This window comes from Tetrao urogallus (assembly GCF_951394365.1).
Source record: "Tetrao urogallus genome assembly, chromosome: 12".
Taxonomy (NCBI): domain Eukaryota; kingdom Metazoa; phylum Chordata; class Aves; order Galliformes; family Phasianidae; genus Tetrao; species Tetrao urogallus.
Genome location: NC_136825.1, coordinates 17,022,324 through 17,129,069, shown reverse-complemented (window position 1 = coordinate 17,129,069; position 106,746 = coordinate 17,022,324). Strand labels below are relative to the sequence as shown.

Genomic DNA, 106,746 nt, shown 5'->3' with positions numbered 1-106,746 from the left:
AAATAGGAGAACTAGAAAATCAATTGCTTTTCAGTTCAGTCCATTAAGCCCAGCTCCCCTGTGCGAGGTCTTTCACCTGCTCCCACTGCTCCCCGCTGGCTGCTACTGGCCACAGTCAGTGCCTGGGTTGCCCCTGGTGAGCGGGCACGGTGGTGGCACATGTGTGGGTTGGGGTACAAAGCTCAGCCCCCAGCCCGGCCCGAGGCCTCGGTGCAGAAGGACAACCAGTTTCTCCTGAGACATCCCAATCCTGCAGCGTTCAGAGCTCTCTGCAAAGTGCCACGTGAGCAGGGCGCAGTGCCACGGCCGGGCAGTGCCGTCCTTCCTTCCTACCTGCAGAAAATCGGCCCAACCTCTTCGCCCCCACCTCTTTTCCATCTCCCAGCCCCAGAGCCGAAGATCTCTGTGAGCATCTCCTCTTTCTGAGGTCTCCTCGGGGGCGATGAACTTTGCGTCCGCGTGAGAAGGAAATATCTGACTGTATAATATGGATAGGCAATATATATTTGAAGTCACTGAGCGCAGCCAGCCGTCACCTCCTGGAGCTTCAGGCCGGGCTGCCGGGCCCGGAGGATGCCCCCATGCCATCTCTGTGCAAACAAGGGCTCTGCGCTTCCCAGGGCCCGGACACCCCTGGAAGGGAAGGAAGGGGCTGCAGAGCACCCCCCATCACGGGGACGAGGTGGGCTCCCTGATCTCAGGTTGGTCACCGCCGGGGGGCTTTGGCTTCAGCAGGATGAACCTGTCGAGGAGGTCGGTGTCCGAGCCGGCCTGGGCGCCCGCATAGGGCTCACCTGGAGACAAAGCACAGCGTGGGGATGGCTGAGGGGCTGCGGGATCCCTGCGGGGCCCTGAGGACACTCACCGGCATAGCTGGAGGACTCGGCCATGTTCTGCGAGCCGGTGATGTGGTGCCAGTAGGCGCTGCGGGGCAGCATGGTGGTGGGCGTGCAGGGGTAGGAGAAGGGCTCACTGCCCTTGTTCAGCAGCTGGGGGTGAGCACGGCACACACGTGAGCCCACCCCGCAGGGCACGAGCTGCCCCAGGCGACCCACCATCCCACGGGCTGTGCCTCACCCTGACGTTCCTCTCCATCTCCAGCAGGACCCGCTTGTGCTGCTCGGCGATGGCCAGCGTTGCGCTGTGCACGCGCTGGTAGATCTGCTCGCCTTCCTGCGTCTGGAAGGTGTAGAGACCCTCTCCTGCATCGCACATCCTATGGGGTCAGAGCAGAGGGGCATTACAATGGCACCCACAATGGGGTGGGCCAGGCCTCAGCACAGCCCCCCAGCACCCACGGGTGCTCTTCCCAGCCAGCATCGTCCCGCGGCCGGCCCCGCCGCCCCCTCCCCTCGTGCCGGGCACGGTGAGTCAGCGGAAGCCATAGGGCTGGGATGAAAGGAAAGATCATGTTTCTTCCCCTCTGGAGCTGGTAATTAGCAGGAAAGTTCCTAATATAGCCAGGCCTGGCGGAGCTTAAGCGGCTCCCCCCATGGCTCCTGCAGGGCTGGGTGCGTGGGTGGCCCCGGGAAGGGCCCGGAGCGGCCCTACAGCTATGGGGCACCCTATGGCAGCCCTCAGCCCGGCGTCAGGCCTGGGGGGGGATGCTGGGTGTGCCCGTCTCCATCTCACCGTCCCGCCTCGAAGGTGAAACGCGTGGCGTCGCGGCCGTAGCGGCGCAGGGAGCAGAGGGGCCAGGAGAGCAGCTTGAGGCGCGGGTTGTGCGTGTCCCAGAGGTAGATGTTTTCGTGGGTGATCTGCAGTTTGCACTCGCCGTACACGTCCAGGTTGGGGCAGGGGAGGAGGAACACGTTGAACCGGTCTGGGAAAAAAAAAATAATAATAATAATACACTGAAAAAAAAAAACCAGAAAACCCCAAATCTCAGCACGGCCGCAGCAGGGCTGAGCCCAGTGCCCCACGCCATGCTCACCCGTCTGCTCGCACTGCACGCCGGCCGCCAGCAGGTCGGGCTCCCCCAGGCTGATATCATTGAGACGGGCACCCAAGCACTCCACCGACAGCGCCTTGTACCACTCCTCAGCCTCCAGCTCTGCAAAGCACACAGCGTGGCAAAGCGAGGCCTCATGGCCTGGCATCGCCCAGCCCGCAGCGTCACCCCGTACCCGAATCGCAGGTGAAGGTACGTGCGGAGTCGTCGGCGAAGACGATGGCCACCGCCTGCCTCTTGGTCTCCTTGGGCAGCCGCGTGATGCACTTGACGTTGCTGATCTCGGTCACCTGGAGGGGTGGCACGGTGTCACCGGGGCGGTGCTGGGGGGCAGGGTTGATGCATGGCACCCCTCGGCCGTGGCTGCTCACCTTAGGGCAGCCCCGCAGGCACGCTGCCTTCTCATCTGGGTACTTCTCCAGGCGCTGGGGCCCTTTGCTGGAGGATTTGCGGAAGACGAGCCAGCACCGCCGGTAGATCTGCGGGTAGAGATGAACCATGCGTCCCCCTCCCCTGCAGAATAGCTGTTTCCCCACCAACCCTATGGGATTTCCATGCCTGGGAGTAGAGGAACCTCAGGTACACGTGGTGCTTGCCATCTCTGGTTTCCCCATCCCCAGGTCAGGGATGCCCATGGGGTCCATTGGTCCCCTTCTACCATCCTGGGAACAGGAGAGGACACTGGGGTCCGGGCAGCCCCGGTGTCCCTGCATACAGCCCCCTGAAGCCCCCACCTCGCAGACCTCACACAGCTCCATCCCACTGTCTGCCCCCATCCCATCCCCATCCCCTAACCCTGCAGGGGTGATGAGACCACTGTGTCCCCCCCCCACCCCACACTCGTTCTTTGTTCTCCCTAATTAGCGTGAAATTACCCAGCATGCTCCGAGCAATGGAGGTGGGTGGGGGGCTGGCCCCGCTCCCCCTTCCATAAGAGCTGTAACCCCCCATTTTGCAGCTGCTGTGGGGCATTCCCCCCCCCCCAGCGCTGCTGGGAGCAAAGGGAAACCGAGGCACGGCACTCAGCGGGATGGCTCGGCAAGCAACAAGTGTCCCCTCCCCCTCCTGCCCCCTCCTCCCCAATCTACACGCAGACCCAAAATAACGCTTTTTTTTTTTTACCCAAAACGCCAGGGACGCCGAATGCCGTGAGCGGCAACGTGGATGGATCCCTGGCCACGTCGGCTCTCACGGCATTTGGAGCCCATGGAGCATCCCTTCCCCCCTCCCCCCCCTCACGGCCCCCACTCACTCACCCCCAGCTTTCTGCTCTTCATCCTCACGTAGCCTTGCTTGATGATGTCGTTAAAATTCGTAGCCATGGCGGAGCCCGGCCCCCCCCTTCTCCTTCCTCTTCCTCCCTCCTTCACCTGAGCTCCCGTTTCACCGCCGCCTCCGCCCCGGCTTTGTCTCAGCGGCGTTCCCCATCGTCTCCCCACTGCCACGGGTTCCCTTCTTGGGAAAGAGAAACGACAGATAGACGGGAGACGGTGACATCTTCCTCCGTCTCTCCTTCTCCTCCTCCTCCTCCTCCTCCTCCCTTCCCTCCGCTGCTGCCTGAACCATCGCAGTGGAACAGTCCGACGTTAACCCCTGCACTTCCTCTCCTTCCTCCCGGGCAGCGGAGTAGCTGCGACCAACCACAGTGCCGTCAGTAGGGTTCAGAGTTATTACCCCAACCCCTTCGAGGTGGGCACGGGGCCAAAGCGGAGCCATTCACTGCCACACAGCCCCATTCACTGCCGCACGGCCCCATTCACAAGCACTGATCAGCTCAGCTCCACCTTGGGTGGCAGTGCTGTGCCAGCCTTCATCTCTCCTCCTCCTCCTTCACCCAGGCAGGGCAGCAGCCCTGATATCCCCGGTCCACAGCATCAATAGGGTTCTCATACCCGTATCTGCCAAAAGGGACACGTGATCCCACACCTGGCTCCCTGCCCCAGCCTTGTGCCCCATACCTGAGCCCCACATTTGAGTCCCAGCCCTCAGCCTCATACCTGAGCCCCAGCCATAGCCCTGAACTCCATACCTGAGCCCCATACCCGAATCCCAGCCCTCAACCTCAGCCCTCAGCCTCAGCCCTGAGCCTCATGCCCAAGCCCCCATCTTCAGCCACATCCCCACACCCCTGCAGCACCCCGAGCTCTACTCCCTGTCAGAGCCTCTCACATCACATCCCGGAGCCTCGGTGGTAAATAATGAGTGCAATTCAAAGGGAGATGAATAACCAACAGCATTACTCAGAAGCCAAACACCGTTGGCAAAGGCAGAAAAGGTGCCAGGTTGCACCCAGCTCTCCTATAGCCACAGCCTATGGAGCAGGGACACCTTCACCAGTGGGACCAATGTCCCCAGGCCACATCTCCAGTGCCACCACCGTCACCGTGGGATAGTATGGGGATGGGATGGGACAGAATGGGCTCAGCTCTGCCTCTGTCCCAGCAATGGGAAGGGGAGGGCAAAGCCCTGACCCCACACTGTGGTCACCCATAAGGTCTCCATTGCTCAGCTCTCACTGAGCCCTGAGTGAGTCCAGGGTTGAGGCAGGGAGAGAGAGATGAGGGAGGCTGGAGGGCATCCTGGGAAGGGGTGCACGTGGTGAACGCAGGGCCGAGGGGATGCCGGCCACCACCCCCATCCAGGGATGGAAAAGCCCCCGAGGGCAACAGTAACCTAGGAAACAGGCAAGGGATGCTCGGCTGTCGGGCTCCACACTGCATCCCCAGAGCCCCCCCCCTCAGTTTCCGTCACCCCCGCAGCCCCCCAACACGTGTCAGCCCCCACAACCCCAGCCTTACCCGACTCCACCGCTGCAGCCTGCAGCCCCGGCGTCGGGCACTGCGAGCACGGCAGCCGCGAGGCCACGCCCCCAACCAGGGGCCACGCCCCCAACCAGAGGCCACGCCCACCGGGCGGCGCTTGGTCACGCCCACCTCGCGGACATCATTAGGGTTCAGAGTGAACGCCCCAAACGGGATCGCTGCATCCCGGCCTCGTCTGCCTGGAGGAAAGCGATACCGGCCGTCCCCTCTCCGTGTGCTGCAGGGTCTCACGTCACCCCTTGGGCACGGACCGTGTGCCTCCCCCTGCCCGCAGAAAGAATTAATGCTTGCTGCAAACGAAGGTCATTAAAAAAGGAAGCGAGCGCCAAGGAGCCGTGCCTTCAGCAGATCCATTAAAAGCAGGGCAAAGCCATGAGCTCATTGCTGTGTTAATTTTTAATGAGATTCTGTCTGAGCTCCTCGGCGGCTTCGAGCTGGACTGCAGGGCACGCTCAGAGCCCAGGGTGAGCACTGGAGCTCCCCCAGAGCCCCACACACCCCCCTGCACCAGGGACACCTGACAGCCCCACTGCCCCCCCAGTGCTGCCCCTTGCCATCCCCTCCATTATTGCTTTTCCAGCCCAAGACATCAACGGAGCCTGAGCCCTGCTGCATTTGGTGTTTATAATAAAAAAAGTCATATACAAATACATACATACAAATTATATATATATATATATATAAAATAGTGGGCAGGACAGGCTGGCAGGCTGCAGGCCCTGGTTCAGCCTGCTTGGCTCAGCCCCACTCTCTGCTGCAGGCTTCTTCCTCCCGGTCCCCTTGGTTGATGCTCAGAGCTACTCAGGTGGCCAAGGGGTATCAGTTCAAGAGGTGCAGGCAGCGAGCTCGGAACATCTCCCAGCAAGTTGCTCCCTGCTGCCCCGTGCCTCAGTTTCCCCATCCACAGCGAGGTCATGGCACAGGGGACACGGTGCAAAGCAGTTTGGGATGAGCCCGGTGACGACAGGCACTTGTTGGCAGGGAACCACCACGGGATGTCCCCACGGCCCTGGACTTCAGGGCATCTGGATCTGCAAGTCCTCATCCTCATCGGGGTCGCTGGTGCCATCCCCGGGGTCATCGGGGCCAAAGCGGGCGCTGCGCATCTTGCCAAAGAGCGGGGTGCTCTGCTGCCTCCTCAGCCTGCAAAAGAGAGCTGCTGGAAGAGGGTGGCCCCGATCCCCCTGGCTCGTGAGACCCCACCTTAGGGGCTGCGCCTGTTTCCCCCATCTGCATTCTCCCCATGGAATGCCCCAAAAAGCCTTTCTGAGCACGGCGGGGGGATCGGCGCCAGTGCTTTTAGCTCTTCGCTCGCTCCCACATTAAAATTCATCAGCAAAGATTGATGGGGAAAATTTGAAATGGAGGGCCCAGGATGGCAGGGATGCAGCTCCCCCATCGCTCCCCGCTCATTCAGTGTGTTTTACTGGAAAGCATGAATTATTTAGGGCGAGCGTGCGGGGAGGCTGCAGGGGCAGGGAGGGGGAAAACGAAGCTTCCATTATTCCTCTATGATTTAAAGAAGATGTCCCAATAAAACAAAGGAAGATTATAAAAACAAACTCCCTGAGCGCCTCCCGGAGACGCTCCAGAGCAGAATCGATCTCTGTTGCGGCCATTTCATCTCTTTATTGCTGGAGAAGCAAAGGGAGGCCAGAGAAAAGTTTTGAGGAGCAATAAAGACCGAGACTCACAGGCATTCCTGCCTCCCTGCAGGCTCAGGAAGTGCCACCCAGGGACGGGGACGGGGATAGGGATAGAAGACCCCAGTAGTGCTGAGCTGCTCCATGGATGTGCTGGGGGCACTCAGGCCCTGTGGATTGGGGAGACAGTGGGAGGGGAGAGGTGCAGGGAGCCCATGAGCCCACTCGTGGGTCTGCAGCGCTCACTCACCGGGACTGCAGGTGCTCCAGCTGCACCTGGAAGCTCTCACTCTGCTCCGTCTGCTCGTCCAGCGACCGCTGCAGCTTCCGAGTCTGGTTGTGGGCCTCGTCCAGCTGCACGAGGCGATGGGAACAGAGCGGTTGGCACTGAGCAGAGCCACTCAGCTCCCAAAGCACCCACCCGCAGGGATTCACCTCGTCCTCAGCCTGGGCCAGCTCCTTCTTCAGCTCCTCCACCCTCAGGCGCAGCTTCTTCACCTCACCCTCGTGCTGCTCCACACGGCGGTTGGCATGGGCCAGCTCGGCTGTCTTCTCCTGGTACTGCTTCTTCAGCTTGGCGTGGACGTGCTTCAGGTCCGCCAGCTCCTGCAGGGACACGGGGCTGAGCATGGCTTCCCTACAGCCCCTTCTGCTCCCAAGGATCTCTCCCACAGCCTGTGTAATGGAGGAGCCTCCACCTCCATGGACTGCCACCCCCTACAGAGTACCACGGAATCATGAAGGTTGGAAAAGATCTCTCAGATCAAGTCCAACCACTGAGCCATCACCACCATGCCCACTAAACCATAGAATCACTGAGGTTGGAACAGATCTCCCAGATTATCAAGTCCAACCATCAACCCATCACCACCGTTCCTAAACAGAATTGTAGAATCATTAAGGTTGAAAGAGACCTCTGAGATCCCCAAGTCCAACCCCAACCCATCCTCACTAAACCTTGTCCCTAAGTGCCACCTTTCCATGTTTCTTGAACACAAGGTGAGGGCAGAGATTGGGATGGAAGAGTCTTGAAGGACACTGCTACAGCAACACGGGGCACGCAGGGACCCAGGGCTCCCTGAAGGAGGTGGCACTGGGCTGAGATGGCCCGGGATAGGATCACCCCTCACACCTTGTTCTTCTCAAACAGCTCAGCCTGGATGGTTTTGAGGTCGGTGTCCAGGGCGCTGGCCGTCTGACGCCGTTTGCGAGCCAGCACCTCTTCCAGATCCTCGATCTGCGCCCGCAGCTTCTTGTTCTCCCTCTCCAGGTTGAGCTTCTCCGTCTCCAGCCGCTCCCGTCGGCCCCACTCGGCTGCATTTTCCGCCTGCAGCCGCTCCATCTGGGCAGGGGATGCAGGGTAACAGCAGGCTCCTCCTGCTCCTTTGCACCCTCCCTTTCCCTATGCGGATGCCCCCCACCGCCCCGCCTCACCTCCATGCGCAGCTCTGCCAGTTTCTTGTCCATGCTGGAGCGAGCACCCAGCTCGTCCTCCAGGTCCTCTGAGATGCGTCCCAGCTCGTCCTGGTGGATCTCCTTGAGGATGTTCAGCTGCAGGGGGATAGAGGCGAGCAGTGAGCACCCACCCGCCATCACTCGAGCTGCCCCCGTGGTCCCCCTCAGGCTGGAGGGACACAGCCCTATGACCACACCACTCTACCAGTGCCTGGAGTCTCCAAGCTTCCAGGTAAGGACAAGTTGTGGCTGATCAACGGCACTAACCCAGGAACGTGTCACCCCCTGGAGGTTCCTGTACACCTTGCTCACCTGCTTCATCACCTCCTGCTTGTTCTTGTTGAGCTCCTCATACTTGATCTTCCACTGGCTCAGCTCACCCTCCAGCTTCTCGATGCTCTTGCTGAGTGCCAGCTTGTCCCTGCGGAGAGGCAGCCCTGGTAAGAGCTGGCAGAGCCTCGTGGTGTCCCCTCCTGGGGTGAGACAGCCACCAGCCAGGCCAGGTGGCACCTAACCAGTCTGCAACCTGAAGCACTCACTCCCTCTCTTTGAGCAGCACTTTCTGAGACTCATCCAGCCTCAGCTTCAGGGCGGTGATTTTGGAGGCATCCTCCTCGACGACGCTGACGTCCTCCCAGAGCAGTCGGCTCCGCTCCTGGCGCGAGAAGGAGCTCCGGGTGCCCGCAGCACTGCGCTGCTCCCAGCTGTCGGTGCCCTCCTGTTTGCCCTTCAGGATGTTCTCCATCAGCTCCAGCTCCTGCAGTTGCAGCGTGGGGAGGAAGGGGTCACAAGTGGGAAGCACAGCTGCCCCCAGGGAGGGTGCTGTTGCAGTGGGTGATAATCAGAGGCATCCCCTGTTCTCAAGCCCCATAGTGTTCCCAGACCTCCCCGATTTCACCCTCACTGCACACATGGGTATGTATAAACACAAATGAGATTCCCCCGGAGCCTTCTCCAGGCTGACCAGTCCCAGCTCTCTCAGCCTTTCCTTGTAGGATTGGTGCTCCAGACCAAAGGCTACCACGGGGATGAGAACCTGAGAATGTGATGCTGCTCCTGCTGGTAGCTGACACCCACCGCAAGGTCACCCATACCTCCCATGGCTGACCTCTCATATTGGCACAGCCACCCAGGGAGGTGGGGGTGTCACCGACCCCAGAGCCGTGGGGATGAGGCACTGAGGGATGCAGTCAGTGGGCACGGTGAGGTAGGCTGGGCTTGGGGATCTGAGAGGTCTCTCCCAACATTCACAATATCTTTAAATCCAGAAATTTCCAAGCAGAGCTCCATGTGCTCCAGCTGCTCTGTCCCATAGAGGGCAACACTCCTTCCTTATCTTCCCAGCCAGCCCTTCCTGAACAGCCTCATCCCCCTACTGCCACTCCAGCATGCCTCCATCATCCCAACAAGCACACAAACACCCCCAGCCCTGCTCCCATCCCCCTCACCTTGGCTTTAGGAGGTGCCTCAGCCCCCACGTCCCGCACAGGCTCACTCTCAGGGCCGGCCTCGCCATCACCATCGCCATCACCTTCGGCGCCACCATCATGGCCGCGGAGCCGTGCCAGCTGCCGGCCCAGCTGCTGCCTCTCCTGCAGCCCCTCCTGGCGCTCTCTCCGCAGCCCTGCCAGCTCCTTGGTGAGCGCCTCCAGGCGATGCCGCAGCTGCCGCACCTCCTCTCGGGCCCGGTTGCGCTCTGCCCTCACTTTGCTCCATTTCTCCCTCCAGTTGGCCGTGCAATCCGACCACCAGCGCATCGTCTTCTCCATCTGGGCCGCCCGCGCCCGCGCCTCCTCCAGCTCCCGCAGCCGCAGCTCCTCGCGGCCCTCCCAGTCGGCCTCCAGCAGGGCCGGGGGGGGTCCCGGTGATGGCGTCCCGCTGGGGGGGGACGGAGGGGACGGAGTGGGGCCCGGCTCGCTCCCACCACCCCGCTCGGGGCCCAGCAGGGCCAGCAGCGAGCCGCCATGCAGCTGTGGGGAACCGGCCAGGCGTGGGGCACTGCTCTGGCTCATGGCGGCTTTCCTAGGGCTGCAGCATCGCCACTGGTGTCAGCATCGGGATGTGCAACAAGCCTGGGGGACCTGTGGGAGAGAGGTGTCAGAGGGGGTATGGCCCATGGGGTGAAGCTGTAAAGGGTCCGCAGCACAGCCCTATGGGGAGAAGAGGAGCTCAGAGAGACTGTGTGCAGCACTGCACTGCTGTGAGGGGGCTCACAAGCAGCAGGGAGAGACTTGCTGCATGAGATGATAGCGATAGGATAAGGGGGTGGCTTTAAACTAACAGAGGGGAGGTGTTGGGTAGATAGGAGGAGGAAATCCTTCCCTCAGAGGGTGATGAGACGCTGGCATCGCTGCCCAAAGCTGTGGGTGCCCATCCGTGGAGGTGCCCCACGACACGGACGGGCTGGGGGGCAGGCAGCCTGCAGCAGGACTTGGAGCTCAACCGGCCGTAAGGTCCCCTCCAACAGCAGGCTGGAAGGCCCCCTCCAATGCAACCGCTCTGTGCTTCACGGTGCAAACAGCCACCTGCACGCCGACCCCCAGCCGGCCCCTTCCCACCCCCTCCTCACCCCACACGCGGGGCACACAGCGGCCCCGACGAGCCGCCGCAGTTGACCCGGCCGCGGCCGGGCAGCGCTCTGCCAAAACGGGAAACCGCGCCAGGAAACCTCAATGGGAGGCTGCAGCGCTCCCTAATGGGATAAGTACAGGGCCGGGGCCGCCCGCCCGCAGCCCGCGGCCCCACAGCGCGCTGCCCACGCGGGGCGGGGGGACCCCGCGCGACCCCCGCTGCGGGACGGGGCGCCGCGGGCGGGAGGACGCGTGCGCGAACGGAGCGCCATGGCGGTGCCACGTCCCGCGCGCCGCACGCGCAGCCCACCCGCGGCCGGAACGCGCGAGGCCCACGCGGGACCCCCTCCGACAGCCGCCCGCCCCCCGCGCGGCCCCATTGGCCGCGGCCGCTGCCACTCCGCCGTGACGCGCCGCACCCGCGGGACCGCCGCATTCCTCCGCTCCCCCCGCGGCGGTGCGGTGCGGTGCGGCTCTGCCCGGTGCGGCGCGGCGCGGTGCTGTCCGGTCCTTCTCGGCGCGGCGCCGCCCGGCTCGGCCCGGCCCGGCTCATCCCGTTCTGCCCCGTCCCGTCCCGTCCCGCCCCCGTCCCGCCGAAGTTCCCCGCAAGTTGCCCGCCCCGCCCGGTGCCGCCCCGCCCGCCGCCTCCCGCCGCCTTCCGCTCACCGGATCCGGTGCGGTGCGGTGCGGTGCGGGCCGGGGCGCTGCCGGCGGAACGCGCTCCTCCTCCCGCCGCCTCCTCCTCCTCCTCCCGCCGCTCCCCGCCCCCCGGCCCGGGGCGGGCGCTGCCCGAAGCGCCGCGGGCTGCCCCCGGGGGTCCCACGCGCGTTCCTCCCTCTCCCTCCCGCGCGTGGCCCCGCTCGGTTCGCTCCCGGGTCTGAGCGCTGCCGGGACTCAAGGATCGAGGAGCAGCTCCCGCCGAGCCCTGCCTGCAGCCCCACATCCATCACTGCGGGCTTTGGGGTGGTGGATCCTCATCCCCCTGCTCTGCCGTGGGGATTTTCACCTCCCCGCTGGATTCCTGCCCTCCCCGTGGAACAACAGTGCTGCATTTCGGGGTCCCACCATCCACGGGATGCGGGCCGCCAAAACTCCATTCTCACATTTTCTCGGGGATGTTTTCCCCGGGTATTTCCCACTCAGCTGGAAGGTTTCCAGCCAAGAGCTCTGAACCCCACAAGCATCCCCGCTCACCCATTTCCCACGGGCGATGCTGGCACCCAGCGTGGGGCGAGCGGTGAGCTTCAATTCCCAGCAGCACCGCTCTGCCTGCGCACGTCCCGGCCCCTTCCCTCCAACCCCGGTGTTTTTCCATTGGAAAGAACCACCCGGCGCCAGGGAAGGGGCTCTCCCCCTCTCCTTCCCTCGGAGCCGAACGATTTTGCAGGCGGTACGGAGGAGCAGCCCTGCTGGCACCGAAAGGAGCCTGGGAATGCTGCCGTTGCTAGGGTTGTCAATGTGTTTTTGAGGCGTCACATGTGAGCATCTGGGTTTTAGAGGGGAGCAGAAGTTCAGTGAAGAACCCGACGCTGAAAGGGCTGTTTGAGGAAACGGCTGCTGGGAGTGAAAAATTTCAGTGGTTCCCTTCTGCGGATCTGGGTGTTTCTTTGCCAGTCACTTTGCTGGCAGCAGCTCAGGGGTGCCAAGGGCCCGCGGTGGTGCTGTGGGGTCTGCAATCACAGCCTGTCCCAAAATGGGTAATGCCTGGAATTCCCCCGCTAAACCCAGGCCAAAAGGGCTCTGGGGTGGGTCAGCGAGAGGCCGGAGTGGCAGCAGTGCGGCTGAGCGCCAACCAACTCATCCTGTGGAGGGCTGCGTGTAAGAGGCCGAATCCAAAAGTTCCATTGCTTTAATTTGCTTATCTGCTACGAACACTTCCCCTTCTGCTGCACGAACCCACAGTGCACTCAGAGCCACCCCCACAAACATCACGGCAGCTCCTGACACACCGCAGCACTGCCCGGCTCCCGCAGGTAGGGGCTCCCCGGATGGCCGTGGGGTTTTGTGGGGCAGGAGGGGGCTCAGGGGTTACCTCTCAGCGGGGGCCACGCAGCAATGCTGAGTGCTGGGAGGGCTGGTGCCCCTGCTGGTGGGTGCGGTGGGTGAGCTGCTGCTTTTTGGGGTCGGGGTGGCACTGCAAAGGATGCAAATCTGTTGGGTGCCATCCACCCTCGCGCTGGGACCGCCTCCTCCTGGGCAGTTCGGGGCCGGGTTGGTGCCAGCGCCTGGATGTCACAGGATTTGCATGGCAGGCAGCTGCGGTGGCTGTAGCCCCATCCACAGTGCCCCAAGCGTGGCCCCGGGGCTGTGACTGGGTGTGTGTGGGGCTGGGTGCCTTTTGCAGGATCGTGGAGATGCCCACCCTGCTGCTCACTGCTCTCGTCCTCTGCCTCGCTGAGCCTGTCCTGCCCAACCAAGGTGGGGATACATCCCTGTGCTGCTGGTGGGGGTGGGATGGGGCTGGGCTGGGGGGAGGTGGGGATGGAAGCTGGGCAGGTGCTGCGGTCGGGACTCATCTCCCAGAACCCCCCTTGCAGACACCGAATACATCCAGAGCTGCATGCATAACCTGTCAGAGGGGCTGAAACAGGGCAGCTCCCGGCACAACTGGGCCAGGTGAGTGCAGCCCCATCCCTGCTGTTCCCCCATTCCCCCACATCCTACCAACCCCATCCCCCTAGCAGGTTAACAGAGCTGGAGCGGGCCCTGGCCCACAGCACACTTGGCAAAGAGGAATACAGCTTCAAAACCAACATCCTAGAGGCCTTTGTGTTCAATATCACGGCCGGCAGCTTCCGAGGGCTCAACGTTAGCAGCAACATGGTGGGTACCGCTGTGCCCTTCCCATGGAGTGCTCTTGCATCAGCCTCTACCCGTAACCCCCTGGCGCAGGATGTGTCGGGGCCACTTCCCCTCACAGCGCAGAGGGTCCCAAGGCAGCTCCACAGCACTTCCTGCACTGCTGGACCACACTTCCCTGCCCTGAGCTCCTCTCTCCCCAGCCCAGTTCTCCTCTTTGCAAAATGCAGCTAGTGCTGGAGCCAGGACCCTGCTTGGCACCTGGGGCTGGGGATGCTCAGGGGGCTCCCACGAAAGTGTGACCTCTCCTCTGCACTCATAGCCAGTGCAGAGCAAAGGGCGAGCGTCAGCATGGCTCAGGGGCAGCATCAACTTCCCAGTGGAACTGATGGAGGGCATGCAGGCACAGGAGGAGCAGAAGCTCGTCTGTATCCACATCCACAGTGCCAGCCTGTTCCTGGTGAGCGCCGGCAATGAGGGTGCCTGGGGAGAGCCGAACCCCCCTTGAGCAGCCCCACGTAGATACACTATAGGGCTGCTGTGGGGCCCTATAAGGCATCTTGCTCTGTCTCTCACAGGATGAGCACAACAGCTCTGTGCTGAACGACCACATCCTGGGGGCCTTCCTGCACAACAGGCGGGTGGGCTGGCTGCGGCGCCCCGTGGAGATCCGCTTTGGGCACAACGAGCAGCTGGTGAGCTGAGCTCCACCGTGGCACCACTGGTGAGACGTGGGGTTTCCAGGGAGCAGACTGTTCCCATCTCACTTCTTCCATCCTCCTTCCTATCAGGACAGCTCCAATGCTACCTGTGTCTTCTGGCAGCCCGCAGGCACGGGCAGTGCTGGCACATGGAGCAGGGAGGGCTGCGAGACACAGCACCAGAAGGGCACCGTGCGCTGCCTCTGCAACCACCTCACCTACTTTGCTGTGCTGCTGGTGCGTGGCTCCTGCCCTTCCTCCTCCCACCACATAGGACACCCCATGGCTCACCCCGTGTGCACCTCTCCGGACAGATCCAGGCACACAACCTGAGCGAGTCCGAGCTGCAATCTCTCACCTACATCAGCACCGTGGGCTGCTCCATTTCAGCTGCTGCTGCCTTCTGCACTCTGCTGCTCTGCTGTGTCTTCAGGTAGAGCTGTGCCATGACATGTGCCATGCTGTGCCATACTATGTCATGCCATATGTTGTGTGCTATGCCATGTGCAGTGCTGCATGACACCACGCCACGCTGCCCACTGTGCCACACCATTCCACACAGCATGTGCTGTGCCATGCCATGCCATGCACAACGCCGTGTTGTGCTGCCTGGTGGGCATCCTCTGCACCCCGTGCCCTCTCCCCTCCCGCAGATGCCGGCCGCGGGACGACACGACCAGGATCCACATGAACCTGCTGGCTGCACTGCTCCTACTCAATACCAGCTTCTTGCTGAGCGAGCCGCTGGCTGTGGGCACCATGGAGGGCTGCCAGGCTGTGGCCGCCCTGCTGCATGGCAGCCTCCTGTGTGCCCTGGGGTGGATGTGGGCTGAGGGCTTCCACCTCTACCTCCTCATCATCAAGGTCTACAACATCTACATGCGGCACTACCTCCTCAAGCTCTGCCTCTGCACCTGGGGTGAGTGCCCCCATGGGCTCCCACTGCCCCACTGCCCTTGCCTGGCCTTACTTGTCCTCTCCCTGACCCCCAGGTCTGCCCACGCTGGCCGTGGTGGCTGTTCTCATCTTCAAGAGAGAAATCTATGGGCACCACATCATCAGCACTGCTGACGGTTACAAGAACGTGACCATGTGAGTGTGGGGGCTGCTGGCTCCCCAAGCACACCGTGCACTCTGGGCTCCCCATGGAGCACCCCATGTGCTTTGGGTTACCCAGGCACTCCCATGTACCCCACGAACCTTGAGTTTCCCTGTACATCTTAAATCCCCCACGCATCCTGGGCTCCCCATGCACCCCAAGGGCCACGTGCATCTGGGTTAGCCATCCATCCCACGCACTTTGGCTTGCCCATACGCTCTTCCAGAAACCTCAGGGTTCCCATGTGCTCCATGCACCCAGCGTTGTCCGTGCACTTTGGGTTAGCCACGCACCCCCAGGGATTCCAGAAATCCCATGCACCCTGAGTTTCCCTTGTGCTCCCAGGAACCTCAGGCTTCCCAAGTACCCCATGCACCTTTAGTTCCCATCCACCTCAGGGACTTTAGAAACCCCTTGCTCCCCATTCACCCTGGGTTCTCCATGCACCTATGCACTTTGGGTTAGCCATGCACTCCCAAGGACTCCACGTACCCTGCGCACCCCAGGCTGACCAGGGTTAGGACACAGCTGTCTCCCATCCCCACCAGGTGCTGGCTCACCAGCCCGCCCGCCCACTACATGACCCTGTGCTATGCTGGCCTCATCCTGCTGTTCAACGTGCTGGTGCTGGTGGCCGTGGTGGTGGTGTTGTGGAAGACACGGCAGCAGCAGCGGAGGGCGAGGAGGGACTGGGTGACGGTGCTGGGGCTCACCTGCCTGCTGGGCACCACCTGGGGCACGGCCTTCTGTGCCTTTGGCGTGCTCCTCGTGCCCCAGCTCTACCTCTTCACTGTCCTCAACTCCCTGCAAGGTCAGCACCCGGGTGGGATTTTGGAGGGGGGGGGGGGGGGGGGGTTCCCTCGTCCACCCAGCGTGGCACTGAGGGTGCCCATGGCATTAACTGTGTCACCCCCCAGGTGTGTTCCTCTGCCTTTGGTACCTCAGCACGCATCGCAGCAAGCGCAGCACATCCGACTGCAGTGCCTCCAGATAGCGGGGCTGCGGGATTGGCCTCGGTATTTAGCGTTAATTAAAGTGGCGTCCGGTGATGGAGGCGGCGAGGAGCCGCCAGAGGGCACCAGGGCAATGGGCTGGAGTGTGGTCCATGGGAAACGGGTTTTCCTCCCATACAAAAGCAAACGCGGAACAGAGCTCCATGGTACGAACAAACTTTTGATGGAATCATAGCCGCTATAGGATCGCCGAATCCAACCTCTGACTCATCCCTTAACCCCGTCCCTAAATAGAATCACAGAATCACGAAGGGTGGAAGAGACCTCTAAGTCCGGCGCCACCCCATCACCTTTAGGGGGGTTCCAGCAGCCCAGCCTGCAGCAGGCACACAGCGAGGAGAAACTGTGGGGGCAGGAAACGTGGCTGCAGATGGTGATGGCAAAGCGGCAGCCCAAACTGGCCCCACTTTGCCTCTCTGCACCCAGGACTTTGGAGCCAGGTTGTGGGGACAGGTATCACATTGCAGGGTCCTCCCCATGCAGGGCACGGTGGCACAGCTCCAGCTCTTCCCATACCACTCCTCTGAGTGTTTTTCCCTTTCTGGCTGCTTTGTGGGACCTATTTCTGGGAACAGAGCAAAGGAAGCCGCTCGCCCTTGTGCTTTGTTCTGCGCACAAAGGAAATTCGCTGCTGAGTTTCCACCCGTCCCGCTCACATCGAGGACAAAAGCCGTCCTGCTGCAGCTCCGCGGCGATGAGCTGGGCATGGCTCAGCACTTTGTCATCATTTGGGACTTGACAAAGCTTGGTGGGACGCCAAGAGCTGGCGGGCAGCAAGCAAACCCCATGGTGAGCATCACCTTCCTGGCCCCGCACCCCAGGCATGAATCATGACCGTGCCAGTAGCTGCGTCTGCACCGACACCGGTGCGTTCCTACGCCTGTTCCTGTATCCAGCAGTGCCTGGAAAACCCTCATCATACCCTCACCATGCCCTCACTATACCCCCCACACGGCTGTCCTGGGGCTGCAGGGCCATGGTGCAGTGTGGCACACCCTGAAGTGCCTGGAACTCAGAGGACACCCAGCCATCCCCATGCTGTGCTGGATGGCGATGAGAACTGAAGCCCAGCCCGTCTCACCTCCTCAAGGAGAGCCAGCCCTATTTATCTTTCCCACAGCCTTATCGGGTGTATTTTCTCAGCACGCAAGCATTCAGCTCCCAGGTTGTGCTGGGATCACCGGGCTGGGCAGTGGCTGGGATGAGGATGCAGGTTTGCAGCCCGGGGTGCACACAGGGGTTCTGCAGGGCTGGGACCTCAGACCTGCCCAGAGCTCAGCCCCATGCAGTGCCTCTGGGCACCGGGTGGAATCCACAGGGTCTCCATCCACAGAGGTTCCCAAGACTCAAACTGCCCAGCTCGAGCTGTAAATTCTTATCAGGCCCAGGGAGTGTTGCTGGCTGGAGCCCAAGGGCAAATTTCCCCCGCAGGGACAACTGTGAGGATTTCCTCCCCCAGTGCTCCACGAGGATCTCTGAAGGCAGCAGCGAGCCCTGCTGACTTCCACATCATCCGATAACATCAACAAGTGCAGACATCTGCCCAAAAATAACTCTACCGACCTCCTGATAACGCCCTGGTGTGGACAGAAGCCTTTTTGTTTGGGACAGCAGCAAGAGGACGGCCCGAGGTGTCACTTCCCTATAGAAGCTGTGACCCCGGGTCGGGGGGGTCAGCACAGGGGGCTGCATCCTGCACCAGGGGATGGGAGCAGGGAGAGAGGAGTGGGGCTGGGGAGATGCGGGTGCAAGGGGATGGCTGCCCTGAAAGGAGCCGTGCTGGCTGCGGTGCGGCCGCGTGATGCAGCGTGTGCCAGCCCTGGGAGAGCTGAACAAAGGGGCCACAGCTCATGGGTGATGTGAGCGGAGCACGAGGTGCTGGGCTGGGACCCTCCAAGGCACAGCAAGCACCGTTTTCATTCCATTCCCATCCCTGTTTCCATTCCATTCCCATCCCTGCTCCCGGTGTGGCTATGGCACCTTGTGTTTGTTGGCTGCCTTTTGTCCCCGTGCCGCCGCGTCCGCCCTTCCCCCAGCAGCATGAAAAAGAAGAAAAGTCCCATTCAATCCTTTGGGAATATCCGTGAGAGGCTGCGTATTTACGCTTCCTGGCCACCTCCCCGCCATCTCCTTGGAGCCCGGCTCTCCCTTTCAGTGCACACAAAGGGCTGCCTGGGCTGGAACCTGGCCACGCTCCCTTAGCTCCGCAGGCACCGCGCTGCCGTCGGGGCTCGGGGCTCCGTCCTGGACCCCACATCTCACGGGGTGCAGGGCACAGGGAGCCCCGCGCTCAGGACCCACTGCCCGCACCCTCATTTCCTGCCCCAGAGCAGGACACGCTTCTTAGGACGCCGCGTCCCGGCCGCTCTCACATCGGCTGTTATTCTTTAATCCCTTTCCCAGCCGGGCGTGCAGCCTGGCAGCCGTACAATTCCTTTCCTCCCTCTGGCCGCCCGCCAGCCCCAGCTCCCGGGGGCGCTCCCCCCGCCCCACCGCCGTCCCTCTGCCGATCCCCGGCCCGAAGGGGCGATACCGCCCGCCCTCCCCTCCAAGCCCGGCTCCATCGCACGAGCAGGTGCCGCGACAGAGGGGTCTCGGCACGCTCCCACCCCCGCTGAGTCACCGCCTGCCCCGGGGGTGGGGTGGGAGCGGAGGCGGGGCGGGGGAGTGCCGAGCCGAGCCGAGCCGAGCCGAGCCGGGCACAGAGCTCCGTCGAACCGAGCAGCGCCGAGCGGCGTCGGGACGGCGCGCCCCGCCCGACCCCGGCACAGGTAGCTGGGTACGAGGAGCGGCGGCGGGGGTGCGGAGGTGAGGCCGGGGCTGCGCGATGCCTGGGGAGCGGGGGGATGCTGCGGGCTCTGCTGCCCTGGGATTCGGCCCCCGGCAGCGGGCGCGGTGCGGGAGTTCCGTGCCTATTGCTTTGTGGCTCAGCGCAAGGTGTAACGCCTCTGTCCGTGCAGGGAATGGGGCTCCCCGGAGTCTTCCTGCACGCAGCCTCCGTCCCTACGGGCTCTTCTCCCTTTTCCTCTCTAAATCGGGCTCCGTACCCGCAGCCGGGCTGGATTCCAGGGCCGTGGAGCCGCCTCGCGGGGCAGCTGCTTGCGGCTGCTGCCTCGGCACAGCTGAGCCCTGCCAAGGCCGCACCGCTCTGCCGTGCCGTGCCGTGCCGTGCCGTGCCGTGCCATTCTGTGCTGTTCCACGCCACGCCATGCCATGCCGTTCTGTGCCATGCTGTGCTGTTCCATTCTACACCATTCCACGCCATGCCGCTCCATTCTGTGCCTTTCCACCCCGTTCCATTCCATGCCGTGGCACTCAACGCGTGTGGCTCCCCAACCCGGGAGTCCAGGAGCACACCCGACTCCGTTCAGGCTCGGAGCAGCCGGCGTGTCTCGACAGAGTGCTCTCCCACCCCGATGCCCGCCGGGGGATTCCTCCTGCAGCCGTGCGCCTGCTGCTGCCGGTCCCGGCACGCTGCTCCCGGTGCTCCACAAGGGATGGGGCACAGAGCAGCAGTGGGAAAACAGAATGAAATCTCCTGGAATAACCCCCTGGCAGCATGGCTGCGGGCAGGGCTGCCTGCCAAGGTGGATTTCACGGTCTGGTGGGTGCAGAAGCCTGCTACCACCAGCAGGGAGCCAGGGGGGCTTTGTGATGCTCGGATTTGGGGCACAAACCAGGCTTTGGGCAATCCCATCTGCACGGTGCCGCCCCGCGGTGGGTTCGCCGCTCCCATGGGAATGAAGCCCCGACCCTATAAACGCCACATAGTTGGTCACCATCCAGCTCTTAATCCCGCAGCCCGCCCCTGGTGCTATTCGTAGAGCAACAGGTTCACAAACAACTGCACACTGCTGGGACACGGCACCCCGGGGCTGAGCACTGCGCACCTTTCTGGGGTCACCCACGGGTGTTGCAGGGACGTGGTGGAGCTGCTGTGTGCCAGCTGGCCGGTGCCGAGCCGCCAACTCCTTTCCCATCAGCTCGCAGACAGCTGGGCCTTGGCAGGGAGCGGGGCTCTGCTATGCAGCACTGGTACCCGGCTCTGCAGCAGGGAGCTGAGAAGCTTTGGTGAGGCGGGGAGCAGCCCTCATCACACATCGGAGTGTGCCTCGCATTGCATTCACCCCTTTTTTTTTGTGGTTGATAAACTGGAAATCCCGCCTTTCACACCAGCACTGCCCCTCCTGCACTGGTCGATTTGGGTTCTGAGAATGCTCGCTGCGTTTTGGGGCTGTGGTGACCCATGGCCCCATGTGTTCTCATGGGCTCTGCAGCCGTCCTGGTGGCCGAGGGCGCGTGCCTGATGCCCGCTGGTGACGGGAAGGGGCTGACATGCCGACGCCGTGAGCAATGTGTGGGCTGCCCACGGGCTGCAGGCCAAGGACAAGGGCGCATTGTGAAGGCAGACCCGCTCCCCATGCATGGCTCCGCTCCAGGCCATGTCTCCGTGCCTCAGTTTCCCCACCCACCCCCCAAACCGGACCTCCTGCCTCATGGGTGACGGGCTGTGGGCAAAGAGCTGTGCCCCCATTAGCATCTCTGTAGTGCTAAGGAGCCTGAAAGCAAAGCCAACAAAAGTCTCCTCATCAACACGTTTCCAGGGTTTGTTGGAGACGTGAGCGCATCTTTCCTTCTTGGGGAAAACATCGCGCATAGCCCACCTGCCATCCCCGTCTCGATCGAATGCCTGGTGCCCAGTCACCCAGAGCAGGAAGGTTTCTCACCGGGCTCTTGTTTTTTCCAGCTTTAGAGGTCACAGTGTTATTCCTCGGCTTCCCTTTCCGATGAGCGCATTCATTTAATGGTGCTGAGAGAACACAGCGTAACGTCCCCATGCCAGGGGCTGAGCCTTTGGGGAAAAGTGCACCCTGGGCCAACAGGAGGCTGCTCCAAACCCCCCCCACCTCCAATGTGGGACAGAACGGCAGCTTTTCTATACGTTCCTGAGGAGCTTTTGGGCTTAGGGTTGGGGAAAGCCTTCCTGTCCCCTTGCTGTGGCTGTCAAAGAGGGATTCCTGGGAATGGGGGCATCGCTACCTGGGTACCCCAATGCTCCTTGTCCCTGATGCCCCCAGGTACGTGGGGGTGGCAGTGCTCTGCCCCCCGGATGGGGAGGAGAACAGGCAGTGCCTTTTGTGGGTTGTGTCAGTTTTCTCCCCTCCTGGGAGATTTTCTCTCGCCATTGTTCAGCTCAGGAAGCAGCAATCAGGCGGGTCGGGCGAGCGGGGGAAGCATCACTGCTCACCTCCGCTGGGTCCTGGTTGGGCTTTCGGTTTCTGGTTCTGGTTGGGCTCAGGAAGGGCTCAAAGGGACGATCCCTTCTAAACCGTGCCCGTGCCATATGCACACCGGGGACCTCAGTGGGACCCTTGTGCCCACGGCAGCGTGCTGAGCTACAGCAGGACTTCAAGCCACAGAAGAGCCTTTCTTTTTATTTTTACCATTCTCACGCACCCAGGACGCCGTCAGCATACCTCTCGTGCCCAGCATCACGGCAGCGGTCAGAGCCTCAGCCGTGCAGCATAGATTTGTGGCCAGCGCTGCCTGTGGGAACCCCTCTGCACAAATGTTGCTGCAGCTCCGCTTTGCACAGCAGCTGCTATCTGCATACCTGGCCGGCTTCGTGTCCCGGTGCAGCCCTCACTGGTGCAGTCCTGGCTGCTGCTGGGGGCTGGGGAGCTCTTACAAAAAGTGGTCCCAGCAGTGTGGGAAATGCACACAGCCGAGGCACGGTGGGGATGGGGGGGAGGTGGCAGCGAGGGGACAGAATCCCTCTGCGGTGTGTGACACGATCAGCCCCTTGCTGTAAGCACCAGTGAGAATAATTCTAGGCTCGGGGAGTTAGGAAACTGCCGTTTCCTTCTGTTCTTATCACCTGCCGAAAGAAGACAAGGCAGGAACCAAGATATGAGGCAGTGGGCAGGAGGGAGCCCCCGGCTCCTGCATCCCTCCCCACCCTATGGGGCCATCAGGGTGCCTATTCCTCCTGGTGGCGGTGGCACCCAGAGCTGACTGTGCCCCCAGCTGCTGTCCCACCTTGGCTCCCCATCCCCTGACACCGTGCCTCTTTTCTTTGTGACCCTGCAGGCTCCGTTTGCTCCTAGGAGGCAGAACCCAGGCTGAGAGCCGGCCACAATGAAAGTCCTCCTCCTGCTGCTTCTCCCCCCGCTGCAAGGTAGGCAGCACCCTGCCACGTCTTGGCAGCCCCAAAACGCAATGGTTGACGGCACCAATGGGTGAAAACAGGGAGAAACACCTTCTGGGTTTGGGTCTCCAAAGTGGGAACCTGGAGAAAGGAGCGGCTCTCCATCCATCTGCAGAGCTCTGCCTGTCAGTGGGGAGGAAAGGAGCCCGGCACCCTGCTGAACCCTACACTGTGACTGTGGGCAGGGTGGGCTTGGGGTGTCTGTCCCCGTGCTGAGCAGCATCTCTCTGTCCTTATGCAATGCAGGGGTGGGGGCGAGCAGCCGCCAGGAGGATTTCCGCTTCTGCGGTGACAGGAACCAGACCAAGAACAGCTCGGTCATCTACGAGCACAGCTCTGCCAACATCTCCATCGAGAACACGGCCCAGGAGCTGGTGATAAAAAGTCCCTTTTTGACAAACAGGACAAACTCTTCCTACCAGTACAGCCTGCCAACCACCTTGGGCAGGTATCGCTTCTGCATCTACTGGTTCAAGGCCAACAGGACCCTCTGGTTGGCATATGGGAAGAAGAGCTTCTTCCTGGGCCATGAGCCAGCTGATGGCGTCACACAGCTGATGGGCTTGGAGAAGACCAGGGCCTCCATCTTCAATGTGTCCTATGTCTTCAAGGGCCAGAAGAACACCTCCCTTGAGAGTGCATCTCAATATCTTTTCCCTGGTAAAGGCAATTTGGTGTTATTTCAATGAGATAAGGGTTAATTCCATCCCCAGTGCTGGTCCCGGTGCTGTGCTGTAGTGTGATGGTATCAGGACCATGGGAAGGGGCGATGGGAAGGGCAACTGGCTCAAGCAGCCCATGGCATCCAAGGGCAAGCAGCTCCCCAAAGATAAAGAAAGAGATTTCCAAAAGTGCTTCAGCCCAATAAAATCCCAGGAAGCTCTGCAAGGAGCACCAAGCTGCAGGCACCTGGAGGAGCCCTGTGGTTGGGATCTCTGTAGGGTCACGCTAAAGCCCTTTGCTTGGGGTCACGCCAGGGCTGCGGGCAGGGGAAAGCTGGTGCTGCCAGTGGTCCTGATGCCGTCCTCTGTTTGTGCCACCAGTCCCTCCAGAGATGATGCCTGTCTGGAAGCAGGATGTGGAGGATGAGCTTGCTGCCCTGGATGGCCTCCTCGCACGGGTGCCATCTGCGGGCTCCAAGGCGCAGCGCTCTCTTCGGCAGTGAGTGTGGGGCTGGGTGATCACGGGGCATTCACTGAGCCATGCCCAATTGCTGTACTGGCCCCAGTCACTGTGCCCTATTTTCTACAGCAAACTCGAGGCCTTGGAGAGGACGCTGGCACAAGTGGAGCTTGGAGGACAGAACCAGACCTTTGGGAAGGCCGCCCTGCGTGCGACTGTGCTGAGCATCAGCCCCACACAGGCTCCTCGCCACCTGGCCTTCGCTTCCCCAAAAGAGGTGGGTCCATGTTACCCTGGGGCTAAGCACCCCACTCATCCCCATTGCCCCCGAAGGGCTCAAAGCAACACGCCAGCATCCACCCAAGCTCCATCCCAGTGGGTCTGTCCTTGCAGGAGAGCAGAGAGGTGCAGGGGTTTGCTGTGGACCTGCCAAGAAGCCTGTTTGTGATGGCAAAGAAGAAGGAGGAGGAGGTGGTGGAGCACAGGGTGCTCCTGGTGGACATCAACAGCCAAGCCATGTTCCAGGTAATGCCCACACCATGTGGCACGATGGGTGTCCCTGCATCCGTCCCTGCTTCAGAGATATTAGGTGCTCCAAAGATTAACTGCAGCACAAAGGAGAGGCACAGGACCTCCCCTCTGGGACCTCTCCCTTCCTGTTGTGTTACCACTTCCTTCTCCTGCAGGATGAGAACAGCAGCCACATCCTGGGCGACAAGGTGGTTGGCATCTCCCTGGTGAACACGGTGGTGGCCAACCTCTCCGAGCCAGTGGTTCTTACTTTCTTCCACAACCGGCTGCCGGTAGGTGGGGAAAGAGCCTCATTACACCCAATCCCTCCAGGAATAGAGAGTGAGGGCAAGGAGACTGTTAGATTGAAGAGTGATCGCCACCCAGTGGGTCCATGTCCTTCCTTGGTCTTTCTGTGGCATCTTCTGGGGCTTCACCACACAATCTCCAGGACTGGGAACACTGCCTAGCAGTTTCTCTGCTCATTCATTCAGCTGATCAAAGCTGAACCCCTTGTTTAAAGATGGGGCCTGGGGAGTCTCTACCTTAAGCCCACACAGGCCTTCTGTCCCCTGCAGCCATCTCACCTCCTGCCCAATGTTGCCCCTACCAAACCTCATTCCCAGGCTGTGAGCCCTGCACAGCACCCGAGCATCTGTGGTTTTGTCATTTCAGAGGAATGTGACCCCACGGTGTGTCTTCTGGAGGGAGGATGGCACCGGTGAGTGTATATCTATTTGGGTGTGAAGTGCAGATGATGTCCCTATTCCTTCAGCTAGGTACCAAAGATGTGCTGTTCTGCACCTCCCTGCCTTGTTCCAGCTCCATGACCCCTCCCCATGATGGGAGGATCCCAACCTCTGTCCTCCCCACTGCTACGGATGCTTTGGAAGCTCCAAAATCCCAAAGCTGCTGTTCCTGCTGCTCTCTCTTTCTCTTGCAGCCAGCTCTGGGAAGTGGGACAGCTATGGTTGCACGACAGTGGAGGGGGACACACGGACAGACTGCAGATGCAACCACCTCACCTACTTTGCCGTGCTGATGGTGGGTACCACCTTCCCTCAGCTCTCTCCATCCTTCCCACTGTTCCCTCACTGTTTCTCATTCCTCTTTCTCCCCAGGTATCATCTCCAGAGATTTCCTACCTACACAGGGACTCCCTGAGCATCATCACGTACATAGGCTGCCTCATCTCAGCTTTGGCATCCATCTCCACCATCTTTTTTCTCTACTTCAGGTATGGGTTGGGTGCTCTCTTCCCACTGGGTGGCACAGCTAGAAGCACAGTGAAGGAGCCAGGTTGGAACAAAGTAGAGTGCTCCTTTCCAGAAACCATTGCCTTGGCCAGGTTTCCTGCAGGGCGCTCAAAAACACCTGCAGTTTTCAATCACTGGGGAAATCAGCTTGGTGATTGTCATGGATCTGGCAAACAGGAGCCAGCGTGACACCGCAGGGTGTTTTGGGGCACTGAGGATGCTGGCCAGGTGTGGTGCTGAGTTCTCTTCCCCTCGGTTCTCCAGGAGCAAGCAGCGAGACCAGATCACAAGCATGCACATCCACATGAACCTGCTGGGTGCCATCTTCCTCCTGGACTTCACCTTCCTCATCTCGGAGCACTTGGCTTCCAGCAGCAGTCAGGCGGCCTGCAGAGCCGGGGGGCTTTTCCTGCACTTCTCCCTCCTCAGCTGCCTCACCTGGATGGGCATCGAGGGCTACAATCTCTACCGGCTTGTGATCGAAGTCTTCAACGCCTACCATGACCACTTCCTCCTCAAGCTCTGCCTGGTGGGCTGGGGTGAGGACTGGGGAGGCAGAGACCCCCGAGGGGCAGGGCAGTGGGGTGATCAGGCACATGGATTCTGCTCCTGAGTCTTCTCCACCGTATGTGGTGCCTGGATAGAGGTGGAGATGTGTTGGAAGAGGTGTCTGAGAGCAGAGACACCCAGGGCTGTCCGTACAGATGGGCTTGGGGCAGGAGATGTTCACACATCCTTGCTTTGCTTTGGAAAGGAGGGTATGGTAGGGCAATATTGTGATCTTTGGTGGCCTAAAATTCCAATGCCCTGTGAGATCCCCATGTGGGTCTGTGCATCACAAGCCTGCTTCTCAGCCAGGGCTTACACCAGGGGTCCTCATTGCACGCTCCATCCTCGGTTCACCCCAAGGAGAGGAGGTTCTTCAAACACCATACAAGGAAAAAGGGGAAGGAGTTCTTCCAGAAGGTCTATGGGTCAGAGTTGAGGGTGGCTGCTTCATTCTGTTCTTGACACACAGGACTTCCCTTCTTTTGTGTGATGTTGATCTTCCTGGCTAATTGGACCAACTACGGCCCCTTCTACATTCCCGTCTATGAATCTGTTGGTGGAAGGTCCACCAATGCAACCATGTAAGTCAAAGGAAACTGGTCTTAAAGTCATCTGGTTGAGCCTCCACCACATCCTATAGGTTTTCCTTAGCCCACAGACTGTGCCTTACCCGGGGCTTTGTAGGGTGGGATCCCCACTCCGTGTTTTACTGCGTGCTCCCCCCAAACGCTCTGCCTTGTGCCCCCATGGGATGACACAGCGTAACCCTCTGCCTTTCTCCTCCCTCTAGATGCTGGCTCACGAGCCCCCTGATCCATAACGTGGTGAACCTGGGATTCTTCAGCGTGGTGTTCCTCTTCAACTTGGTCATGCTGGGGGCCATGGTCCGGGAGATCCTCCGGCAGAACAAGAAAGGTCACAAGCTCAAGCATGTGCTAGCCCTCTTTGGGCTGAGCATCCTTCTGGGCATTCCATGGGCACTGGTGTTCTTCTCCTTCACCTCCGGTGTTTTCCGCCTCGTCTCCCTCTACATCTTCACCATCGTCAACTCACTCCAAGGTGATCCTGGGGCACTGGGCTCCTCCAAAGGGCATGAGCTGCCCTGGGGCTCTGGGTGGGATAGGTCAGGCAGTGGGTGGGTGTGAGAGGATCTGGCCCACTGGCAGACAAGTGCCTCACTCTCAGCTGCTGATGGTCCCTCAGAGGGATTCACCCACCTTTTCTCCCTCCTCTCCCAGGTTTTCTCATCTTTCTCTGGTACTGGACCATGGTGCTGCAGGCGAAAAAGTCTTCTGACTTCCAGTGCAGCTCTGACAGCGTGAAGCTACAGCCCAACAGCAGCCAGAGCCACCCCGGCTGAGCCCCGTGCTGGCCGTGCCGTGGGGCTGCCTGGCAGAGGGTGGTCGCTTCGCTACTGCACCCGCTGGGAGTTCAGGGACCCACGGCGGGGACCCTCAGCCCCTCGCCTCCGCTGGCCCCATATTCCCCATCACTGCATCCCCCCGAGTATCTGGGTGTCCCCATCCCTGCCTGCCTGCTCCTGCAGGGACGGGGCTGGCTCCCGGGGCAGGGCAGAGGGATGCATAGGGCTGCGGCATGGGGCAGGGACAGGGCCCTCTGTGCTTCCCGATGTCCCTTCCACTGCCCCAAGGCCAGCAGGTGGGAAAGACCCCGTCTCCAGCCCTTGCTTGTGGCCACCGATAGGGCCCTTCGCAGGTGAAGACAGAATAACAAGCCACGGGGACACCCTCTAGCAGCTGAAATAATCTATTTTTGTTATTTTGTTGAATGTTTCTCTATTTTTGTATGGTGTAAACGTTGAATGATTGCGCTCGCACGTCAGACCTGTGCCCATTAAAGTCATACCCACTCTGAGTGTGTCTCCTCGAGGTCTCTGCTGCTGGTGAGCTGTCCTTTGGGGTCCCTCCTTTGGTCATGCCCGTGGGTGGCACAGGCTTAGCTGACAGTGAAACACTCCAACGTATGCCTTGCTGTTCGTTGGCACAGTAGGGTTGGGCAGGATGGGGTGAGATGGGAAGGAAAAACAAAAGCCCGGAGGTCGTTGGGGAGGCGAAGCAGCTCCGACCGCTAATCGTGGTTGGCATCAAGCTGAAGGCAGGAGTTTACATGGCAACCCACAGGAAGGGGGTTGCAGAAAGGAAATGAGGACACTGCGGTTGCCTCAGGAGAAGCTGTGAGCCCCTGGGGAGCCTGCAGAAGAGCAGGGCTGTGGGACGGGAGACCCTGGACGGAGCATGGAGCTCACACACCTGAGCACGGTTCTTCTGCTCCTGTTGTTCCCTGGTGAGTGCCGGCTGGGTGGGATGGGGCTGTGTGGCACTGGGACAGCCAGGAGGGGCTGGGGGATGTCCACGTGCTCACTTCGAGCTGGCACCCATCTTCCCCATCAGAGTGAGGGCTGACGCTGGGTTTTTCCCCCTGCAAGGCACCGTGCCAGGCCAGGACAGCTGTGATGGTGAGACCCCAGCCCACCCACACCCCATCAGCCTCCATGCCACCGCCGGGCCCTGACTGCTGCCTCCCACAGCGCTGTCTCGTGGGGACAAGACCAAGCAGTGCTGCAACATGGCGGTGGAGCTGGAGGAACGTGGTGAGGGCCGTAGTCTGACCCTGGAGCTGCCCCACCAGTGCACGGAGCTGCGTCACTCAGGCCAGCCTGCCTGCCGCTGCCTGCGGGCACGCTGGCTCAGGTAGTGGGGCAGCGCTGCAGGGTGCTATGGGGCCATGGCAATGCCTTGGGCTGTGCCCCATAGAGCTGCGGGGTGCTATGGGGCCATGGCAATACCTTGGGCTGTGCGGTGCTATGGGGCCATGGCAATGCCTTGGGCTGTGCCCCATAGAGCTGCGGGGTGCTATGGGGCCATGGCAATGCCTTGGGCTGTGCAGTGCTATGGGGCCATGGCAATGCCTTGGGCTGTGCCCCATAGAGCTGCGGGGTGCTATGGGGCCATGGCAATGCCTTGGGCTGTGCCCCATAGAGCTGCGGGGTGCTATGGGGCCATGGCAATGCCTTGGGCTGTGCCCCATAGAGCTGCGGGGTGCTATGGGGCCATGGCAATGCCTTCATCTGTGCCCCATGGAGCTGCGGGGTGCTATGGGGCCATAGCAATGCCTTGGGCTGTGCCCCATGGAGCTGTGGGGTGCTATGGGGCCATGGCAATGCCTTGGGCTGTGCCCCATAGAGCTGCGGGGTGCTATGGGGCCATGGCAATGCCTTGGGCTGTGCCCCATAGAGCTGCGGGGTGCTATGGGGCCATGGCAATGCCTTGGGCTGTGCCCCATGGAGCTGTGGGGTGCTATGGGGCCATGGCAATGCCTTGGGCTGTGCCCCATGGAGCTGCCCACCCTGCAGAATGGTGCAGTTTGCAGAACAGAACAGCACAGCCGGCCTGCGGGCGCTGCACCTGAACGTCAGCAGGGCCATGGCCCAAGGCTTGCTCCTCGCATTCTCCCCTGCTGAGGTGAGGGCCCCACATGTGCTTTCATGTCCTCCACACTGGGCTTGTGGCAGCCCTGCTTGGCAGAACCCACACGGGCAGTGCTGAGCTTGTGCCTGCTCAGGGCCCCGCAGTGATCAGCTCAGCAGAGGAGGGGACAGCAGGCACCATCCGGCTCCCCGGCGGGGCGTTCCCAGCCCCGAGCAGCCAGGCAGTGCGCGTGGTGGTGACTGTGCTCAACATCCAGCAGCTCGCCATGTTCCAGGTACGAGCTCCCATTTCAGCCATTGGGATGTGGGAGACGCTTGTCGGCTCGGCTCAGCCGGCACCGCTCCGTGCAGGAGGACAACCAGATGGGAAAGGTCCTGGACGACACCGTGGTGGGCATCGTGGTGGGGGATGGGGACGTCTTGGAGCTGCAGGACCCCGTGCAACTCACCTTTGCCTACCAGCAGTTGCCACATGTAAGGCATGCCCTCCCCTCCCTATGCCTCCTGGTGAGGTGCAGGTTCACACTACGTCCCTGTTTGCAGAATGTCACCCCGCTGTGTGTTTTCTGGGAGCCCAGCAAAGGTACGAGGCTCAGCAGAGCTTGGTGGGGTTGTGGGCAGGCTGCCTGCCATGCTCCTGGCTGCCACCCTGCTATCAACAAGCATTGCAGCCCCCCAGCCTGTGCTCTGTGAGGCAGGATGAGGGTTTGGGTTGGCGCCCACCACTGTGGCCCTGTGCTGGTTGTAGGGCAGGCAGGAGGCTGGAGCAGCCACGGATGTGTCACACAGCCCAAGGACAAGGAGACAGTCTGCACCTGTGACCACCTCTCCTTCTTCACCCTCCTCCTGGTGACGACCCCTCTCCTTACAGTTCCCACTCTTACCCCTGCTCAGGCCCTCATGTGTTACTGCTGGGTGCACAGGAACAGTTGTATTTGCTTCCAGGCGAGCCCAATCCTTCCCTAACATCAACCCCAGCCCCATCTTTGTGTCCCCGAGGGCAGGAGCAGATCAGTGGAGGATGGGGAGGGTGGAAAGAGCTCTATTCTGGCAGCAGTGAAATTTGAGGTCTGTTCTCTCCCTACCCCAAGAGCAAGCACATCCCCTCAGAGCCGCCACCACCACTTCTGCATTCCCTGGGGAACTTGGGGTCAGACCTGTGGGTTCTGGGCTTGTAGAGGTCCCTGCAGCAGTCTGCTGGGGATATCCCCCCCTTGGCTCTGTGGCTTGGGCAGCAACAGCCAGCTTTTCCAGGCTGGTTTGGACCCATCTGACCACTCATGTTTGGCAGAACCCATCCCTGGACGGGTCTACGGCACAGACGTTGGTGGCTGTGGCCAATGCTGGTTGTGGTGTGGCTGTGGCTTTCTCCATCTTCACTTTTGCCTTCTACATCTTCTTAAGGTGGGGTGTGCAAGCAGCTCCCCTGACCCTGAATGGGTTTGGGGAGGAATGTGGAGCAACCCCAGGCCTCGGGGAAGTGGTGCCCCTCTCCTCTTCCACTTGTCAGTGCCTGCTGTCACCCTCCCCAGTATGTGGGTCCCTCCTCCACCCTTTCTGCTCCCTCCAGGTGCAGTCACAAACAGTTCAGGTCTGAGGACACCCTCCGCATCAACCTGGGGCTGCACATGAACCTGGTCAGCAGCCTGCTCCTGCTCAACCTGGCTTTCCTGCTCAGCAGTGGGCTCTCCAGCAGAGCACCTCCGGGGCTGTGCAGTGCCCTGGGGGGGCTCACCCACTACTGCCTGCTCTGCTGCTTCACTTGGACGGCACTGGAGGGCTGTCACCTCTATCTCCTCTTTGTCAAGGTCCTCGGCACCTACATACACCACTACCTGCTGAAGCTGTGCATTGTCGGATGGGGTGAGCACAGGCTGCTGGGGAGTGAGGGAGCCTGTGGGTTACAGCCAGAGGGAACTGGGCTTTGCGGCGTTATGGGTGCCTGCAGAGACAGAGAACTCTGACCTCCCCCATGCTGCTCTCTCTTGTTCTTCCAGGCTTCCCTGTTCTGGTGGTGGGGGTGGCAGGAGCCATTGGCAGCTATGGAAAACACAGCATTGGGACAGTGGACAACCAGACCATAATCGACCTGTGTGTGGCACACGCCTGCAGGATTTGGGTGGCCCTTTAGCCATGGGGAGGGGTTCCCATAGATGTATGGGGAGCAGAGCTACTGGAAGCATTGCAGTTGTTTCTTTTCAGGTGCTGGATCAGTTCTGAGCACCTCCTCGTCCACTACATCACAAACTGCGGCTACTTCGGCCTCATCTTCCTCTTCAACACCATCATCTTCGGGGTGGTGGCCTGGAAGAACTGCCACCTGTGGAGGAGCGGGGTGATGCAGGGGCACTGCAAGGCCTGGAAGGTGGTCCTGGCAGCGATGGGTCTCTTCTGCCTGCTTGGAGCCACCTGGGCACTGTCCTTCCTCAGCTACGGCAGCTCTTCCATGCCCATGCTCGTCCTTGCTGCTATCCTCAACTCCCTCCAAGGTCAGGGCCGGCTCCCAGGGTCTGGCTGGGAGGGGATGGGAGGCAGGAGGAAGCATGGCAGTGGTGGACAATGAATCCCAAGGCACAGTCATGCCCTTCCCTTCAGCAGGGAGAAGAGGGACCTGCCATGGAGCTCAGCCACTGATGCTGAGCCCTGGAGAGGCACTTGGAGGAGCCTCTCTCTCTCTCTGCTGCTGCCATGGTCTTCTTCCTTCCCCTGCAGGTGTTTTCATCTTCGTCTGGCTGGTTGTCCTCTACTACCCAAGGGCAGAGGAGACCAGCAGCTCCCTCTCCCACATCGTGAGGAATGATAAAACCATGGCTGTGTCACAGGGATAGCTGCTGGGCCTTCCCTCTCTGCCTGCCAGCTCCCAGCCCAAAGCACATGGCTTCCTGTGAGAGCAAGGCCTGCATGGGCAGCTGGGCACCCTGGCTGACCAGCGTGGCCCCTGCTCTCACCCACTCCTCATTTTACTCTTTGGGGGGTGTGATCTGCCCCGGCTGCCCTTTGGCTCCTGGAGGCCAGCTTGGTCCAAGGAGCTCCAGTCACCTCCCTCCCTTCTGCATGCCCTGGGAAGTCTCATTCCCCAGTGCCTCCTGCTGGAGCCTGCAAGCCATCTGCATTCAGCCTACAGCCTTACCCCAGCAGAAGAGAGGGAATTGGGCACTAGATCAGCCTGGAGATGCACAGCCTGCTGCACCCTGAGCTACACCATCCCCTCCACACCATATGTGCATGCACACACATCAGCTCAGCCTCTCACAGAGAGCTGTTGTATTGGCCAATCCATGCCTGTGTTTTAGCATTAAAACTCTGCTAGCTAGCTAAGCATTATGGATTTCACTTTTGATGGTGACAGGTGAACAATATTTATAGTTTTCTCCACTTAGATGTATTGGTGAACCAAAATCTTTCTAGCAATTCACTGTCATGCAGGGGAAGATATCTGTGTGGACACATGTGTGTACACACACTTGTACATACAGAGCAGTCCTTTCTCTGCTAATGCTATGCCAACTGTGGTTCCATGCTGTGTAATCAATGAATACACAGATGTTATAATTAAGAAATATACAGGAAAGGTAGGCTAAACAGGTTATCACACTAAATAAGAATGGATGGAAAGCTTACCTTCATCCTTAGGCTCACTAAGAAGACTCCAAGAGGAGCGATCTCCACAAGAGATCCTTCCCCCCTGGCAGTCAGCTCTTAAATGGGGTCTAGGAGAGGTGGAGCCAGGTTCCACCCCTTCCAGTAGCACAGAATTGCCTTCACCTGTGCTCTCAGGGCTGACTCAGTGCTCACCTCATGTGGTCAATCAGAGGCTCAGGCCGTGATTCAGCAATTCCCATGCAAAGCCCACATCTGGTGGGCACAGATCTCCATCTCCCCACCTCCTTCCAAAACCAACCACCTGCCCAGCGTAAGAAGGACAAGAAGGACTTCAGGAAAAAAAAATCTAGCTGCTCTGTTTGCTCTCTGGAAGCTCTATGCCATGCCTGCAGGCAGGCCCTGCTACAGCTGGGTTGCCGGGTCTTGCAGAGCCCAACAGCTGAGCCCTGTCTCATGAGAGGGTACTGGACCCCATGAGGCATCCCACCTCACCACCCCAGAGCAGCCCTTTCTGCTCAGCTCTCCTCGGTACTTGTTTCACCGTGGGCCAGGAGGGCGTGGGAACGTTCAAAAGATGCTCAGTGAACAGAAACACCCTGATGTGACTCATCCTTTGAGCAACATTTGAATTTCCTTCCTCTAAACTTCTGTAAAGACACAGAGAAGAGCCTCTCTGCCACTGCCACATTTATTTGAAACTGGCTATTTTCTACACCGTGCATCTTCTCACACTGACAGCTGCAGCAGCCACAGTGAGCACACCAAGAACACACAGCAGGATGAAGATCCCAGGGAGCCACAGGCTGGGTCCAACAAAGAGAAGAAAGGTTGGTTACTGGTCTGGGTCCCCCAAGCTGGCCCCAGTCCTCCCCGGAGTGGCATACGTACCCTTCAGCTCCTTTTGGTCAGCCCTGGGATGATGGCTCTCCGCTCTCAGGGAAGGAGCAGCCAGCAGGTGGATGGGTCCATAGGAGACAATTTTATTGTAGTCATCTGCCAGCTCCCGCTTGCTCCTCCAGAGAGTGGGACATTGCTGTTAACAGAATAAAAGGAAGGGAAGAGAGCAGGGAAGAAGCTCTCCTGTGGGGTCAGTGCCTGCCAGGGGGGCAGGCTACCCTGGTGTTCTGCCCCAGCAGAGGCACAGCTGTGGTGCAGCCTAGGAGAATGGCTAGCCCCAGAACATGGGACAGGAGCTGGTTAACAAAGGAACCTTAACCTGCTTCTCCCCAAGTCACTCCTGAGAACTGACCTTGGCACAGGGCTCAGGGCCGTCAGGGAGACACAGCCGGACACGGCAGTGCAGGAACACCTTGGGGTACCCGACAAACTGAAACATCTGGAAGCTGAACTTGGCTGTGGTGCTCTCTCCAATGGCATTCAAGTATGTCACTGTCTCATCATGGGGACACCTGGGGCGAAATAGCACGGTCAGCAGGCAAAAAAAAGAAGGACACCCCAGTTTGGGACACCCACAGCAAGGAGACCAGGAATGCTCACCCCTGCTCAATGAGCTCATGTCGCACATCCTGGTAGGGGTCTGAGCTCGGCGTGGCCCAGCAGTCCTCCACACTCAGCAGGAAGTACCGGAGCTGGTGCTGCCCTTCTATCTTCAGCATGGCATACAGCGTGTCAGTGATGGGCACGGCCGCAGTCGGCAGCCGGTAGGGCTCCAGGTAGGATGCGGTCTTGTACAGCCTCATGCTGACGTTGAAGTGCCCTTCTCTGACCATGAACTGCACCAGCCTGTGAGGAGAGAAGAGAGCTCGTGAACAGCCACGTCAGGTCAGCAGGGCTGGCACAGGCTCTTCGTGTTCGCTGACCCCAGATCCCATATGGAGTTGGCCCAACTAGTCATGGAGGTAGGAGAAAGGCAGATTACACGTGCCCCTACCCAAGGCCCAAACCTTGTTCTGAAAAACTACCACGGGACCCTCGTGGGGAAGAGAAAGAGAAGCACTGTGATGTGATACTGGTCTCAGAGCTCTTTGGTGGCTCCCCAGGGCCTTTACAGATCATCTCATCAAAGGCATCTATTTTTCCACAAGCTTGGATACACCATCTCAGCAGCAAGGTGAAGAGAGACCACTCACTTGTCGACAGGGATGAGGGCAAATGGCACCTTCACCACCTGCTCATAGGCATAGACGCAGGAAAAATGCACCTCCAGCTGAAAGCTCCTGGAGATCACACCCCTGTGTGCTTCCCTCGCTGTCTCAATGATGTTGGAGTATGACACATGGGAGCTGTTTTGCTGGAATGACAAAGAAACCATACCTGAGCTCGTGTACAGAGTACAGCACAGTCTAATGAGTTAAGTGATGTACTGACTATAGGCAGGTCTGCAGAGCTCAGAGGATCCTGCCAGAAAGCTGAAGGCTCTTATCCTAAAGAGCACACGGAGACTTCCATGCTCCGCTGCACAAGATAAGATGTGCTGCCAGCAGTGGTTTGGTGGAGGCAGAAGAGCTTTCTAACAGCCCCCAGGGAAGCCTCCCAAGGGGAAAGAGAGCTTCACAGTGCCAGATAAAAAAGGGAAAGACTCCAGGGCTGTCCCCATTCAGCATATTTCTTCTCACTTGGCTTCAGAGCTATTCAGCACAGGCTCCGTGCTGGATCCTCACCTGAATTATTGATCCACAGGCAGTGTGGTTTTCACCTGTGAGAGTGGCTGCAAAAAACAGCTCACCCTCCTCTTCCCTTTCTGAAACCTTGCATGCCTGGTTCTTCAGGTGGACAAGTTCCCGGGGGATTTTCAGCAGTTCAAACACCTCCTTCCTCACCATCATCTTCATGTGCTCTTCCTCACAGGCCAACTTCAGGACCACATCTGGGGGAAAAAGCCATCTGCAATAGCAATAAGGAAGATGCCTGAAGGAGCCCTAAGTCAGCTATGGGATGACACAGTCCTATCGAGCTCAACAGACCCTCATCCCAACCTCATGGAAGGCTGCTGGTAGGGGTCTTCAGAGACACCGGGGGAAAGCAAAAGACAAACCTTTGGAAATGAGCTGAATTTAATGAGGATCTGACATTTACTGCTAATTGCCTAAGCCTGCACAAATCTGCAACTGCTGCTACTTTGAATGGACACAGTCGTCAAGCTAAGACATCACAGGCAGACATCACAGGTCTGGCTCCCTCTGGGGGAGGACTGTCTTTAGAATTCTGCAATCCACCAAGGCAACCAGGCAGGAACACCACCCTGCCCATCACCTTTCCCTTTGGTGCCTGTGGGCAAACTGAGCTTGCCAGCACCCTGGGCTGTACCTTGGCAGAACGCCCCTGTGAAGCCAGGTTTGCAGCTGCAGATGGGTCTGTCCTCTATCACCTGGCAGCCCCCATGGTGCTGGCATGGGTTGGGCAGGCAGGCGTCTGAGCTCCTCTTGGCACGCAGGGCAAACCTTCCTGTCGAGCTGTGAGGGCTTGCCAGCTCACCTGCAGGGAAGGCAATGCAAGCAAGCTGAAATGCAGCAGGAACATCTAACCTTCGAGAGAATGAGAGCAAGCTCACCCCACTGCTCACAAGGGCTGAAGAGGCTCTGACCTCTCCTTTCCATTTCCCCATCTATAACTGCACAGGGCAGCTTACAAGGAGACTCACTCTTGTTGCCTTCGCAGCCAGCCAGGCGCAGGGCAGAGAACAGCAGCAAATATGTCACAGTCCCTTCCTGTAAGAACAATCAGGCTCTGGGTAATGCAGGTTTTCAGCAGGTCCTCATTGCAGAGGTGTTGGCAATCACTCAGAGCCAGCCCTCAAACATGGGTACAATAATTTCTATATTGTATTTCCTCCAAAAACTGTAGGTTCAATGGTATGAAGTAATTTCCTATCCCAAAGGGCCAAAACAGCAATCCTCTCAGCCCAGGCTCCCATAAGTGAAAAGGAATTTCCCTCTAACCTTTCTAATCATAGTTCTAATGTGAAGATTTAGGTCTTATGAGGCTGTGCTTGCGTTTCCAGTAACCCACATCCACAACAGGAGAGACAATGGGATTAAAAGAAAAGAATCAAACCTTGAACATAACTAAAATTTATGTCATGAAGACACAGATAAAGTCAACCTCCAAGCCTGGGTCAGATAACATGTTTCCTTAGAGAAATTAATGACGTGGTGCAGGATAAGCCCAGGACCCTTATCAGAACTGTGGATATGAGTCACCTGGGGCTGCTGGCTGCATATGTCCCCACAGCAGGGCAATGCCAAAGACAAAAGCTTAGGACTGCCACACTCTGGTCTAGCAGCAAATTGTTTATTCCCTCAGCCCTACCCTGAGCATCTGCAACCAGAAATCTGGGCAAGGAGGATGCAAAGCCCTGGGGATGTAGAGCCCCATCTGCAATGCGAGGCATGGCCCCAAAGCACGGTCCTCTAGCTTCAGTGGAAACCTGGCTCCTGCTGCTGCCAGAACTATGCTGACAGCAAGTGCAGGGCTGTTCCCAACTTGGCACAACTGCCTTGGGCAGCTCTGCAAACCTTCTCTCAGATGTGCCACCCATGGCTGCAGCAGCCTCAACAAAAAGCTCCTAGCTGCTCTCATCGTGCTCACCAGCCCAAGGACTGCATACATCCTCAACACAAAGCTCTTATCCTACTCACCATTGCCAGACCAATCCACACTTGCCCACCCGCAGCCAGCTGGGTCCTTCTCGTGCTCCCAGCTGCCTGCCTTATATCACCTCCCAGCAGCTCATTGCTCCCCCACGCAGACACGCTGCCTCTGCGATTGCACAAGAGCCAGCAGCAGACGGGGAGCAAACAGCTCTCCGAAAATGCGTCCTCCAGCATGGCCCTTCTGATTAGCTCAGGGCTGGTGAACGCTGACCCAAATCACAGCCCTGATGGGACTCCAACCAGGAGCAGCGTCTGCAATATCCCTCTGTCTGCACCATCACCTGCTTCCTGGGGTTTTAGGCATCCACCTGCTGTTGTGGCACCTGCTTCGCCTCAGCAGGAACAGCAGATACCATAGTGGTACATGCAGAGGCCAACAACTGTGCACTCTGTACACATGGTTTCCCTTCCACACATGAACACACATGATTTCCCATCCACACACACGTGCTCTGGCTTTTAGTGACTTCTGAAATCTCAGATCTGGTGAGGGATGCTATGACAGACACTGGGATAAGGGCTTGGTCCTGCCACACGTTGTGAAACGATTATGACAGTGATCACTCACAGTGATGCTACTTGATACGCTGTGTAAACTGCTTGTTACAGAAAGCGCAGAATGATTTAAAACATCTGACTGCGGTTTGCCTGCATGCCCAGCACTGTTCATGGCACACCTCACTGCCCCTGTGTGCCCCCTGTGAGCAGGGCAGGCTTGTCCTAACACAGAGAAAACGCAGAAATGAAGCGGTGCTTAGCAGCTGCTTAGTTCTTCTGTCTGAAGAACCACCACTTAAAAAAAACAAGCCTCCTGTCACACTCATAAGCAGTGGAACCCATGAGTTTAGGGGCAGTCCTGCAGCCTGGAGTGGGCAGAGGAGGCCCAGGCCCAGGCCCAGGCCCAGACCCAGGCCCAGACCCACAGCTCCCAGCCCATTTGCTCTGGGGCTGCTGAGGCACCTGCCGCAGCCAGGCTGTGTATGGAGGTGCTGAAGTGAGTGGTGAGCAAAACTGGGGCAGCCGAGGGGGCTGTGGAACCCCGGGGGGCAGCTCAGGGCCTACCGCCTCCATAGGGCGGGGGAGGCCCAGGGCTGGGCCGCGGGGGAGGCCGCAGGCCGCGCCAAGGCTGCTGGGTGCGTGGACGTTGCCATGGTGACCAGGCCCGGCGGCGAGGCTTTGGCAGACAACAGAGGTGCGGGGCTGGTGGGGCTGTGGGGCTGAAGGGACCGGAGGGATCCTTGCAGGATGGCAGAGACTGGGTGCGGTGCTGGGCCCTGGAATTCCCCCACTTCGTGCCCCCAGCCACAAGGTCCGTCGTGCCCCATGTGCTCTGCAGAGGGTCAGCCTGACCGCAGGGAGGGAAAAGGACGGCCCCCAGCCTCCCTGAAACCTAAATAGGCGATAGGAGCAGCGCTGCGGCCTTGGAGGCTGCTCTGCTGCTGAGGCAGCTACAAACAACCCTCTCCCCAGCAGCTCTGGCTGCGTTCCTTGGAGGGCCAGCCACAACAAGGCCTGAGGCTGTGGCGTGGCACCCACCAAACAAATCCCCATCCCACCGGCTGCCCCATGCCCTGTGTTCCACCTGCCCAGCCTTAACTCGAGTTCAGTGCTTGTACACGAGAGTCACAGAAATGGGAACCATTGCACCCCGAGTTTTGGTGTTCCTATACACCTGGTCCCATCTGGTTGCATGTATTTCTGTAGAGGAAGCGAAATGGAGGTCCTAGAGGAGAAAGAAGAAGAGGAGCAAAAGGAAGAAGAGCTGAAGGCTTTGGAGGTCGGCAGTGAGCTTCATGACATGGACACAAAGCTGTCTGTGGAACAAGTCAGCTTTGCAAGTGATGTACCGTAAGTTGCACATGTGTGTCAGTCACTGGGATGAGCAGAGACAGTCCTGCGGGGGGTCCATGGGGAAGCTGCATGCTTGTAGCTGGTGCTGAGGTTGTTTGTGCAAGGCAGGGTGGGGGGAGCAAATTTAGTTGAGCCTGGTGAGCTGTCCATGTCTGTGAGTAAGACAAGATAAATCACTTCATTTTCCATCCATTCAATACTGTATCAAAACACTGTATAAAGATCCCCCAGTCCTCTCGGTCTTCGTTAGCTTGCCATCACTCCAGAGAAGCTTGACTATGTCAAAATCACACCTACTTTAAACAATCTCTTCTTGGATATAGCCCCATTTTTTTTCCAGCAGGGAGCCCTTCCTGTATTTTGATAGCAGATCATCCTGTCTAAATCGCTCCCCACTTTATTACCTGTGTTTCTCTGCCTCCTTCTGCCTCTCAAGTGATTTTGACTGGAACAGCATCAACACGTCCCAGTTACCAGACTCATACAAGGTGAATTCCCCAAGGGAAAAGAAGCTGCTGCGCATTGCTCACCATTACCACCAGCAGTTTGCTCACCTCTGCCCTGAACGCAAGCCGCTCTTCCTGCACCCTGTCAACGAATGTGGCGTGGAGGTAAAGGAGGTGTGGAGATGGGCCCAAGCTGCACAGTTTTTGTATAGTCATGGGCCTGTTGCTGCCCTGAGTGTGTGGAATTGCTCCTTTAGATCAGCTTCCTCCAACATTTATTATATAAATGTCATACCAGACAAATAAATAAATAAATGCCAGAGGATATAGAAGCCAGAAAGTGCAGTAGCTATTTGTCTCACATGAAAGCTAAGAGATCTGGCTCACATCTGCAGTGTGGCTGAGATTAGCTTCTAACAGGAGTGTCTACTGGCACAAAGCATCTTAACTCCATGCATTTCCAATTCTGAGTGGTGATGAGGTGTGCCATCGGTATGTTGGTATGCTCCAGGGAAGTCCTGAGTGTAAGCTGCAACAACCAGGGGTTGTCTGAGGATTACTTTGGACAAGAAACTGCACCAGTAATCTGTTGGCTAATCAAAGTCCTCTTGGTGCCTTACAGAAGTTTGTGAGCACAACAGTGAGGCCAACCTTGCTGCCTTACACAGAGCTGTACCACTGGGATGGCTGTGCCAGCTTTGTCTCTGATTATCTCACTATGGAGCCCCTCAAGTGCCCTCTCACACCGGTAAGAAAGGGCTGCAGTCCCTTCAGAAACAGCCCCACGATGGAGGTGAAAGAAGTACGCAATGTGGAAACCTGAGGGGCTGGGATTTACAAAGTCCTTTTGTCCCTCCAGCACCTCACAATTACTTGGGCAATCCCCCTAGAGTAGCAAGAAGAGATGATGCCAATGTCCTGGGGGTGGTATGAACCAGCAAAAGCAAAGGGGCTAACTAGTCTTTGTTAGCAAGGACTGCTGATATCCTTCAGTGTGCTCCAAACAATCTACATGAGCTCCACGCTGGTCAGGTGTGTCCCAAGAGTCTCAGGGTCTCAAGAGACACTTTGGTGTCAAGAATGTGTGTTGATTTAGTGGACAAAGACTGATCAAACCTAAGGTTCAGTCTGATATCTGGGCATAGATGGTTTAAGTAGAATATCTCTATATTCACTTTGTGTGTTGTTCCCTTTGCCTGGGGAGTGAGGACCAAAAGGAAGTATGTTCCCTTTGTGCTATAATTTAGGTTATGGGTCTTTTGCTTTGAAATGCTGCAGGCAGACCGGCTGGAAATGGAGATAAGCCCCATTTTGGTATTGTGGTTAGCATTAGATTCTCAGCAGCCTGGCAAATTTGTCCTGCCCATCTCTCCCTATGGTTAAATATGCACAAGATTTAGGGTCAGAATTTCTCCACATTACTTTGGAAGGAACTTTTAGCATCTGTGGTTTATGTATGAGTTTCATTTGAACAGACTCCCTATGGATGCAGTGCCCAGGGATATGAGCAATGCCCTCTCTCTCTCGTTCCCGGGGCTTGTTTCAGCTTCAGAAGACAAATGCTGTGAACAGATATCTCTTTCTTTCAAGCCCTCTTCACTCTATTCCCCAACTACCATCCTGAAGTACCAGCGAGGGAACTGCTTTGACTTCAGTGTGCTGCTGTGCTCCATGCTGATTGGAGCTGGGTACGATGCCTACTGTGTGAATGGGTATGCCACCCACGACATATGCAGCTTGGATGAGACTCTGGAGGAATGCCCACTGCTCAGGAAGCCACAGGAGGTGAGGAGACCTGCAGCGAGCAGGCAGGGGGGAGCCTGGGTGTCTGGTTCTGATAAGAAAACCATGACATTGGTGAGAAAGACAAAGCACACTGGAGGCCAGTGAAGCTGGCATCTCTGGTGTGTCCACTGTGTGATAAGAATGAGTGTGATGGCAGGCTGTGGGGCGCCCAGCCCCATTGCCTGCTTGCTTTCTAATCATGCTACTCATGTAAAGAGAGCAACAGTTTGCCTGTGCTTTCTCCCTTTTCTTGATTCCTGCTGGGTTTAACAGCAATTTCTTGCTTTTGTGGAGGCAGGTCCCAAAAGAAGAAGTGAAGAAGTCTAACAAATATAGAGTTAAGTCCCCCCCAGACATGTGCAGCAAGTTTGAGCTTCAGCAGGAGGCCAAGAAGAAAGCAGAAACAGAAGCTATTGAGAAAAAGGAAAGAGAAGAGAGGGGCATGGTGAGTTAGCAAGGTCTACCCTACTCTCAAACTCCATTAGCAAGAGTGAGACATGGGTAAGAGTTGAGACGTGGGTAATAGCTGACCAAAGAAAGGAGCTCATGACCCTCCATGCAGTACAGTACAACTCAGATTCTGGCCATGAGCACATAGTTTCTGGAAACACGGTGTGTGCTAGCAGAGGAATAAACACTGAGCATGTACTGCATCACTGTTCTGAAGAGAATTAAGGGTTTGGAGGTCTTCAGAGTTGGGCAGGGGAAAGAATAAGATTGCTGGTGGATTGGACTAAAGTGGCAATAAAGTAGCAATAATTACTGCTCTATCTTCTGGACTACAGGAAGCAGAAGAGCCCACACGTGACCGTTTGTGTGGCTTACGGGTGCATGCGTGGGTTTTGGTTCTGTCTGGCAAGAGAGAGGTTCCCGAAACTTTCTTCATTGATCCCTTCACGGGGAACAGCCATAGCACCATGGATGAGCAGTTCCTTGGGATTGAGAGTGTCTGGAACCACAAGAACTACTGGGTGAACATGCAGGACTGCCGGAACGGCTGCAAGGTAGTGAGCTCTTAAAACACCCCTGCACCTGAAAGGGACAGTCAGGCTGAGCCCTGAGGGAGTCCGAAATCAGTGGTGATCCAGGTTTCTAGTCACTATTCCCCTGCACTGGCTCTGGGCACAGAATTCTGATTGCTTAGACATCAGACCTGGTACCTGGAGCTAGTTCCTGCCATCCCACTCTCTGAGCTAGCAAATATGGATCATACCTATTGACCCTACACTGGAATATCAGCTTTGGAGGCTGGCTGGACAACCATTCTCCCAAAAAGAACTTTTAGGGTAAAATCTGTTAAGTACAGCTCAGGGTAGGAAAGATCTTGATTTGGCTCTTCTCACACCCTAGCTACTGCCCAGCTGATAGAAAGGCTGGAAGGAGAGGGGCTAAATCAGAATCACTTTAGGCCCATCTGCATGACCCTGGGACCATGCATGAGTCAAGGAAGGAAGCAGAAGTATTTCCCTGGCAGTGGTACCATGAGGAAAAGGACCAGTAGCCTTCCAGGCAAAGAGCCAGTCTTTGGCATCCCAGCAGTGAGCCACTAAGATCCAGGGGGCCCAGAGTCTGCAGGTGTGCAGAAGCAGTGTTGAGTTTAGTGTCAGGCCCTTGAGGCTGCTCTGTATTTCTTCTGTTTGGCCTAGGATCTTGTCTTTGATTTGAGTGATGCTGTCCACTGGGAAATCATGCTTTCAGAGACTGACAAGCCTCTTCAGCTGCTCCTGGGTGCTGAGAAGGAAAATGAGCTGTTTGATAGGAACATGGATGACATGGTGAGTGACCTGAATGGTTAGCACTCAGCCTTCCAGTGCACTGACCTTTGGGACAAAGGAATTTCAGAAAAATCAAATTAAAACAAAAATTTTCTGAGCATCCTCTCTCTGCTGGTCAGCAGACAGCTCTTACAAGTTGCCAACCAAATGTAGAAATAAAGTGTGTATAAATGTTATGTTGTCTTGCTGGCAGAACAAAATATGATAAAGCAGGCATTACGCCAGCACAGCACCACGGGGAAACACTGATAACAACACATTCCCTCCTCATATCTAATCTTCCCAGCTTTTGTTCATCACCAGGGATCAAAACTTCTTCCACGGTCTGTATAAAATAAACTGGTCATTAGTTTGAATGGCAAAAGTCACATTCATAACCTGCCCAGCGTAAGTGTTAGCCACATTTCCTTAGGCTTGGAATAAGATGTGCTAGCAAGAATGCAGGGATGCAATAAAGTTCACCTTCCCTGAAAAACTGCAGCATGCTGCTTGCTCCTGCCCTCTGGCTGTGTGTGATTGTTACAGCACGTAACTGTGCCACTGTTGCACAGGACAAAATGTGGCCTCGTGTGAGTTGCTCGCTGATTGCTGCAGTGCATTCTCCAGAAGCAGAAGGCCTGGCACTGTCAGAGCAATTACCAAAAGTGGAAATTTTTGTTTCAACAGGAGGAGGAAGAAGAGGAGGAGGAGGAGGAGATAAGTTTTGCCATGCCACCGTCATGGGTAGCTCCAATTCAGATATCTCCCAAAGGTGCGCGCTCTTTGCCTTTCGCTTGCCTTCCAGCTAATCTTTTAGTAGATCTGGAAGAATTCTGCCTTCAGGATGTTTGAGGTACAGCAGCAAAGTGCAGTAGATCAAGGCATGCACTTGCTATTGGTTTGAATGCACCTTCCATGCACTGTCTCACTGTGGATGGGTGGTCCCCATAGACACACACACCTTTCCTGCTAACTGAATGGTTTTGCCTGGGATGGACTTTCTGTTACCACTATGCATATGGGGCTGCCTGCCAATCTTTCTGACACCTCCCTTGCCTACTGCAGAGTTTGAGACTCGCTGTTCCCAGGGGAGGAAGGTGATCCTCTACAAGAAGGCAAAGCTGGAGAAATGGCCACCATACTCCAATGGAAATGGGCTGGTGAAACGGCTCACCGTCTACGCAGACTCAAACTGTAAGAGGATGGAATTTATCTCACCTTCTCCCCCTGAGCTGCTGACTTTAGTTTCTATTGACAAAGAGGAATAAGTCTTTTTATGGTATAAGTCATCACAGTAGATTAGAATTCATCTATTAGGATTAATCTATAAAGTGCCCCAGTGCACAGAGCCAATTCTAGTGACTGTGTGGGCTGCTTGCACAGATATCAGATGAATCCCACCACTTCCAACTGGGTGACGTGAGGCTGTGAAATTGCATGTCTCCTGCCAGATACCAAAGCAGTAGAAGTGAAAGAGTGGTTCAAAAACCGTGAAGACATGTTGGATGTGAGAGAAGTGAATAAACAAACACAGTTGACCACAGAGTACTTCAGCCCAGGACACCTCTTCGGTCTCAAAGGTATTCTAGTTCATCTGGGCAACCAAGACATTATGGGAATCTGTTCTAGTAGTTGCAAAAGCCTGAAGCAACGGGTCTGCAAGCATCTAGGATGAATTGCATCGATTAATAATATAGTCTCTGAAAGTAGAGAATTGGGTTGGTTGTGCTTACAGTCCTGGGCAACACTTTCCCAGCATGACAGAAGGTGACATCTGTATCATATATAGTGATATATACTTTTACCAGTAAGGTTGAAAACTGTCTCCTTGGGATTATATTCAGTCTCTCAGTGTTATGCAGCTGTAGAAGACAAAGTCCTGCATCAGATGTGCTACTGAAGCAGTATTTCTCCCCAAGAGATTGCCCAGTTTCTGGTGTGGAAAGAGCAGAGTCCAGGCTCTACTCACCACTACCTTGCTGTGTGAGGAAGGCAGCGGCCCTGAGAAGCTGTTCTGCCATCCTCAGGCCATGGTATACTGGTAATCAGCAGTAAGGATATAACATTCCCTTCCCACACTCTTTGGTGCATTTGATTTGTTCGCTGCTCAAGAAAATGAGACTTCCTCTGGATGTGCCTGTATTTCTCTGGATGTGCCTGTACTTCACCAGTATTGTGATGACCAGTTGTGAAAACGTACGCAATCTCTTTTGTGTCCTTAGTACACACCTATAAGTCAATGAGCCCACAGACTGAACGTGTGATGGAGTTCTACACTGAGACACGAGTCGATGGCCTCCAGAAACGTGCTGAAAATGACAACGAGATGAAAGAGTACTTTGTGGGGCGAGATGACTTCAAGTACTTCCAGCACACAGAGTTTCGCTCTAAAAGAAAGAAAGTAACTTTGGTTGGCACCAGAACTGATGTTAACTCCCGGCCTATAGTGGTACGGCCAAGACAGGAACAGAAAAATATCTGTCACAGTGATATTTATACATTGCAAAACATGCTGCCTGAGGCCTTAGGTTCATTCTTAGTGGACACAACCAAGGCAAAACTCCAGATGAAGCATACAAGTCTTGTTCAGCTGCTGTGTCTTTCAATTGCTTGCTTGACACAGCCACAGTGTATGCATTTGTCCCAAAACACATGGAGAACTTGAGTGAAACCAGGAAATTATGACCTGGAAAATGTGTGTCAGAGGAAAGAAAAATAGCTTAACGATGATTTCGGAAGGAAATTTTCTCAAGACTCCACAGTGTTTTGTTCTGACCCCAAACGAATCTTTTGTGATGCTGACAAAGTGTCCCACAATGCTGTTACAAGCAGGTACCTCTGTCCAGTCAGGTCTGATGGGGAGAACAGATGAGAGAGGAAATCTGACATCTGCTGGTATGGCTCAGACACTTCATCTGCCAAGGCAGTGGCCTTTGGGTCAACACCAAACATGCTTTTTTTCCCCCTTCTTTTTGTTGGGGAATCTGGGGTGTTTTGTTGTGCTCAGAATACCTTGCTTCTCACAGCTCCATCAGACTGAGATGCATCCCAAGCTAACTTTGAGCTTGAAGAGCATGCTCAGCTCCACAAATAGGAGTCTGTATTGCTTTAAGCAGCTTTGTGTTTTGTTTTTTTTTCAGGGACCAACCATGAGCCAAGGCTTTAGGAGTAGCTGTCACATCTAAATTGAGCAAAAAGGCCCAGTTTTTGTCTTGAGCTTTGATTTAATTCTTCACAAACGTTGCCATTTTTCTCTGTGGTCTAACTTGCTTCCATCTCTTTCTCTTCACTTAGCAAATCAAGGAGTGTTTCCACAGAAACCTACAAAAGCCTGCTGATGAAGACGTGGCAGAACGTGTCTTCCTGATGGAAGAGGAGATGATCCAACTGACATACCACCTCAAGGATAAGTACATCACAGCTTCAAAGAAGGACTTCTTCAAACCAGAGGAGAGCTATAGGAAGCAAAGTGAAATCATGACCCCAGAAATGTGCATCACATACCAGGTAAGGAGAAAATCTACCTGGATTGAGGAGCTGTTCTGGGCCATGGGGACGCAAAGGGTAGGTGCAGTGTCAGTGGAAGCGTGGCATGGCATGGCATATTCGTGCTCAGCCTCTCCCCCATCTGCTCATCAGGTAGTGTATGTGGCCACTGAGATCTTGCGAGATGCTGATTCAGCAGCTGTTTGTCTCAATCCTGCAGATCCATGACAGGGAAGTTGAAATTTCCTTTGCTGTTCTCTCTTAGAGAGACCACAGCAGAAAAGCAGGAGCAGATTTAAACTCAATTTCTACCATAGATCACAAAGCTCGGGTCACGCTGTTGTTTAAATCATCCCCAGCTTACTCTGCAAATTCAGACAAGATACCAAGGCTTTATTTATTGCTGATAGATAGACAGACAGACAGCTTTAAATAAAAGATACCCCAGAAAAAGTACTGTCATTATGCCAAATTCTCTCATTCATGGAGAGGTCACTGTATTAACATCTCTGATGTGAGTCTGTAGTCAGAGGAAGAAGTCTGCCTGCATCATCTGCAGCAATGCTGCACAATTATGCATAGGAAATAAGATTACCAAAATAGATATGCTATTAATATATGTTTTTTAGTTTATATTTCCGGGGAGATGCAAATGCTGGAGCGCTGTCATTTCATCTCTAACCCTGTAAAAACAGTCTCAGCCAAATAATAGGAGCATCATCAAAGAGGTGTAGGACATGCAATCTGGCTGGCATTACTGCTGGGCTCAAAGTCTAGGTGAACTCTAGTCAACTACTGACAATGGGTTGGATGTTTTTGTGGTGTAAAGCAGAGTCCTTATATTGACTTAGCAGAATGGTGCCAGTTTATGTTTGCAAAGTACTTGGTCCCACGTACCCAGACAACAATACTGCCTTTCACTAGCTTATCTGCTTCCAGGCAGGGTCCTCTGAGCAGCACACAAAGCTGGTTCACCTGTACAAACTGTTGCGAGAGCTAACAGAGGAAGAGAAGCAGCTGAAGCAACAAGTCTGGAGAACTCAAGCAGAGGTAGGAGGGAGCCGTCCTCACTGCTGTCAGCACGGTCAGGAGTGGAAGCTGGTTTCATTTGACAGGTTGCCAAAGCCTCATTCAGCTTAGGCTGTGATAAAAATAAAACTCTGGTGGTGTGAAGCTGGTCTGCATGCTGAATGACCAAGTTTGCAACCTGTCCCTTGTTCAATACAGATCTTGTATAACATATGGAGAGTCACACGCTTCCCAAGTCTTGCTCTGTTTGTTCTGAGGGATGGAAATGGTTTCAGAGAGAAATAACAGCGTGTGAACTGGGGCATCCAGGAGTAGATCTGTTTGTTTTCTTGCCTGGGAATGAAACCAAAAAGAAAGGATGTTGTATGTAATGTAATCTAATTGCAAGGCATTTCCAGGAAACTGTAACAGCAATATCAAAGTGATTTTTTTTGTAGGAACAACTGTAGGGAACTAGTTCACAAAATACACTGCTTGTACTGCTGATCATACTGTGACTGGTGGAACAAATTCATGTTCTTAGAAGTTTTCGTGGTGACTTCACGATAAATTCAGTCATCCTAGCAAGTGGAGACAGAGCCATTGGATCTGATTGGTTTTTAAATGGTTTTTCTGTGAAAGGAAAACCCCTGGAGAGGAATGCACAACAACAGCATGCAGAATATTAATAATAGCAAAGAAAAAGCTTGCAATGTTTTTCAGAATTGTGGAGAGCGTACACTGTGACTTCATGAATGACCTCACCAGATTTCTTAGTCTTGAGGTATTCACAGACCAAATCTTGCTGTTGCTCGTGCCGTGTGTCCCGCGTACTGCTGCGACAAAGCAAAAAGCCAAAGCTGTTTCTGCAGTTCCAGATGAACCTTTTCATAAAGGTCTGGGACATATTTAACCCTGTGCTACACTCGTGGCGCACAGCATCTGCTCTGTGAGCGTGTGGAAACGCTGTCACTCGGTGGGAAAGCTGAGGTGTCTCTCTTCTCATTGCTTGGAAGGTGCTAACAATTCTGGAGACCCGTGGGAATGAAGAAGCAGACATTAAACTGTCAGCTTCAATATATGACACAGAGAGAAATGCAAGGAAAAGACAAGAGTACGAAGCCATGGTAGGTGGGCTTTACTAATCCCAGTATTAATTACATGCACACAGATTAAATCCAGCGCAAGCATTTTCTGTCTGACGTATTAGCTCTGAAGATCTTTTAGTGTTATTAAAAGATACAGGGCCAAATCCCAGCAAGTTGAAAATAGAACATGGCCACGTTATGACCTTCTGGCTCTGTGGCCACATCAGAGAGAGAGAGAAAAAGTTGTTTTATTTTATTTAGGTAACAATAACTAATCCTTGTTAATTATTTTAATGATAATAGAGATTGGGGGGGGGGAGTGTGATAACAGAGTCAAAGCTGCATCTTTATTGCCCTTTCTCTTTTCATCAGGTGTAGGTGCACATCTTTGCACATTTCGTCCCTCTATGAATCAGTTGGGTTTTTTGTTTTCATTATTTGCAAAGGCAATTTTGTTTCAGGGTGCCTCTCAGGGAATTATTACCTTATGAACGTTTTGTGAGCAAATAAAAAAAATACTTGAAGAATAATGACTTCCAGCTTTTTAAAATCTCTGCTATGTTTCTTGTGAATGATGTTTAGACTGAACTTTCCTGGTTGGAGAGGTTATAAGAGGTGATACTGGGTTTTATACGCCAGACATCTGGCGTGAAGCACAGAGGCAAAGGTCCAAGAATCAGCTATTTGCCAGCCTACAAATTAATAGCACTCAAAATATCCCATCCAAATACAAATGCCTTTTTTGGAGCCCTTCTTGCACATTTTATGTAAGATAAATCTCTGCAGTCAAGGAAATTAGGAAAGATATTAAAAAGGGTGATAAAAAATAAATGACGGAATGAAAAACACATTAGCGCTGTGCATCTAATGAAAAGCTACAGATTTGGTCAAACTATAGCAAAAGGAAACATCATTTCCACCACTGGGTTGCGGGAGTTTAGGCCTTTGCTTTTATTTTGCCTTATTAAGGGTGTTTGGGAAACAAGCAGATGGACTGTGACTCTTTCTGTCCTTCCCCCTTCAGGTGAAGGCAAAGAAGGATGAGTTCCCAGGACAAAAGGAGCAGGATCTGGATTACCTGGCACCTTTTCTTATCCAAATTGGCAGCCCAGAGAAGATAACCAAAAAGCAGGCCCTCCGCCTCCGGGACGACTGCCTGAGTGATTTTAAGAATCGTCTGGTTTCTAAGGCCAACATCATCCAAGCTCATTTTGAAAAGGTATTCCCAGCCTTGCTCCGTGATGTGCATGTCACTGGAGTGGGTTTTTGCACTGGCAGGGGGGCAATACACATCTCATCGTGACAGCAGGCAGGAAACAAAACTCCTTTACCTGTAGGGAGCCCTGGACACACCTGTGTCACTTTGTCATTAACATGGGAGATCAAAGAACGGAATAGCTCCAGAGTCAAATTTAGTCCTTGTTTCAAGCAGAGCTGATTTGGTTCTCCAGTGCTTCTTAACTATAGTGAAGCAACACGTTCTGGTCTTGCAGCCTCTCACTGGTCCATGTGTTTTGATTCCCTTGTTTTCTTCTTCTGTGAGACCTCATCTCAGACTCACTGCCTCTCATGAAAATGAAACAGCCCTTATTTGTGGTTTCCTTCATCTTGGCTCCCTGAACTCTGAGTTGCACTTCTGTGCATCTGCACTCCTCGCTCTCCTTCCCATTAGCCTGCCTTCTTGCCACTCTCTCTCTCAACAGGAGGTAGAAGAGCTGCAGAAGAAGAACCAGCAGTTTCAGGAAAATCAGAATCAGCTCAGCGAGAAGGAGGAGGCTGACTTCCTTGCTGATTACTCTGAAACCATGTTCCGTATCCACATTCTGGCACTAAGACTCAACAGGTACTGGGAATGATTGCTAGAAAAATGTTCATGGGAACAAGGAGGTCTACCAGTCAGCATTCCTAGTGACTGAGCAGTGAAGCTGTTCTGTGAGACATTCTACTCCATGTCTTGCTGCAGCTTCCCTCTGACAGTTCCCCTTCTTGTTCTAGGGAAAAGCAGACAGCACCACAGAAGTACCTTGCTCTTGAGGAGAAACTGTGCAAAGACCCTCGCCTAGCAGAGCACCTTGGTCATTCCTGATGGCTTCTTTTTTCCTTCAGATCAGACATGGCAAATTAGTGCTGAAGTGTGTTAAAAGCAGCCTTAAAAACGGTGGAAAGGCTTTCCTACTTGCCTGCAAGAAATCTTGCATTCTCATCGGGTTCTGCTAAAAGTCTTTGTGCACCTGTGTCTGGAGCTCCAGGGGCTTTTAATGAACCTGTACCATCTACTATTTTAGACAATCCACTGTCTTGCTAATAATCATTCCCTGATACCAAAAAATAGAAGCCAGTTAGTGTGTTGCCACACAAGTCCCCGAACCTGCTAGGAATCAATTCCTGATGTCCTGGACGAGGCACAGCAAACACATCTGGTGGTTCTGCCCACAGCTCCCAACAATTGCTGTCTTCAAGGAACAATCTGTAATGATCATCTTCAACAAAGGCTACACTGACCAGAGACAGAGGAAGGTAGAAATGTTTGGGTTTTGTTTTTCTGGTGATAGAATAAGGTGCATTACACATGAGATACAGCATGAGTCAGAGCAGATGAGACTTTGTTTATGCCTGCTGCCTATTTTAAGTCATAGATACTTTAATCAGCTTTTATAGAGAACCCCAATGACTGCCTTTTTTATTGCAACAGAATCATTTTCTCTTGCACTGTTCTCATTGTAGAAAGCCACCTAGCAGAAGAAACTCATTATGCTTAATCCAAATATCACAGGTCATTAAAATCTACCACCTTGCCCTTGCACAGGGTGGCATCCAATTAGGTGTTGATGGAAGGATGATGCACTCCTTTTGTGTGCAGCGTCTGTGTCTCCTGGGGAGGTGGCTGACACCACAGCAATTCTCTGGGTGTGACTGAGCCTCCCAGCCCCTGGGTTTTGCAGCTCTCAGGGCTTTTGTGACAGCACCTGGCATCCTCAGGTGCCTGACAAGAGCAGCTCAGGGCTGCATCCCTCTGTCAGTGCTTTGCTGGCGTGGTGACCTAATGCAGCTAGGTCACATAGAGAGAAAGCTCTTACCACAGAATCATAGAACAGCCTGGGTTGAAAAGGGCCACAATACTCATCCAGTTCCAACCCCCTGCTGTGTGCAGGTCACCAACCAGCAGCCCAGGCTGCCCAGAGCCACATCCAGCCTGGCCTTGAATGCCTGCAGGGATGGGGCATCCACAGCCTCCTTGGGCAACCTGTGCCAGTGCCTCACCACCCTCTGAGTGAAAAACTTCCTCCTCCTCTGTGACAGATAAATACGGTTACCAGGGTAAGAACACAGCACTGAAGTAATTAAAGGAATAGAAGGAGTGAGCCAAAACAATTCCTGAACCACAAAGAGTGAACTCCTGGAGAATGACGGACCCCAGAGAACTGAGGAGGAAAGAAATGCTGAGGGCTCAGGAAGCAGGAGAAGAGCAAGCCAGCCTGCGAGGATTAAATCAGCATTAACTCAATAGCAGATGCCAGAACAAATTAACTTAGAAATCCTGTTACGGGCAACCGCTGGGGACACAGCTGCCTGCCAAGAAGCAGCCAATGCACACTGCAGAGAGCAGCACTGCACCACCCAGCTGCGTGTCCATTCCCACCTGACGGGAACCCGAGCGCAGCCACGTCACCCTTCTCAGCACCCACAAACCTAAAAAAAAGAAAATTAAAATTAAAATTAAAAAAAACCCCACAACAACAAAAAGAAAACCCCGCAGCGACCCAATCTCCGCCCCTCTTTATTGGCTGGGCCGGAAAAGCTCCTCGAAAAAGCCGCGCTGCGAATGGTCAGCCGCTCTGTGGTTCCCATGGCAACCTGCCATCCCTCGTCTCCCATTGGTCGAGCGCCTGACAGAACCCCGGCAACCGCACGGCGCGGCGGTTCCGCGGGACAGAGCGGCACCGCGGATTGGCTTGGACGCCGGAGAGTAAGGGCGGCTCTGATTGGCGGAAGCCGGGCGGTGGCGGGGCGTGCCCGAGGTTGGCGGTGGGGGGCCGGTTGCCAGGGCCCGGTTGCCAGGCGCCGGGCAAGAAGGGGCAACGGGGGGCAGGTCGGGGCATCCGAGCCTTGCGAGCGGACGGCTGCGGGTCCGTCGGCCTCCACGGGCCGCCCCGCGGGGATCGGCGGCGAGGAGAAGCTCGAAGGGAGGCGGCGGAGCTGCGGATGGTGGCGGGGGAGCGGCCGTGCTAGGACGCGGCGGGGGTCGAGCCCCGAGCCGGGCGCGGAGCCTGGCGGCCGGCGGGAGATGGCAGCGGCCGTCGTCACCAAGACGGCCTGGAAGCTGCGTGAGTGGCGGGGGGACGCGGGGGGGGGAACCGGCTGTTGGGAGCGGGCCTGGGCCGGGAGGTGGCACTGCACCGAGGTGAGCCGCCCGTGCCCTGTGTGAGGGGCGGAAAAGCGGATTTCTGTGCCGTCCTGCTGAAATTGCAGCTGTGGGAACCGCCGGCAGCAGATCGACACGTCGCGGTGCTGGGCTCTGCCCTCCCTCGGCGTCCTCTTCAGAGTCCGTGGTGCTGCTGGGGGGCTCGGTGGCGTTGTGACCCCGAGAAAAGGCCCTGGGGCTGAGGGGAGGAGGGCCCACGTGTGGGCTGGGGTTGGGGCTTCAGTCGTGACACTGAAACATCCGCTCTACTGCGAAGAATGAAACCAGGAAGAGGAAAAGCACGGGGTGCTGATGCATTCCTATTGGTAGCAGCAGCGCTCAGCATCTGTACTTAACTTTTTTACAAGTGAGTTGGTCTCTCAGTACTAATTGTACTGCTTGTTGCCTTTGATTCTTTGCACACGTACCTCCTTCAGCGTCGTCCTGAGGAAGATTGGTCTTTCATCACAGAGCACACGTACTTTCAGCTTGGCTCATCTCGTTTAAGTCCATTTACCTGTGTAATTTGAAAGGTGTTCCTCCAGCTGAAGTGAAAGTTGCGCAGTTTTGCTTTCAGAAAAACACTCAGAGCCTGAGATCAAAGCAGATGTAATTATTGCTGCAGCTGTCTGATGGCCCTTTGGATTAGTGGTGTGCTTTACACGGTCACATCGCCCTTCCCACCAGAGCAACCCCAAGCAGAGCTGAATTGATTACTGCCTGCCCCTTTTTTCGACAAATTTCATACCTATTAGGCCAGCAAATGCAGTAAACTCTCAAAGAAGAGAGGAGCCGGGGAAGAAATTGGTAAATACATCTGCCAAAAGCTCCTGCCAAAAATTTGGGTGGATTTTAAAATCCATTATAAAAGTTGATGTCTGTGCAAAAGCGCTCTTTTGGCTTATCTTTTGCCGCACGCTTGCAAGGCTTTCTTTCCTAGAACTCTAGCATTTCCATCTGCCCTCCAGTTCTTAACAGTCTTTTGGCCACATTTGCTTTGGTGCCCCTTCAGATAAACGCCCATCCTTCCTCTGTCTGTGGCATTGCTAAGTTTCACTTTGGCACAGGGAGGCAGCTCCACCTCTCCCTCTGCTGAGTCTGGCACTTTGCTCTGTCAGGTAACAAACTGTATGAGTCCCTCTGGGGTTGGATGCAGCTGTCCAGGTTAGAGTTCTTTTCTAGGAGTGTGTTTCTGCTGCTTACCATTGCAGCTTCTGAAGCAGCTCTGCTGACCCACCTCGGTGCGGAAGGAAAAGCAGCCTCATTGAGCAGGTTGCTGCAGTCTTTAAAAGCTGCTGCATTGCTGCTGGGGAGAGAAGATGCTTTTAGGAAGCCATGTGAGCACTGGAGTCGTGAAGCTTGGCCAGCAAACATCTTAAGTGCAGCAGACAGAGCCCAGAAGGACTGTTTGAAGCCAGATAATAGTGTGACTTCTTATCTGACTTGCAAGCTGCTGCAGCTTGTCTGGTGGAAACTGGAAATGCTTTCCGGAGCAAGAAGATTTTATTTTATTTTATTTTTTTAAACCTTTTTAGAAGGGATGGGGTGGAAAATCTGTAATGTGGATCATCCTAACTGCTTGCTTCATCTTGCGCAGAAGAGATCGTGGCTCACAGCAGCAACGTGTCCTCATTAGTCCTGGGGAAGAAATCGGGCCGGCTGCTGGCAACCGGAGGAGATGACTGTCGGGTCAACGTGTGGTCAGTTAACAAGCCCAACTGTGTCATGGTGAGAGCGGGCCTGCTTCAGCTTCCTGGGGAGGGGAATATTAATTCTGAGATAGGAAAGGTGGGGAACGAGGAAAGAGAGGGGTGTAGGCTGTGGGACTTGTGAATAGAATTTAGCAATGCAAAGCCAGTTGGCCAGATGCTAGCAAAAGTTTGGGACAGAATTTGATTATTAGTGAGGCTGCTGTTCCAAGGATGATCAGGGATGGCTCTGTGCTCCAGCAGAACTTGTATTCTCTCAGATAATAAATACTGAGTCTTCTGTTACTGTGCTGCAGGTAATTACAGTTTTGCATGAGGACAGCTCATCTGGTAGTATGAGCTACAAGGGCCAAATTTGCATCTGGGAGTTTGCCCTCCTAGCAGGAAGCATTTCCACCTGTCCCACAGTCACTTATTGTCAGCACAAAGTTAGAATACTGACTTGACCATAGGCTGGGAAAGCATAATCCTGGGCACAGCACGTTAGGAAGAGTAGGGTTACCACTACAGCACATTTAACAGCTGTCTGTGCTGTATCACTTTTCCTTCAAGTGGGTGTTGTGGAAAAGTATCTAGAGCAAGTGTCCCTCATCACTTGTTTAATTAACAACATAATGTTGCATTATGGAAGGATTTCTCTAGGCAAAGTGAGATAGTGTTGAGATTCGGGGTTGGGATTCACACTTTGAGGAGAAGAGAAAGAAGAGACTTAGCAAGTAGCACTGCAGCTTGATTCCTGTTTGTCCCTCCCTGCACAGTGACAGTCGTAGCCCTGGAATGCTGCAGATCTGCTTGAAATCCAGAGAAATCCCCATTAAAACAGGTGGCTTTCAGCTGCCATCCCCAACTTCTGTACCTGAGTGGAGGCACAGAGCTAGCTTAACTGTTTCAACAGACCTGTGTGAGGATGAGGTAAAGCAGGGGATAATCATATTGCTTAATTGATGAGCAAAAGGCCTATAATAATAGTGTGTACACTGATATTAAATACTAGCCTTTTCAAAATTCTTAGATAATTGGTGAGCTTTCAGATGCTCAAGGATGAAAGAAAATGCATACATGCGAATTATAAGCTCCTGCTTCCAATTAATATTTCAATGATAGCACCATGTTATCATTGTGACATCCAGTGCTGGCAGCAACATGTGGCTCCTTGCTTTTGGGAAGGTTTTGAATGGCCCTGCTTTTGTGCTTGCTTTGATTTTGTAACCTGTTTGTGAGACCTATATGACCCACTTAGAATAAGCACAGTGCCATTGTGCTTGCCTAGCATAATTCCTTTAATATAAGCATGTGTCAGCCTCATCTGGGCATCTGCACTTAATGTTTAGCTGCACATGTTTCTGTTGATGCAGCCTTGAAAAAAATCAGTGTTCCAGCAAGTGGGATAACATGGAAGATGGTGCACAGTGCTAGCTGCAGGGATGGTCTTTGGGATGCTCTACCAGCTGCTGAGGAAAAAGGAGCAGTGGCACAACCAGCTGGTCCCAACTAAATAGCTTCCAGTTGAGCGTGAGCTGTGCCACTGGGGACTTAAACAGTGCCCAGATCTGTGTCAGTGACCACTGCTTGTGACCTGTGGTTTTTATTGCAGAGCTTGTCAGGCCACACAACACCCATTGAGAGCCTACAGATCAGTGCCAAGGAGGAACTTCTTGTTGCAGGGTCCCAGTCAGGATCCATTCGAGTCTGGGACCTGGAAGCTGCCAAAAGTATGTTGCCATGAGTTTTCTCTTCTATTAATACATACATTTCTGCCATATCTTTATGCTCAATGTTTATGCCAACTCACAGCATTCCTAATGTAAGAAGAAATGCCCAGCCTTGCTTTTGTTTTCAGTACTGTTAGAGGGCATTTGTGGAATTCCTGCTTGAAACAGTAGAGGTCTGTGTACATACTGAAGGAGAAATCTGTGCATTTATTGTGGAGATGGAGATAAGGAAGTAGCTTCCAGGATTTTGACCTCATCTGAGATTGAAATCTGTGTTCCAGATAAGTTTTTCTACACATCAGGAATAACAGGGCATATATAAATGGTACTCGTACCTTCAGCCTTAATGGAAGGATATACTTAACACTAAAATCAGAATGAAAATCTGTTAGGTTCTACACAAGTCCAGGCACCTCCTGCTTGCTGACCTCTTGCTCTCACTTTCAGGTGAGATCTTTCCTTTTTTCTTCAATGTAATTTTGAGGAATTTTTTTTTCTTCAGTTTTTCTCCCTTTCTGCCCTTGCACAGCACAGAAGGAGACAAAGATCTAACTTGCATTAAATTGTAGAAGCTGTGAACTCATCAGGCTCTGATCCTTTAGAGGACAGCTCCAACAAATTTGCTTAAGTACTGTGAATTCCTTGAGTGGAGTCCAGCAGAAATGCTACATGGAATCACTCAGATTGGAAAAGACCTTAAAGATCATCAAGTCTGACTGCAACCTGACCATGCTACCCTAACTCTGACACCCCTCTGCTAAGTCACATCCCTGAGCACCACCTCCAGACAGTTTTTAAACACACCCAGGGATGGCGACTCAACCACCTCCCTGTGGAGCCCATTCCAGTGCTTAACAACTCTTTCTGTAAAGAAGCTTTTCCTGATATCCAACCTAAACTTACCCTGGTGCAACTTGAAGCCATTTCCCCTCTTCCTGTCACCAGTGAGAAGAGATCAGCCCCTATTTGCTGTAAGCACCTTTCAGGTATTGGAAGAGAACAATAAGGTCTCCTCCCAGCCTCTTTTCCCCCAGACCAAACAGCCCCAGTTCCTTCAGTCTCTCCTCACAGGCCATATTCTCCAAGCCCTTCACCAGCCTTGCTGCCCTTCTCTGCACCTGCTCCAGCACCTCCGTGTCCTTTCTGTACTGAGGTGCCCAAAACTGGACGCAGAACTCGAAGTGAGGCCTCACCAATGCCAAGTACAGGGGCAGGATGACTTCCCTCATCCTTCTCACCACAGCATTCCTGATGCAAGCCAGGATGCCTTTGTCTTCTTGGCCACCTGGGCACACTGCTGGCTCATATCCAACATCCATCAGTACACTGAGATCCCTTTCTGTCAGGCAGCTTTCCAGTCACTGCTCCTGAAGCCTGGAGGGTTGCTGTGACCAAAATGCAGGGCCCGACACTTGGCCCTATTGAAACTCTTACAGTTAACCTTGGCCCATCGGTCCAGTCTATCCAGATCCCCCTACAGTGCCTTTCTCCCCTCAAGCAGATTAATACTCCCTCCCAACTTGGTGTCATCTGCAAGCTTTCTGAAGGTGCACTCAATCCCCTCATCAAGATTATTCATAAAGATGTTAAATAGAAGCAGCCCCAGGACCAGGCCCTGGAAGACACCGCTCATGACTGGCTGCCAACTGGATTTAACTCTATTGACAGCAACTCTTTGGGCCCGGCCATCAGCCAGTGTTTCACCCAGCTCATCCAAACCATGGGCAGCTAGTTTTACCATGAGGATGTTGTAGTTTGATTCTTACTCATCATGAGTTGAAGAAACAAAGCAAACAGCTGGTGTCACAGAAAACAAAGAGCACTTTTATCATTCAGTTAGAATCAGTTCAGTTACAACTGAGTTTGACTCTACCAGTGCAGAGTAACTGATCTAGCTGGAGTTAGTAGTAGGCCTATGGACCAGCATCTGTGCTAATGAGCATTCCAAATCTGGCTCAAGCTAATTGGTACCAGGGGAACCATGACGTGGTCCCAGATGACTGGTGGTAGGAAGAGATTGTCCCTGTCATTATATGAGCAATTTTTGCTTCTCAACATTGACTTCTGCTCTCAGAGATAGATGTACCTGTTCAACGGGTCCCTTCTGGTTTCCAGAATTACAAGAGCATTACTTTGTTGATGGCTTGCTCAAATAGTGGGTCATTTTCTTCACCTCCTGCTTTCTGAGTGCCCATTCCCACTCTGTAAGCAGGAAGGAGCAGTTGAAGGAGCCTGATGCAAATACTGCAGCATAAGAGGTGGAAGTCAGGCTTGTGCAGAGCACTCAAAAAGGGCCCATCTGATATCCACAGGGTGAATGGTGTCCCTTCCACTTCCTGGCTGGAACTACCCCACCTACTGTTTTGCTCTTTACGACGAGTGGAAAGACAACACTGTCAGACAGCTGCCTCTAAGCATACCTTTTTAGTTTTATTTTCAGATTGGTCACAGCTGAATTCTATTCATGGTTTCCATACCTGAGGACAGGGATTTCATTAGGAGTGTTGAATATTCCCTGTTCATTGCAGAGGAGTTGAATTAAATGACCTTTAAAGATCCCCTGAAACTCAGCTGGTTTTAAGACTGTATGAACATGGGCCCCTATTGCTGTTTCTGTGCATTGTGAGGGTAGAGTTGGAGGCATTTTGGTAGAATAATACATAGAGACGAATAACCCATATGTAGCATTTGTTTTGCAGTGAGGACAGTCTTACTAAACTCCTGCATGTTGTTGAGGTGAGATGAGGTACTAAATACTTGCTCCTAATTCTTTCTGCCTGCTTTGCTTCTCCTTTCCCAGTTCTTCGTACACTACTTGGTCACAAAGCAAACATCTGCAGCCTTGACTTCCATCCTTATGGAAGTTTCGTGGCATCTGGCTCTCTGGATACAGACATTAAGGTAAAGCTTGCCTTCCTCTAGAGATTACTCTCTTTACTTGCAGCCTTTTTGTTATGAAGAGAACCAGAGCATGTCTTGTGCTGAGCTGCTGGTAGATGATGTACATCTTCATTAGTGTTTGTGTGGGGGCAGGGCATTTGTGAGTGCTTGTGAAATTCATGCATGTGTCTTCACAGTGGTAACTCATGAGTGTGACTCCTCAGCTGTGGAATGTGGCTTGTTCCACAGGGCTCAGGGTAGGTGCCTGCTGTGAGCTGGTGTCAGCAAGCACAGAACAGATGTACTCATCACTGTGGAGTGCACCTGCTTAAGCAGGCTGGTATTTATCTGCAGCAGCAGAGCTTCTGTAGTAGGAAATACCTTGCAGAAGTGATTCTCACTTGGGAAATTAGGCTAGGAAATGTAGCTGGAGTGAGCAGGGCTTTAGCAGCCCCTCCAGCAATTTCTATCTATTCTACTATCAGCTGTCTGCTATCAGTAGTAGATTGATAGTATGTTTTGGCAGGGCTCTTGCACCCCCAGCCATGTACCTTTCTAAGCATATTTTGTTTGCTTTTTCCCCCCGTAGCTGTGGGACGTACGAAGAAAAGGCTGCATCTTCAAGTATAAGGTAAAACATTATCAGGAGAAAGATTTCTTCCTTCTCTAGGGCTTGTGGGCAAACCTTGGAGGGATGATGTGCAATTAACTTTTTAGTTTCCTGATATAAAAACAAGGTCTGCATGTGAAGTGGTCTAATAAAGCTCTGTAGACCTTTGAACTGTATGGGAACACAAAATGGGTATCATAGGAGTTAATGTACTTCAGTCTGGCTGGCTTCCATGAGTAAGAGTTTCTTCATGCTCTGACTGCTATCACCATGAAGTCCCCCCTGCACTGATGTAACAGGATTATAATGCAGAGTGGCACAGTCTTTGGCTTCAGCAAATAAGAACAAGCCCAAAATGCAACAGATACAGAAATGAAGGAAAAGAGCTTCTTACCTTTGGAAGGCTTCAAGTATGCAGGGGCCTCCAACAAGAGATGCCCTCACCTCCACTGCCAACCCTTAAATGAGGTCTGGGAAGGGATGGATGCTGGTTCCACCCCTTCCAGTCACTCAGGTTCATTGCTTGCACCTGAGCTCCCCTGAGTTGGCCCTGCCTTCCCACCAGGTGCTCAATCACTGTTTCAGGGTTTGACTTGACATTTCCACTACAGCTGACATGATTCTATTCATGGAGCTTTCTTCTCCCCAAAGAACGATATGTTAATTATATATTATTATATATACATCCCATCTAGAAGCCAGTGTATTAACATCTCATGTGTCTTAACAAAGAAATCTGGTTAGCTTCAATTTGATTCTCATCGGCCACAGCAGCCCCATGCAGCACTATGGGCTTGGGGCTGAGTGGCTGGATGACTGTGAAGAGGAAAGGGACCTGGGGGTGTTGGTTGATGCTCGGCTGAACATGAGCCCACAGTGTGCCCAGGTGCACACAACAGCATCCTGGCCTGCATTAGGAGTAGTGTGGCCAGCAGGAGCAGGGAGCTCATTGCCCTGTACTCAGCACTGGTGAGGCTGCACCTCGAGTATTGTGTTCAGTTTTAGGCCCTTCACTACAAGAAAGACATTGAGGCCCTGAAATGTGTCCACAGAAGGGCAATAAAACTGGTGAGGGGTCTGGAGCACAAGTCTGATGAGGAACGGCTGAGGGAGCTGGGATTGTTTAGCCTGGAGAAGAGGAGGCTCAAGGAGACCTCATCGTGCACTGCAGCTTCCTGAAGGGAGGTTGTGATGAGGAGGGGTTCGACCTCTTCTCCCAGACAACAAACAGGACCCAAAGAAATGGCCACAAGTTGCACCAGAGAAAATTTAGATTATGTATAAGGAAAAACTTTTTCTCTCAGAGAGCGATCAGGTGCTGGAATGGTTGGCCAGGGAGGTGGTGGAGTCTCCATCCTGGTAGTGTTCAAGAGGTGTCTGCTGCGAGATATGGTTTAGTAGCTTAGTGGTAGTAATGGTGAGAGAAGGACAGCTGGATTACTGTCTTGTAGGTCCTTTCTAACCTTGTGATTCTATGATTCTGTATCAAAAGACAAAAGCCAGAATTCCATCCAAAGGAAGGAAAAAGAAAAAGAAAAAGAAAAAGAAAAAGAAAAAGAAAAGAAAAAGAAACCACAGGAAAATTCTTTTTGTTTTTCTGGTGGCAGAGTCACACACAAGCAGTGAGATGCCTCCGATTTAGTCCTGATGGCAAGTGGTTAGCCTCTGCTGCTGATGATCACACTGTCAAGGTAATTCATTATGACATCTCCCTCACCTGATGTGAATACTGGACTTGCTGGTTGGTTGGCTGGCTGAACGAGGCATTACCAACAGTCCCTCATAGCCCCCTTTTGTTCGTTAGGCAGCTGGCTGGGCTCTGTGACTTTGCCAGGACAAGTGTTTATTGGGGATCGTGTCCAGTGGCCCGCAGCATCCCCACATGAGTTACGTGTGATGAAGTGTCCTTGTCCAGCAGATATGTTGGCACGATGCTCATGAAAATTCAGGTTTTTATGATGGTAGAATTGTGATCCCTAAACGTGGCAAGAGTCATCTTAGTAAAAGTTGCTAAATAAATGTACTTATTCATTAGTAATGTTGACTAAGTTGGATATACCATATCAATTTCTGGCTCTGTCCTTACTTTCTTCCAGCTGTGGGATCTGACTGCTGGAAAGGTAATGTTCGAGTTCACAGGACATTCTGGCCCAGTCAGTGTTGTTGAATTCCATCCCAGTGAATACCTTTTGGCTTCTGGCAGCTCTGACAGGTAAAGACAGAGGAAAGAGAAGAAAGGGAATTGTTGATAACACTTCCCTTTCCTGATGCCCTTCCTTTTAGGAACACGGCAAGCAGGAATGTCACACGACTCAAACCATTGCAAGAGCGTGTCACCTAGCCAACAGCATGACATACTTGTGATGTACAGAATATAGAGCTCTTCTCATCCAAAACTGCTCATGCTCCCTGCCATGCCAGAAAACAGTGCAGTGGGCTCGAGTGGCTCACTAATCCTGTGTGTATAGCAGGCAGCCCTCTGCTTCTGCTCTAAAAACCTATACATTTCTAGAGCCTCTAAGCATCTTGGGCTGGACTTACAGATCTTAGCTACACTGGTCCTCTGTGCAAGTTCATCATGCATGCACAACAGTGGAATTTGTTGTGGTTTTGGGTGGGTTACTTTAATACTTGATCCCAAGGCAGATTTCCAGACAGATGAGCAATGATTTTTATTCTGTCCTGTGCACAGGACCATTCGTTTCTGGGACTTGGAGAAGTTTCATGTTGTGAGCTGTATTGAAGAGGAGGCTACTCCTGTCAGGTATGTTAAATTCCTACCACAGTAAAATTCCTACCAGGCAGAGACCAAAACTGGGGCTGGACTGGAGATTTTGTGAGAGGGAAAGCTGTGGAGAGAAATTTGAACCAGTTCACCAGATGCTTACTGAGAATAGTGCTGGAGGTGTTCAGAGAAGTCAGGATACAGCCCTGGGCAGTGCGCGGCGTTGGAAAGTTGTGTCTAAATTCTCCATCTGCCTTCTCCCAGGTGTGTTCTTTTCAACCCAGATGGCTGCTGTTTGTATGGTGGCTACCAGGATTCTCTGCGTGTATACGGCTGGGAGCCAGAGCGCTGCTTTGATGTGGTCTTAGTGAACTGGGGAAAAGTGGCTGACCTAGCTATCTGCAACAACCAGCTGGTAAGACACCGTTTGTGAGGAGCTGGGGAGGGGGGGGTTGCAAAACATGAGATAAATCCTCCTGCTTGCAGGCCTCCTGACCTGTAAGGCTGTGTCAGACTGCAAGCAGCCATGCAGTGTGTCCAGTGCTTAGACAAAGCTTCTGGGCTTGTTTTTTTTTTTTTCAGGAGCTTTGTGCTCCACTTCATCTTTGTTTTCTGGAGGAAAGAAGGGGGACTTAGCTTGACCACTACCAGATGACACTGTATGTTTTGTCAGAGCGTTTCATGAAACACTGGCTGTTTGCAACTGAAGAAGCCAAAGTACTGACTTGGCACGTTCTCAAGCACTGTCACTCTGATCTCAGAAGGGCTGACGTGGTCCGTGCTGTTCAGTGAACTACCTTGATCTTTTGCCTCTGCAGATAGGAGTTTCCTGTGCACAAAGCACAGTCTCTTCCTTTGTTGTGGATCTCAGCAGAGTCACAAAATCAGGTTCAGTTCCTCATGGGCTGCTCAGGAACGACGAGCCCCTGTCTCAGCCCACCCCTACAGGGTCCTCCCTTCGTCGCAGCTATGACAGACCCTCAACTAGCTGCAGCAAGCCTCAGAGGTAAGGGAAATCTGCTTTGTTGTAACTTCAACATTGTAAGGAAACGTAGAAGGAGCTCAGTGCTTCTGTTCTGTCTCACAGGGGCCGTGAGGGACGTGCCCTTATAGCATCTCTTTCTTTCACAGTAGAGTGAAGCACAGTTCAGAGAGCGAGAGACGCAGTCCCAGTAGTGAAGAGGAGCGGGATGAGAAGGAATCCAAGGCTGAGATCCAGAACCCAGAGGATTACAAAGAGATCTTCCAGCCCAAGAATGCCATCTGTTAGTACTGTGGCTTATTGTGCTTTTGAGTGATGTGGCTAGTTCAGAGCAGTAGGCACTAAACTGATTCGGCAGCAGTGAACTTTGGTGCACTGTAATAATGGCTGCATCTGTGACCTGAGGGAGTTTAGAAGCCTTCACTGTTCTGTGCTTGGACTGTGAACCAAAGCATGTTGGCAAACTTCTGAAAGGTTACCCCTTTACTAGGATGCAGTGATGTCTGATTGAAGTCTGGCCCAGAATGCAGAGCTCCATTGTAAGCATGGAGCCTTCCTGTCCTGGTTAGGTAGCATCGCTGTATTGCAGGATCTTCTCTTTGCTTAGAATTCTGGTATGTGTAAAATCAGCAGCCCCTGTTAAAGAAGGAAAGGTAAAATGTTTTTTGAAAGCGATAATTGTTGTTTAGGAGGCACAGAGCAATGCCTGTATCTCATTTTCTGTTAATGAAGAAAATGAGATACTCTTTATAAGGAAATCACTATTTCTATTTACTTTGGTAAATGAGTTTATTTGGAGGTGAATGTTTTTCCCAATGTGATTTGCTGTGACAGTGCCTTGTGCTTCATCATTCTACAGCAGTGAGCTACACGAGTCAGTTTTGTCCCATCCATGAAGGCTAAAAGCCTTTGGCTAAATTCAACAATAGCGTCAAGGTCTGCAGAAGATAACTGCTTGCTGTATCTCTGATTGCCCTAATCAGTGGAGCTGCTGGAGATCTCCCAGCTCCAAGGCTGACCTATTACTAATCTGTAGCCTTGGATGACTCTGTCATTTATTTTCTCTTTCTCCGTAGCTCGAACTCCTCCTCGAATGAATGAACCCTTTCCAGCCCCCCCAGAGGATGGTGAGTTTGAAAATAACAGCTTGGTGGGGATGAGGTTAATGGTTCTTCAAACGGGGAGAGTTGCACGTCTGCAGTGATCACTAATTGTAGACCAGCTTTGCAATGCCTGCACTCTAAGCTTCTCTTGTGAGGAACAATCAATTTCTCCTTTCCCTCTTCTTTCTGTCTTGATAGAGCCTGTTACTGCAAAGGAAGCAGCAAAGCCTAACCAACCTGTGGAAGTCCAGACCCCGTTGCCAAAGCAAGAGCTTGTACGTACAGTATAATCTGCTAATGGCTGTTCACACCCCTGCTGTGAGAGATTGGTGAATTCTAGAAGCTTTGCTATTTTTAATCAGGCTCATTCCTCTTTCTAAAAATAGTAAAAGTGCAGCTTCATTCTTAGTCCATCCACGTGTCTCACCTGAGCAGCAGACTTGAAGGCTGGGCCTTCAGCAGATGATGGCTGTACTGCATTTGTTTCCTTCTCATATGATGATATTTCTTCCTTCAACTCAAGTAGGGGCACTCTGAAGAGAACTCAGGTGCTACATTTCTGCAGGCACTCAAACTGAGACTGTGATGGCCAGAATCTCAAGCAGCTCCTGGGAGCCAGACAGGATGTTCTGGCTTCTTTAGAATTCTCTCTGCCTTCAGGCTGGCCGCAGCCCATTGCCCTCATTTTTTAGCCAGTAACAATGACAGCATTCAGCACTTCTGCTGGAGTGTCTGCCTGTTCTTTGCAAACCTCCATTGAGGCCTGATGTGTACTCGAGGGATATTTTATTGCCTTCTAACCCATACCAGCAAATGGGAAACTGTTTTGAGGGGAAAGAAGGCATGAGGCTACGGCCATGTTCCTGCTGCTAGAACTTCTGTCCCAATTTCTCCTGCAGCCTGAGCCAATTCAGAGGCCACCAATTGCTTCATCAACTCCTCTGCCCAGGGCAGAGCCATCAGTTATTCCTGCAGCCAGGAACGAGCCCATTGGCCTGAAAGCCTCTGACTTCCTACCAGTAAGTATCTTTGGTCAGACGTTTCTCTTGGTGTTGGTGGCATCAGAAAGTGGCTATTCTTGGAGGTGCAGAAGGGTCTTTTAGTTCTGTCTGCAGCCTGCAGTCATTGGCACTGAACGCAGCAGCCAAAGAACATGTCCCCTTCTGCTCTCCTCCTGCTCACACGGTGCTTCCCTTGCCAGCTTCTCTCCTGCCTCCCAGCTGCTTCAACTTGCAGTTCCTGTGGGGTTAGCACCTCAGGGCTGCTGGACCAGCCAGCCCCTTGTGTCAGTGATGGCAGGCTGATGCAAACACAGCAGTGTTGGTCCGTGCTCCTGAGGAATGTGTTATTAAACCAGGGGACAGGGGATGGGACAAAGACACCGAACGAGTCCGCATACTAGACAGTGATTCATGTAGGAAATTGTTGTGTGCCATTACACATACAGCATTATTTCACGACAGTCATTACCTCTTATATCTCGGAGGCCTCTTGGCCCTCTGTACACCAAAACCAACTCTCCTCGAGGACAGAGAAAGCTCTTCCCCTTTCTGTACCATCCTGTTCTGTTATTGCTCCTCTACTGGTGTCTGTATTTTCAGGCTCTGAAAAACCAAAGCCAGACTGAGCTCGTAGATGAAGAAATCATGTCCCAGATCAGGAAAGGCCACAAGACTGTGTGCATGGTGCTCACCAGCCGTCACAAGAATCTGGACACTGTGCGGGCTGTATGGAGCACCAGTGACTTCAAGGCAAGGAGTGGAGAAGCCTGAGGTTCATGAGGGGAGCAGCTGAGCAGCTCCATGGGCTGCTGTGGGACTGCCCCATAGAAAAGATGGGCTCTTACAGTGTCTGTGCCCAGGGGTGTGTTGCAAAGTGCTGCCATGGCCCAGCTGGGCTTGAAAGGTCACAGTGAAACACGGAGAGGGTTATCCTCTCTTCTCTTCATTTCTTCCACTGTGCTTTTTGAAACGTGGCATTTGGTATTTATTACCCTAGTCTAGCCAATTCAGACTTTGCAATAGTTTTCTTCTCCTTCTCTCTCAGAGCTCTGTGGACTCTGCTGTAGCAACCAACGACCTGTCTGTTGTTGTGGACCTCTTGAACATTGTCAACCAGACAGCGTGAGTGCTGGATTGCCGGGATACCAAAGAGCTTTCTGGCTGTGTCAGGAGTGCTGTGCTGCACCTGCCTCGTGTCCAGCTGGCCATGGCAGCATGAAATGTGTGTGCTCGTGGTCTCATCTCCAGCTCTGCAGTGCCACTGACTGCTGGAGTTGCAGAGCCTTTTCTGTTGGTAAATGATGTCTTGTATGGAAAATCAAAGTCTTACGGCTTCATGAAGTGATTCTGCAGGGAGTAAATGAAATGTCAGAACCTGCTGCTTTCTGTCACAAGGGGGAGTTAGTGAACTTGCTCAGTAAACTTGTGCTCAGCTACCTGGACATTTCTGCCAGAAAACTTCGTTTGTGTCAGCTCAACTTTGGAAAGCCTCATGCTCCGACCTTGCAACACATGCTTTTCTTTTCAGGTCTCTCTGGAAGTTGGATTTATGCACTGTCGTTCTGCCTCAGATAGAAAAACTTCTCCAAAGTAAATACGAAAGGTGAGGCCATGAGAACATGGCGTGTTCAGTGGGAGAGATGTGGGTGCTGATAGGAGGGCTCCACGGGGCTTTTTGTGGCTGAAAGAAAACTGTGGAAATTCAGAGCAGGTACACCATGGTGCTGGTACAACACCTGGGAGATAACAGTGGAGTGGCCAAGTGAGTGTTAGGAAATGATATGGGAAGAATGTGTGGGCAGGAAGTCCTCATTAGGAGCAGGATGTTTAGGTTTGGTGTGTGTTGGTGTAGGTGAAGGTAGCTGTGAGCCAGGAAGGGTCTGATAGATACAGACCCAGCGGGCTCTGTGCACTGATGAGAATGAAACTGTCAGCTTGGGACAAGGGAAATGAAATCCCACGGCAGTCTTTGTTGCAGTTAGAAGACTGCTTTGAATTTCATCTTTAGGTGGGAAGGCAGAATGTTGCTTAAGATGGGGTTTTCTATCCTTTCCTGCTAGGAGAGAGGATCCTGCCAGGTACCCTCAGCAGGACATGTCTACTCTTGTGCAGGAAAGTCCCACCTAGCAGGATGTATGCCTTGGGAAAAGGCTCACTTCTCAGTCTCAGCTCCAACTAAGACTGTATTGGCACTTGCTGTTCTCCTTATCTGATTGCAAGTGCTGGAGGGAAGGGGTTGAGTATTTTGTGTGCCCCCCCCCCCCCCCCCCGAACTGGATGTGTGGGAAAGGAATGAAGTTCAGGTGGGGTCTGATTCTCTGTTTGCTTTTCAGTTATGTGCAAACGGGCTGCACCTCCTTGAAACTCATTCTGCAGAGATTCCTGCCACTGATCACCGACATACTTGCTGCACCACCTTCTGTAGGAGTGGACATCACCAGAGAGGAGAGGTAAGCTCTTCCCCTCCACTTGCTCCCTTTTAAACCAGCCTCTTTCCAGTTGAGCTTTGCTCCTTTTCCTCGAGGTTTTGATACTAGACCGGGCATGCCTTTCCCTTTGTCTGCAAATACCAACCTCTCCTGCTCAGAGGAAAAGGCCAAAGACTGCTTTTCTCTCTTTCTCTGTAATGAGTCATACCTAAACAAAGCCCAGGTATGTCAGAAGTAAAACCAGCCAGTGGCTGCACCCTTCACCTCACAAAGCGCAGGAGTTGTCAGCTAGGCCTTGGGCTTCCAGTTCATTCACAGGGTAACCCTGCTCTGAGAACCAGCTCTCCGGAAACAGCACCTCTTTCTTCCTCAGACTTCACTGCCAAAGGGCAAAATAGGCGTGAAGGAGCCCTTGTGAGGATGCCATTCTCCTGCTTCATCAGGATGCGGGCTGGAGACCTGCTGTTCCTGCAGAGTCATGCTCTCATTCCAGTCAGGCCATTTGCAGGGCTTGCATTTTCTCTCCTGCTTGAGATGAATCTCGAGCACTTAGGGAGCAGGCACATCTCCCATGCAGCTAAGCATTCATGCTGTGTCTGCTGTTTTCACAGGCTCCTTAAATGCAGGCTGTGCTATGAGCAGCTGAAGAACATCAGCAACATTGTAAAGAACAAGTCCGGGCTCAGCGGCCGCCATGGCAGTGCCTTCAGAGAACTGCATCTCCTCATGGCTGCGCTGGAGTGACTGCTGCCACCTCCGCAAGTGCAAACACAGGTGGCCAAACTCCCCTCTGTGCTCAGTCTGGCTGGGTTGCACCTCTCTGTGTGTTCATCCTTCCCCACGGCACAGCAGGGAACACAGCTGTGCCTGGCCGGCCGCCTGTCCAGAAGCAGTGCCTGGAGGGGCAGGTGGAAGACTGGAGCGGGGCGATGCGAGGGGACCCGGCTGCACAAAGTCCCTGCTGTGGAGCAGCTTCATTTCAGCTCTTCACCTCACCATCAAGCGCTGTGTCTGTGTGCTGACCTTGCCCTGAGCGGAGGGCTCCAGGCCTGCTGCCGCTTCTCCTTCACCCACGCGTGCTGTTGGTTTTTTGCTGCTTGGCTCTGGCGGCCAGAGCTGCTCCCTGTGCAGCATGCTGAGGACTGCAGCTTCTTCCCCACTGAAGCCTGCTATGGGGGAAGGGCTCTGTCCCTGCAGAAAGGGAAATCCTTTCTGCAGGCAGGTGGGAGCAGCCCCTTTAGCTTGCTGCAAAAAACATCAGCCAGGACACTGTGCCGCTGCACGTGGTGTGGTTACAAGGGCCAATAATACTGAGGGCAAGTTGTCCTCCGGCTTCTCTGCATCCCTGCAAGTAACCCTGCACCCCAGAAGATGGATTTGTGGTCCGCCTGGATCTGTTAACATACATGACTTCATTAGGACTTGTCATACGTGTTTGCCTTTGGGGGTGGAGGAATGGAGGGACATGGACTGATGTCTTTCTGCATCCACTGGTAGGGACATTTTTTTCCCAATAAATGTCTGTCAGAACTTTCTGCCCCTCTTTCTTCTTTCCCGTGGGCAGAGAGGCTCCTGCTGGTGCTTCCCCTGCTCCTCCAGCTCTGTCTCCTCGTTTTGTACACTGGAGCCTGTTCTCTAGGAAACTGTAACTTATAACGAATTTTATTAAAGCATTTGTAACATTTTTTTCTAAAGTGGTGTTATATGCCTCAATCCCCTGCTCTTCTCCTCAGCTTCTGTCTCACAGGGCAGCAGGCCACGTTCTCACCCTTCCTGCCACCAGGCCGCTGTGACTAAGTGGCTGCCATGAGTAAGAGTGACCACGCTCCCTGAGCGCCTTGCAGAAAGCTGTGGGAGGTTTTGCTCTGCCAGGCAGGTCCTGGCCCTGAGAGCAGCTTGGGGCCTGACAGATCTCTGCTCCACACCTGAGTTCTGGCAGCTCTCAAGGCAGGGGGCTCCAGCCTGTAATGACCGGAGCAAGACACGGAGCCCTGGGGGAAGTAACAGCAGCACAGCAGGAGTGGCTTTAATGCTTTATTTAAAATAAGTTTTGTTATAAAACAGGATATATATATTATTAAAATACATAGAAACATCTAATCTTAACAAAAGACTAGATTATTTTTCCCTTTTTTTTTTTTTTTTCTTCCTCCCTTTCTTTTTTCCTTTAATACGGTATGGCGTGGAAGGGCCAGGAGCTGGAAGGTGCAGTGCATACCTTGCATGCTTGCAGCTGCCCCAGGAGCTGCACTGGGGCTCCCACTGCTCCTCCATGCCCCCGTCAGCTCCCACTACCACACATATTCCAACAGCACTGGGCTGGAGAGTTTTTTGTTTTCATTCCAAGACCATGTAAACAGCTTATAAATATTTCAAACACATTCGTCTTGACCACACTGTGATCTCTCTTGAGAAGACAACTGTTCACTTTACAATAGCTTCCTTCAAGACTGCAAAGCCCCTGCTGGTGCCAGGGGGGCAAGCCCTGCGGCTGCTCTCCCTTTGGGCAGGGTGCATGCAGCAGCACCGGGGCGCCTTCGTGCAATTGGGCAGGAGAATCCAACAGGGAAAGGAGCTGCTGGGGTTATTCTGGCTTCAAATCTGGGCTGTGCTGCTCCAAAAGAGGCTGGAGTGGGGGGCAAGGGGTGGAACAGGACCTTGTGGCAGGGAGCTGGGTGCAGTCACACCAAACCAAACCTCATCCTGCACTTCACCCAGGTGCTCGCTGCTCCATGCCAAGCTCCTGCAGCAGTGGTGTCCCCAGCGCAGCGAGGCAGAGGTGCTCAGCCCCAATCCTTCCAGCCAGATACCCCAACTGTCCTAAAAACGAAGTTGAAGAGGTGGCGAGGCTCCTTGCTCTGGCTAAAGCCATCTGTCCAGCAAGAATCAGAAGTCACAGAGCTGCGTGTCTCACGGTGAGAGGTGCCATGGCAGGAGGGGATGCCACCACAGCTCCGAACATGGCCAGGGCACCAAGGTGAGTGAGGGGCCAGGTCCTGCAGCATGTGTCACACGGGGACCGGCCTCAGCTTCCCTGTGGGGACACAGACACGTGCATCAGGCTGCGCAGGGGGCACAGCCACCACAGCTCGAGCCCCCAAGCAATGCAACCCCAGCAGCACCCCCGCGAGCAGCACAGCCCTGCACACCTCCCTGCCTGGGGAGCAGGGCTGAAGCAGAGCCCATCACCGGCTCCCAGCTGCACACACTCACCTGGCAGCCGCGGCTGCCCCTAAAATTCAGGCTGAAATCAAAGAGAAGAGAGGTTCAGCTGCGGGCGCTGACCCACAGCATCACTCCCTGGCTGCCCCACGTGCAGCCCCAGCTGCTTTGCCCCACACGGCCCCGCACTGCCCTGTGCTGGGACGGGGCACTTCAGGGGAAGCCCTAACTAGGCTCCTGACAGCCAATTAGCCGGTGGCTAATGAGCCGATTACAGCACAGCTCGCTCCACACGCAGCTTTGCTTGTGAGCGGTGGGCCGGGAGCTTCCTCTGATGGAAGGCCACGGGTTGGGCATTCCGGGAGCACGGAGAGGGGCCCGCATGCCCTCACCCACCTGAAGTCTGCAGCTTCCTGCGGATGGAGGTGGTGCGGCCGCTGGGCAGCCCAGGGCTGGGAGACGCGTGGCCCCGGCTGGAGGATCCCGGCAAGTCACCCTGGGGAGAGATGGAGCACGGCCCCGGGTCAGCTCATGCCTCTGGGAATGGCACATAATGAAAGATGCTGGCTGAGCTGCAGGTACCTCCAGCTGCTCCTGGCTGGGCCAGGACACCAGCTCGGCCTTGCGGGACACAGGGCCCAGCTCCACGGAGCGGACACGCTCGGCAAACTTCAGGGAGCACAGCGTCTCACTGCTGTTCTTCTCGGCGGGGGAGACCTGCGGGTGGGAGCAGCAGCAGCACATCACCCAACTGTCACCCACACACCCCCCTCCCCGCTGCTCAACGGGGTCAGAGAGCTGCTATTATTAACCCACTGCCCCCAGGATAGCCCCCGGCCGCACCAGGCACAGCCCTGTCACCAGCAGAGAGAAGCCACAGCAGGTGGCACGGAGCGTAAGGGAGGGGTGGGACAAGGAACCCAGACCTGCACCATCATGAGGGTCTTGCTGTCCCCGCTGAGTGAGTCCTGCAGCAGGTAGGTCAGCTTGGAGTTGCGGAAGGGCACGTGGCCCTGGCGGGAGCGCAGCGCATAGATGACGTCCCCCAGCGCCGACAGCGACCTGTTGATGTACTGAGCCTCACGCAGCCGGCTGCCTTCCGCGCCCGAGCGCCCGACGCGCTCCGAACCCGCCAGGTCCACCAGGTTCAGCTTCCCTGGGGGCACAGATAAAGGTCAGCACTGCCAGCGTCGCCCTGCAGCCCCGCCGGGGGGCACGGCCCCCACCTGTGGTGCGCAGCCCCGTGCTGCGGTCCAAGCCGCGGACAGTGACGATGAGCAGCGCGTGGGAGCGGGAGCTGTGCTCGTTCAGGTTGGTGCACTCCGTCACGCGGTTGACGTGGCCGAACTCGAAGACCTGTGAGGGTGAGGAGGGGGTGAGGCTGCGATCCGCTCACCCGCCATCCATCCTGGCCCCATGCTTTTATTTCTAACCCCCTGCAGCACACCCAGGCTCTGTTGCTCCCCATCCTGAGACAATGCAGCAGAACCACCAACGCACCGTGGGATGACCGCCGGCTCTCTGCCTCACCTTATTGATGTCCTCCACGCTCTGCACGCTGAACTCAGTCAGCCCGGGCACGTAGAGCTGCCCGCTGCCATCAGGGCACAGTTTGATCTCCAGCTTCTCCTGGGGTTCCTTCCCCAATAGGTCCCTGCGAGGGGGAACCCATCAGCACTCAGCTCCCATCTGGTCAGAGACCGCTGCTTCCACAGGTGCAGCACGATGCAGATGTGCACTCAGGGCCTGCGCCGGTCCCTGCAGTGCTGGAGAGCCCCTGCGGCTGCTGCCGTCACTCCCCCAGCCCCCAGCGTCCGGGCAGGGCAGGAAAATGTTTCTCATTCCCTTGGCTCCCAGAGTGCAGTTTCTAAATATAACGGCCGAGGCCGGGGAGCCGGGCCAAGGGAAAGGCGTTTGGAGCCCAGTGGAGGAAGCGGGGGGAGCCCAAATAAGCAGAAACGGCTCAAAGGGAGACGGGGCCCAGCTTGGCGCTTCCTTACACGGCCAACGCTGAGCTCTGAGGGCTCCACGTGATGCTGTGTCCTGGCTAAGGGCTCACATCCATACCTGAGTGCCTCGTTGTAGATCTCGGCTACGCTGACGCTGATGGCGTAGTCCCAGTCGGCCGCCTTGCTCCGCACCTCAGAGAAGAGCAGCTGCAGGGCACGCTGGTTGATGCCCGGGTTTGTGGAGGTTCCCTGGTGAATGGGGAGAGAAATGATCCATTGTGCTTTTTTTCTGATGCAGCTGAGCAGAAGCAAAGCTCAGGGATTGCAGCAACAGTCAGGATTAGCGCCCAGCCTGGGTTAGCGATGGCACTGAGACACAGGGCACAGAGGGGAACACAGCTGAAAGGCAAGGAAGAAGAGGGAGGCAAAGCCAGGCAAATTCACCTCCATCGTGTACGTCTTCCCTGCCCCAGTCTGTCCGTAGGCAAAAATGCAGACATTGTACCCATCGATGCAGGAAGTGACCAGGGCCTGAACCTCTTGAAACACCTGCGGAGGACCAGAGGGCATCAGGGGACGGTGCAGCCCTCCCCTGCCTGTCATACCACCCCGCTGCGAGCTGTGTGAGGCAGCGCCCACCTCTTCCTGGGACGCCTGTGGAGGAAACACCTTGTCCAGCTCAAAGGACACCTGTTTCCCCTTGTGCAGGAGGTGCAGGACGGCGTCATCATCCGCATCGAACGTCACCGCGCTGACCGCCTCCGGACCCTCTCCATCCTCCTTAGTGATGGGGCGCACTCTCCCGAAGACACGGATGTTCCCTTGGTGGGGGAGCAGAGGCAGCATCAGCCCCGCTGCGGCACCCAGCTGTCCCGGCAGCCCGGCCCCGCCGCACCTTTCAGCCGCACCAGCTCATTGTGGCACTTCTTGCGGAGCTGCAGCTCCCGGCGGTATTTGCGCAGCAGCTCCCGGTTGGTGCTGTTCACTTCCTCGATGGCTTGCCCGATCTGGGTGAAGGATAGCGCTCAGCCACTTGCCCACACCGCGCAGGGAGAGGGGCTGTGTGCTGACCCCAAGCTCACCTCGGCCCTGGCGCTCCGCAGGGTCTCCTGGAGGAGCAGGGGAAAGTCCCGCACCTGCCGCTTCAGGCTATTGTAGTCGTGGGTGAGGGTGCGCAGCGCCGGCTGCAGCGTCAGCAGGTTGGTCCGCACGCCTGTGGGCAGCGCAGGGTGAGGATGAGTGGCTCCAGCACAGGGTGAGGACACGCAGCCCTGACCCTGTGAGCCCCACGAGCCCTGAGCCCTCCTCACCCGCCAGGTTCTCATGCACCGCCTTCATCTCCACTTGGGCACGGGAAAACGCCTCTTCAATGGCACGGTTCTTCTCGTCCTCCATCACCTGCATTTCCTCCAGCATCTGCCCGTGGGCCCGCTCCAGCTCCGACTCGTACATGGCAATCTGGGGGTGAGGCAGCACCAACAATGCATGCACATCTGTCCCAGGTGCTGCCTGGCTCACACCACTGCACCTGCGGACCCGTACCTGTGCCCTGAGCTGAGCTGCTGTCTTCTGGGAGCTCTGCAGCTGCTGCTCCATCTCCTTCAGCACCTGCCTCTGCATCCCCACCTGCTCCTGCAGGTACTGGTTTCGGGACTGGCTCTCACACAGGGCCTGCTTCGCCTTGGCTGACTCCACCTCCACCGTTTTGATGATGTACTGCACAAAGCACCCACAGATGATGGTGTATTACAGACAGGTCACCCAGAGGGGGACGATTTACAGAGCAGCAGAGTGGCACCGCAGGACTGACGCAGGGCACTGTTATGCAGCCAGCAGGAGGCTCACCTTTATCTGCTGGGGCTGAGCCCTGAGGCTGGCGATGGTCTCCTGGCTGTCCCGCAGCCGCCGGCTCAGCCGCTCCTCCTCCTGCGCTCTCTCGGCCAGCGAATCTTTGAGCCGCAGCTCCACCTCGGCCAGGCGGTTCGTCTTCTGCTGCACCTCCAGCTCCAGCTCCGCCAGCTTGGCTCGGGCCTCCTCCGCCTCTCTCTGCAGCTGGCACAGCCGCTCCTGCAGCCCGGCGTTCTCCTGGCCCCAAAGCAGGCTCAGCCGAGGTTGTGGCACCCACAGCCCTTCCAGCAGCCACCGGTCCCCAGCAGCTCACCTGGAGGTGGGTGCAGTCCCGGCACGCCGCCTGCTGCCGCCTCAGCTCCCTCAGCTCCCCTTCACGTGCCTTCATCTCCTGCCGCAGCCGCTCGTTCTCAGCCACCAGCAGGTCCCGGTGCTTCTCCGCATCCGTGCCGCCCTGCGGAGGGTCAGCGTGTGATGGGAGCCCCACCAGCAGCCTCCCGAGCCCGCTCACCCCCACACCAGTGAGCTCACCATCTCCGAGCGCAGCCTGCCGATCTCCTGCGCCTGCTCCCGGAGATTTGCCTTCAGGTTCTCAACCTGCACACATGGGGAAGCTCCGCTGGAAGCGCAAAGCTGTGCCTCCCAACGCTCTGCTCCCTAGAAAGGGTTTCCCCTCCGAACGCTCTGCCTGGTGATAAGGCACTGCGCCAACCCCCAACCCAGGGAGCGTGAGGCTGTCGCCCCATGCAAACAACAGCAGCCTTTTCTGAACCTCCACAGATCATCATCTAGGAGCTGCTGATTTATAACAAACACGAACGCGTTCACATTATGCTGTAATTAATTATGATAAGTTATAAGCCACTCCTTTGCAGCGACGGCGGCGCGGCAAGCTGCCCGAGCGCACCTCCTGCGTGTGCCGGCAGCAGAGGCTGCTCCCAGAGCCAGGACCTCAACTCAACCCTTCCTCCTCCGTCCCTCAGCCCTTTCTCAGCACAGCCCGTCGGTGCTCCAGATGGGAGGAGGGGGACACAGAGCCACGGCTAAGCCACCACCCTCCTGCTCAGACAAACAGCACACCGCAGGGCTGCGCTCCCCACGTGCTTCCAGCCCCAACCATGTCCCCGCACCTTTCAGAACCTCAAGGATAAACCTCACGGAAAAGCACACAGCCCCACACGCAGAGCTGAAAGGCCCCAGCCACATGTCCAGCAGAAGCTCAATGGGGAAAGGAGCTGCTTCCTCTGCTCCCCAGTGCGGTGCCCTGCTACGCCAGCACAGCCCCATGCCCTACCTCCTCAGGCAGCTCCGGCTGCAGCCTGCTCTCCAGGCCGTTCAGGGATTCCTTGGCAGTGGGCTGGGGGCTGAGGCACGGCCCGGCCATTGCTGAGCTCCCGGAGCCCAGGTTTACCCTGTGCCGTACAGCCCCAGCACGCCAGCTGCCTGTCCTGCTTGTGTCATGCAGACTATGCCAACCAGATCCAGGACAATTACATCCACCTTTTTGACACCAGTGGAACAAGCCAAACCTGACTGTAATAGCTTCCACAACATCCACATGCAAATCCCTTTATTAGCAGCCTGGGTTTCAATCTCCCTGTAATGAGGAAGGTCCTCACATCCACAGCTGCATCTGCACCGGCACGAGAAACATCAGGGGGTCAACACCGAGGCCAGCCCCCCCCCCACAGCAGCACAGCAAGCACCGACACAGCCCCACATTGCTCCTCACTCGAGACGGCTCGAGCACCCCGAGCCCTCATGCTACAGATCACAACCCACAGCTGGAAGCCCGGAGCGTGCCCAAAGCCCCCCTACCTGCCCTCGCAGCTGGACGGAGACGGCCATCTCCTCGCTCTCGCGGGCGGCCAGTTTCTCCTGCAGAGCCAGCAGCTCCTCCTGCAGCCGCAGCTTCTCCTCCTGCAGGTGAGCCATGGATGCCACCACCTTCTGGATGACAGGGAAGGGCCGCTGGGCTGGCAGACCGGCGCGCTTCCCGCTGCAAAACCGACCCCCTGCGGCAAGAGAGAGCACAGCGGGGTCGGGATCAGCCAGCCCCAGGGGGACACGGGCACTCAGCGGGGACAAGAACCCAAGGGAGGCAGCAACAGGAGCACAGCAGTGCCGGGGGTCCCTGTGGGAGGGCAGCGACACCAATGCCTGCCTGTGGTACAGACAGAGGGATGCCGGCATCCCACGGCACACCCCAGGGTGCCCTGTGTGGACGTGCCACCACCCAGCCCCGCTGCTGCCTCTGATTCACCCCCTCAGCACCTCATCCTTTTTTTCCCCGAATGAGCAGGTGCTGGTGGAAAAACAGCATGGGATGGTGTTATTAAAGGCTGCGTCACTGAACACGGCAGCGTAATGGAAGCCAAATTCAAATTACACGGGCGACCCAAATGGTGGCACTGCTTGTTGAGCGCGACTTTCTGACCTTCACGGCATGAGTCTAAACACAGCTTTCTGCAAACGAAGCCCTAAATTGCTCCGTGGTTCCAGCAGGAGACAAGCTGGCCTGACTCACTGCCATGCAGTGCCGGTGGAACCAGCAGCATGGATCCGGGCTGCTCCCTGCCTTGCCTGGAAAGAGAAGGTTGGAAGGCAAAAGGTGATGCTGGGAGCTGCTTAGCTGCCTGCAGGCAGGCTGATGCCGTGTGCCAGTTGTGTTTCACACACATGCTGCAAGGCTTCAGCTGTCCTGAGTACTGACAGCTGTGGGGACTTGCGCTTTCTTTGAGCAAAGAGGCAGCAAAGAGGGACAGCCAGGAATCTGTGCTCCTGGCACTACCTCCAGAAGGACTGCTGCTTTTTGTTCTCCTGCCTGAGGCTGCGTGCACAGCCTCGCTCAGCACCCGCTCCCTACCCATACCAAAGGGACAGGAAACCCAAACCTGAAGGCAGCAGACCCTCCTGCCCCCCCCCCCGGTGAGCACTGCCTCCACCCAGCTGGGCTAGGCACGACTCAGGGAGGCACTGATGCTCCGGTTGGAGACACCACGTGCATCACCTGCATGGGCACCAGGCCCCTTTTGGAGGATGTGAGGGTGTGTGCGCCCCTGGCTGCTCCCCAGCCCCCACCCCTCAGTCCTGGCCATGTCCACGCTCCCCTCACCGGCTTTCTCCAGGCTCATGGTGCAGGCTGCTTGCCCTGGCACTGCAGGCTCACGTGGGGATGCTGGTGGTTCCTCCGTGGTGCGTGGCAGGGCCGGCTGCTGGCCGTCCTCCAGCAAGACCTGTGCCTGCAGGGTGAAACGTGCTGCTGGGCTCCCGGCCTCTCTGTGCCATCACACTGGGTGTGCTCCTCCAGCCCCACGTCCCCAGGTCACCCACACCGTCCGGGCACTGCAAGGACGGTCCCACGTCCCCACCCTCTACTGTCAAGAGGAACTCAGCCAGCTGCCTTCGGGTCTGCCCGTTACACGTTGGTGCCTGTGTGCTGGGTGGGCTTCAGCAAGGCCCCAGTGTCTCAAGATTGAATGCAAAGTGCTGGGGCCTTTCCAGCTGCTACACCAAAGGAAAACCCAGAAGGAGGGAGGAGAGGAGAGGAATATGGCAAAGGTCAAAAAAGTCCGGGCTGTTGTGTAATTCCGCATTCGCCAGCTTGCAAGGAAAAAAAAAAAAAATCTATTTTTAATGCCACCAGTAAAAAAAAAAAAAAAAAAAAAAAAAAAGTGCTGGCGAGGTGATTCTGCAAGGGAACGGCACGGATCAGCTCCCCGCCCTGGTCAAAAGTTCCCCTCCTTTCGCAGCGCTGAGCGGGGACGGCCGGCCCCGCAGATCGACGGCGGCGGCAGCGCGGAGCCCGCAGCCAGCCTGAGCCCACGGACCGGGCGGACCCTTCCTGCACCGCCCCAAACGTCGCTTTGCGGAGCGCCTGAGACCCGAAGCAGACGGGCAGGAGGACGCGCAGCCCGCAGGGCACCCCACGCCCCTGCAGCTCGCTCCCGCTCCCCGGCCGCGCAGCAATGCGAAGAATGCGGGCTTGCCGGTTCCTCCCCCCGCCCCTCCGCGGAGCCGTGCGGTACTCACGCTGCGGGGGCAGCTCCCGGCCCGGGCGGGCCGCCGGCATGGCACGGGGTTCCCCGGCTCCGCGACCCCTCGGCGTCCGCGGGGAGAGCGGCTCGGCGCCTCGCAAAGCTCCGCCGTCCCCGCTCCGCACCCCGGTCCCGCCCACCGCCGTCCCGCAGACAAAGGGAAGCCCGGCCCGGCCCGGCCCCGCCCGCTCCCGGTGCCCTCCCGGTGCCGCTCACCGGCCGCCCGCAGCCGCTCCGTTCCCCGCCCCGGTCCCGCCCATCCGAGCGTCGGCACCGGGCTGCTCCGCCCCGGTTCGTTGCCCTGGCAACGCCCGGGACCCCCGACGGACGGCGGTGCCTGGGGGATGCACGGCCCCACGCTGCCCCTCTCGACCCCACAAAGCCCAACTCTGGTACTCTCAGCCCCTTACAGCCCCTCTTAGCCCCACACAGCCCTACACAGCCTCTCTCATTCCCACAGAGCTCCATATAGCCCCTTTCAGCCCCACATAGCCCTACATAGCCCCACTCAGCCCCTCATAGCTGTACGTAGCCCAACTCTGCCCCTCTCAGCCCCTTACAGCCCCTCATAGCCCCAAACAGCCCCTACACAGCCACGTAACCTCTTTCAGCCCCTCCTAGCCCTACACAGCCCCACGTAGCCCCACATAACCTCTTTCAGCCTCACACAGTCCCTAATAGCCCTACACAGCCTAACGCAGCCTCTCTCAGCCCCACACAGCCCTAAACAGCCCCACGCAGCCCCTCATAGCCCTACACAGCCCCTCTCAGCCCCACTGCGGGTGCTGTCGGGGTTCACCACGCAGGGCTCCCCATGTCCGTGCAGCTGCTGCTGTTGATTCAGCGATGATGAGGACGGACACGAGGTGACTGTAAGCATTCCAGCAGAGACTCTAATGTCGTATTGTCACTGACTTACTTAATTTACGAGCTGTGAGGGCAAAATAATGTTTATGCAAATGGTTCTGGGCGTTAAGTCATTTCCTGTCCTTTCAATGCTTCAGGTTTTTGATGGCACTGCGATTGTGCAGCATAATTACATCAAAAGGGACTTGAATGGACGAGGGGAGAGGGAGATGGATGGCTCCCAAAGCATGACCCCAATGCACCAGGAGATTTGGGTGCCCACCTTGTCGGTGGGGCTCAGCCTGAGAATGGTATCTGGGGATGAGGACGGAAATCCCCACCCTCAGGGCTCTTCCCCATTGAAACAAGCCCCTCTGTCACCCCGCGGCGGGTGCTGTGAGCAATAGGGCTGCCCCCCTCCACCCCCCCTCCATCCCCAGCTCACTGAGTGCTGCCTTTGCTTTCTCTCCACGTTCCAACGCGGCGCCGCGGGCTCTGCCCTTCCTTTTAGAGCAGCTTTTTCCCTGTGTGCAAAGCCTCCCTCTTCGCTGCCAGCCTGAGAGCAGACATCCGAGTGCCGGCCCGGAATCAATGAGCGCTGGGAGAGCAGCAGGAGGGCGGCCGGCCCCGCTGCCACCTCCTGTGTGTGTTGTGCAATGAGAGATCTGCTCAGTCAGGCGGCTTCATTCCCATTTCCCCCCATTTGCCCATGAGTGTGGATGGAGGGAAGCCCCATTGATTGCACCGCTGTGCTGATGGGGGCCCTTTGCATTCACCCCAAGCAAATATTTAACCTACATCTGCAACACCTCCGGGGAGATGGGGGGAAAATATGATATCCTAGCAAAAGTTTAACCTCCCCCCTCCATTCCCTCCCAGCAAGCTGATGGCAGGAATGCAGGTGGGGGCATACCTGGGTGCTCTCTGCAGGGAATTGCCACCAGGAGGATCAGATGGAGAACGCATCCCCAGAGAGCAATTAATGATAACACAGCTCAGTGCTGTAACTCTGCTCCTCCCCGAGAGCCCCAGCGAGGGGATCTCCATGCTGAGCCCACAGGAGCGACTAAAGAAACCCCACACTCCCTTGTCGCCATTTAAGCTCTTTAGCGAGTTTTAATTAAGTCTTAGTGAGAAATTTGTACTCGTTTCCAAGCTCACAGTGGGAATTAACCCAACCCGCAGGCAGCGATGCTGAGATAGGGCAGTGCTCAGGTGGCCCGGAGCCGCCCTCACTCACCCACCCAACATCAGCAGCCGTGTCTTTTTCTCCTGCTGTGCAGTTCGAGGGTCCCTGCAGGGCCTGGCCCCATCCCTGCCCTTCTTATCCCCAAGAGCAGAGCCTGCAGCTGCCTGGGCAGGAGGTGCGAGCACCAGCAGAAGGGATGGCAGCAGTCTCCTTTAAAAAATGCATCCCGTCCTCAGCGAAGCCGTCTATTTTTAGTGCCCTCAGAAGCATGCTTGGTTTTGGAGGAGATGCTCAAGCAGTAATTGTGAATAATTTAGGGAACGGAGTTTGGAGGCTGATGTCAGCGGCTGTGCCACTAACGGACACTGAGCGCATGGCTTGGCTGCTCAGCGCTGAATCCCACAGCGACACGCAGCCATAGGAGCCTCTGTGGGAAGAGCAGTGCTGTCGTGGTCACCCTGTGCCCAGCTGGAGGGGGATCCTTGCAGAGCTATGGCACAGCTCCTCCACCCCCGACTGCTCGGACTGCAAACTTACCCTGCCATGCATTATTCACACCTCTCATATATAATGCACAGCCCTACACCCACACCTGGCGCACGGCTCGGAGCTGCATGGCAACAGATGGACGTGGCTGCTCACCTCCATCGCTCCCATCCCACACCTCTCACCTGGAGGCCGGGCCCTGCCGCCCACCGCCTCTCTCCTGGAAGTCCTCCGGTGTTCTGCAGAGCCACACTCCGCCGTTTGCTGCCCTTGGTCCAGCCCAGCAGTGAGAGAGCAGCCAGAGCACCCAGCGCATGCATGGCACCGCCTGCTCCCCTAAAGGTCCCCAGGGCAGCTGCTGCAGAGCGCTCCGTTTGCAACGGAGGAGAAAGCAACGTCCCCTCTGCTCCTGTCTGCCGGTGCCTTAAGAGCAGATTAAAGCCCAGCCCTGCAAATTGCTGACATAACCTATTTCTTAGATGGGTGGACAGGTGGACTTTTCTCCCTCTGCAGATAACTGCGCTCAGATGGGAGCGGGTTTGCTCCCTGAGTGTCACCCCACTTGAATGCACAGCAATGGGGACAACGGCGGTCCCAGCACCCACCGACCCCTCGCCTTGACCCCAGGGCCTCAGGAACACCCACACCTTTCCTGTTCCTGCAGGAGGAATAACACAGAGCCCCATTTCCCTCCCATCTACCCGCACGTGCGGGCTGTCTGAAGGCAGCCAGGAACGGTGAGAGCAGGGAGATTTGCAAAGCAAACAGCGATCAAACAAAAAGGCTTTGGTTACTGTTCTCGAGGCTGTTTGCCAAGACACACAGATCATATCGGGCTCATTTACAGAAGGAAAACCAACGTAATTAGCGCTCAGTAAAACACTTTAATGAAAAAAGCGTTCATGTAGAAAGTGATGGGACACTGCCCAGTGCTGCAGGAGGACCCAGAGCCATGCTGCTGCTGCACTTCCCAGCTCAGCATAGTCACACCGCTGTGCTGCATGCACTGCAGCAGGCAGTAACCATGGCAGCAGAGAGAGCTGCACGTGATATCGGCATTTCTGCAGTACAAAGGAACCTCTTATCTGGGCTGAGCCAATCGTCAGGCTGCTCCTCATTCCTCCACCTTGTGCTAGGACAGAGCTGTGCCATGCCATGCCATCCTATGCCATCCCATGTTGTGCTATGCCGTGCTGTGCCATGCTGTGCCATGCTGTGCCTTGCCATCCTGTGCCATTCCGTATCATGCCATGCTGTGCCATCGTATGTCATCCCATGCCAGGCCATCCCATGCCATGCCATCTTATGCTATGCCATCCTATGTCATTCCACATCATGCCATTCCACCCCATGCCATCCCACCCCATGCTATGCCATCCCATTTTATGCCATCCCATGTCATGTCACTCCATGCCATGCCATCCTATGCCATACCATTCCACGCCATGCCATCCCATCCCATGCTATGCTGTGCCATCTTATGCCATCCTATGTCATGCCATTCCATGTCATGCTATCATATCTCCTGCCATGCCATCCCATCCCATGCTATGCCAAGCCATGCCATGTCATGCCATGCTGTGCCATGTGATCCCAGCAGTCCCAGCCAGGGCTGGCAATATGTCCCTGTGCAACAGCCCCTCTACTTCATCTATCACTCTTTTCTGGTTGTTTTTGCCCTACCTGACATTGAACCATAGTGGTTGGAAAAGACCTCTAAGCTCCCCAAGTCTGATTTCCCCTCTCCCTCCATGCCCACTGACCACATCCCTTTGACTTCCAGCTCTTCACATGCATCCAGCAACCTCCACAAGGGGGGAAATGGAATGAAATAATAACATGGATATGTAATTCTTCCAATGACTCAACGCCAACTCGCTGCATGTTGCTCAGATCTCCCCGAGGGACTGGAAACGAACACTTGGAAAGTTTCATCCCAAAACGAGAACAAGTAGATGAGGGAATGGTGAGAAAAGGGATGTGGTTTAGCAGGCAATATTGGTAGGTCAACTGGATGGACTCAGAGGTCTTTTCCAACCTTAATGATTCTCTGATCCTATCAAAGGAAGAACGTCACTCCTTATTTCGGGGTGTTAATTCCAAATGACTGCAGCTGAGATGCAGTCTGAGATGCTCCCCTTTCCAGCAGAGCAAAGCAGGCAACGCCCAGCTCCGCTTTGCACCGAGCTGGATTCAGGGGCAGGACTGCAGCCTTGACTCTAAGCAGATCCACGCAACAGAAAAAAATGTATAGACAGAAACAGCATTCATTTTAGGAGCGTGTTGTGCTGGCTGAGATCTCCAGGTTTCGAGATCGAAACGCTTCATTTCATTTCAAGCTTTATAATTAAATGCCACTTAGAGGGACTTTCCATTTATCTTGCAATTTCTTTTAGGCCCAGATCTAATCCCCAAACCTGCTTATTTGTTTTTACTTTCGTTATAACCTTATCGGCGATTAACCTGCAATTGCACTTAATCTTTTTATAAGATTGCTCTCACTATAAATAGAGAAGATACCTGCCCAGGCTCTGGCTGTAGGAAAAGGGAAGCAGGCAAGTGTTTGCAATTATAAACCTCAGCTAAATGGGTGAAATGAGGGAAATAGAAGTGAGGGAGAAGTCTGCAATGCAGAATTTCCAGCGCAGCTGTCAGTGCTGGGCTGGCAGTGGTGGCTGCATGGACAGATCCCCATATACTGCATTAATATTATTAGAGCATCTCATTGTGGATCGATAAAATGCTCAGCCAACATCAAAATGGAGCAAGCAAAAGCTGAAAGGAAATGCAGTGAGGATATGTTCAATGGAATCAGCACAAAGAGTGCCCATTGCAAGAGTAGCAACAGAGCTGTGGGTTGCAGCAGAGGGATGACTGATGGCCAGCCCCCAGCCAGCAGGGTGAACATGGAGCTGCCCCATCCCAACAGCCTTGCATGGCGAAGGGAGATGGGCTGGAAGCCCAACCCCACCTCGACCTTAATTATTACCTGGGAATAATCTCCAAAGCGCTAAAGCCGTAAACAGGTCCAGTGGGGGATGGCTTTAAGCCTTCATGTGCTTCCAGAATTACCAGTTATGTTTCCATTATCTCCTAATGCCATGTGTTGAAAACTCAAATCCTCGTGCGAGCGTTTGTCACTTCAGAAAGCTTTTTGTTCTTTCTTTCCTCCTTCTGGGAACGGAAGAAGGTTGGGTATCAAGAAAAAGGATGGGTATCAGGCAAAGGGATGGATATTAGGAAAAATGAAATGAAAGAGTGGTCAGGCACTGGAAGGGGCTGCCCAGGAAATTGGTTGAGTCACCGCCCCTGGAGGTGCTCTAGAAAGGTTGACATGTTGTTCTGAGGGACGTGGATTAGTGGGGAAATATTGGTGGTAGGTGGATGGTTGGACTGGATGACCTTGGAGGTCTTCAGCTGAGGGGATTCTATGACAAAAAGGTATGAACATTCTACTAGCAGTGTTACATGGCCTCTGAAACGCGCTGGGAAAGGTGTGAGTTGGTGTGGGTTGGCTTTTTCCCCCCTCCATGGAATCACAGGATGGCTTGGGTTGAAGGGGCCTTAAAGATTATCTCGTTCCACCTGTGTGCCATCTACCTGTCTGAGTCCTGCAGGAAGCTGGGAGGCTGTTTTCTCGTTTCAGCAGAGCATAGACCTTTCCCAAAGCATTTTTGTGTTGCTTTTAACAGAGCATTGCACTGCCTTCCCAAGCTGCTCTGCTTCCAGGCACAGGAAACCTGGAATTCTGAAATAAATCCACAGAAAATGAGCGGTAATCTAAGTGGTGTTTATTGTAGATAGGGTGGATTATGAAAGCTGTTACAGAGCACCACCAATGTAAACTGTTCCACTAAGCCGTATCAAAATCACAGCAGCACATCAGCCTGACTTTGCCACATTTCCTGGTTTGTTTATAGAGGTATTTCTGTACTGCCAAGCACTTTGCTTCTACCCAGCAGGGAGCCACGTGCAAATAGCTGAGGACACAAACTACAGAGGGAGGCGGGCAGGAGGTTGGGGTTTCCTATGCGATGTTAAGGGCAGCGGCTGCCCATGGGGCATGCTGGAGTTCCTTGACGTTTGGGTTTCTTCCCCCTCCCCAGGAGCTGTTGGCTGGCAGTGTGAGGCCAGGGGGTCCCCCTGTGCACTCACTATGGTGATTTGAGTCTGTGCTTGGCTCCGGATCGCAGCCCAGATCCTTTCCAGATGAGTCACGCTCCCGCTGCTTGTGACGACCTTGGGTCCAACAGAGAAGTCTTGTTGTTTTCCCTCCAGTGACTCAGCTTTGGAGGTGAAAAACTCTTCATGCTTTATCTGAGCAGGCACTCATTAACCATTCAGAGACATAAAAAGCTGATTCTTCTGGGCTGTCCCTCTGTAAGATCTCAGGCCTGATATTTAGAGGGAACGTGCACACAGATGCTCTATAGAACAGGTTTCCAGAGCACAGAACTTCGAATCATAGCATCATGAAGGCTGGAAAGATCACTGAGACCATTTAGTCTGACTATCACAACGCGTGGCCAACCTAAACCATGTCCCTCAGGGCCACATCCCCACAACTCTGGGACACCTCCCAGGGATGGTGACCCCCACCCCATGCAGCTGTGCCCACCCCTCACCACCTCATACAGCTCTGTTGGCAGTGGATGAAGGCCTAAGCAGAGAAGAAAGGCTGCCCACCTGCAGCACCTATTTAGCAATGCCTACTTCCAATTTGTAGGAATAATTAATGACTGAAAGCTTCTACCCAAGGCATGCGCCCAATTCCTACTCGCGCCACCAGCCCCCACAGCAGCTTGGTTCTCATTTCTCTTCTTTCTTGTCTTCTTTCTCTTCTTCTTTCTCATCTTCTTTCTCCGAGATCTCAGCAGCAAGTATCTCCTCATCCTCTTGGGCTGTTGGAATCACACGGATAGCGACTAAATTATCAGCAGATTTTGAGGATATCTCTTCTCCTGGAGGGGGCCTTGCTTTGGGGGAGGCAGTGGGTGACCTCCGGTGCACCGGTGACTTTGGTGGTATTGGACTGAAACTGGGATCCTGAAGTACAAAGATTAAAAAGGGCAAAATCAGCCTTGGGAGACCCTTGTTCACAGCAGGACCCCAGCCACATCCCCGGACTTCGGCATCTATGCTGCACAAAGACAGCAGGGTGTTTTGGGGAGCTTTACCGCTCACCATGCTCTCTGAGGTGAGCCACGTGAGACTGATCGAATGGCTCAGGTTGGAAGGGACCTCAAAGATCTGCAGCTGGATTGCAACCGGCATGCTTTGAGGTGAGGGAAGGCAGGATGGTCACAACAAAGCTTCCTTGCACCCAAAGCACCAACTCTTGCTTTGTCCCCCTGAGGGCTCTATCATGGAAAAGCTTTGCAGAGGTTCCCAATGGGCCCATACTCATGCCCTGGCTCCACCAGAGAAGGGGGTAGCTCCATCAGTATAGCAATGTGCTCTGGAGAGGGACCTGCACGAAGCCTCACCGTGCCTTCACGAAGCACTGTGCTCAGCACCTCTCTGGGTATATTCCCTCCAGGCTGCATTGCTTTCCTTCCCAACTGTTTGCCCATCTCACTCTCCCCATTCTGACCTGTGCCTCCTGCATCGCCTTCAGCTGCCTCAGCTTCCAGCGCAGCTGTGCCAGGTGCCCTCTGCCTCCTGTCTTCCCCACGGCAGCCAGAGCAGCCTGGAAGAGCTTGGGGGTGTCGGCTTTGGGGGGAATGATCAGCGGGTCTCCAGGCCCTCCTTTCTCATCTTTGGGTTTATTATTGTTTTTCAGCATTTTCCTGCAGCGAAGACAACAAGAGATTATGTCATTATAGGGTTAGATCAGCTGGGACTGAGAAACCTCCCCGGTGGCTTTCAGACCAGCACTCCATCCTGCAGACCATACTCACCTGGCCTTTTTACGCAGCAGCTTCTGAGACTCAGGGTAGTGCACCAGAATCTCATTCAAATCCTTCTTGTCCAAAATGAAAAGATTGGCAAATCCATGAGCCACAACGTTAGCAGTTCGGCGATTCCCTCCTCCGGCTGCCAGCAAGCTGAGTGGAACACCAAGATACTTAAGCACTGCTCCTGTGTCACCTTCAGCTGCTGCAGCCAAAGCCCACAGAGCTGTGGGTGCCCATCTCTGGAGGTGCCCCATGGATGCCCATGGATGGGCCCTGGGCAGTGTGAGCTGGGCTTGGAGCTGGGTGGGCTCCTCCAACCTAAGCCATTCTAACGGGCTCAGCACAGCACCCTTACTATAAAATCTTCCTCTTCCCATCATATGCCTCCAGTTCTCTCTTTCAGAGGACTCAGGGTCTAATTATTATTACCCACAATGAAACTTTCCAAGCCTCATTTTTAAAGAACGAAACACTACATAAAATCCCACCTGCCCTCTGAAGTTTTAATATTGCAGTCTGAACCAGCCTTGAGTATGATGGGCTGTGGGTAGGCAAGCAGGATGCTACATGCCCATGGCCCCTCAGAGGGCTGTGTCCTCCCAGCAGTGCTTTGCTGACCTTATTTCTCCAAACACCGATCCAGCTTTCAGTGTCACCAGCACAGTTTTGCCATCAGGTCCCCCCAGCACCTGCACTTGTCCTGCCTGGATGATGTACATCTCACGGCCGATTTCCCCCTGTAACAGAGATGGATGCAGTGCAGGGTGCCCAGAAATGGGACACCCATCCCACACAGCAGCTCGGTACCTTCTTGCAGACAAAGTCATTGGGCAGGTAGACCACCGAGCGGAGCCTCTTCAGCATGTCGAAGATCATCTGTCTGTCACAGCCCTGAGCACAAATGGAGCCAACAGCAGTCAGCCCGTGCTGATGGAGCCAGGCACCGCGGGACAGAGCCCGCCCTGTAGGCATACCTGAAAGAGGGCCACTTTGCTGACGATGCTGTAGTTCACATCGATGGCGATGTCCAATCGCATCTTGTCCGGCAGCTGCACCAGCAGCTCAGACTCATCTGCGAGATGCAGAATAGAAAACTGTGTTTCCAGCACTTTCCCAATGAGCTCAGCACCCAGCACTGCAGTGGGGATGGGTGACACCTCAGCTCTGCGTCCCATCAGCAGCCCATGCGCAAGCCCGTATCCAATACCATGCACACCATATGTATGTATAGGGAAAAGGAGTTAAATAAACCTCTCTTGCCCCAAACCCACAGTGCTGTTTGTTTGGCTGCTCTTTGACAACTAGATTCCAGCAAAGCAAGTGTAGCAAAATGCACATGGAGCATGATGATGGCCCTCTGAGCACAACGTGGCCCTCCAAGAGGCTCTCACCTAGCATGCCTTGTGAATGCCACGTGTACTCGTACCACGTTTTGACTCGGTTCTGGACTGTTCTGGGGATTTTGTAGAAGTTCATGTACTTGATGGTGCTGTCCATGCAGCTCCGGTAGTACGTCTGCCCGGCAGTGGCAGCACCCACCACATCCCTCATCTGCAGGTCAGGAAGAGTAGGAAGAGATGGATTTAGTCGCTGTTATCACCTCTCATATGGGTGAAGCAGCTCAGGGAGCGTTAGCTGTGTGCTAACAGGGGGCTCGTGGCATCCACCACATCCTTTGTGCTGAGCAGCTAAGGAGCCCCTGCACGGGGAACACAGACATGCAGGTAACACTGTGGACCGACCCCAGCTCAGAGCCTATCTCCCATCCGAGATGGGGCCCCCCTCCACTCACCTGCCCAATCATGACAGAGAAAGCAAAGACGCCCGTGAAGTAGTTGAGCAGCTGGAAGACGATCTCAAACAGCGTCTTGGGATCTGGCAGGCCCCCAATGGTGATGAGGGTTTTGACTGCCCAATAATAGCAGCGGATGTAGCTGGGAGGGGCAGAGGACGCAGTTGTGGTTACGTTTCAGGCATGAAACCCCCCAAACTGAGGTCACCATCCATGCACCATGCTCATAATACAGCCCATAGTACAGCAGGAAACACCGACACTCACTGTCCCACCTACACGGCGTGGTAAGCCTTTAACAAACTTGCACAAACCTTTATTTTTTCAGCCAGCTCTCTTTCAGCATTTATTGCACAGGAGAATGGTGCTGAATTAATTAAACATTATTTGATATCTCATTTTGCCCGTGTTGTACAACACACAGCTGTGGGCATTACTCACCAGGCAGCATTCAGCTCATGAGCCAAGTGCTGCATGTGCAGTGCTCTCTTCTCCCATGGCATCCTTGTCCCCAGCACTGGGCTCCCAGTTTGCAGCCCCTTTGACCCATCATTGCTGTAGGTCTCAGCTCAGCCACAGCCCCTTCACCTGCTCTGCCCACACCTCTCAGCATTCAGCATCTCACCCTCAGCATTCCCCACATCTTCTCCTGGGTCCCCCCGCAGTGGACACAGGTGATGGGCTGATGGCTGGATTGGATGATCTCAGTGGTCTTTTCCAGTCTTAATGGTTCTATGATTCTACAACCCTTGCCTCAGAGATTTGCACAAACCCAGCCACAACCAAACACATTTCTTGCTCCCATCCATCAGAGCATGCTGTGCTACGTGAGGACCCAAGCCCTGGCTCATACCTGTTTCCTTCCCCATCGTAGACCCAGGTGGTGGAGCCCAGTCCTTCGTAGGCTGATGCCCAGTAGTAGAGGCAGGAGTTCACGTGCAAACTGTACAGCAAGTAGGCAGTGGTCCGAATCACTCTGCACAACAAAAAGTACAAGGAGTGAATGGGAGGGAAGAAGAGATGGTGTCTGCTGGGACAAACACGTGGCATTGGCTCTGGGATCACAAGGGACAGCAAGCTGTGGCCTTAGGGCAAGACAGAAAGACAGGACTGGTGTGTGCCAAAACGAACCACTTTCCCCAGTAACAAACAGTGATAGATATCACCACCCTCCACAAATGATCCCCCTCACCTGTAGATGTACGCCTTGCTCAGAATGGCCTCCAGGCGGTTGTTGAACTCGAAGAAGGCCAGGTACTGGGAGGAGAAGGAGAGCAGAGCTCTGCATGCCGTGGCTTCCTGAGAAGCCACCAGCCAGGGGACACATCCCCACAGCGACATCTTGTGAGCCCAGCTGCCCAGGATCCCTCCACAGTATGAACAGCCACGGGCACAATTGGTTCCATCTGTCCCCACCCTTCTTTGGAAATGTGAGAGTGATAAGATGGAAATATTGACCTGTAACAGCCCCCGAAGGCCTTTGGAACAAAACTTCCCATCCATTGTACAGCATCCTCTCATTGAGCAGTACGGCTGTGGCCACCCAAATCAGCATGGGGCTTTTCCACTCACCTTCAGGCAGCGGGGAAAACGCAGGAGAGGGTTGACACCGACTTTGAAGTAGAAGAAATCCAAGGGAAGGAGGCACACCACATCCATCTGAAACCCGCACATTGACAAGGACACTGATGGGGACCTGCAGGCCCAGTGGGGTGGAACTACAGGCCGTGTCACAGACTGGAGGCACAGAGTAATTAAGTCACACCGAACCTTAAAGCGTTGCGATCGCAGGTAGTTCTCTTTCATGGCCTTTTTGTCACTCTGGTTGGGAATAGCAGGAAAGAGAGGGAAAGAGAGGTAGGTTATCTTAGGTGTCTTTTCCAACCTTAAGGATTCTACAACTGTGTGATCGAACGCTGTTTGCAGAGATCAAGGTCACCACCAATGTGGTCGTGCTTGGCTTTGCCCTTCTTTACCACAATGGGGAACCCGCTCCTGTTGTGCATGGAAGGGGAGCAGAGAAGGAGGAGCAGAAGACCTGGCTGCAGGCTTTCATCTCACCCTTTTTCAGGACAAGCCTTGTTCATTTTTCACCCCAGAGGAACTGCACTGCAGTCCTAGCACCACAGAAATCAGAGCTTACAGGAGAAACCTCAACATCTGGGTCTTCCCTGAGCAGACCAAGCCCCAATGGGAAGGTGGTGGGAGACACCAACAGCCAGACCACTGGTGCTACTGCGGGTGACAGGTAGGATTTCCCCACGGCCACGTCCCTCTGTGGGATGCAGTGCATGCTGCCACTCACTATGATGTCTCCTCCTCGGACAAACTGCAGGCGAGTCTGAAAGACGACGATGTCCAGCAGGTAGATGAGGTCACACAGGTAGTCCATGAGCAGCCAGTAGTGGATGTTGGTCGGCGTCTGGTAGGGGAAGGCCCAGCGGACGGGGATCAGCCAGCAGTTCCAGTTCCAGGCCAGGACAACAAAGAACAGCCATAGCACGTACACCAGGTCTGAACACAGGGAAACGCGTTGGCTGCGCATCCGTCTGCCATGCAAGCCCACACCTCCCGTAGACCAGGCTGCCCAGTGCCCCATTCAGCCTGGTCCTGGGCACCTCCAAGGATGGGGCACCCACAGCTCTGGGCAGATGTGGCAGGACATCACTGCCCTCTGAGTAAATCCTGCTGCCCCCTCTGCCCCTCCATGTCCCACCCAGCCTCCTCCCAGCCAGACCGCCTCCATCTCTCACTGGTGAGTGGGTCGATGCTGCTGGGGAACTGGTAGCTTTTCAGGCGGTCCATCCAGGGCTGGCACTTGAAGGTGCAGCACAGCATCTCACAGTAGTGCTCATCCTCCGCTGGCTTTTCCCCCACCTGTGCATCCCCCGGGGGTGGGGGTGGTGCTGTGGGTGCTGGCTTGGAGGGTGCTGGGAGAAAATCACAGAATAGCTTAGGTTAGAGGGGTTCCAAACACCTCCTGCCACCAGCCTAGGCTGTCCAGGGTCCGATCCATGGCCTCAGGCACCACCAGGGATGGGGCACCCGCAGCTCTTGGGCAGCAGTGTCAGTGCCTCGCCACCCTCTGAGTAGAGTTGTAGAACCACAGAACATCCTGAACTGGAGGGGACCCAAAGGAGAACAGAGGCCTGCCCCTGGCTCCACGCAAACACAGACCTGATGTGTGAGTGTGGTACCCCAATGCTCCTCGGGCTCCAGCAGCTCAGGGCCATGCCCACTGCTCTATGGAGCTGTTCCATGCCTCTCGTCCCCCACCCTGCACGTAGAGCCAGGGCTGCCCCATCCCAGGTGCCAAATCTGGCATTCCCAGCCTCCCAACCCAACCTGAACTCACATGCTGTAGGGCTCTCCTCATCAGAGGTGACATCGGGGTCAGTCAGCTTCTCCTTCACCTTCTCTGTTCGCTCCTTGAAGAGCCTCACCAGCTCCTGCAGGCGGTCATGGATGACAGTGCTGCTCTGGCTGGTGGCTGAGCCGATGCGTTCAGGCAGGCTGTGGGGTGGGAAAGCACAGGGAACATCCAGAACTGCTCCCTCTCCCTCTGGTGTCCCAGTGTGTCCAAGACCTGTACTATTTCTGCCACCATGCACCTGTCCTGCTGCTCCTCGTCCCAATTCCCTTCTCCCAGGCCATCTGCAGAGGCTGGCACCTTCCTCCTGCAGACACAAAGCAGAGCTGTGCTGAGTTGCAAGCCTACACACCCCCAGCCTGCATCTCCTGTGATGGGAAGCAAAGCCAGTGTCACACAGTGTGAGTGGTGCAAGGGCAGCACAGAGCTCTGCCCCATAACTTTCCCATTTTGGGGCAGTGAGTCTGTTTCCTTGCCATGGGAGATGCTCGGGGCTGAATATCGCAAAGCCATGGCTGTGGGTTGCTGGGACCCTGGCTCTGAGCGTGCCTGAGACGTGGGGCGTGCATGAGGTGGGATCAACATGAGTTGCTATTTCCTACTTCTGATGACGGTCTGAAAGGACGCCCGGCTCCTGGATGCTGATTCAAAGGCGGTTAAACGGCGCTTCTCAGCCCTCTGCTGGCAGCAGCTGGCAGCGCCACCGAGAATCACACAACCGTCGCAAAACGGTTGGGTTGGAAGGGACCACACAGCCTACCCATCCCCATCCCCTGCCAGGACTGCCTGCCCCACACCTCAGGCTGCCCAGTGCCCATCCACGGCCTGGGGCAGCTCCAGATGGGGCACACACAGCTCTGGGCAGCACTGCCAGCGCCTCACTGTCCTCCGAGGGAAGGATTTCCTCCTGACATCTAACCTACATCTCCACCTTTCTCCAATTTGGAGATAAGGATATGCTGTAGGACCGTGTTGAAAGCTTTGCACCAGTCCAGGGAGACAGCATCAGCTGCCTTCCTTTTTTCAACATCATGCCCTGCAAACACAACCACACAGCCATCCTTCATTCCCCACTCCAGCACTGAGGCAGCACACACTGGGGTCGGGGGTCCCTACCTGGGGGAGGCTCCAGGCACCACCAGCATGTGTGGGGAGCCGGGGGTGGGCAGTGGCAAGCAGGTGCCATCGTCCTCCACGGAGTCACCTCCACCATCCACGTCCTCGATGCCCACAGCGGGGCAGCACCTCAGCCCTGGGGGGGGACAAGGAAAGAGTGAGGGGTGTCCCATAGCTCAGTGCCCTGCCAGACGCCTGTCTTCCTGTCTGCTCAGCACGAGTGGTTTTGTGGGAATGCTGGAGGGAGAAAGTGTGCGTGCAGTGGGCTCAGCAGGACGTCTGGGGACAGCCAAGTGGGAGCCGCCATTCGTGGCTGGTTGTTAGGGGCTGAGCCAGCAAGGCACATCGTGGTGAAGCAGAAAAAGAGGAATGTCATTCCCCAGCCTCTGTGCTGCAACATGAAGCGTGCTTTTATTTTGTGTTTCTATACAGGAAGCAGCTAGGAACAGCGCCCACCCCCAAGCCACGCAAGCCCATCGCCTAATACCTAAAGGGTGGGCAGGGGATTGCTCCTCATTGCAAAAATTGGGGTTGATCACTCCAGCCTTCCACCTGCCGGCAGCGAGGACGGGGATGCGGTAGCTGGGGACATTGGGGAGCTGCTCTAGCATGGGGTGGGACGCGTCCCCGCGGTCGGGCGGCGTGTCGTGCACCAGCCGGTCTAGCTCAACATCTCGGGAGCGCTTGGCCATGCTGCTAGGTGCCTAGGTGCTTCAAGCAGGGGCAGGGCTGCAATGACAGACAGAAGGTTCGGAGACAGGACGGTTACATCAGCACAGAGACGCGGGGCAGGTGGTGGTTCGTTGGCATTGGCAGCACGGTGAGCTGTGTGCACCCACGGCACAGCACTGCGGTGCCTCTGCATGCTCAGCCCATCCTGACCCAACGCTGCGCTGCTCTGCGCTGTACCTGCAGTGTCTGCTCCTGCAGTTTCTTCCTGCACCGCCTGCTCTTGCACCTTCAGAATGGGAAAGGAAACAGAAAGCCATGTGAAGGAGAAAAACAGCCTTTGTGGTGTGGTGCTGCAGAACCAAAGCTGAGCCCGGGGTGCACCTGGAGCTCCGTACCTGTATGAAAGCGCCTTCCAGATCGCTTATCTCAGCTTCTTCCCGTTGTGCAAAGCTGAGGGCCTCTTCTGCATAAAAGGTGTCCTCTGGCCCCTCATCTGTGGAGGGGCACAGGGAATGGAGCAGGGCCCTGCGGGACAGACGGAGCACAGTTGGAGCTGAGCTGGGCACGGTGAGGCAGCTCCCAGGGTCCAGCCACAGGGCACCAAGCCGTCCATTGCTCCAACAGCAACGCACACATCTTGGTGTAGCACACCTTTCAGGTTGGGAGGCATTTCAGGACCTGGCCACCCTGACCTAAGAACCTGTTGACATCTGTGCTTTCCCATAAGCAAGCAGAGAAGAGGATGGAGAGTGCCTCCTTCATTCTACTGCTATAGCACAGGGGACCAACAGCAGCATGCAAAGCACACCCACAGTGCTGGGTTGGATATCTCACCGTGTGAAATCACAGCAAACCACAAACCGAGCAGGAAGATGCCTTTAAATACCCCCTGCTCTGAAGTCGCTGCCTGCAGTGGCTCTTTTCTGCAGCAGGAAAAGAAGCAAAAACGCACCTACTGTTCCTCGGCAGCACTTGCTGTCTTTGCATCCAGCTCCGACCTGCTCCCAGCGATCCCAAATGGACGCAGTCATGGAGCTGGCGGCAGCGCCGTGCCCCGGGATCAGGCACAGCCCAGGGCTGGGCGCTGTTGCTACGGTGGCTGCGGAGCCGGAGCTGCCGTCTCCAGGAGATGCGCGCAGCACCGGGAGAGCGTCAGCAGCAAACCCAGCAACCAGACGGATTGCGAAAGCATCCCCATGGCCGCGTGCCCTGAGAGCATCCTCCCAAAGCATCCCCAAATCACCCTCCCCCAAAGCATCACACATGCATCTGAGCCAAACGCTGCTTGCGCGCTGGTCTCCTTCCCCTGTGCAGCACTCACCCTGCGCTCTCCTCCACCTCCACCTCCTCCTCCTCTTCCTCCTTCTTCTCCTCCTCTTCTCCCACCTCCTCCTGCTCTTCAGCTGCACTCGGGGTGCAGGGCCACAGCCTGCAGCCAAAGGAGCAGCTCATCAGGTGAAATGCATAAGATGGGGGCTGAGCTGTGCCCTCCTGCTCAGGCTGCCTAGGGCCCCATCCATGGCCTTGGGCATCTCCAGGGATGGGGCACCCACAGCTTTGGGCTGCAGTGCCACAACCTCCCCAGAACCCCATGACAAATGGATGGCAGTGAGGTCGAAACCCTTCAGCCATACTGGGAAGACCCATTCTTGGCCATCCCGTAGATCCTGAGAGCGCCAGGAGAAAAGCAGCCCCCTGTCCTACCTGGTCTCCTCCTCTTGCAGCTCCTCCTCGATGGGGGGAAGGGGACAGCCCTGTGTCCCCAGCTCAGCCATGTCATCCCAGCCCGTTGTTTCATGCATGCCTTCAGCACTCCAGCCATCATCAAGCTCCTCCAGAGCAAGGTCCATCTCTTGGGGCTCCACAGGGACAATATGAACTGAAAAGGGATTGGGGAAAGCTCTGCAGCGCTCAGTCCCACGCTTGGCTCCAGAGCCACAGGTACTGCTGGAGCTCCCCTGGCACCCCACTATGCCCCAGCATTGCCTGTATGGGGCTGCAAAGTGCACGGCCCCACACATGTGTACCCAACCAACAGTCAGGAAGGATAAGGACATCAGTGTGTGTAAAACCAATTTATTGTGGGGCACTGGGGGGAATTCATACATCCACCGTGAAACCAAGAGGAGACATACAAATTGCAATACAGAAGGGCAGAAAACCCAGTTGTGCCATCTGCCCTTCACTATATGAAGCTGGGGCTCGGTTGGGTCTCTTCATCATTGTCCTAAAGGGATGTGGGGATGGGGTGTGTGCCTAATGCTTGGCACTTGGGGCTCCTGCCCACCCCAAATCATGAGCCCCAAGCCCTGTTTCCGCTGTGCCCGGTGCTGCTGCCTTTCCTCCCCAGTTGCCCTCTCTCCATGGCTTGATCCCATGTGCTGGGAGCACTCCACTATCTTCGTTTTCCATTTGTTTCAGAGGCGCTAAGCCCCTTTGCCCCCTGAAACAAAAGGAGAAGGAAAACATTAGGGAGCTGTGGATTTGTGCTGCAGCTCAGTCCCTGCGCTCATGGCTGGCAGAGCAGCTGGCACAGAGCATCTCGGGGTGCCCTACAGGAGCAGCAGCACAAACCCCACTGCTCTTCCCTAAGAGAGCACATACTCACATGCCATATATATAAGCCCCCCAGCAGCAGGAGCTTGCTTTCCTCAGGTACCCTCTCCCAAAATCTGACAACAGAAGGGCAGGGTGTCAGAGGTGAGTACTTACTTTCCTCCACAGGGCTGAAGGCTGTGGTGGCTGCTCCCTGCCAGGAGGAAAGGGCAGCGTCAGGCATGATTCCTGCTCTCCATTCCCACCCCAGGGCCTGCTTTGCCCTCCCACCTGCAGCAACACCGCAGACCCAGCAGCAGGATCGCACTGGGAGAGGCCCCACTGATGCCCCAGCACACCCAACCAGCCCCACGGCCCTGCACCCAGCACAACTCCCTTGCTTCCCAGCATCTCCCTGCAGACCCCATACCTGCACATCCTGCTTCTCCCTGGGCACGGGCTGCGGCATCACCTTCTCCAGCCCCTGGACGAACCAGCCGAACATGCTGCCAAGCAGAAACCCCTCATCAGACCCCACATTGCTCCCACCACATCCCCACCAGAATTGTCACAGCCCATACCTGCCGCTGTCCCCAGTCAGGGACCGAGGGAGGAGGGTGGTATTCCCTGGCTCTGGCTGCCCTTCTGCCACCGCCGGCTCCACCACTCCTGGGATGTTGTCTTTGGGCTTCACCCGAGTTTTAGTCCCTTTTGCGCCTGCTCAGGTTTGGTCCCAGAGAGCAAGGGGTCAGGCAGTGCAGACATCACCTTAGGGGGCACTGCACGCCCCTGCAAAGCGCTCACCTCCTGCTGTGGCACTGCTCTGCTCCTTCTTCAGCTCAGGCTGCAGACAGAGGGATGGACGTGGCCATGTGCTGCTGTCCCAGTGTGCTCTGCATGTTGCATCTGCCCTCCCCCCCACCTCTCAGGACCACGTCTGGCCCCAATGGGTTGCTTGAGTGTTGGAGTGGGCAGAGAATGCCCAGGGAAACCCCTCATTGCCCTGGGAGAGGAGGCTGCAGCACCGCAATGCCACAGCAGCACCCACAGCTGTGCTCACCTCGGGCCTTTTTGGCACCTCTGGCTGCGGCACCATCCTCTCAAAGCCCTGCACCAGCCAGCTCAGCACGCGTGCTCCTGCCCTGCAGGGAGAGCAGGTGTGGTCAGAGCTCACCCTGTATCCTGCACCCCACGTCCTGCATCCCTCCATCCCACATCTCACACCCTGCGTCCCTCCAATCCTACAACTGTCCATCCCACATCGTGTTAGACAATCCCAAATCCTGCATCTCACATCCCATGCCTACCTCAAATCCTGCATCCTACAACTCGCATCCCTCATCCCACAGTCCCTTATCCCAAATCCCTCATCCTACAATCCCTTATCCCACATCCTTCATCTCCTATCTCACATCACTCCATCCTAAATCCGAAATCCCACATTCCACATCCCTCCATCCTATATCCTACATCACAAATAACGCATCCTACATCCTGTATCCCTAGTCCCCATATCTCACATCTCTCCATGCTGTGTCTGTCTATCCTAAATCCCACACCTCACATCCCTTATCCCATATCCTGCATCCTGCATCTCACATCCTGTGTCTGCCCGTCCCATATTCCACATCCCTCCACCCCATGCCACCCCTCTGCCTGCTGATGGGGTGCTGCACACAGGGAACCCACCAGCTCTCCATGCCCGTGCCCAAGCCATCCTGCAGCTCACAGCCATCCAGCTCATCCTCCTCGGGGTCAAAGGGTGTTATCTCTGCAGGGAGAGCAGGATCACATGTGCAGGAGCTGGCAACCAGGAGGGAACCTCAAACCATGGTCTCACTGCTCCCCTTACCCAGAGCATCCTCATCCTCATCCTTGAGGACCTGCACCTCTGTCTGGAAAGGCAGAAAGTATTACCTGGTGGGGCATGGGGAGAAATCTGCCCTTTGCCCAGAGTTGGGTGAAGGCAGGATGCCACGTGGGGCAGAGGGATCTCCCCCTGGTTTGGGGATCTTCTAAAAGAACCCAGAAGCCAGGATGTGGGGACAGGCTCACGGCCCACCTGGTCGGGGACATCAACACTGGTCTCGAAGCTCTTCCCAAGCGCTTGCAGTGACCCTGGGGCCGGTGCTGGCTGTGGGACCACCTTCTCCAGCCCCTGAGAGATCCAGGACAGCACACTGCTCCCCACGCTGCAGGGCAGGGCTGCGTCAGGCGGGCACAGGGCAGCAGCGTCCCCATCCCCACTGTACCCCAGTACCTCTCAAACACAGATGCTGATGCAGGGGCCGAGTCCTCAGCGACTGTAAATTCCACCTTCTTCTCTGTTTCTTTGATAACAGCTGGAAAAAGGCAGCTCCTGTCACTGCTCCACGTGCAGGTTGAGGGTGGGGGGCTTAGCAGAGCTTACCCTGCGTGCGGTCCACAGCATCCCCTGTGCTGGCCTTCCCTGCTGGCACCTGGGGTGAAAGACAGCCTCAGACCAGAGGTGTTGGCTGGTGAAGTCCCCAAAGCCTCCACCAAAGGGATGCTGTGGGCTCTGGCTCTCCGCCTCCCTGCTCACCTTGGCAGGCTGTGGGGCTGCAGGGCTCTCCTCAGGCAGGTTCTGTGCCGGGGGCTGTGGGACCACCCGCTCGATCCAGCCCAGCATTGCCGTGCAGCGGGGACGGCCGTCCCCAGGACAGTCCTCTTGCACAGGTCCTGGGCTTCCTTCCTCCTTGTTCCTGCTTGGGCACAGCCAGACCGAGGCCGACTCAGTCCCACCTCATTCCTGCCACGAGCCACCCTCCCTGCTTTATTTAAGCTCCTGTGCTCAGCACACACTGTACTTCTCTGTCCTTTTCTCACCCTGCTTGCTGTGGCACAGTGACCTGGTGGCAGCTGAGTGAGGACATCTGAGGGCTCATACTGAGGATATCTCCTGATGTTCCCTCTCCAAAGAGCCTCACTCTGCCCCAAATTCCCATCCTATTCAGGCCTCTATCTTCTTGCCTGAGTGTTGGTAAAGCCCACACCAGGGGCCTGACGACCAGAAACCAGCTAAGAAATTGCCTTTCACCCCCCATGGATATAAGGGATTAAGGAGCTGCGAATAGAGACATTATCCAGGGGACAACAGAGACAGCAAGGAACACTGTGCAGCACACTGCCATTCCCACCACGCTTTGGAACACTTGCAGCTCCTGCAAGCAGCCCAGGGACAACGCCTGCAGCTCATTCACCCCATGACCCCATGCCCCCGGACACCCCATGACAGCTCCTGCTGACCCCAAGCCCACCCCAGCTCCCCAAGGATTAGCACCGCACTGCCTGCTAATGGGATTACCAACACCAGCTGTCCCCTACTGCCCACCTCCTGGCTGCCACCCCGACTTCAGTGCTAAAAGACCCCAAAACAGAGCAGCTGAGAGCAGCCTAGAAAGCCCAGCAGCCAGCAGGTCAACCCCAGGCACTTACCGTGGGGCCACGAGCAGCACTGCTGGGTCCTGGCCGCCCTTCGGCTGCGGTGTAAGGAGGAACTCCAAGTGTGAGGCACCCGTCCGGCTGCGCTCAGTGCTGGCCTGAAGGATCTGGGGCAGGAGGCAACAAATCTGCGCTGGGCTGGGTTAAGCCTTCCCTTGCTGAGCCTGCCAATTGCTGCTTGATCCGTTTACCTCCCGCCCAGCGGCACCAGCGGCATTTCCCAGCGCCCCTAATCCCTGTGTGAGCGCGGAGACCCGGCGTGTTTTTGTTTAAAAGATGTGCTGTGACATCAAGTTAAACTATACAGTACTTCTTTAATGAATATTAACAAACTGCTTTAAAAAAAAAAAAAAAAAAAAAAAAAAGGAAATAAAACAAAACAAAACAACAACAACAAAAAAAAAGAAACGCGGACAGAAAACTCGGTAGGAAGTTCTACATCTCTGATGCAGCATGAAGTTAGGATGAGCGAAGGTCCCTCTTCCCTGGGCAGCAGAGAGGAAGGTCTGTTTGCAGCTCTGGGAAGCTGTGCGTGGACACAGCCCAAGGCCACTGAGTGCCCCAGCCCCGTGGCCGTGCACGCTGCTCCTCCTCTGCGCTGGAGATGGAACTGGAAGCTTCTCTCCACCTTTTAGTGTCCACCATCTGCAAAGCAGGCACGGCCCAGCTCTGTGCAAGGTCCACCTGCCTAGACTTTAAACACGTCCTAATCACCAGCTCAGCATGCAGGCAATCTGCGGGCTGCTGTTTGATAACTAGAGCCGGTCGGAACACCTCTGGCTCACCCAATGGACAACCCAGGGCACAGGAGGGCTGAGACTGGACCTGCACTGAAGCTGGAGCAATATGGCAGGTAGTCCAGGACCACATCCAGCTGGGCTAGAGCACAGAGGGTTGTAACATTCTGATATCTCCAAACACGGAGAGGGGAAGGCTGGTAGCAAGGCGGCAGGCACACCTTCAACCCTGAGGGCATCCAGCTGGCACCTCATGGGGCTCTTGGCCATAGGAAGCCAGCAAAATCCTGCAGAGGAAAACACCTGAGGCTGCACCAACCTTGCTAGGGGAGATTTATTTTTAAGTGACGTTTACAAGAACTGTGCAAAACCTGAAAAACGGAAGAGGTAAAGAAAGAGTAAAGGGGTAAATCAGGACGCCTGCAAGAGGGGGAAAATAACCCCTCCTTTATCCACTGCTAACCTTCCCCTTTCCCTGGAGCCGACCCCACGGGGCAGGAAGGATCCTCCCAAACTTCTTCTGGACAGAACTGATTCCCCCCAGCAAATCAGACACCCCAGAGCACCACGTGAGTCACCACCGGAGACGGCCGAGACCAATCCTGCAAAGAGGCTGCAGGCTCTTTGTAGTGTTCACCTCACCCTTTAGTGTTCAAGCTGTGGGGACGTCCCTGTGCCCGACCCCAGAGGTGTGCTCATGGCCCAAGCAGAGCAGGGAGGGAAGGAGCCTGGGAATGGAGGTAAGTCTTCATGGGAGAGCAAGGTCCCTCCGGAGGCAGCTGGTCAATGCCATGCTCACAACCAGGAGTGGAGACTCTCCTTACCACACTCTGCAGCATGTGATGCTCGGTACCCTTCCCTCACTGCCAGCAGGGATGGGGATGGGCAGGCTTACTCAGAACTATTCCCAAGTGTGACAGCCACCAACTGCAGGAGCAGCAATGCCAAAGTGTATTTTGGAGGTGTGCAACCCCACGACTTTTCCCTTTCTATGCTCTGGAAAGAAGGAGAGCAGGAGAGGTCGGGGCAGTCGATAAATGCTAATGGTCTGAAACGGTCCCCTCGAGTCACTCATTTGAGTTTGGATTAACAACACTGGGAGAGCCCAGCACGGAAACCTGCCACAACCCCAGCGAGCAGCACACCCAGAGGGAGCGCTCCGCTTTGCTCCCAAGCACTCTCTGCTAGAGGAGTCACCGGGTGGGACAGGGAAAAGAGGCTGCATGCAGAGGGCGGCCGAGCAGAGCCCTGCCAGCTCCCGGCACTGCAACATGGGTACAGCGGGAAGCGCAGTCCAGGGGACACCAGGCAGCTCCAGGCATCGCTTCCTCTCATCACCTCCCTCCTCTCCTCTCCACTCTCTCTGAGCCTTTGACACCGTCCTTCAACCCCTGTGCTACAGTGGGTACAGACCACGGAGGCCAGAGGAAAGCTTCCCCGCCCGCCGGACCTCCCCTTTCCCCCAGCACTCCCTGGAGGCCGCCTCCAGCTGAGGAGAGGGAAGGGGAGGCCGAGGCTCGGGAGCATCACATGCAAGCTGAAAGCCACCAGGGGCAGGAGGCTCACGGCAAGCAGGCGGCCACCTGGTAGGCGCCCTCGGCCGTGTGCTGGACGCTGTGCTCCTGCAGCAGGCCCAAGTCCAGGAAGCGCTCCCCGCACCACATGCACTTGTACTGCTGCTCGCGGGCATGCACGCTGTGGTGCTTGTTGAGGTGCTCGCGCTGCTTGAAGGCCTTCTCGCAGGAGGGGCACTTGTAGGGCTTCTCGCCCGTGTGCACGCGCCGATGGCGCTGCAGGTCCGAGGCGTACTTGAAGCGCTTTTCACAGTCGGGGCACTTGAGGGGCTTCTCGCGGGCCGGGTCGCAGCGGTGCTGCACGAACTCGGAGGAGGAGAAGAAACGTCTCTCGCAGAGCGTGCACTTGAGGGGCTTCTCGGCGCAGTGGGCCAGCTGGTGCTTCTGCAGCGCCGAGGCCCGCTTGTAGGACTTGTTGCACACCGCGCACTTGAAGGGCCGCTCGGCGTTCTGCACGCACTTGTGCCGCAGCAGCTCCGAGGACTGGTTGAAGCCCTTCTGGCACACGTTGCACTTGAAGAGGTTCTCTATGCCGTGCACGTGCTGGTGGTACACCAGGTGCGAGGGCTGCACGAAGCCCTTCTCGCACAGGTTGCACTTGAAGGGCTCCTCGGCCTTGTGCGTGCGGCGGTGGCGCATGAGCGCGTACTGCTGCTTGAAGCTCATCTGGCACAGGTCGCACTTGAAGGGCCGCTCCTCGCTGTGTGTGCGCTCGTGCTGCCGCAGGTCCGAGGGCCGCTTGAAGGCCTTCTGGCACTCCCCGCAGCGGAAGGGCCGCTCGCCGCTGGGCGTGCAGGGGTGCTGCAGCAGCTCGGACGACTCCTTGAAGTGCAGCTCGCAGACGTTGCACTTGAAGAGGTGCTCCCCCGAGTGCGCGTACATGTGGCGCACCAGGTGCGAGCGGTGCTTGAAGGTCTTCTCGCACACCGTGCACTTGTAGGGCCGCTCCGAGCTGTGCGTCCGTTTGTGGTGCACCAGGTGGGACGACTGGCTGAAGCTCTTGTCGCACAGCGTGCACTTGTACGGCTTCTCGCCCGTGTGGATGCGCTCGTGCCGGGACAGCTCCGAGAGGTGCTTGAAGGTTTTCTGACAGATGGAGCAGCTGTAGGGCTTCTCCGAGGGATCGAGGGGCTGCGGGTGCTCGGCCTCGGGCGGCTTGTAGGTCTTCTCGCAGATGGAGCACTTCATGGCGTTGCCGTTGTGGACGTTGTGGTGTTGCGCCAGCGAGGTTAGGAGGGAGAAGCCCATCTTGCACACACCGCACACGAAGGGCTTCTGCTCCACCTGGATGCACTGGTGTTCCAGCAGGTCGGTGGCTTGGTGGAAGATCTTCAGACACTGCGTACACTGGAAAGAGCGGTCATGGCCCGGCAAGCACTGGTGCTCATGGGGGTTGGAGAGGTGAGTGAGGTCGTGGCCGCACACCCCGCATTTGTGGGACGGCTCCCCAGCCTGCAGAGGGGCGTGCTGGTGGTGCTGCAGGCCCGGGTCCGGCTGCAGCAGGATGCCGTAGACGGCACAGCCCAGGGGGTTTTCGGCGGTGCTGGGTGGGATGGAGTGTTCCGGGAGGGCGGTGGTCCCAGCGTGGTGCTGCTGCGGAGGTGGCGGCGGCTGCTGCGGTTGCTGCTGTTGCTGCTGCCAGCTTTCTGACATGCTTGGGAAAAAAAAACAGGGTTTTAGGAGTGACAGCTTCAGCTTCTCGGTCAGAAAGGTTCAAGTAAAAATAAAAATCAAAAGCATCCAAGACTCTGATTCCCTGTACTGATCCTGAAATTGAGGACAGGAAACCCAGCCCACAGCCAGGATCCTGGGGAGCGAGGAGGCCGAGATGCCACGGGCTCCTCCTTGGATCTGCAGAAGTTCTTTGTGGACTGCGTGTTCCGGTTTTCTGCTTGGCTTTTTCTCTTTCCTTCTCTTGGACAAAAATAAAAAGTCAGGCAGGTAGAAGCAAGTGCCTTGAAGACAAGAGGAGGCCCTTCTCTGTGCCGGCTGTGATGTGCGCACACACAGGCAGGGCGAGCGATGCAGCACAGGGAGCAGCTCTGCCTGCAAGAAGAAGACAGTTCATGTCAGATCTCAGACGACAGACAGGCAGCTCTCCAGTCAGGTGAGCTCATGGCTCACCTTGCAAACTCTCTTGCACCCCTGCAAAGCACCTGGGAGCCCAGGGAGGGGAGCCGACCAGAGCTGGAGCACTGCATGCTGCCAGGACTCAGTGTAGAAAGAGACAGCCCCTGCCTGGCCAACACAGCCACGGGTTTGCCTGGTGAGCTCTCACACAAAGCAGTAGAGGCTGCCTCAGTCCCCATCGGGCCCAGGATGCAATGTGGGGTCTGAGCAAAACGCTCCCCTGCAAGCTCACCCATTTCCACCAGAGCAGCTCTAGCAGGGTGAACACATCTATCTGTTACTCTGTGCGAGCTGTGGTGTGCTAAATGCTGTGCAAAAAAGCTACCGAGTGAAATGTCACAAATACCAGGGCAGATTCCCACCCTAGAAAGGCAATTCGGCCAGTCCCAACCTCCTCCTGAAGCCCCAGCATCGAGCACATTAACCTCTGACAGAGCCAAGGGAGGGAGGTACTCATGAAGTTTCCCCTCTGCCTGTAGGAAGAGCCAGAGAAGATAGAGAAGGGTTTGCCCTTGGTGTTACCCTGCCTGCAGACAAAACAGAACCTGCAGGCATCGTGCAAAGCACGGTCAGAGAGGCACTGCAGCAATGGCTTGGCAGAGCCTTCCTCCAAAGTTCAGGATAACAGCACGCTAGGACCCAGCACCTTGCCCCAGAGGTACTGCTTGGCCTTGCTGTATGGTTCTTCTCACAGATAAAATCCAGTATGGACCAAGAGAAGAGTAAACTCCACCGGTGAGCAGCGGGTATGAACAAGTGACAAGACACTTCAACAGCACAGAAGCATCCATCCTTGGGCAAGAGGCAGCAGCAGGCACTGCTGGGCCACAATCCACATCCCCTCAGTGCCTCTGTGCTACAGGGCAGGGCATCGCTTCGTCCTGCAGCACCAATCTGAGCAATACAGCACCCAGAGGCACACGTGCCAGGCTGGTTTCCTCCAGGATCTCAGTCCTTTTGTGCTGACACCTGGAGCAGATGCTGCAGGCAGGATACAGCCCCTGCCCCCTCGATGCCCCGCAGGAACATGGCATCGCTTTGTCCCCCAGACAAATCTGGGCAGCACAACACCCAGAGGCTCCTGGTGGGCCGGGCCAGGGTCCTGCCAGGACCTGGGAGCTCAGCTCTTTCGCTCTGACACCCGGAGGAGAAGCTGAGGGCAGGATATGGTCCCCCTCGGAGCGGCAGCGGCACGGCTTTGCCCTGCAGACCGGGCCGGCTCCCAGCGGAACCTCCAGCAGCAGCCCGGGGCTCACCGTGTGCTGAGCCTGCAGCACGGGCCGGGGTCGTGGCGCTGGGGAGCCGTCCCACAGCACGGCGTGCAGTGCCATGCCTGCGGGCTGCGGCAGCACCTCATCCCGGCATCACCACCCCATCCCGGCATCACCACCCCATCCCGGCATCACCTCCCCATCCCGGCATCACCTCCCCATCCCGGCATCACCACCCCATCCCGGCATCACCTCCCCATCCCGGCATCACCTCCCCATCCCGGCATCACCACCCCATCCCAGCATCACCACCCCATCCCGGCATCATCACCCCATCCCAGCATCACCACCCCATCCCGGCATCACCACCCCCTCCCGTCCCAGCATCATCACCCCGTCC

General features: G+C 55.5%; 10 protein-coding genes across 10 annotated transcripts; 5 read left to right on the top strand and 5 right to left on the bottom strand.

Annotated features, from left to right (window-relative positions):
• Positions 1-669: 669 nt before the first annotated feature.
• Positions 670-3,273, bottom strand: DOK4 (docking protein 4; the record flags this gene model as incomplete). Its single annotated transcript, XM_079541267.1, has 8 exons — positions 670-794; positions 866-989; positions 1,078-1,216; positions 1,633-1,822; positions 1,934-2,053; positions 2,127-2,241; positions 2,323-2,430; positions 3,208-3,273. 8 exons carry the CDS (start codon positions 3,271-3,273, stop codon positions 670-672), a joined length of 987 nt encoding a protein of 328 aa, XP_079397393.1.
• A 2,516-nt stretch (positions 3,274-5,789) lies between these two features.
• CCDC102A (coiled-coil domain containing 102A) lies at positions 5,790-9,883 on the bottom strand (the record flags this gene model as incomplete). Its single annotated transcript, XM_079541483.1, has 8 exons — positions 5,790-5,916; positions 6,667-6,770; positions 6,852-7,022; positions 7,549-7,758; positions 7,851-7,967; positions 8,184-8,292; positions 8,411-8,628; positions 9,320-9,883. The coding sequence occupies 8 exons, from the start codon at positions 9,881-9,883 to the stop codon at positions 5,790-5,792; spliced, it is 1,620 nt and encodes a 539-aa protein (XP_079397609.1).
• Positions 9,884-12,795: 2,912 nt separating this feature from the next.
• On the top strand, positions 12,796-16,034 carry ADGRG5 (adhesion G protein-coupled receptor G5; the record flags this gene model as incomplete). Its single annotated transcript, XM_079541500.1, has 11 exons — positions 12,796-12,859; positions 12,979-13,057; positions 13,123-13,264; positions 13,563-13,700; positions 13,819-13,935; positions 14,032-14,178; positions 14,256-14,374; positions 14,595-14,860; positions 14,934-15,033; positions 15,589-15,851; positions 15,958-16,034. The coding sequence occupies 11 exons, from the start codon at positions 12,796-12,798 to the stop codon at positions 16,032-16,034; spliced, it is 1,512 nt and encodes a 503-aa protein (XP_079397626.1).
• A 6,157-nt stretch (positions 16,035-22,191) lies between these two features.
• Positions 22,192-27,058, top strand: ADGRG1 (adhesion G protein-coupled receptor G1; the record flags this gene model as incomplete). Its single annotated transcript, XM_079541655.1, has 13 exons — positions 22,192-22,231; positions 22,508-22,921; positions 23,305-23,422; positions 23,513-23,660; positions 23,777-23,908; positions 24,070-24,186; positions 24,569-24,614; positions 24,837-24,937; positions 25,015-25,130; positions 25,414-25,688; positions 26,168-26,279; positions 26,489-26,757; positions 26,937-27,058. 13 exons carry the CDS (start codon positions 22,192-22,194, stop codon positions 27,056-27,058), a joined length of 2,010 nt encoding a protein of 669 aa, XP_079397781.1.
• An 802-nt stretch (positions 27,059-27,860) lies between these two features.
• Positions 27,861-31,974, top strand: ADGRG3 (adhesion G protein-coupled receptor G3; the record flags this gene model as incomplete). The annotated part of the gene is given in 14 exon segments (XM_079541557.1): positions 27,861-27,893; positions 27,897-28,002; positions 28,145-28,174; positions 28,247-28,409; positions 29,072-29,180; positions 29,281-29,421; positions 29,498-29,620; positions 29,690-29,729; positions 29,895-29,995; positions 30,438-30,550; positions 30,717-31,009; positions 31,144-31,237; positions 31,349-31,635; positions 31,859-31,974. Coding segments are annotated over 14 exon segments (1,749 nt in total).
• A 1,484-nt stretch (positions 31,975-33,458) lies between these two features.
• LOC306950935 (uromodulin-like) lies at positions 33,459-38,513 on the bottom strand (the record flags this gene model as incomplete). Its single annotated transcript, XM_079541329.1, has 10 exons — positions 33,459-33,552; positions 33,634-33,782; positions 33,999-34,158; positions 34,247-34,492; positions 34,840-35,000; positions 35,371-35,576; positions 36,017-36,184; positions 36,351-36,417; positions 37,348-37,468; positions 38,425-38,513. 10 exons carry the CDS (start codon positions 38,511-38,513, stop codon positions 33,459-33,461), a joined length of 1,461 nt encoding a protein of 486 aa, XP_079397455.1.
• On the top strand, positions 38,512-50,866 carry DRC7 (dynein regulatory complex subunit 7; the record flags this gene model as incomplete). Its single annotated transcript, XM_079541327.1, has 18 exons — positions 38,512-38,554; positions 39,069-39,210; positions 39,650-39,824; positions 40,282-40,407; positions 41,250-41,444; positions 41,743-41,889; positions 42,230-42,448; positions 43,091-43,219; positions 43,886-43,970; positions 44,264-44,392; positions 44,650-44,778; positions 45,421-45,647; positions 46,493-46,705; positions 47,624-47,734; positions 48,709-48,819; positions 49,805-49,999; positions 50,484-50,623; positions 50,776-50,866. 18 exons carry the CDS (start codon positions 38,512-38,514, stop codon positions 50,864-50,866), a joined length of 2,607 nt encoding a protein of 868 aa, XP_079397453.1.
• Positions 50,867-53,065: 2,199 nt separating this feature from the next.
• KATNB1 (katanin regulatory subunit B1) lies at positions 53,066-69,077 on the top strand (the record flags this gene model as incomplete). The annotated part of the gene is made up of 19 exons (XM_079541588.1): positions 53,066-53,105; positions 54,780-54,910; positions 56,486-56,603; positions 59,404-59,504; positions 60,073-60,114; positions 61,701-61,784; positions 62,190-62,305; positions 62,786-62,857; positions 63,083-63,233; positions 63,637-63,824; positions 63,953-64,083; positions 64,877-64,927; positions 65,102-65,178; positions 65,803-65,922; positions 66,505-66,654; positions 66,950-67,026; positions 67,433-67,507; positions 68,238-68,354; positions 68,945-69,077. The coding sequence occupies 19 exons, from the start codon at positions 53,066-53,068 to the stop codon at positions 69,075-69,077; spliced, it is 1,974 nt and encodes a 657-aa protein (XP_079397714.1).
• Positions 69,078-71,341: 2,264 nt separating this feature from the next.
• Positions 71,342-82,170, bottom strand: KIFC3 (kinesin family member C3; the record flags this gene model as incomplete). The annotated part of the gene is made up of 19 exons (XM_079541380.1): positions 71,342-71,367; positions 71,892-71,991; positions 72,078-72,212; positions 72,422-72,651; positions 72,722-72,851; positions 73,026-73,149; positions 73,563-73,693; positions 73,889-73,993; positions 74,084-74,265; positions 74,340-74,451; positions 74,527-74,657; positions 74,755-74,902; positions 74,987-75,160; positions 75,290-75,529; positions 75,606-75,746; positions 75,824-75,889; positions 77,111-77,307; positions 78,408-78,534; positions 82,036-82,170. The coding sequence occupies 19 exons, from the start codon at positions 82,168-82,170 to the stop codon at positions 71,342-71,344; spliced, it is 2,634 nt and encodes an 877-aa protein (XP_079397506.1).
• Positions 82,171-86,659: 4,489 nt separating this feature from the next.
• CNGB1 (cyclic nucleotide gated channel subunit beta 1) lies at positions 86,660-99,882 on the bottom strand (the record flags this gene model as incomplete). Its single annotated transcript, XM_079541326.1, has 32 exons — positions 86,660-86,896; positions 87,444-87,639; positions 87,751-87,897; positions 88,366-88,484; positions 88,555-88,638; positions 88,722-88,819; positions 89,139-89,298; positions 89,540-89,681; positions 90,393-90,515; positions 90,732-90,796; positions 91,112-91,198; positions 91,310-91,360; positions 91,845-92,053; positions 92,293-92,469; positions 92,895-93,052; positions 93,151-93,216; positions 94,026-94,161; positions 94,935-94,983; positions 95,093-95,222; positions 96,019-96,126; positions 96,402-96,576; positions 97,410-97,446; positions 97,663-97,738; positions 97,814-97,952; positions 98,037-98,076; positions 98,293-98,374; positions 98,922-99,003; positions 99,085-99,127; positions 99,295-99,424; positions 99,493-99,574; positions 99,643-99,691; positions 99,796-99,882. 32 exons carry the CDS (start codon positions 99,880-99,882, stop codon positions 86,660-86,662), a joined length of 3,564 nt encoding a protein of 1,187 aa, XP_079397452.1.
• Positions 99,883-106,746: the final 6,864 nt, after the last annotated feature.